This window comes from Hipposideros armiger, unplaced genomic scaffold (assembly GCF_001890085.2).
Source record: "Hipposideros armiger isolate ML-2016 unplaced genomic scaffold, ASM189008v1 scaffold_283, whole genome shotgun sequence".
Classification (NCBI taxonomy): Eukaryota; Metazoa; Chordata; class Mammalia; order Chiroptera; family Hipposideridae; genus Hipposideros; species Hipposideros armiger.
This window is the reverse complement of record NW_017731633.1, coordinates 1,062,738-1,186,058: the sequence shown is the minus strand read 5'-3', so window position 1 is coordinate 1,186,058 and position 123,321 is coordinate 1,062,738. Positions and strand designations below refer to the sequence as shown.

Below are 123,321 nucleotides of genomic sequence, written 5' to 3'. Positions count from 1 at the left end.
CTGGCATCCCAAGCCAGCTCTTAACCAACGCGCCACTCTGCCGGCCCTTACCTTTCTTTATCCATTCATCTGTTGATGGACATTTTGGATTGTTTGTACTTTTTGGATATTATAAATAATGCTGCTATGAACGTTATGTACATTTTTCTTTTGAACTGCTGTTTTCAATTCTTTTGGGTATATACCCAGAAATGGAATCACTGGGCCACATGATGCGTTAGTCAGGGTTCTCTGGAAAAAACAGAACCAACAAAATTTGTATATGCATATATAGAAAGAGTCTTATTTAAGGAACTGAATGGATGGGAGAAGTGGATGGAGATAATCTCAGAGACACAGAGGAAGAACTGAGGGTTGTTAGCTGGGAGGGGGTGGGGATGAAGGAGAAGGGGAAGGGAAGAGACAATACAAATTGGTAATTACAATATGGCCTCAGGAATAGAAAAAGACAGTCTGAGGAATATAATCAATAATGTTGTGAATATTTCTTAGGGGTCAGATGGACTCATGTCCTGTTGGGGAGACCACTTCATAGTTGGTGTAGAGGCCTGACCTCCGCACTGTATTTCTGAAGCTGATGTTGAATAAGATTGTATGTCAACTATAATTATATATACATATAGTCTTGGGACATGGAGTAGAGAGGGGGAATGGAATCATTGGAATTGTAATAGATAAGTATGATATCGGGGGTGGGAGGACAATACATGGGGGGAGGGGGGTTGTTACTTTGTGAGGGTGAAAAGGATAACTATTGCATTGTTCTGTACACCTGAAACTAACAATAAAAAAATTAAAAAAAATAAAAGAAAGACTCTTACTTCAAGGAATTGGCTCACATGATTGTGGAGGCTTGCTGAGTCTAAAATCTGATAGGGGTGGTGAGCAGGCTGCGGACTCAGGAAGGAGCTGCAGCTCAAGTTCAAAAGCAGGAAGAACCGGGAAGAGCTGATCTAGCAGATGAAGTTCAAAGGTATCTGCTGGCAGAATTCCTTCTTGCTTGGGAGAGTTCTGTTTTTTCTTCTGTTCAGGCTGTTAGCTGATTGGATGTGGCCTACTCACATTATGGAGGCCGGTCTCCTTTACTCAAAGCCCACTGATTTCAGTGTAAATCTCATCCAAAAACACCCTCACAGAAATATCTAGAGTAATGTTGGACCAAACATCTGCACACTACAGTCCAGCCAAGTTGACACATGAAATGAACCACTACAGATGGTAAATTTATGTTCGACTTATTGAAGAACCTCTGTTGATTTTCATTATTCTCTCTGGGTCCTGCTAGGACCCACCCGAAGGGGCTGCCTATAATGACACTGAAGGATCATACTTTCATGTCCTGTGAATCTTATTACAACACGGTTAGCTCTTTCCTAAAATACCCTGAGGAGCCTGCCATGCCCAGCTGTCCCTGCTATGTCCCTTGGGATCCAGTTGTCTCTGAGACACTATTCTAGCAGCCCCTGGGCTCTCTTTTTAAAGGCCTCAGGACCCTACTATGATGTTCCTTGGACCCTGATATAAAGTACCCAATGTCTTGTGACAATGCCTTAGGACTCTGTTATACTTTTCCTTGAAGCTTGAAAACCATCACCCTAAGGCCCCATTGCACCCCTCACGGCTGTTGTAATAACTAGCTTTAACCCCAGTGCTCCTGAGTCCTCCAGGACCATTGCCAGAGGCCCCACCCTGCCCCTGGGTCTCTGATAATCTCAAGCACCCTCCCCCATGCTCCTTGGGTCCCCGTGAGTATCCTGAGACACATCGATAACGATAACGTCTTTAGGAGCCTCCACTGATGTCCCGCACAGTGGGCCACCCCATCTCTGGGATCCTGATAAATGAGTCCTGAGCCCTCACAGAACCAGCGCCTGATCCAGGATGGCTGCAAAGGGCCCTCAGCCCCAGGCCCCTGCCCCCACCACCAAACCTGTTTTCATTCCTCAGTTTCTGTTGTAAAGCTGAGCGCCCCCACCCCCCAAACCCACTCCTGGGTTCTCTCTATTATTATCTTTTACTAGGCCCTGTCCCACAAAAGACGGATAGACAGACTTGTACAAAGAGACAGGTAGATAGGTAGATAGGTAGGTAGGCAGGCAGACACATAGATATACAGAGACAAAAATCAATAGACAAAAAGAAAAACAGAGAAACAATTAGAACTTCCAGGACAGCTATAACATCTCCTAGCCTGTAAGAAACCTTCCACATTTCCCAGGAACTTGCTATCATGCCCCTTCGACCAGCCAGATTGCTGCTCCCTTGTCCCGGAGGTCCCCACCATAAGGGACCTGAGACCCTACTGAAAAATGGCCCTGAGATCCTGCTCCATGGCTCTGTGCCCTTTAGATGCCCTGGGTCCTTCTCTAATGGTTAAAACACCCCCTAGGGTTCTTCTATATTGCCTAGGACCTTAAAATGCCATCAAAGCTCTAACGACAAGTCCTTGGGTTCTTGTCCCCATGCTCTCAGGACTCTAGTGCTGAGCCTTCCTGGGCCTTCCCAGTGGTCCCAGGTCTTCCAAGGCCCCAAGTCCTACTGTAATGTTTATGTCTTGCTCAACTGACCTTCAGGTCCTGCTTTACCCATCTCTGGGTATCTCCTCTAGGTGTCCTCGCTCCTGCTACAATGTCCCATCGTCTGTCATTTAACACCTCTCAGCACCCTACTCTAATACCCATTGGGTCCTGTCAAAAAGTCCTTTGATTCCTGATAAAATATGTCCCCAGACCCTGCAATACTCTCCCCCTGAATACTTGGAAGGTCCCCTGGATCCTGCTGAAATGGGTGCAGTCTTCCCTCATGTAATTAAAGTGGCCTCGGAGAGTCCCTTCTAAACCCTCTGAGACCTGCCAGAACCCTAGTATAATGCCTCTTAACTCTACCATGAAGTCTTTAGGTTCCTGTTAGAGTCCAGGGGCTTGTTATTCCATGTCCCCAGAAACATCAAAGTGTCCTACAGGGGACTCTAGGAAAATTCTTGCATGTTTTTACCCAGGCATCCTGGATCTTGCTTCAGTGGCCATCCGCAGGGCCCTGGATTATTTTATTAGTGTCCTATGGCTGCTATAACCGATTACCACAAACTAGTGGTTTAAAACAACACAAATGTATTATTTTTCAGCTCTGGAGACCAGAAGTCTAAATGGTCCATAGGGCTGGAGGCTTCCAGGAAGAATTCATTTCCTGGTCTTTTCCAGCTCTTTGGGGCTGCCTGCATTCCCTTGCTTGTGGACACTTGCTCCATCTCCAAAACCAGCATCATCTTTTGTCTCTGACCGCTGTGTCTGTCTTTATGCCTCTGACTCTGATCCTCCTGCCTCCCTCTTATAAGGACCCTTGTGACGACATTTGTCCCACCTGGGTAATCCAGGGTCATCTTCCCATCTCAAGATCCTGAACTTAATCACATCTGCCAAGTCCCTTTGATCATATAAAGTCACATATTCACAGGTTTGGGGGGAATAGGGTATAGACATATTTGGGGAACCATTATCCAGCCTGCCATAGTTACCAAGGATGCCCTCCCTTGCCAGGTGGCAGAACCAGTTACGAATCCTTTGGGTGCAATGCCAAAAGAAAATGTGGGGCCCCTTGTCCCAGTTTCAAGATGGTTCAAACAGAGCATTAAACCAAACACGGGTCCCTTCTGAGCAATGGCTCAGACTGCAGGGGGAGCTCGCCCACAAGCCATCTTGGCCCCTGAGGTCCGTGTACCATAAATGGCCTCAGGCAGCTCTGAGTGGTGCTCCCTGAATTGCCGCCTTAATATCCACCCCTCCCCTTTGCACCTACACTGTAGCGCCTCCTACTGACCCTGGGAGGCAATCACACCTTAGTTCAAAACCAAATCCTGCCTTTTCCAGGTGTGCTTCTCTGAGCCTTGGTTTCTTTGTGAAATGAGGATAATTGTTCCTACCTCAACAGAGAAGCTTTAGCGAGTTAAAGGTTTGTCACAGGGTACATAGTAGGGCACAGAAGTTACACCTGTTCCACTAGATCAGTGGGTCTCAACCTTCCTAATGCCGCGACCCCTTAATACAGTTCCTCATGTTGTGGTGACCCCCAACCATAAAATTATTTTCGTTGCTACTCTATAACTGTAATTTTGCTAATGTTATGAATCGTAATGTAAATATCTGATATGCAGGATGTATTTTCATTGTTACAAATTGAACATAATTAAAGCATAGTGATTAATCACAAAAACAATATGTAATTATATATTGTGAAATATTTATAATTCATGAAGTGTCGTTTTACCTCCAATACTGCTGCTTTCAACACAGCAGCTGCTTTCTACACAGTAGCTGCTCTCTACACATGTGTGACTGGTCCGCATAAGTACATTATGGCGCCAATCTTGTCACATACACCTGTATTTGTACGGGGTGTATGTGATGGGGTTGGCGTGATGATGTCATCACGCCGGGTACTCATATGTGGGCGTATCTGCATGTGGGCGGACCCGCCTGGAGATGGATAGAGGAGCGGTGTCTCGGTTCCTAAGACCATCGAAAATATATGTTTTCCGATGGTCTTAGGCGACCTCTGTGAAAGGGTCGTTCGACCCCCAAATGGGTCGCAACCCACAGGTTGAGAACCGCTGCACTAGATGCTTCCCCCTCATCCAAGGCTGCTGTAAGGTCCCCCTGGTCACACTAGAGAGTAGGCTCAGAAACCAGGCCCTGGATCTGTCCTGCTCACTCTTGCATTGCCAGGAATCAGCACAGTAAATATTTGTAGAATGAATGATGGCAATAATGAATGACCCTGGGCTGGTTTGATAGGTTCCCTAAAACTCTTCTAGAATGGCATTGGTGTCCTGTTAGAATGTTCCGGAAGAGTCTATACCCACCGTGAAATGATCCGTAGGTCTGCGCGCGCACACACACACAGCGGTCACTCCAATTTAATTTGCCTAGGCTTCCCTCACAGCCCTCCGGACCGGTTAAATAAATTCAGGTGGCCGCTACATAGCTAGTACCCATGGACTAGCCCTCATGTAACCCAGGTACTGCAATCACCAGGCAATGTTACAGGACCTGAGGTCCTACGATAATCCATATAGCTGTGTCTTACTCTAATAGGATTCCCCAGGGGACTGCAACAGTGGTCGCCAGCTTGGCTGTAACAGAATTTTCCTGTGGTCTGCTATAAATGCAGAGCCATGATACATTACGATTACAAGGTCTGCTCTGTTTTCATGTCATAGTCCTGACGCCTGCTGTCCTTGTAAACCCAGGGCCCTTCAATGAAACTGTGCCTGGAGCTAATTTCCCTGTGAAATGGCAGTGCCACTGGGGCCTCATTTAAGAGGTATGCAACAGAACATTCCAGAAGCATGCTATCAAGATCCCGTGATAAATGACCAGGGCTTGCTATAATAAACCTAGTATTCCACACCATATAAGACCTCTGAGGCCACCTGCCAAAGACTTGTCCTGGAGCCTGCAGGAAGGGACCCAGGGCCTGCTATGCCAACTACCACAGGTCCCTTCTCTAACAATAGGCTTAGGGCTCTGGGCATAATTACCATATTTTGCCGTGTATAACATGCACTTTTTTTGCCTAAATTTGTGAGGGAAAAATACAGATGCGCATTATACATGCGTAGTACTAATTCCATATCTATATAAATGTTTTTAATTCTTTTATTTATGCTTATGAGTTAAAAGTATAACTCTAGGGCTAGCTGAGTGGCGCTTTGGTTAAGAGTTGGCTTGGGACGTCAGCTCTGAGCAGCAGGGCCCCGGTTTGGATCCCACATGAGGGTCAGTAACACTGCCCTCTACAGCTAAGATGGTGAACAACAGCTCGACCTAGAGCTGGGCTACCATGAGTTGCTGGCGACAGCGTAGGCTGTAGCCCTTGCTGCAGTGGGCAGCCATAAGCTACCGTGTGTGGCCAGCAGCCAGTGTGAGTGGCCGGCAGCTGGTGTGAGCTGCCAAGAGCCGCTGTAAGCGGCCATCCAAAGGCTGGCAACCGATCTGCCTCACCCGGGAAGAGCACAATGTTAATACCAACATGGGCCAGTGAAGCAACATCCACAACTAGACTAAAGAACAAAATGACAGCAACTTGTTTGTTCCCCTTCCCCAATTTCCCAATAAAATCTTAAAAAAAAAAGTATAACTCTAAAAATCAATAACGATATCCTTATGCAAATAATAGCCTGGAATACGATAATCGGTTTTGTTGAATTTACGATGTACTTGCAATGATGAAGAGTTCTTGTCCTTCTATGACTTGTAAATATCGTAAATTTGTTACCAGTACATAAAATTTCTTGTACCTTATATCTGTTCTTGTGTGTTCCTTTTTTTTTTTTTTTTTTAGTTGAGCCATTCTGCTACCTGTTGGTAGCAGCTCAGCGCGGGCATGGAATCGAACCACTGTTACTCAGAGCTCAAACTCTTGAGCAAGCTCTTAACCAACTGAGCCACTCAGCCGGCTTCTGTTCTTGTGTTTTGTAATTATTTGTCACATAAAATTTCTTGTACCATAATGTTAAAAAATAAATGCTAAAATTCCTTTATTGTACAAAAAACCAAATACCTAAATGTAAACAAATAAAAATTTGAATTAAAAAATTAAAACGAAAGATTTTTTTCCCCTGAAAGTTTGGGCCAAAAACGTGGGTGCGCATTATACATGGGAGCACATTATACACGGCAAAATACAGTACTTCTTGTTTGGACTCAGTCCGAGTTGTTCCAAGATTTGTGCCTGAGAAGCTGCAAGCCCAAAGAACACACCAGGTGGCTGAGTGCGAAACATAGGTTTATTGAGACTTACTGACCTAGGAGAGTCTTTGGTGGTGGCCAGCCGGAGAGGTAGCGCCCTGCACCAAGGCAGAGAAGAAGCAAGATTATATAGGTACAGCAAAACAAAGAGAGTTCCATGAGAGAAATCACCTGGCAGGCCCTACAGGCCTGCTCTCATGCACAGTCTCAAGAAGCCAGGAGACCTTGACTGCTGGCCAGCGTACTGAGTAGGCTGTCTGATAAGCAGCAGTCCCATGGAGCCAGGAGACCTCACTCATCTGACTGTGCGCCCTGTCTCTACACTTCCCTAAGTATCACTTACCAGAACTAGTTCTACCCCATTAATGCACGTGAGCATATGTCAACCTTCCAATGGGGCAGGGAGCCAAGAACCCATTTTACAGATTAGGCAACTTAAGTTCATTGATTGTGAGGTCACCTGCCCAAGGTCACACAGGGATAGAGTTTGAAATAGTGCCTATGGTTTCAATGTTTACATTTGGAGGTTTCTGCTCCTGTTCTCTGCTTCCGAGTATTCCGTGTCTTGTCAAGCCCACCCTTTGAGGATGTGGGCATTTAACTTCAAAATTAATTCACTCAACTAAACATGTATGGAGCACTTACAACTTGTTCCAGGTGCTGGGGTTGCAGAGACTCCTGCCCTCTTGGAGCACGGATTCCGGTGGTCAACAGGTAAACGAATATGCAGTATTGTACAGGATTTTGTATAATAAATCTACAAATCTACCACAAACAGGTTTTACCTGTTCACATAGGACAATAAAGCAGGGCAGGGTGACTGGGAGGGTCGGAGGTTTTGCCGAGGGGAAAGAGGTTGGTGAGCATTAGAGACTAAGGAGGGAGGGAGCCAGGAGGAATCTGGGGTCGAGTGTTCCAGGCAGAGGGCACAGCCAAGTGCAAAGGCTCAGAGGGGACAGGTCTGGTGTGCACTGGCAGGAGGGAGAGAGGGTGGGAGGGGGAGAGGGGGTTGGCCGAAGGCAGAAGACAGAGGGAGAAGCACTGAAGTTGTGATCTGGACTTAAGAATTGTATCTCTAGTTACCACAGGGTCTAAGAAGGGCAGATACAGTCGTTGTTCTGCTCTTCACGCAAGAGAACTGGCAGGCCAGGGGTCTTTCTCCTAGGTCTTTTTGACCTACCAGGCCCATCAGAGGTGTCCCCCAATGCACACCAGGCACCAGCCCCACCCGTGACTAGGTAGCCTGACATGACGGGGTGCCAAGGAGACGCCCCAACGACCGCTGGGAGGAAACAGGGGAGCTGGGCTGTTGTTGTAAACACAGTGGCCCCACCCCAAACGGAAACACCTGCGGTGGGGGGTCTCCAGGAGCCACAGCTCCCTCCAGGTCCAGGTCCCCTTCTCTTAGGGTCCTATCCCTCTAGCCTGGGGTGGGGCGGGCTTGCAGGCTGAAATTCGGGCGGTGCCCCCTTCTGACCGGTCCCTGCCCCTTCCTGCTCTCTTTGATGCGGCCCCACTTCCTCTGGCAGGAACCCCCGCCCTCGCTGAGACAGGGTAAAAAGGAGCCGCTGGGCTGATCCCGGTCGGCTCCCCTCTCCTCATGGCCTTGTCTCCCAACCCTTGTACCAGTGATGTACTGCATGCAGTCCCTGGTACAGGCATGGGAGGCAGGGACGTGGGGACCCCAGCAGCGCCAGGCCCCAAGAGGCAAAGCAGCATGACTCCAGAATGTTCTTTTTGTCTCGGTGCCTCCATCTGCTTGGGTGAGGGTCTCTCCCTTTGGATCCCATAAGTCCTTGCCTTCCCTCTCTCTCCCTTTCTCCAACTTTTTCAGTCTATACCTGCTGCCCTCCTGCCCTGTGTCTCTTAATTTTGTGTAATGCCCAAGGTCGGTCTGTATGTTTCTAAAATCTGATTCTGCCCCCACTTGAGGTCTGTCTGTTCTGCATCCAGCTCAGCTGTCTGTCCAATCTCTCTTCCCCATTTTCCTCTGCTGCTAACAGAATGCCTTAAGCTGTTACCAATTGTCAAACCCCTTCCCATCTCTCCCTTTTTTCCAAGGTCATGTCTGGCCGTCAGAAATCTTTTCCTAAATTTGCCTGATTCTGTTCCCATTTCTCCCCATCTCCAATTTCTCTCCTCACCCAAGGCTCCCCACCTTGTCTGCCCCTCCATCAGTCCCACGTCCAGGGGCTTCCTACCCATCTTTGAGCAGTCTGTGACCCTGTACTGCTGAGATGCATTCCAGCCTGGCCTCATAATATAACTTGCCCTCAAGGCCAATTTCCTTACTTAGATTTTCAGGCAAAAGAAATTTCCAGAATCTGAGACCTGGACTAGCTGTGACTCCAAGCAAAGAACTTGTCCTCAGGTGAGTTTGCTCATCTGCAAATAAGCATGGTGCTCACTTGGGGGTGAGGGAAGCAGGGGATTCACAGGAAGGAGACCCCCGGTCTCACTCCCCAACTCTGCTGTCAGGAGAAAAGGAAGGTCAGGTTAAGGTCAAGACCTTTGTAGTTCAGAGCGAGGGAGCTGTGAGGTCCTCAAGCCCATCCAACCTCCCCCCCACCCCAACCCCAGCAAGGCCCAGAGGGTGGCTGCTTCCTCTCCTGTGAGGCTAGAGTGCCCAAGAACCCAGGAGCCTCCACCCTCATTCACTTCCTCCCCAGAGACTGGGGGTGGGGTGCGGTGGGGGGAGGCAGCAGCTCAAGGCCAGGTAGAAAGTGACAAGGACCAAAAGGAGACAGATAGGTGCAACATCTTTACTATATGTTGTCTTCACCCAGAGATGAGGGCAGGAGGCAGGACTTGGCCCCTTCCCATCCTCAGCCCCCAGAGGATGAAAAAGAACTCTATTTCTTATCAACCTTACTCAATTCCAAGGACAAGCCCTCCCTCTAGTAATGGCAGATACTGACAGCCAGGCCCATGACTGAGAAAATAACTTTATTTTGTTCAGTGGAGTGGGGAAGTATCCAGTTTCAGAACTTCTGGAATTGCTTCTTGGTGCCTGCAGCCTTGGTGACCTTGAGCACGTTGAAGCGCACAGTCTTGCTCAGGGGTCGGCATTCACCCACTGTGACAATGTCACCGATCTGGACATCTCTGTGGAAGGAAAGAGTGGCTAGTTATATGGGGGACGGCAGCACGAGGCTGCTCCAACCAGGCCCCTGGGGAGCCTTCCCTTCATAGTCACCAGGCTGAGGCCTCTCAGCTTTGGTTCTACCAAACTCCAACCAAGCTCCTGTTTCTAGTCCCAGCTGCCCCCCAACCCACCATTATTTATTGAATACAAGCTATGTGCAAAGCACCAAGTTCAATGCTGTACGGAGGATGCCCTAACCCTTCCAGGATCCTCTTAGGGCAGATCTCCAACCATCATTTTCATTTTACAAAGAACTGGAGATTCCTGACAATGGTTTGCTCCCTTAACAGCACCCTCCTCACTCCCCCTGCCCTCCCAACAGTTTACTACCTCCACAGGCAGCCTAGGTGGTCTCTTAACATCCATGTCAGGTCTTGTATGTCACTGATTTGAGTGCAGCCCAACCCCTCCCTCCTCTCTGCCTGGAAGAGTGGCTGGCCGGGGCTACCTGGGGGCCCACCACGCTTACCTGAAGCAGGGGGACAGGTGCACAGACATGTTCTTGTGACGCTTCTCAAAGCGGTTGTACTTTCGGATATAGTGGAGGTAGTCTCGGCGGATGACAATGGTCCTCTGCATCTTCATCTTGGTCACTACGCCTGAGAGGGGACAGATTGAGTCAGGCCCCCTGGGAGAGGGAAAGCTGGTAATCCGGAGCTGCAGAGCAGAGGTCCCAAGAAGCCCTGCTTCTGGCACCAGCTGTGCCAAGTGGCTTGCTCAGCAGTGCCTATAGCAGATATCTGAAGACCACTGTGAAAACAGACATCTCTGCCAGTGCCCCCTGGAACCAGAAGTCTGAGTGTTCCCAGCCCGTCCCCTCTCAGATCCAGGAATCTGAACCCAAGCTCCCAGAGCCTCACTCACCAGATAGGATGCGCCCTCGGATGGAGACATTACCGGTAAAGGGGCATTTCTTGTCAATGTAGGTGCCCTCAATGGCCTACAGGGATAAGGAAGGGAAGGGAATGAGGCTTCAACTGATAGTTACTGAGAAAAACACGGGGTGTGGCCCCAGGGACAAACTACAACTCCCAGCAGCCCTGGGAACAGTCACTCACATGTGGGTGGGGAAACTGAGCTTGGGCACACATGCAGGGAAAACAGGGCTTTCTTTTTTCTGAGGGTCCTCATACCTCCTTGGGCGTCTTGAAGCCCAGACCAATGTTCTTGTAGTACCGCGGAAGCTTCTCTTTGCCAGTTTCTCCAAGCAAGACCCTCTTCTTATTTTGAAAGATGGTCGGCTGCTTCTGGTACGCACGCTCAGTCTACAGAGATGAGGAGGAAACTGGTGAGTTGGTAACGCTAGAGCAAGGAGCAATCAGGCCTGGAAACCTTCCCAGAAACCCCCACCCTCTCCAGCATTCACTCCACAAACGCTGCCCCAGAATTACCTCCCAAAACACTGTTACCCCAAATTTACCTCTAATTCAGATTCAACTCTTAACTCGGGTCACTTTAGCGTTTATGCTTTAAAACGCTTCCCACTGCCTGCAGAATTCACCCCTTAAAACCGGGAGATATGGAGTCATCCCTCAAACTCCCCAAACACACCTTTCAGCACGGGTTATTCTCCAAGACACAACGACATCCACCCAGGATTCATTCCCTATCTAATAAGTACGATTTCAAAATTAATACCCAAACAACGGGCTCCCTGGATTAACCCTTAGGACTCAGTAATCACAGGATTAACTCTAAGACCCAAAGCCTCCAGAAAACCACCCCGTAAACCTTGAATTTAAGCAAGTCCTGAAACACTTGAGCCTCGATTAAACCCAAGTGCGGATCCCCAGGAGTTAGGAGGCGCTAATCTAGATTAACGCAGACACGCGTTCCCTGCCCGAGTTAATCCACAGGAAATCGAGGGTGCTCAGAATTAACCCCCAAACTGGGGCACTTTCAAGGGCAAGACCCTGAGGCCCCAGGAGGGCCCCACAACCACGGCGACCGCCTCGAGCACAAACCTGAATGTCCGCCATGTTCGCGGGAGCCTGAGAAAAAGAAAGCCTCCAGGTTTCCTTATGGACTGCGCAGGGCCTAGAGAGGAAGTGACGAAAGGAGGCGGGAGCACGATTTGAGGCGAGACTGTGATTGACGGATGGCCCTAACCAAGCAGGCGATTGGGAGACTGCACCGACGCCGCCATGATGGCGACAGGCAGGGGCGGTAAGCGGCGCACACTGTCTCGCGATAGTCCAGCCATCCTTGTACTCGGCGCACTAGTTCATGTTGAGAAGGCGTGGCCAGACTTGAGCCCCGCTACGTTATCGCGAGAGTTATAGGGGGCTGTCGTGTTTCTGCGGGGTGTGATAGTATGGGCTTTGGGAACCGCGTGCTGTGTACGTGCAGGGTTCAAACCCAATGGGGTGGTGGGCCTCTTTCTGCGGGGTGGGCATTTTAGCATGCGGAAGATTTTAGCATGCGTGGGTTTGTGAGGAGCGGGTGCTGCCCATGAGCTTTTTGAAGTTTAATGAAAGTTGTTATTTTTTGTGTCACACTTCATCCCCAGACAATGGATTAGTGAAAAAAAGCCTTTCTGCTGATTTTGCCTGTAACGGCGCTGGTCCAGTAGAACTTTCCGTTGCGATGGCAGTGTTTTTTATCTGGTTTGTCCAACACGGTAGCCCCTGACGAATTTTTAAGTTTTATTAGATTTATGGTTAAATAGTAACATGGGACTAACATCTACCGCGGTGGGCGTTGCAGAATATGTGAAATACAAATGCTACAGATTTACAATAAGTCACTTGAAAGTTTATTTAAATTTCTTAAACACTTTAATAGCTTTGTGATTTTTTTCCTAAGTGTTATTTGCTTTGTGAATTTTGAATGATGCATTTTTAATAATAGTTGTCCCTGTGGGGATAGCATTAACAGGGAGGCACTTGTCATTTTGTTTTAGAACCATCTGTGTCTTCCCCCCAGTACTTAACTAGCTTTATAATTTACTTCTTGAAGAAAAAAAAAAAGGTAATTTCTGGGGTTTTTGAACGACTTGGAAAGGATTTATTATAGTTAAAAAAAAAAAAAGGCAGGACTCACAGCTGTCATCTACACTGTGTGCTAACCTATGTATAAAAGTTATTTAGAAAAAAGCCTGGAAGAAAACGCATGCCCCAGTGGTTTACATCTCCAGGTGGTGGGATTAGGTGTGATTTCCTCTCTGGTTTTTAAAATGCTCAATATTTTGCAAATTGTTCAGAGTAGCTGGTGAGATTTTGATGATAAGGGAAAAGTAAAGAAGGGGTGGGGGCAATTTGGAGATGTTTACTTAGGTCCTTAGCTTTTTCAACGTTTTTGATCACAACCCACAATAGGAAGTAACATTATACATTGTAATAGAACACATTTCTCCTCTCCCCTTGTCTCTTTGTCTTCCTCCCTGCCTTCATTTCCCGTTCTTTTAACTCTTTCCTTTCCATCCTGCAACACTTATTTTTCTTTTTCATTTGTATTCCATTTTATACATGGCTGGTCACAACACACCACATTTTTTTTTACCTGCATTGTGAATCGCCTTGGTGTCCCATAATAAACTTCAGCCAACTATAGTTATTACTTCTAAAGAGAATATTTCCCTGCCTATACCAGATTTCAGACATTTCCCAGCAGAAATGCAAATGGTAGTAGACTTGGACACATTCATCCTTCTCAGTGGGCTCGGAAATGCCTATTAAAACAAGACCCTTCCTTATAGCTGTCCTCTTGGTGAGATAGGTACGCCCATGTGCCCTTGGAGGGTGCTTTGGTGGTGGGCAGTTGGGAAAGATGGAACTGGAACTTTGAAAATGTTCCTTCTGCTTGCCAAGGCTGCGATTCCCTGTATTTGTCCTACGTGAAGGGTTAAGCGTCCACCCAGAGATTTTGTTTGCATTCTCTAATGTTGTATGATGTTGAGTATCTTCTCATGTGCCTATTGGCCATTTGTGTATCTTGTTTGGTGATATGGCTATTCAAATATTTGTCTGTTTTACTTGATTTGTCTCCTTGTTATTGAGTTTTAAGAAGTGTTTCAGATATTTGAAATACAAGTTCTTCAAAAGTGAAATAATTTGCAAATATTTTCTCCCGGTCTGTGGCTTGTCTTCATCTTCATAAATGGTGTCTTTTGGTGACAAGTTCTACATTTTTATGAAGCCCGATTTATCTTTTTAAGTGATTGTTCTTTCCACGGGATTATACAATTGGGCTGATTTAACATGCTGTTTTGCTCAACTTCAGAATTAAGCTGTCTTTGGTTGCTTCTGGAGGCAGCTCCTCTGGTGAGCAGGAGCCCCAGGAAGGGTAGGAACATCAATTTGTTAAATGATTCCGAGAAAACCTAAGCCCCTGGAATCTTGGATATTTTAGCAAGAGTAAGCATGATAAAATGGCATGGTGTGTAAATTATAATTTGTCCCCAAACTATGGTAGAATGTCTTACGCTCCCTCAACTAGCTTCCTTCGTGCTGTCAGACATTTGAATATTGAACTTCTAAATTATAAAATTATTTCTAAATATCGCTCGCCAACCCCAGAGGCAGCAACAATTTATAGCTTCCTTTCCAAGGTAGATCTTTAAATGGGCACAGGCTGATAGTGGTGATTGATCAAGAGTAATTCTGGGGCCGGCCGAGTGGTGCGATGGTTAAGAACTGGCTTGGGATGCCAGAGGACCCCGGTTCGGATACAACATGAGGGCCAGTGACACTGCCCTCCACAGCTAAGATGCTGAACAGCTCAACCCTGCCATGAGTAGCCGGTGACGGCGTAGGCTGCAGCCCGTGGCAGTGGGTTGCCATGGGCTACTGTATGTAGCCAGCAGCCAGCGTGAGCGGCCATCCAAGTCGGCGACTGAACAAAACCACAGAAACTTGTCTGTTCCCCTTCCCTCAATTCCTCAATAAAAACTTTAAAAAATCTTAAAAAAAATTCTGAAGGTTACCTGCTAAATTTATCCTTGTGGGGAATTCACCCTGGCAGTTGTAACATGCAGTTTGTCTTTAAAAGGCTTTATGAACTTATGATATATTCCTCCTAGTGCCTGCCACTTGCAAAGTGCTTCCTGCCCAAGCTTTACACAACGTACAGGCCCCTGGCGGGGTCAGAAAACTGGAATGGCCTGTCCCAAATGGGGACATGGCTTTAAAATGCTGGCAGCTGAGGAGTACCAGGGACCACAGGCCAGGGTGATTTGAGAAATACAAATTACAGACTTAAAGAAACTCATTGGTAGGCCAATTTTTACAAAATTTAATTCTCTGTGAATGACAGGTTATAAACCAACATGTACTCCCTTATGCGTGGAAAGACTCCAGCACAGCCAGTTGTTTTTTAAGTCCTTTTTCCTGACTCCCCTGGGCCTGTCTCCACAGCAAACACACACTGCAAAGACGCCAAATTTCTTTAAAAATAATTTATTCGTTTCTGATCACAAGGTACAGTAGGGAAGGGCAATCAGTACCCATAACTCCTTAGTTGCCTGTTAAGTACCCTTGTACAACACCAGGCCTCCAAGTGTTCTCTCACATCCTAACAGCTGCAGAGTATAGCATAGTATCTGATCATGTGGGAAGTTTAAATTTGTGCTTTCCAGCTCACTTGCAATTAATTACTTAAAAATGAACTGGCTGTTCCAGCTGTCATATTTCCTAATACTCTTATGAACAAGGTCACAGGCAAATTATTCCTGCACAGCTCTTAGAGCCATTAGAACTTTTTAACAGGCCTTTTTTAAAAACAGTGGTAACTAAGGACCCTTTCTAAAGGTGTTCCCAGCTTTCTAAAGCCGAGGCTGCCTGTGGCCCCTGGAAGGCATCCCCTGGGGGTCACCCACATCCAAGGGCGGCGATGGAGGAAGGGCAGGCAAGGCCAAGCATGAGGAATTAACAGTCAATTTTATTGGGCTCAGACCAGGAGTCCATGGGTCTTGAGGACCTCTGTGTATCTGTCAATTTTCTTCTCCACATTCTTTTCAGCCTGTTTCCGTAGCCTCTGTGGGGTTAGAACAGGTGGTGGTCAGTGGCTGCTGCTTGGAACCACCCTCATCCCAGGGACCGGATCACGCTACCCACACTCCAGGCTGGGCTTTAGGCAGAGCCCTCTGGGGGCAAACAAAGACCACTGCATTAAAAGATATCACTTGCCAAGCCCTGCCCAGGAGTGTGGTGCTCCCTCATCCATCCCCATGATCTCACCATGAGCTGTTTTTTTTTCCGGTAATGGATCTTGGCCTTCTCCTTCCTCTTTTCTTCCAGAGTGGCTGTAACTGCCTGGTACTTCCAGCCAACCTCATGAGCCAGGCGCCCTAGGTAAGCAAACTAGGGAATGGGGGAAGGAATGAAATTGTAAATGGACCTGGGACTGGGGCAAGGGTGGCCATGAGAGATGGGCTTAGAGGGTCCTGGGAATTTAACTATCCAACTTTCTCAGCAAATTTACATCAGACACATCCACCCCCTGTAAGGGTCCATGATCTTCCTGGCATCAGCTAAGCCATTGGCATTATCGGCACTGCCCACAGTGGCATCCGCAGACCATCGTGAGAATAAGCCATCATCTGCCAGTCTCGGGGACCCCCTCAAGTCATCCCTCAGTGGGCCCGAGATCCCCAAGTTAGCACACTCAGCGTAACCTAGGACTCACCTTCCGTGTAGGCTTGAGACGCACAACCTTGAGGGCAGCGGGAACCACCATTCGTTTTTTCTGTTAGGGAAGGAGAGGGACTTAGGGACCTGGCATGAGGGACAGACAGGAAAGAAGGCTGGCTGGGGCAGGCGTCTCAGCTAGTGCTGTTCTCATGAGGATCAAACAATGTAGGTAACCGTGGATCATCACGGACACCATCGGACACATGGATACTATGTGTGTATGTGACTTGTCTAGCTCACCTTGTCATAGGGTGGTGGGATACCATCGAACACCTTGAGGCGGTCCAGTGCAGCCTGGCCCCGCTTGGTCTTGTGGGGCAGCATGCCTGTGGGTGGAGGGATAGCAGCTGAGTGGAGCTCATTAGGACCCCCACAAAACCAGCCAAATAGGTGGCCTCAGATGGTAGTGCATGTGGAGTCATCTCATGGTTGGGAAACTCGAACAAGAGTGGGAGAAGTCCTCATCACTGGCCATCCACCCCATCACCATCTGAAATCCTTAGGCCCAGCTCACCTCGCACAGTCCGCCAAAAGATGCGGCTGGGAGCTCGGAAGTGGTAGGGGCCTCGGGATGGGTTGGTATTCATCCGCTTGCGGAGAAAGGCCAGGTACTTCACTGATAAAGAGGAAAACACAAGGCCTCATTCCCCAGGCAAATGCTAGCTTCTTCCAACACACACACACACACACATCCACACTCCCAAAGGCGTATTTTGGAATCCAAACTATCATCTCCAACCATTGGTGGGATAGATTTCAGAGCCTATGGAGAAGACTGAGCACCTCATAGGTCTACCCTCTTCAGCCCTTCTCCCCTGCTCTAACTTACACTTGTTTCTGTAGAAATTGCCAGAAATGTTGATGCCCTCACAGCGCACGACCACCACCTTCCGGCCTAGAGGAAGAGGAATGTAAGGCAACCATGGAGGACAAAGGTCAGAAAACCACCGAGGGCTCTACCTACATCTGACCACCACCCACCTGCCCAGTTACTGCTGAGGACCTGGAAAGGAGGATCCTCCCTTGTAAGGAACTGACAATACTCAAGAAAACCAATTCCTCATGGGAGACTCTTGCCCCAAGCCACAGGGCAGTAATTGGCAGAGCTGGATTCATGCTTAAATGTTAGTCCAACAGGAAAAAAAAAATTTAATCCCACTGCCCCCTACGCCAGGGGAATGGCTGGCAGGTCTCAGAGCGGTGCATGGGGTTGATCTCATGGTCGTGAGACTCAAACGAAAGATGGTGATTGTTGCTCATCACTGACCTCAGGTCGGTACTTACGTCTGGGGGAGCTGCAGACAGAGGGAACTTACCCAGCAGTACCTGCTTGGCCACGATGGCCGCCAGGCGGCCCAGGAGATGGCCTCGGCCATCGAGCACCAGGACCTGTTGAAGACAGGAGGAAAGGGCTTAGAGGCACCCTTAGCTTTCTGACTCCCCACTCCAAGCAACCATTGCTTTCAACTTGTTCAACTTTCACCTTATCCCACAAGGTGCCACCTATCCAGGTATCAGACACGGGAACTAGGACCCAAGGCTCACTTTACAAATGAGGCCAACAAAAAAGCAAATGCTTAACTCAGGATTTCAGTGAACAGGATAAGACACCAAAGAACTCCTCTCACATCTCAGCTGCTTGCAGGGCAGGAATTTTTAAGCCCAGATTATAGCTTCTTCTTCAAAAGTCCCCACTTTATCAAGTGCTGGTTATAATACGTTGTGATTGTTGAAAGGCAGAAATGTACAGAATTTAAAGCCAGACTTCCTGACAATGTGACTTTGGCCAAAAATCTGCAGCTCTCCATGCTTCCTTGCCTGGAAGATGAGGATAACAATATCTGCCTCAGGAACATTGTGATAAATCAATTACAGAAAATATAACGCAAACTGTGCCAGGCACACAGTAAATGCAGGGAACTCTACCACTTCCACTTGGTTTTCCTTCATCGACCACAAACCCATTACATGAAAACACACATGGACCCCTTTTACAAAGCCATCCCCACCTTCATGTATGTTACACAAGAACCCAGAGCACCAAGAGAAAAATAAGCTTCTGCTGCCTTGAGGGACCCCAAGTAGTTAAGGCCAAAAAATGTCTCAGGGCTGTGGAGCATTTATTAGTCCTCTGCTTCCAGCAACAAGTTTTCAAATAATTCATTAAAAGCAAAGGGAAAAGCGAGTCATTCCTTAAAACCCCGTAGAGGCCAAGAGCTCTCTCAGCCCACTGCGCAAGATTTCGTACCAAATAACCCAGAGCTACAAAGGAACCCTGATTAGCAGTTTCATGAGATATTAAAGCAAGACCGCCTTGAGTAGGGTTCAAGTACCCTCATTTTGGCCAATCCTCGGCTTCTCTGCCACCTTCCACGTGCTTCCCCATCGCTGGGGATACACCGGTCCAATCCGGCCAAAGCCCAGATCAAGGTAAACGAGGCCTAGTTTTAAAGTAACTCTGCCTGTGCTGAAAGCCCCCATCGTCACCCCTCGGGAAGGAACGACGCCGCATTTTCCCAGCTCTGGGGATAAAGACAGTCCCAGTATTTACTGTTTCCCCGACACAGAGTTCTCTTAGCCCAAAAGCTCCCCGTTTTGCTCAACTATCGAGCTTAAGCTTCACTACACACGTACGAGGATAAAAAGGGTCCATCCCTGTTCTGGTCTGGATCCCACCCGGCCCCACGCCGCACCGGCCCGCGCGCAGCGCGCACCTGCCCCTCCGCCATCTTCGGCAGCCGCCTGGAAAAGAAGGAAATCTTCGCGCAGGGTTTCTTATCCTTTGAAACAGGGGCGGAGGAAGTGACGCAACACGGGTACGTGAGTAGCTTTCCGCCGTTTCATTGGCCAGGATGTCTTGCGTTTGTGCAGAACCCCTTTCATTAGAAGGCGGGTCTTCTGATTATCCAATCCGGAAACCGTTCCCAACGGTCCTCGGCCGCCATGATAGTGTGGGGCAAGGAATCACGTGGTGTGGAAGGCGACTCTGCTAGGGAGGGGCTGTTCGGCCTCAGCCGCCATATTTTTGAGGGGCGGCTAATCTCTCGCGCAAACTGCCCGCCGCGTTTGCGAGGTGAAGCGCTGTTACCCCTTTCAAGCGACAGCAGGGTGTACGACAGCATGCAGGTGGCGCAGCCTGGGTCAGGTGCTTCCTCCAGGTTCCCACTGCTACCACCATCAGAGCGCGTATCATCCTGTACTTGTGACTCTCTTTGTCCCATGTCTTCTCTCCCATTGACCAGAAGCCCTGAGAGGGCTAGGTTGGTTCTGACTAGTCTGGGGGGCCTGAATTGCCTGGCACTGGCCCAGGGCCCAATGTGACCTCAGAAAACAGGTTTTGAATGAAACATTGCATTAACTGAAAAACGAAAATGCCAACACCGACTGCCCCATCCACACCCTGTCCCATCCACAGACAGGCTTGGTTAGAGCAGGTGGAAAAGGATTTATATACAACTTCCTGGGGGCAAGGGCTTTGTACAGAGGGAGGCAGGTGGGGCTGGGGCCGGCGCTGGGTGCTGGCGTTGCCTCCATCCTGGGGAGAGAGTGACAGGGGCAGTGCTGTCCAGGAAGGGACCAGTCTCTAGCTGACTTCCTCCAAGTCCCGGCTCTGTGTCTTCTGGCAGGTGACTCCTCTCTCTGGGCCTCAGTGTCCGCCTCTGTAAAATGGGATGATAGATGTGTCAGTCTCACTGGGCAGATTGAAGATCCATGGACAGAGGAGAGGGAAGCATGAAGCTCAGGTCTCTGTACACGCTCCCTGCTGAAAACAACCAGCAGTGCACAGCCAGGGATCGCTGTGTTAGGGCCTCGCTGTCCAAGAGAACTCTGCAATAATGGAAACTTCTAGATCTGTGCTCTCCAACATAGCCATGATCCCAGCCACGTAAACATTTGAGCCCTCCAAATGTGGCCAGTGCACCTGAGTTTTTAATTTTACCCAATTTTAACTTTAATAGGGTAGTTATAGGGAGTGTGAAAAGCACAGGGACAGGGGTAGGAGGAAAACTTCTCCATGTATTACTTAAAAAAAAAATTGTAATAAAAATTACTGTTCAGAAACAAGTGTTGAAAAATCATTAAATTTAGAAACTGATCCTTGATTCAGTTATTGTAAAAGTTGTTTCAAACAACTGGCAGGTGAATCTTTTTGCGACTGTAAAGTCCATGAAATCTGAGTACATATCCAGTATTTCTGATAATAATTTAGCCTCTGAGTTGATATGTGCTGTGACGGTAGCATACACACTGGATTCTGAAGACTTGGTATGGAAAAAAGAATGTAAACTATTTTAATAATTTTTAAAAATACTGATTACATGTTGAAACAGCAACATTTTGGATACACAAGGTGAAATAAAACATGGGGGGGCAAAAAAATGTATGCATATGACTTGTATTCATCTTTTATTATCAGTCTATATTGAGTATTACAATTTTAATAGTTTTTTCCTTTCTTAAAATGTGTATACATTTTTGGGGGGCACCCTCTGTATATTCTTTAACGTAACCTGTTTCTTTTTACTTTTTTTTTTAAATGTGGCCATTTAGAAAATTTAAAATTACATGTGTGGCTTGTGTTCTATTTCTGTTGGACAGCGTTGCTCATGTGTCACTTCACTTAACCTCTGGACAATTCTATGGTAGGACTGTCATTAGTCTTTTGTACAAAAAAAGAAACTGAGGCAGAAGAACGAAAGGCACAGATGCCAGAACCAGACAGCCCAGAGTCAAATGTTGGCTTGTCACTCACAAACTGTGTGACTTTGGGCAAATTATTTACCTCTCTGTGCCTTGATTTCAGAGTCTATGAAACAGCGATAATAATGGCACCAGCTTCTCAGTTACAGGAGTGAATTTGCGGAAAGCCTCAGCACAAGGCCTGTGTCACTGAGGCACTACACATGCAAGTGGTTACTGCAAAATGTTTCTTGCTAGATCTCTCTGGGCCCATCAGGAATCCACTGGAGCCCCTCTTCCTTTGTTCATCCTGATCTGCCTGCCTCCTGCCCTCACATCTGTTCCCAGGATCTTTCCTCCATCACACACCTCCCATGTGGCTGCTACCCTGGGCAGGAAGCCCCAGCTTCCTTGCCTGGCCTTTGAGGCCCAGATTTTTCTGTGGCATGTTTCAAATCCCCACGCACACCTGTCCCAGGCTGAAACACCCTGAGCTTTTTCACACCTGGAGGGTTTTGCGAAGGAGGGGAAGGAGTCCCTCTACCTGCTCCAGGAGGCCACTCTCCCCTGGCTTGCAGACTCCTGCATCTAAATATTTCCCCTGGGATCCCTCACACCCACAGGTCCCCACGCAGTCTTTCCCCAATCTCCTTCCTCCCCCAGGTTCCCCACTTTCCACCCAGTCACTGGGCCAGAGCCAGGGTTGTCTGTGCCACTATCCCCCAGCCTGTCAGTCTCCAACCCTGTCTGTCCCTCCTGATCCCTGACCTCTCACTCACCATCCCCTCTTCTCCATCCCTATGGAGAAAGTCCCAGCCTGGCCCAGCCCTTGTCCTCTCTTCCTGGACCCTCTCCCCACCTCCTCTTTGGTCTCCAGTCTCTCTTCCAGTCTGTCCCCATCGTGGCTCTAGAGGGGTCTTCCCACATCCAGGGCTGACTCCTCCCCCCAACCTGGCTCACAGCCCTACACACACACACACACACACACACACACACACACACACACACACACACACACACACACAGATCAGGGTCCTCAGTTCAGTAAAAACTCACTGAGACGAGTCAGTGCTCCACCAGCCACAGGGGATCCTGGGGACTGCAGGCAGAAGGCACCTGCAGNCCCCACCTCCTCTTTGGTCTCCAGTCTCTCTTCCAGTCTGTCCCCATCGTGGCTCTAGAGGGGTCTTCCCACATCCAGGGCTGACTCCTCCCCCCCAGAAATTATTAAGGGATACACACACACACACACACACACACACACACACACACACAAAGTTCAGGGTCCTCAGTTCAGTAAAAACTCACTGAGACGAGTCAGTGCTCCACCAGCCACAGGGGATCCTGGGGACTGCAGGCAGAAGGCACCTGCAGCCCTTACAAGGTCAGCTATTGTTGGGTGACTGAGGCCTCTGGCCACTCCCTCAACCCACCCCACCCTCTCTGCCCACCCTGCTGGCTCACCGGCTCTCCAGGGTGAAGCATCCTCCGCCTCCTCCTTCGCCAGTGCAGGCACCAGGCAGCAGCCAGCAACAGGAGGGCCGTGGGCAGCAACAGCACAAGGAGCAGCATAGGGGCCTGAGGGGCTGGCAGGGCTGTGGCCCCCAAGGCCCAGGGACTTCTTGGGGGCAGCAGGGTGGAGGAATCTGGGGGGAGAGGGGAGGCCGGGTGACCAAGGAGAAGGGAGAGGCCAGGGAAGGAAAGAAAAGCCTGCCTAGTGCTGGCTGTGTGACCTCGGGCAGACTGCTGGCCTCTCTGTGCCTGTTTCCTGATCTGTAAAATGGGGACCATCATTATACACACCTCATAAGGTTGTCACAAAAATTAAATGAGCACATATACAGAAAGAGCTTGGAACAGTGTCCAGCACATAGGAAGGTTACATATTTTATAACTCAACAAATGTTTCTAGTGCTTATATATGGATTTGTTTATTCTTCTTCATCCCTTACTAGTCTGTGAGCTGCATGTCGGTGACAAGACCCTTATCTGTCTTATTTATTGCCAGAACCCACTGCTTAGTGCTCATTAAATCATATTATGAGTTTAATTTTACATAAATTACATATTTGAGTGAATAAATAAATAATAAACAATAAAAGATACAATGTTTGAAGCTCTGTTGGCCTACAAAGCCTCACACCATCTGGCCCCCTTCATTCCCTCTGTACTCGCATCTCTCACTCTCTCCTCTTTGCTGGCTCCAGCTACACAGGCCTCCTCACTGTAGGCAGGTTTCTGCCTCAGGGCCTTTGCACTGGCTGTTCCCTTGTTTCCAACTTTCAGTGACTTTCCAACCACCCACCTCAGGCTGTTATTCTATCACCTCATTTTAAATTGTCTGTATAGGGCTCATTAAACTTAGTTATTTTCCTGTTTATTTGATTGTTTCCAGGTTTATTGTCTGTCTCCTGATTAGCATGTCTGCCCCACATGTGCATAAATTTGGTCTTTTTCCATGCTGTGTCTCGTCTCCAATGCCAGACACCAGGAGATAGATAATAAACCTTGCTGAGGGGGCAGCCAATTAGCTCAATTGGTTAGAGCGCAGTGCTCATAACACCAAGGTTGCTGGGTCGATCCCCACGCCCTCCACAACTAGATTGAAACAACTACTTGATTTGGAGCTGATGGGTCCTGGAACAACATGCTGTTCCCCAATTAAAAAACAAACAAAAAAACCTTGGCTGAGTAAATGTATAGCCATAAATGTAAATACAAATGACAAAGCCAAATATAAGTGAGAAAATCACTGGAAATGCAGGGAGAAATTGAGAAAAATCTACTTAGAGTGAGTTTTTCTTTCTAACTTTTTAAAAATGGCTACTAGAAAATGTACATTTAAACATGTGGCTCTCCTTATATTTCTATGACACAGGGTCATCTTAGAGGGGTTATTGTCCCTTTTCAGAAATGGGTAAACTGAGGCCTGGAAAGGGGAATGAACTTGGGGGGAAATGCCCAGTCACACAGCCCATGGGAGCAAATAGGGTCTGGGATGCCCTGAGTGGAGGGTGTGACGAGCTGTGAGGCTGTGAGAGGAAGGGTTGGGTTGAGGGGCTGGGGGACTGGGAGCCTTTACCCGGCTGACACTGCAGCTCCAGGCACCCGGAGAAATTCCGGTGGGTGATCCAGGGCTTCAAGGCCAACAGCTGCTTGGAGGTGTCCTGCAGGAGGTGGGAGATGTTGGTCTGGACGAAGCGAAGACAGCTGGGGAGGGGCTGGGGGCAGGGGAGGGAGATGTCACCACAGCATCACCCCCATCATCTCCTCAGGCCAAGGGCCTTCCCTGCTCGGCAATGCCCAGCAACAGGACCCAGTGAGGCCTGGGTCTCAGAGGGAGAGTTTGGACCCCTGATCCCCCTGGTTGCTAGGGAAGCATCCTTAGCAATGCCCAGCAACAGGGCCCAGAAAGACCTGGGTCCAGAGGGCATTTAGATTCCCTTCTTCTCCTGGTTGCTAGGGGAGAGAACCCCTTAGCAACAGGGCCTGAGAAATACATCAGGATTGGTGCTTTGGGCCCAGACCCCTCACCATCCTCTGGTGCCTAGGGAAGTATTATTCCCCAGGAATGGGGCCCCCAGTGGGGCTGGGGTTCCAGCTCCACCTCCCTTGAGTTGCTCCGGTCAAAAGAAATCTCCAGTAAGGCCGAGGTGAGCTTCACTTCCCATTCCCTAGGAAGGCATCTCGCTCCCCTCACTTGTCCCCCAAGTTCAGGGCTGACCTGGAAGGCACATAAGGTGACAAAGTGTATCTCGGTGTTGACAGCCTCCAGCAGGTTTTCCATCTGGGACCCAGCCACAGTCTTGAGCCGTCCCATCCAGCGCTGGGCCAGGACTAGGCGCCAGAAGGCCCCACAGAGCTCATCCTGAGGAGAGACAGCCCAAGCTCTGGGGGGCTGGGAGTAGGGGCTGGGGGCCTGAGGGAGGAGAGGGCTGGGGCCCCAACTCCTGAGTCTGAGGGAGGAGGGGCTGGGGGCAGGGGCTCCTGGGTCCAGAGGAGGGGACCAGGTTGGCCAAGTAGCCTGGACCCCTGAGAGGTAAAGTATCTTGAGCCTCTTCCCCACCTCCATCCCAGGCCCCTCCCATCTATGACTCACATCCTGCAGGTTGGAGGCAACGGTGACTGGGTAATCTTGAAGCAGGTAGTCAGACTGTGGGAGAAAACGGGGTTAGGCGGGGCTGAAGACAGGAGGAAACAGAACTATGGAGACCCAGGGGACTAGGGGATAGGGAGCCACAGAGACCAAGACCCAGACAGGGAGAACTGAGACCCAGCGACAGAACCTCTGAAAGGGGCCGCAGGAGAGGGTGGAGCCCACTCACCAGCTTGCGGATGGTGTCAGGGAAGGTGGAGGAGATGGGGCTGTGGGGGAAGGAGCAGTCGGGCGTCCCACGGAGGCAGGGGCTGAGCAGCAGCAACAGCAGCAGGGAGGTCTGGGGGCGGGGAGCCCTCTATTGGCTCCACACACCCCTCATCCAAGCTCCCCCCCTCTTTCTTTCCCCTTTCTCCTTTCCCAAGGCTCAGTCCATTTCTTCGACTCTCAGTCCCTTTCTCCTTTCCCAAGGCTCAGTCCATTTCTTCGACTCTCAGTCCCTTTCTCTATCTGCTTCCGACTGCTCACCTCTAACCCTCTGTCCCTGTTTTTCTCTCTGCTTCTGTCCAATGCCATCCAGTCTCCTTTGCCCCATGTCTCTCTCTGTCCCCATCTCCCAACTTGGCCCATTGATCTGTCTTTCCTCACCTCTGCCTGGAATCTTCTCTGTCTACCCCTCTGCCCTTCTGTGCTCATCTCTCCCATTGGGGTCCCATCTCCCCCATTTGTACCCACCTCCCTGTTTCTTCCCTCAATACCTGTCATCTCCTCCCACCTCTGCCCATCTCCCCCACTTCTGTCAATCTCCCTCAACTTCAGTTCATCTCCCCCCACCTGTCTCCCTCCACCTCTACCCACCGCTCCTACCCCTGTCCATCTCCCCACTTCTCTGCATCTCGCTTCTCTGCTCTGCCCATCATGACACTGCCCTGCCTTTCCCCTACCTTGCCCCCCAAGTATACGCACAGTTGGGTTCCAGGCTGGCAGCAGCACTATCATCTCGGCCGGGGGCCCCTCATGCCTGTGGCCAGATCTTGCAAGGGACAGAAAAGCGAGTCTTGGACACCCACACCCCAGTCCCTTCCTCGCCCGCCCCTTAACCTCCCCACCCCTCCCTTGGCCCCTTGATGTGGCAAAGTTTCTGCCTCTTTCTCCCTCGGGCTTCCTGCATATGCCCCAGTTACGGTGAAAACCTCGCATCTCCTCTTCTAAGAACCCTGACGTCCTGTCCCCGGAACGCTCCCCAGGCAAGGACCCAGGAACCCGACTCCCACCCCTCCTCCCTCAGCCCCAGGAGGGGGACCCCGGCCCCGCCCCTGGGGGACCCGAGTTCATTTCTCCTCCCGCACCAGGCTTGCCCCAGCTGGGTGTGGAAAGGGCCAGGCTGGGTGACAGCCAGAGATCGAAAGTGAAAGGAAATTTTGGGGGGAGATAAATAAATGAGTTGGGGTGGATCTGGTTGAATCCAGGGGCGCCACCTGGTGGTGATAGGTAGCGGCTCACGCCGCGGAGAGTGCCTCACCCTGGAGGGCTGAAGTTGGGTAAGTTCCCGGAGTAGGACACACACTGAATAGGTACCTGGGGCTCGAACCCGGACCTGTCTCCAACTAGAACCAATGCACATGTGGCAAGGAGGTCACCCTGAGCCCTTCATCTTCGCCCTGAACCCCCAAGCCTTGGCATGGACTTGTGACTCTGCCTCTCACTGCCCACAGAGAGTCCAGTCCATCAGCAAATTTGTTGGCTGACCATCAAAATGTGTCCAGATTCCGATCAGTTCTCAACACCTCCGCTTGCCATCAACCGGGGTCTGTCACCATTCTCTCCCACCTGAGTATCACAGCGACCTCCTCACCTGGCTCCCTGCCTCGATCGTCACCATGCCCACACCCTCAGTCTATTATCCATATCTAGCCAGAGGGAGCTTGTGAAGATGTAAGTCAGCTCACAACCCGCCTCTGCTCCAAACCCTCCCCTGTCTCCCACCACATTCAGATTAAAAGATCAAGTCCTCACTGTAGTCCACACAGACCTGAAAAATCTAGCCGGGTTCCTTCTCTGTCCTGGCCTCCTCGCTGTGCCTGGGACAGGCACACTCCGGCCCCCAGGGCCTTTGCACCGCTGTTCCTTTAGCCTGAATGCCCTCCCCTCCAGATGCCCACAGGGCTCACCCCCGCCCCCATCCCATTCAGGGCTTTGCTCACACACAGGGGCAAAGCCTTCCCCGACCACCCTTTTTCAAATGGCGCTCCAGCTCCGGTCTCCCCCTTGTCACTTATCACCTTCTGACATACCAAGCACTTTATTTACCTTCTTCATTGTCAGTTGTCCCCATTGGGACGTCAACTCCAAGAGGACCACGGTGGGTGTCTGTTTATCCTGCTGGATCTCTAGCACCTAAAACTGTGCTTGGCCCAGAGCAGGTGCTCAATCAATATTTGTTATATGAATGAACAAATGGATACTGGCCTTTTTCCTTCAATATTGTAGTATAAAAGAGAATGTGTCTGGTCTTTGTCTCTGGTTCCTGGAGACAACCTCTAGTCCTCAGAGTTTCCCAGTTAAGGGATAGGAGTGTCTTTGTTATTCATGATGAGGGGCCCCCTGACCTCACCTCAGCTTATGCTAATGAGGTGACTCAGGATGGCGGGCTGGTCAGGCAAGAAAGACGAAACACGTGATTAGAGGGATTGGGGCTTTGAGACACAGGATATCCTAACTTGTGGGACCTTCCACCTCCAACCTCCAGTGAAGGGGAGCAGGCTAGACACTGATTTCCACCTCTGCCTCTGTCTTCACGTGGCTTTGTCCTCTTCTGTGTCTTCTCCCCTTCTGCCTCTTGTAAGGACACTTGTCATTAGATTTAGGTCCCACTTGGATAACCCAGGATGATCTTATCTCAAGATCCTTAACTGAATTACATCTGAAAAGACTGTTTTTCCAGATGTCATAGGTTCCAGTGGTGAGGATGCAGACATATATTTTTGGGGCCCACTATTCAGCTCACTACAGTTCCCCCAAAGCTGTTTCCCACCTGTGGGCCTTTGGGCTGTGCCCTCTGCCTGGGATGCTGCCACTTTTCTAGCCTAATCAGATCCTCATTGTACTTCTAGACTCATGCAATCATCAATCATCAGGGAAATGAAAATCAAAACCACAATGAGATACCACCTCACACCTGTAGAATGGTTATAAAAAAGACAGGAAATAACAAGTGTTGGTGAGGGTGTGGAAAAAAGAAACTGTTGTGCACTGTTGGTGGCAATGTAAAATGATGCAGCCACTACGAAAAACATAGTATGGAGGTTCCTCAAACAATTAAAATTAAAACTACCACATGATCCAGCAGTCCCACATCTGGGTATTTATCCAAAGGAAATGAAATCAGGATCCTTAAGAGATATCTTCACTCCATGTTCACTGCAGCATTTTTTACAATAGCTAAGACATGGAAACAACCTAAGTGTCCACTGAGGGATGGAGAAAGATGTGAGATTATAATATATACATAATATACATATATATTCTTCAGCCATTAAAAGGAAATACTATCATTTGCAATAACCAATAACGTGGATGAACCTGGAGGGCCTTATGCTAACTGAAATAAAGCAGACAGAGAAAGACAAATTGTTTGATCTCGCTTACATGTGGAATCTAAAAATGTCAAACTGAGAACTGAAGAGTGGAACAGCGGTTGCCAGGGGTTGGAGGTGTGGGGTAAATGGGGAGACGTTGGTCAAAGAATACAAACTTCCAATTAGAAAATGGGTAAGTTCTGGGGATATGATGTACAGCATGGTGACTACAGTTAATGGTACTGTATTCTATATTGCACACTTGAAAGTTGCTGAGAGTAGATCTTAAGTGTTCTCACCACAAACACACCCAAAGGTAATTATGTGATGTCATATGTGTAATTAACTTGATTGTGGGAATCATTTCACAATGCATATGTATATTAAATCATGTTGCACCCCTTAAAAAATCATATTGTAAAACAGAAATATATATAATTTTGTCAATCATACCTCAATAAAGCTGGAAAAAAAACCCCTCAATGTAAATAGCACGTTCCTTGGGAAGATTCCCACCACCTCTCTCATTCTCACCCTACATGAGCACGTGTGCACAAAAACCACACACACACACACACACACACACACACACACATTCAGGCTGGGTAGGGTGCCTTCTCTGGGTCCTGAGTACCCTGATCTTCCTCTATTATTATAGTACATGTCACCTTAGGTTATGTCTAAGTGTCTTTCAACCAGAGTTGAGCCTACCTCTCCTCTGATCACAGGTCCTCTGCGGCTCCCTAGTGCCCTTGAGACATATTTCCAGCCTCCACTGACACCTTGATTTGAGCTCAGTGAAACCCATGTCAGACTTCTGACCTCCAGACTTATAATACACTTGTTTCATTTAAGCCACTAACTTTGTGGTAATTTGTTACAGCAGTGACAGGAAGCTAATTCCCCTTTCACTCACTAGAACATAAACTCCATGAGGCCAGGTTGTCTTGTTCATGGCAGTCTCCCCAGCACCTAGAGCAATGCTTTACTTATAGGAGGCACTCGATAGATATTTGTTGACCAACTGGATGACTACATTGATTAGGAGAGCCCACCCTCTGGACTGAGGTGATTGGCCCAGAAATGGACCTAACCCAGGCTGGCCAATCAGATTTCCTCCCCTGAGGATGTGACGTTGAGCATCACCAACTGGTCTGGGGTGGTGGTATCATTGACCTACTGCAGCTGGCTTTGGCTGGTGAAAGCAGAATAGAAAGGACAGCCATGGAATCTGGGAGGTTGTCAAACCACAGATGGGAACTAGAGCCTTCCAGGGACTTTCCTCTAGCTCTTGCATTCCTATGTCTCTCCTGTCCAAACAGCCAGATCCTGGGACTTGCTGTATTCCACAGAGCTACTGTGTTTTATTTTATACCAGCGCACCATGGATTCCCAGGCAGCACATAGACAGAGAACGTCAAGGACCAGGAGCCACCCGATGGAGATAACCAGAAGAGACAAGAGGTCCTGCGGCCCTGTCCCGGGCTCCTTAGAGTCCCCTTTATCTGTTTCACAAACACTGCGGTATACTGGAGCCAGCCCATTGGGCTGCTGAGTCACAGAACTGAAGTGGCCCAAACAGATCAAAAGTTACTACTCGTTCCCTCCCTCACAAGCACAGCCAAGGTTGGTCAGAGTTTATTTGAGGGCACAGAAAACAAAGTAAGAGGAAAGTTCCAAGCATCTGGAATCTGTCGGGATCCAACTTTCCACTGTCCAAGATGGAGTGGGTGGCACTCAGGCATCAGTCCCCCATGGGCAGCCACAGGGACTTGGTTCGCGCTGCCCGAAGCTCTAGCTCCGGGCCTGTCCCCTTGGCCTCCTGATCCCAGGCCCGCGGGCAGCCCCTGTTCACCCACACGGGCTTCAGGTTTCCTGCCGAGGCCCATTCCACAAACTGGGAGCCCTGGCATGGAGAAAGCGGGGGGGATCAGCATTCCTCCAGCTTGGTTGATAAGCAGCTGCTTCCTTGGCAACAAGGACTATTACTAAGGAGGGGCATGAAGGCTTGATGTAGGCCCTGTTGCTATAATGCTCAACTGCTAGCAAGCAAACCTTTCAGATGCTAAGGGAAACGGGGGCTGACCTTTGTGGGGAACTTCCTTCCCCGTTGGCAGCCCATGTTCAAAGGAATGGGGCCTAAGGTTTTTGTTGACAAGTTCTCATCAGGTTTCAGAAGGTAGACTGTGGGGTTCTGACTGTTGCTAGGATGTGGCCCTTAGCAACAGGTTGTCCAACACAATTAGGTCTTTGGGCTGGGCAGATCTCAGGCCCTTGTTGCTAAGAACATCTTCTTCCTTAGTAACTGGGGCTCTAAAAGAGCAGGACCTCAGAACCTGGTTGCCAAGGAGTTTCTCCCCCTTAGCAATGGGAGTTTTAAGGGGGCAGAGCCATGTTCCCAGGAAAGGAAGAGCCTATTGGTAAAGTTTAAGGTGCAGAAGACATCAAAACAAAGGGTACCTGGGCAGATCCAAAATACCACAGGGCCTGGACATCCTGGTGCAAAGCCAGGCAGCGGGTCAGGTGGTCCCGGTCTCCTGTCACCACATTCACCAGGCCCACTGGCAACAAGGTAGCCATATCCTAGGGGATGGAGACAGCAGGCCATCTGGGGTTAGAAGGAGTCTGAGACCTGAGGGTGGTGGGGGCAGATGAGTGTGTATCTGGGGCAGTGGACATGGGGCTGTAAGAAGGAATGGGACTGGGTCATGACTTGAAGGCTTGTGGTCTGAAGAAAATGGTCACTAGGTCTAAAGGAGTGAAGACTTGGACGCCTCGACTGAGGTTACCATGGTTACCAAGGGGGTAGGGTGAGAGGGAGCTCCATGCAGGTATTGGGGGACCTTTCATCCTTCTGATGCACAAGGGGCTGCTGGGAGCAGCAGCAGGAAGGCAGGTGACTGTACCTGGCAGACATCCAAGACAGGGAAGGGACAGGTCCCGCTGGGCACCAAAACCACAGTGTTGCCATAGGCCAGGGCGAGGGCCAGGAGGGACACAAAGGCAAGCAGGGGCCACTCATCCGGGCACACAATAGCCAGCACTCCCAGCGGCTCCCGAAGCCGGAGCACAGGGCCTCTCAGCTCAGTTACCTGTAGGGGATAGGCAGGAGGTCAAGGGCAGGGGAGGGAGACCAACTGCCCTCCCACAGCCTCCTCCTTCACCTGCCCCTTTCCTCCTCTCATTCCCTTCTTTGCTTCTCCATAACAACTCTAATAATAATACAACCAGGTGATGGTTCAGAGCCAGGTAGACTGGATTGAAGTCCCAGCTCCACCACTCACCAGCTGTGTGATCTTGAGCGAGTTACTTAACCTCTCTGGGCCTTAGTTTCACATCTTTCAAACGAGGGTAACAACAGTACCTATTTCAGAGATTTGCTGTTAAAATAAAATGAGCTAATGTGTGTAGGGGGCTTAGAACCTAGTCCATGGATTTGTGTTATTTAAAAAAAAACAAAAACCTTTGTAATTGACATTCGCTAAACTCACACATTTTAAAGGGTACAATTTGATAAGTTTTGACACGTATACATCCATGAAACCATCACCATAATCAAGGTAATGAACTTCGCTCCCCAAATTTCCTTGTGCCCCTTTGTGATCCTTAGCTCCTGCCCCTATTTGGACCCTTTTTGTCCTCAGATAACCACTTCCCTGCTTTCTCTCACTATAGATTAATTTGTATTTTCTAGGAATTTCTAGCTATGGAATCACACAGTCTGCGCTCTTTTTTATCTGTCTTTTCACTCAGCAGTCATTTTGAGATTCATCCATGTTATGGCACATTCACTCCTGATTGCCGAATAGGAAACCATTGTAAGCTGTACCACATTTTGTTTATCTATTAACCTACTGAAGAACATCTGGGTTGCTACCAGTTTTTGGCTACTATAAATAATGCTACTATAAACATTTATATACCAGGAGTGCCAAAAAAATTTATACACATGACTTGTATTTATCTTTTGTTATCGGTATATATCGAGTATTACAATTTTAATACAGTTTTTTCCTTTCTTAAAATATGTATACATTTTTTTGGCACCCTCCGTATAAGTCTTTGTAGGGTAAATGCTTCCACTTCTCTTGGCTTAAAACCTAGAAATTAAATTTATCTAGGTAAATACTTAGGGATCACAGCCAGGTTATATGGTATAAGAGTATGTTCAACTTTTTAGGAAATTGCCAAACTGTTTTCCAAAATGGTTGTCCCAGTCACATTCCCATCACTAGGGTATGAATTCCAGTTCTTCCACACCCTCACCAACACTTGGTATGGTCAGTCTTTTGAATTTCAGCTGTTCTAATAGGTGCATGATGATATCTCATCGTGGTTTTGATTTGCATTTCTCCATTTTTTCATGTGCTTATTGGCCATCCATAAGGAAACAGTTTTTGAGCCCTAGGCTATATGTCAGGCCTTGAGTACTTAGTTCATTTAGTCTTCAAAACAACTCATCAAGGTCCATACCATGGTATATTTGTATAACTGCATATAATTTATGGAGGACACCCAGGTCAAATGACTTGCTATCTTTCTCTTATCTTTCTATTATCTCTATCCCTGAGCGCTCCTGTGCCATCGCCTGAGGTGCTGAATCCTCACTTACTTCAGTGGACCCGCCATGTTTCATGCCAACCCAGCACCTATATTTAGTTGTATATTATGTATATAAATGAAACAAGTCACGTCAAGCAATAGTCTGTGCAATGTACTCTATATTTTCTACTCTATTCTCTTGTTTAAAAAAATCATGGCTACAACCCACTAAATTGATTTAATGACCCAGTAATGGGTCACTAACAACAATTTAAAACACTGCCCTGTGAGGTGGACCATATGGCTATTATACAGATGAAGAAATCAAGATACAGAGAGGTGAGACCACTTGCTGATGATCATGTAGCTTGGGCCCCAAGTCTGGCTCATTCCAAAGCCTTTGCTCTGACCCCACTCCAGACTGCCCGCCCTGTGTCTGCTTGCCCACAGACCCCTCTTACCTGCAGGTAGTGGCCTTGGGTCTGGGCGCGTGCCCCCCATGCCCGAAGCCGCCTCACACTCAGCTCCACCTCCGCCTTGGCTGCCTTGAGCTCCACTCCCTGCCTCTCCAGTCTCAAGGCCAAGGTGGACTCCCGGCGCTCCAGGGCAGCTGCCAGTGCCCACAGCAGGGCTGCCCGGGTCCCTGGCGACTGGCTCACCCAGCTGTGGGCAGACAGTGCACATTAGGGGCCAGTATTCTGGTCCTGGCTCTTCCCAGGTGCCCCTTCTCTGTCCATAGCCCCTACCCTCAGGGTCTAGGCCACATGGCCCATTCACCCAGGGAGGGAAGTAAAGGGCCAGACCTCTAGCCCATCAACCCTGGTTGCTCCGACTCCACAGCTCATCAGCCCTCAGGGTTCAGACCCCATAACCCATCAGCCCTTGGGGGTCCCACACTATCCTCTCTGCCACCCCATGACCCCTGGGTTTTCCTGTGACACTCCCTTACCCAGGGGCAGCCTGGTGAGCAGCCTCCACAGCACCTCGAATATCCTTGGCTCCACCCTCAGCCACATAGCCATGGAGATTGCCGTGTGAGTCCTGGATGGGCCTGGAACTCCTGGACCCAGGAGCCTGGAAACGGCCTCCCACGAAGAGCCCATAGGGGGGTGCTGGACTGGAGTAAGGTGAGGCACGAGGGTGGGTTGGGGCCAAAGTCTGCTCAGAGCCCATTTGCCACCCCAGCTCCCATGAGCTTCTGCAGGACCCCAAATTCCTGGTCCCATGAGTCTCTGGGAAAGCACAGGCCATTTAACAGAACTGAGGCTCTCATCAGGCCTGGGCAGTGGGTGTGAGACCAGTAAGACTCAGAACGTAATTCTCAGCAAGACTTAGGGACCCCTCGATGGCTCTAACAAACCCCCCTTTAGTCCATGGGAGAGCCTGCCACACAATCTTTTGCTTCTTCCACAGCCCCTGGGATAGCTTACCTGGGCCCTGTTTCAGGCCCAGCAGGTAGGGTTGAGGGGACAGCAAGGCCAAAGGTGTCATAGTTCATATTCTCAGAAAGGTAGGGCAGCCGGGCAGGGGTCCCTGAAGGCTGCAGATACTCATATAGGCCCTATGAGAGGGACAGTGTCAAGAGAACTCAAGGTGGGCACAAGGTGGATGAAGTGGTGGTGACGGTAGTAGGTGGGGAGAGGAGTGCACTCACATCTAGGCCCCCGTGCCAGGAAGATCCACTCTCCTTGCAGCCACCTGTGGGCACTGCAGGGTCCCTGAGGCCGTGGGCATTGATCCAGACTGTGCCCATTTGGAGCCTGCAGGGGGAGAGATGGACACAAGAGAGAAAAACAGAAAGTTGAGAGGTGGGTGGTGAGTCAAAGAGGTTGGGGTGAGAGAGATCCAGAGAGAGAGGAAGACATCAAGACTGAAGCTTGGGCCACCCCAATAGGCTGCTTTTCGTGCCCCAGTGGGTGCCGACTAACCTGTAGCCCAGTTCCAGGGCTTGCCCCAGCCTCTCACACCACACACTGGCACTCCCTCCTCGGGGCGTCCCATTGGCCATGGCCAATGCCTCCTTGGCTGTGCGAAATGGGGAAGCCACAACTAGAGGCCATGGCACCTGAAAGGGTGACGAGGGAGCTCAGAGGGCTTGGCCAGGCCCTCCCTCCAATACTCGAACCATTAATGGACCAGACTCCAGCAGTCAGCAGCCCCCACACCCAGGCCAAATGGTCACCCAGGGGCCTCTGCAGGTGTAGTGCTACTGCCCACATCTGGGTGTGGATGGGTGGTTGGAATAAGACCTCTGGGACCCTAAGGGGCTCACCTCTGCCTGGGTACATGGGGAGGCTGGGGGTAGGTCAGAGACCAAAGTTGGGGGGAAGAATGGGCTATCTAAAGGCACATCACCAGCCTGGAACACCTGGGGAGAAAGAGAAATAGATCTAGAAGTCCACTCCCAGTGGTCTCCTGCCTCAGACCCAGGAGTACAGGCCCCCAGTCACTCTTCTCTCAGATCCAGGAATCCAGCCCCAGCCCATCCTCCCTCAGACCCAGGAGTCCAGACCCCCAGACCCCTCCCTCAGAACCAGGAGTTCAGGCCCCTAGCCCCTCCTCTCTCAGATCAAGGTCCCACCTCCCCCAGCATCCTGGAGTCTGCACCCACCCAGCTCACCTGTGCGCCCTGGCTCTGGGCCTCGCACACATAGCGCTGGGCTAGTTCATATGCAGCAGCCCCTCGGACTCCCATATCCACGGCCCCGTCCAGCCCTCGGCCGCTACGAAGCCGCCCCATCCGCGCCTGGAGCCTCCTCATAGTCTCATCCCACACAGACTCCTGGATGAGAAGCCTGAGGCCTCCCTATTAGGAAAAGGAATATCAAGGTGGGCGAACTCAGGGCCCATATCGGGGGGGTACATGTCCCCACAGAAGGCTGAGACTCAGGGACACACATGCCCAGATCAGAGGAAGCTCAGGGAAAAGTGGCCGAGGACCCTGGAGACACTCCAAGGCCCCAGGCTCCAGGCAGGAGGTGGAGTTACAGAAAGTTGGTGATTCAGAGTGAAGACAGAGGTTGGAAAACTAGGGACAACAACACAGAAAAACGAGGAGTCCTAAAGAACAAGAGACACTGACCCATGCCCCCATAAGACCAAGAGAGCCGAGATATGAAGACTCAGAAACCTGAACTGATAAGGAGTCCTGCAGATGCTGTGGTGTAAAGACTGTCCTGGGATGCAAAGAACTGAGGTTGAAATGAATGGAGACACTGGGCCCCAAGGTCTGGAGAAAGATGCATATGGCCCCCAGGACACGAGGGGAAACGAGTGCAAGGCTCTCACCGGGCTGCGATCGGACCAGGCTGCATCCACGATGCCCTCCACAGCCGAATCCACATCTGCCGTCTCTGTCAGCAGCAGCAGTGACTCGGCCCCCAGTGCCAGGCCCAGCTCTGGACCTATGCCTGCCAGGGTCCGCCGAAGGGCACGTCCTTCCTGAGGGACCCCCAAAGGGGTTCAGCTAGCAGAGGAGCTTTCCGGCTCCCCAGCCCTGTCCTGTCCCCCTCCCAGCCCTGAAGATACCTCAACAGCTCCACAGAAGGCCACCTTCTGGACTCCAGGCTGGGAGGCCAAGACAGGCCCCAGGGAGGCAGGGCCGCTGATCATGTTGAGGATTCCTGGGAATGGGCCTAACTCCCCTGCCAGCTGGGCCAGGAGGAGGGGTGTTGGGGAGGCCGGGGGCACGAGGACCACCACAGTGCAGCCTGGGGAAGGCAGGTAACTTAAGGACGCAGGAATCCAGCTCCCAGCCCGTCCTCCCTCATACCCAGGAGTCCAGGCCCCCAGTCCATCATTTACCCATAGCCAGGGCAGGGCAAATCCTCCACATCATCTCAAGGAAGGAGAACGTGGGTGGCAAGATGAGACCAATTACTCCTGCAAGAACAAATGAGGGCACTGGCACTGGCACTGGTATTGCTGGACCATGAGGTAGGAGGGGGCTGAGGGCCAGGACTCCTGCTTCTCACCCATGGGCTCCCAGCCTGCCAGCGCCTCCTCCTGGGTGTGTGCCTGGACTGCATAGTGCTGGAGCAGCTGCTGGGCCAGAGGGATATCCCTGTCTCGAACCTCTCGAACGGCCCGCCCAGTAACCAGGGACTCCAGAGTCCACAGCAGCCGCTGATGCTTCTGTATCATCTTGGCCAGCCTGTGGAGAAAGCAAGGGCTATGGTCATTTCCCAGTGCCTCTCAGCTGATAAGAGTCTTGGAACATACCCCATATACCTGGATTACAATAATCCCCATGAAACACTGGGGCATCCCCACCACTTGCCAGGGTTGGAGGGCACCAGAGATTTATGGGAAATGTAGTTCACTACATTAATGGGCAACACTACCTGAGAGTGCCGTGTGAAGACCTCGCCCACCTACCTGTAACCCCCAGAGGTGCTGCGGCTTAGCTCTAATGTCAATTACATTTTGTGAAATGAAATCTTGTCTCTAGCTGCCCCAAAAGTGTGCTGGAAAATGGGCTTTGGGGCTCCATGAGCCCCAGTGAGCTGCTGAGAAATGGAGCCCTGATAAACCCCAAAGATATTCTGGTAAATAGAAGCTTTGTCATTACTAATCCCAATGAATAGTGGGAAATGGATGTTTTAGCCACTAAAGGCCCAAAGACATAAGGGAATATGAACCTTAGGTGCCAATGAATTAGGTGGGATATTGGGAAATAGAATATTTGCTCTCAAGTCCTTCTCCACCTGGTGTCCACACCTGAACTGCATTACCTGGTCAGGTGCTGGGCCCGAGAGGCTCCAGGGACTCCACTCCAGTTTTCCAACGCGGTTCTAGAAGCCTCTGCAGCTGCCACCACATCCTCGGCCTGTGCTTGGAGGCAAGTGGCCAAGTTCTCTCCTGGAGAGATGAATGAAGGGACCCAGAGAGAAGGGGGAGAGCCTGTGGTTGAGATATCTGGAAGCTGGGAGCACCCCAAGGCAGTAAAGCTGGTCCCCAGCCCCAGTGAGTGTCTCAGTTTTATCATCAGACAAATGGGAATAAATGTATTGGTCTTTGTTCTGACTGCCTCCCACGGGCAAGGAAGGGATTTTAATAGATAGTGATTTCAAAAAGTGTCCACAGGAGCTTGGGACCATAACTAGAATGACTTATCAGTAGGAGCCAGAACTCTCAGCCTCTTTCCCCCATTTGCTGCTCCCTGCCCTCAGGGCCCTGAGCCAAAAAATGGGGGGACCTTGGTGGGTATGACTGAAGGCATGGACACCTCTCACTCCCCTAAGGACTGGCGGACACCTCATACCTGTGATGGGATCCTGGCAAGGCACTGAATTCCTGTGTTCCGGCTTCAACCATTTTCCATTTACATAGTGACCCAAGCACCGGTCCAGCGTGTCTAGCCAGGCCTGAGGGAGGTAGAGACAGTTTGGAAAGGGGTCTGGGAGGCAGCTGGGGGAGCTCAATCTCTACCCAGTGTCCTCTGGAAAGGGGACACCTGTCCCCCTTTATCTTATCAGCTAATATTTTTCCTGTGTAGCAGGAAAATACATGTAAACATAAGATACACTTAAAGTAAATTCACCACTTTAACCATTTTAAAGTGTACAATTCAGTGGTATTTAGTACATTCACAATGTTGGGCAACCGTCACTTTTATCTAGTTCCAGAACATATTCATCACCCTAAAAAGGAAACTCTGTAGCCATTAGGCAGTCACTCTCCGCTACCCCCAACCCCTGGCAATCACTAATCTGCTTTCTGTCTCTATGGATTTGCCTGTTCTGGACATTTCATGTAAATAGAATCTTACAATATGTGACATTTTGTGGCTGGCTTCTTTCCCTTGGCAAGTTGTTTTTGAGATTCATCAATGTTGTAGCATGTATCAATGCTTCATTTCTTTTTATGGCTGTATGATATTGCATTGGCTAGAACACATTTTATTTATCCATTCATCAGTTGATGGTTATTTGGGTTGTTTCTGCCTTTTGGCTACTCTGAATAGTGCTGCTATGTGTTCATGTGCAAGTTTGTTTGAACACCTGTGACCCTTGCCAGGACCCTGGAAGCAATAGCCATGAGACAAGTGGTTGCTAAGCCAAGTGTGTGATGGTGTTCCCTCCCAACTCAACTGTCATCACTTGGGGACCCCCCACTGAAGTCAGGCTGGACACTGCCCTGCCAGGTGCAGTTTATCCAGCTGTGACACATCTAACTGAGCCCAAGGCATAGCAAATGGGCCTTGCAGAGGGGCAGCCTAGAGTGGGGGTCCTTGGAGCTAGGGTCTACACGGCCTGGGTTTGAATCCTGGCTCCAATACTTACTCATTGTGCAACCTTAGCCAGGGTCTTGTAAACACCCTGGCCTCTGCTAAGCCATCTGGAAAATGGGCATGATGACAGTCCCTCCCTATTTCACAGGGCTATGGTGAGGATTAAATAAATCATACATGTTATGTGCTCAGAGCAGCACTACTTAATACTTTCTGTTCATTTTATTGCATCTTACCCTCCACATAGGCTTCATGTTTCTCTCCGTCCCTGGTTCTGTCTTGCCCAAATCCTCGCTAAATCTAAGAAATGCTTCCCACTTTTTCTTCCTACAAACTCTTCTCTCAGCATCCCCGATGCCATAGTCTCCTGATTTTTCTCTTCCCCTGCCAACTGGCCCTTCGCATTTTTTTTTCAAGTCAAATAGTCAGCTAGGAGCTCCATATTCAAACCTCCACCCCAGAGACAGAGGCATTTTGAAACAGTTGAGGATATACTATATTAAAGAATGACTGTTAAAATATTAAGTGTGAAAATGGCATGGTGGTTATATTACATAATGAGTCCTTATCTGTTAGAAATAAGGATTCAGATATTTATGGGAAAATAACATGACATCTGAGATTTCAATCACTCCAGAAAAAGAGGGAAAAAAAAAGGGATACAACACTGGATCAAATGTTGATGATTGCTGAAGCTGAGTGATGAGTACATGGGAGTTCATAATATTAAGTACGCTGTGGAAATTTGCAAAATTTCCCTAAAAAAATGTCCACAGGGTCCTGGCAGACCATGTTGGTGTGAGAAGGGGACCTGGTGGAGACCAAGAACTCACGACTTGTCTAATGCATCCAGATGATTTTTATCAGGGAACATGAGCCAAAGGTTGCCAAATTTGGGGGTTTTATTTTCAAGAGAAGCTGGAATCCCGGATGTTTACATAAAATTAGTTGTCCATTAATTCACATTTTTACAAATAAAGTTTAGGCCAAAGAAAACATGTTTGTTGGCTGAATGTGACCCACAGACTGTAAGGTTGAGACCTGTGCTTGGGGGCCACAGGCTCTGGAATCTGAGGGCTCAGTTTCAAATCTTAGCTTCCTCTTTTAAGCTGCGTTGACTGTGGGCCAATTACATACCTCTTCAAGCCTATGTCTGCTATTACTAAAATAATTACAACAATCCCCTCTCACAGCGGTTCTGGGGATTCAGTGTGATCATGCTGAGCACACAGGATGGCATATAGAAAGCATCCACATTATAATAATGTTATCACATTATTGCTATTTCATGATGGTCCACCCCTAACCAACCTCCAAGTGTGGGAATTCTCTGTACATTGTCCCAGTTCCTCTTATCTGAGTCTACACTATATTTCTAGATAATCTTGTCACTCCTGCGGTTTGATTATCTTTCTGCATTGGTGACTCCCAGGTCCCTTTCTCCAGACTTGAGGCTCAAAGTAATCTGACTCCTACACATGGCCCACAACTGTCCCCAGGTCCTGCACACTCTCACCATGTGATGACCAAGCTCAGTATCTTTCCCCAAGACCCTTCTCCTCCAGGGTTCACCATAGAGGGGTAGGGAGAGACAGCCACCAAGTCACAGGGCCAGACCCCAAGCACTGTCCTTGCTCTCTCAATCCCCCAAACCCCGCTCCTCCTGCATCTCTGCCTCATCCCTCCTCTCCATCTCCACAGTCCGCGCTGGCTCTGGTCTCACCTTTCATTTGGAATACTGTTCTAGCCTTCTCATCTCTCCCTCAAGAGAATCCCAAGTTTCTCAAACTCGGGTGCTAGAGCACCCTGCCCCCTTCATCATGGCCCCAGGAGGGAATTTTGAGGGCATTGCGTAATTATAGAAAATTCAAGGAACCTTATCTACAGGAACCCTCAAAATGTTCTGGAAGACCCTGAAGAGTCACGGGAATCCTAGGGAAGTTCTGAAGAACACCAAGCTCACGGGAGCATCATCAGGATTTTAAGAGGCCCTGAGGACTCATGGGAGCCCCGTGGGGCATTCTGAAAGGTAGTTAGGGATCATGGGGGCTCAATGAGGGTATTCTGAGGGGTTGTAGGTAATTACAGTGAGTTCTGATGTATTTTGGGGTTCTGAGAGTTTCCAAGATCATGTGAGCCCCAAAGCTGCTCAGGGGGCTGAAGAATCACGGGGACTCCATGGAGGTTCTGGGTGATTAAGGGAGCCCCCCAAGAACTCCGGTGGTGGTGGTGGGGCCCCCGGAGGACCATGGGAGCCACAGGATGTTCTGAGGAATCATGGGAAGTCTATGGTGGTTTTGAAGATTCTTGGAAGTTCACGGAAGCCCCACAGGAATTCTGAGTCGGACGGAACCATAGGAGGTTCTGAAGGAGCCCTGAAGACTCACTGAAGCCCCTCAGGGAGTGTTTTGAGGAATAGGGAAACACCACCGTGAATTCGGACCGTGGAGCATGAGAATTACCAAGGATCAGAACAACAGACAAAAAGGATAAGAGACAGAAACTGCAAAGGCTGAAGAGAACGTCCTCCAAGGGTGGATCCTAAGGGGTAGAGGAAATCACGGGAGCCGAGAGGGGCGGAGTCGCTGAGCTGCCGCGGTGGATCACGGGAATCTGCGCGCAAAACGGCGCCCGGAGGACTGCTGGGGGGGGGGGGGTAGCGTCGGCCTGGCAGGCCCTCACCAGTGCGCATGCGTGGCTCTCCGGTACCGGTCCGTACTCCAGCGTGTTGAAGATCTCTCGGGCGCGGGGCACTGCGCGCGTGGCAGCCATCACCAGTCCGGACCGCTTCCCACCGACTGCGGGGTACTCTGCCCAAGGGAACCCTGAGGTCCGAAGAGCAGCACCGCACCCTCCAGCGCAAAGGTCTGGGCTACGAAGATTGAGCGTAACCCCGCCTTAAGACCCGGTGACCCCGCCCATGAGCCCAAGCTGGAGAATGTAGTTTGAATTTTGCGTAGTCCTCAAAAACGGGGGCGGTGGGGGGGGGGAGAGGAAGAATGAAAATGTGAGTTCCTTGCAAATAGTTGGGAGAGCTCTAGGTTTAAGAGTGGCCGTATTGGTGTGTCTTCCCGCCACCCGGTTCACAAAAGTGCAGGTTTTGGTTCAAAATACATTTTTTAGAGAATCGAATATAGTTTTGTGACGAAGCGATAGTTCAGAGATCAGAAAGGAATCTTTTAGGATGGACTCTGAAATTAAGGTTTTGCCAGTGTGCCAATCTTGACTGCTCCGTAACCCGGCCAGATGTGGTTGTCGGAAAGGAGGGGAAGTGTGGCCTTAACCTACACCTGAAGTGTGGCATTTAGTGATCAGCCTCAGAACTTAGTTTTGACTGGTTGAGGTGAGAGGCGTGGCCTCAGACTTAGACTATGATTGGTCGATAACGGAATGGGGTTGCAGGATTCTTGAAAGAGCGTTGGGTTAGTTGGAAATGTGGCCTACTCAAATTCCTGGTTATACAAAGACCGAAAGAGTAGCTGTCACACATTTGGCACGACGGACCTCGAGAACATCTAGATATATTGATTCCCCACAGATTTGACGACGGTATCTGATCTGAGTGGAATTGTAGTCTCCGGCCAGATTCTTCGATTTCCCTACAGAAAAGTAGGTGTTGGGACAAGGTTGAGGGCCCGGCAGCAAGCCCCTGAGTTCAGATCCCTGCGAAGGATCCCCCAAGTAGGGTTTGCTGGGGACGCCTAGGTCTCTTCCCCAGGGCTATGGCGGACTCGAAGCTGGTGGTGCCAGAGCTAAACGAGGCAGAGACAATGGGCACTGAGACGGCGCGTTTCGAGGAGCTGCTGCTGCAGGTGCGGACTGACCAAAACTCCTGGGTCCCTTGCGGGATTTTTTCCCCCCAGAGCTGGTACTACAGTTCCCAGAATGCACTAGGGAGGCAACAGCGCCTACCGGCATTGTAGTTGTTTAACTCCAAGTTAGCTAGGCTCTGGAATAAATGGGAGTAGGACTGGGATTGTGTTTTGGGTTCCTCAGTGAAGGAAGGGAACATAATATGTCTTATTCTCTGCACAGCTCATAGACATAAAAATTGCCCAATAAACATTTGAGAAACAAATGAGGGATCTGATAGCACAGACGCTAAGCCTGAAAATTGTTTTCCTTCACATAGGCTTCTAAGGAGCTCCAGCAAGCCCAGACAAGCAGAACAGAATCAACACAGATCCAACCTCAACCTGGTGAGAAAGGCAGAAACCCAAAGAGAGAGAGTCCCAGAGAGAAATGGACAGACACTGGGGGCAGGGGACACACAGGGGGGATGAGGCACAGTAATGGGGCTTAGAGACTGTAGCGGGGAGTGAACAGATCCAGAGAGAGATCTGAAGAGTGGGAAGACAAGAGTGACAAAGGGGACAGAAGCTCCAAAATAAAAAGAGAGTCAGAGATCCCAGGGGCAGGGAGAAAACAGACCCAGAAAGTAGAGGACTTAGACTCAAAAAGGGGGATTCATCAAAAGGACAGATTGAGGAGAGGAGGGGTGGAAATCAAGACCCACGTGGAGACAGATAATCAGAATCAACTCATTCCCATTAGGCTTCTGCATAAAGACCAACTCATCCCACGGGAAGGTTTTCATCAACATCTGTCACTCTCCCTCTATCCCTCCTCCGGCTGATGTGACTGAGGATGAGCTGCTTAAAATGCTGGAGGAGGACCAAGCGGCGTTTCGCATCCCCATGAGCCTGGGAGAGCCTCATGCCGAACTGGATGCAAGTCAGTACCGTCAAAGGACCCAGGACTCTAGCCTTCCAGGTCCTTTCTTCCCTAGGACCCAAGAATCCAGGATCCAGGACCCTCCTCCCACAGGACCTGGAAATCTAGACCCCCTGATCTGGTCCTTTTTCCCCATGGCATATCCCTAGCCTCCTGCGCCTCCACCACCCGCTACACAAGGCAGTCCTGTTTTTGCCCACCTGGCCAGGTTGGCACTTCTCCCTGTCCCACTTCAGGGCGAGGGAGGGCTGGGCAGGTGCCTCATTAGCTGATTTCCTGGCTCTAATCCCCTGGCCAGCCCTCACTCATCCATTTTCTCCTCTGCCCTTCTTCCCTGTCTCTGTCTCTGCCTTGTCTCACCTCTGTCTCTGTTGCATTTCTGACTCTGTATCTGACTCTTTGGTTTTTCAATTCATATATGTCCCCTGAAGCCTCCTGGAACCAAGTTTTGGGCAGTGCTCTGGGGAGTAGGGACTTACCAAACCCAGAACCTGTGATTTCAATATTGTGTGAATCTTCCTGCGCTGGAGGGGGCTCTTTGAGGGGTCAGGGAAGGCTTCCTGGGGGAGATGTTGGATATAAGACTCAAAGAAACTGAAGTTCATTAGGCCAAGACAGAGAAGAGGGCTCTGGGAAGAGGGGACAGAGGGGTCCAGAGGCCAGAAAGAATGATTGAACAGGGTTGGTCAGTAATTGAGAGAGTGGAAGAAATTGACAGGGAGGAGGTCACTACAGAAGTGAGCCTCTCTCTCCAGGTGGGTGGGGCAGACCACACAGGGCCTCCAGCGCCAGGCTGAAGGACTCAGACCTTCTCCTGGGGGGTTCTGGGAAGTCCTGGGAGGGCTGTGAGCAGAGGAGGGGCAGGGTCAGCTCTGAGACGTGGTGGGGAAGTACAAGAGGGGAAGAGACTGGAGGCTGGTATGAGTCCAGACTGGCAAGTGCGTGTCTTGAGTCCTCACTTCCTAATCGACTCTGAGTCTCTCTGGCTCTTGTGACTGCTGTCCTTTATTTTTTTTCCCCCAGCCTGTGTCTGAGCGGTAGGGTTGCCTCACCCACTTTGTCTCCCTACAGAAGGCCAGGGTTGTACCGCCTACGACGTAGCTGTCAACAGCGACTTCTACCGGAGGATGCAGGTTGGGGGCGGGGCTGCGGGTGAGGCCTGGGCAAGGACCTGCCCCTCCACCCTTTCAAGTCCTCCTGCATCTCTTCTCCCCCTCTCTCTCTTAGAACAGTGATTTCTTGCGAGAGCTCGTGATCACTGTCGCCAGGGAGGGCCTCGAGGACAAATACAGCTTGCAGCTGAATCCAGGTGAGGTGCAGCGCCTGGGCCACGGGGAGGAGCCGAGCCAGGAGCAGCTTAGGGGCACCCCTTGGGAGAGGTGGGCCTAGTGTGGGCATGGGTTTTCGCCCCTTGACTGTGGATTCCAGGGAGAGGGCAAGGCTCCCCAAGGTGAGCTGGGGGCGAGCGTAGGGGGGTGGATCAGGCCCAGGCTTCCAGGTAAGGGGCGGGGTCTCCAGCGGCTCCAGGGATCAGATTTTATTCGAGAATACCCCGAGAAGGGCGGGATTAAGGTTAGCAGGCTTCTTAAAGCCAAGCTTGGGGGTATAGTCAGATCCCTAATCGCCTCCGCCCCTCCTGGAAGAGCTCTTGCAGTGCCAGACCCCCTAAGGGAACCAAGGGAGTCCTGACCCATATGGCCTTTGACCCTGCACTCCCTTCCCGCAGAGTGGCGTATATTGAAGAACCGGCCTTTTCTGGGCTTCATCTCCCAGCAAAATATCCGCTCCAAGCAGCGTCCTCGGATCCAGGAGTTGGGGAACCCGTACACTGCCGACTCCCTGAGACTTGAGGAAGGGTGGGCTTTCGATAGGTTCTCTCATGTTTCCCCAACGCTCTTTGGAATCCCTCTCCCCGCCCCTATTCGTAGGAGGGGGCAGTGTCCTGGGGCTCTGGGAACCCAGAGAGGGGAGAGAGAAGCAGAATTCCAACTAGAAAGGCCACCCTGAGGCAGTAGGGCTAGTAGGAGCAAGAAAGGGAGGGAATCGCATGCCAGGCAGAGGTAACATCCCCTGAAAGACCTGGAGGCTCGCCTCAGTTCTGGGTCTCGTTCCTCCCCAGCCCTGAGAAGCCTCACCTGAACCTTTGGCTGGAAGCCCCTGACCTCCTCTTGGCTGAAATTGACCTTCCCAGACTGGTGAGTGTACCTCAACCAGAGCTGGAGAATGAGGTCTGAAAAGAGTGGGGTCTTCAAGGGAAAGTGATATGGGCTTGTTGTCAGACCTGTGTGAGCCTGGTTAGTGCAGCCCTCTGAGTATGGTTGCCTCCTCTGTCCTATGGGGTCCTCAGGCCCACTTCCGGTGCTGTCCCAAGGATGACCAGGGCATTGTAAGTGATCAGTGGTGGAGAATTGTAATTATCATATTCCACCTTTTTTTCTGGAGTGTTAGACTCTTTAAATATGGTATCCCAGCTCTTGAGTCTTTTCTCCCTGGCCTGTGTTCTTATCGTCCTATGGCCAGAAAGGGAAGGGTGGGCTGATTCTACTGCATCACCAGGATGGAGCTCGGGGGCTGTCGCTGGAGATTGGGGAGAACCACCTGGTGATGGGGGACCACCAGCAGCTGTACCATCTGGATACCTATATCCCCCTTCGGATCAACTCTGAGGAGAGCAAGGCGGCCTTCCATCAGAAGAGAAGGGTACCTGGGGTGGGGGTGGGGCGGGACTTCTGGGTCTGAGGGAGGAGTGGGGGTGGGAGTTGACTCCTGGGTCCTGAATCCTCTCGCCTTTTCCTCTCCTTAGCAATTGATGGTGGCGATGCCCCTTCTGTCGGTGCCTTCTTGACCCAGTGTCTCCTTGTGCTTCCAAGTGGAGAGGAGAGGCTGGTGGCTTCTCTAAAATTGAAATAAAAGATTTTGGCCTTTGCTCTGTGTCTGGCTAGGAATACATGGGGAGTAGGAAGAAGAAGAAGAGACATTGGAATGTAGCCCTGGAGTACCGTAGGGGTCACTGCTCCAGCTCAGGCCTTGTCCTCTCCCACTGGATCCTGACCTCCCACATGGTCCCAGAGCTGACCCTGCCTCTTTCCTGTTCACAGCCCCTCTTTGGCTCCCCAGACCCCAGGAGAAGGTCCAAGCCCCTCAGCCTGGCAGACCAGGCTCTGTGCAGTCTGACCTCCTTCATGCCTCATTTTGGCCTCTGCCTCCCTGTCAACTCGGTCTAGTCACACTAAAGTGTCCTGATCACTCCATATATTACACCTTTTCTTAGTTTCTGCTGTTCCCTCTACTTAGTACCCTCTTCTCCAGCACACCCAGGAGATTTCTAATTGTCTTGCCCTCATAGGTGATGTTTCCTGAGCCCTTTGGTGACCCAATCCATACCATCATCTCTAGCCTCTCCTATCCCTTGTTCTGACAAGCTGCCCATCCCTGGAATTGTGCTTCGTATCAGTTACACCTGTCTCCTCCTTCCCAACTCTGCAAGTACTATTGCCTGAGGCAGATACTCCCCCTCCCCACCAACTCTACCATCCTTACTCCCTTACACACACACACCCAGTCATCATTTATTTATTTATTTATTTATTTAGCTGAGCCATCCTGCCACCTTTTGGCAGCTCAGCGGCAGCTCAGCTCGGGCCAGGCATCGAACTGCTGTTGCTCAGAGCTCAAACTCTTGAGTGAGCTCTTAACCAACTGAGCCACTCAGCCGGCCCTGGTCATCCCTTTTTTGAGCGTTCCCTGGATAGCTTTTCAACCAAGTTTTCTCTGATCTACCCTGGCTGAGTTAGACTCCTCTTCTGGGCGTCCCCTATAACCAGTGTTACTCTCATAGCTATGTCCCTTATGGTGTGATAATGCCTGACACCTAGTAGGAACTCAATAGATATTTGTTAAATTAATGAGTGACTGCTGACACCCTCTCTCTGCAGAGGAGTCCTAGGAGGCTAAGTAAATGGAGGAGCCCGCCTCCATTTCGCAGCCCTTCCATCCTGGTTCTGTTCCTGCCCTCTGGTAAATTGGAAGAACAGCTAGGAGACCAGTGTGACTGGAACGGAGTGAATTATGCGGCGGGGGTAAAAGGGGACTAGATGGTGAGAAGAGGGGAAGGTGCAGGGGATGACAACGGGTAGGGTTTTTTTGGCATCTGAAGGAGCCAAGGTGAACAACGCGTCCACCAGAGGGCGCAACGCAGCTTCGGTCCATTGTCTCAGAGAACTACAATTCCTGGCGGCCCTCGGAGTATGCGGCTTCCCAAGCAAACTGTGGTCCAGAGGCTGCTGGGACTTGTAGTTCTCTTGGGACCCTCCGGGGAAGGCTTGAAGAACTCATTCTCGGGTCCCGACGAAGTGTGGGGCTGGGTCCTTTCTGCCTTCCTCAGTCTCCATGGTGATGGTTCCGGCGAAGGCACGGAATTTGGCAGCGGTCGGGCCTTCTTCCCACTCCCACCTCTTCACCATCTGCTCCACCTTCGCACCTGGCCGGGAGCCGCGGCCGCCGCCTCCGCATCCAGGCAGGAGATTCTGCCGCCACAGGGTGGCGCGTGTGGACGACTCTGCGGGCTACTACTCCCTCAGACCCAGGAGTCCCGGCCACAGCCACCTCCTCCCCGGGGATACGAGGGTCTCTCAAACACAGGCAAAATTGTGAGACCTAGAAACCCAGCGAGACAAAGCTTGGCGAGAGGCCGCGGCAGTGGCTGCCGGGCCAACCCGGGTCCGAGGCTGCCGCCCTCCACGCTTGCTGCTCTTCCCACCCCCTGGCGGGCCTGTGCCACATCATGAAAATTTAATCCCAAATGCATTTGTGGCCCGACGCAGGGAGGCGGTGGGGAAAGAAGCACCCTCCTGGGGCCTGAACCTGGAGGTGGACTCAGCGTCGGGGAAAACGCCTGGTCTGAAGAAAAGAGCCGGGCAGACGGAGGAAAAGTCCTGGTTCAACCCCAGAGGGGCGGGGCTGAAATTCAGGGGTGGAGTAAGAATTTAGGGGGCGGGGACATCCCAGCGGGAAGGGACAGAACTCAAGGGGTCGGAATAAAACTCAGGGGGTGGGAACAGAACTGAAAGGGCGGACAGATCCTAAGGTGGGGAGGAAATTATGTGGGTCGCCACTGGCGACTGGGTAGGGTCAGCGTAACTGTCGGGGATGGAACTCAGACGGGGAAGAAATCGGGGGTAAAATAACTGGGAGGGGGTGCGCCCAGAGAGGAAATAGAAATAAAAGGGGATGGGAATTCAAAAGGGGAAAAATGGAAACAAGGGGGTGGAAGTCAAAGGGGAATAAACTGCATGGGGGAAGAACTAGAGGGGAGAATGGGTGGGTGGAAATGGGGGTTGGAATTCAGAAGGAAAGAATCCCCTGAAGAAGAAAAGTACCTTCTGAATGAGAAAGTTGGAACTGGGGATGACGCGGGATGGGGATAAAAGGATGTGGAACTGGAGGGATGTGGAACTGGAGGGCACAGAAATTAGGAGGGATAAGACTGGGAGGATAAAACGCAGAAGGAAACTCAGAGAAAGATGGAACTGAAGGGGATGAAAATGGGGATAAAATTAAGGGAACTGGAGTTGGGGGGAAAATCTCAGATGGGGACGAGAACTTGGGAGGAGAGTAAATCTGGGATAGATGGAGATGGGTGGGGGAATGGAACGGTAGAGAAACTCCGGGAAGGGACAAAACTGGGGGCAATGCAACTTAGAGGAGTGAATTCAGAGCCCAGTGGCGTAGTCTAGGAATGGAAGGGCGGGGACAGAACCGGGATGGGTGGGCTGGGAAAGGAGGAGGGGTCTAGCATTGGGTGGGTGGGGCCTTTGCCGCCCCGCCCCGCCCCCGACGCTGAGTCCACTGACAGCCTCCAGGCAGCCGGCACTCGCGTTCTCTCTCCCCCCGAGCGGAGCTGCGGGGCCGGCCGGGCGGGGGCGGACCCCGGGAACCCGGACGCGGCCGCCCGGGCCCGCGGGCGGGGGGACCGGCGGGGGGTGAACGGCAGCTAGGGCAGCCACCATGGAGTTCCGCCAGGAGGAGTTTCGGAAGCTAGCGGGTCGCGCCCTCGGGAGGCTGCACCGGTGAGCGTGGTGGGGGTCTTGGGCGGGGAAGAGCGAGAGGGTCTGAGGAGGACGCCCATTCCCACCTGGGCGCAGATGGACAGATGGACAGACGATACCCGTGGATGGGGGGGTCCACCCATCTGTCCAGTTTTCTCCCTTCCTCTCCGACGGCGCCGCTCTCCCTGGTTTGATCTTGTTCATCATCTCGTTTATTTTTCTTCGCCCCACCCCACTCCAGGTTCTACCCTTTTCTCTGGGACTGTATGTCCCCCACTTCTGGGTCTCTTCATCTATCTTTTCTCTGCCTCCTTTCTGTGGACCTCTGTCCCCCTCTCTCTGGGTCTCTATTCCCCTTTATCTCTGAGTCTCTGTCCTCCTCTCTGATTGTCTACCATTACTCTCACTATATCTCTATCAACCTCTCTCTCGGGGGTCTCTGCCCCCTCTCTTTGGGATTTTATCCCCCCACCCTAGGTCTCTTCATCACTCTGTATCTTTCTCAGTTTCCGTCACTCAGAGCGTTTAATCTGAAGCTAAAGCGGATTGAGGCCCATTGGTCCTTGTCCTTGAGGGGAGTTAAGCTGGGAGAAAAAAGCCAGGGTGTCCTGGTTGTCTGGGGGAGAAGGGAGTTAGCTGCAGGCCAAAAATTAGGCCTTCCAAAGGATGTAGGCTAGAGCTAAGAGGGACTTCCTCTGAGCCAGGAAGATGACCCCAGTGACCTCGGCGTCCCCAGGGCAGTCTGAACACCTCCCTCCAGTCTTTCACCCCCAACCCCAGCCTTGGCTCCAAGTCAGAGAAATTACTCAGCTGCAGAGAGGCCTAAAAATATCTGGCCACAGTGCGGGGTAGAGATAGCCTGATCAGTCCCTGCCGCCATTCCCTCAGACCCTGTCCCAGTGGCCCACGGGCCCCCATCTTTAGTTGATCCTTCATCCATCTCACTAGACCATGCAAGTCCTTCTCTAAGTCTCACATTAGTCCTGCTTGCTGTGTATCACCTCCTAGCTCCAAAATTACCCCACCCTCTAGTAACACGAAAGATAGGAATAAGACTGGACGGAAGGGAGTGGGCAGGAGGATGGCACAGTGATGGGGAGGAGGTGGGGAAGCTGAGATAACCTCACCCCTGCTTTTCCCAATCTTCCAGCCCCTCCTCACACTTTTTCTCGCCTCCTTTCACGAGTTTCTCAAAATACATCAGTGTGAAGTCAAGAGAAGGGAGAAAGACGTGCTGATGAAAGAGGCTGGGGGGGGGGTTGCAGCGCGGGAGGGATGTGTTTTTTTGGCCCCCTCCCTCAGTCTCTGCTTCTCATCTGAGTCTGGGTTTCTCTCATTCTGTCTCTGCCTTATTCTCACCTCTCCAAGCTTCAGAGACCCCAGGCCCTCAGAGACCCCAGAGCCCAGAGCTCCCGCCAGGACAGTTACCAAGGAGTTTGAACCAAGAAGAGCATTTGTATCTGAATCCTGGGGTTCACTGTGATGTTTAGAGAGCGGGGGCATGCCCTGTATTGGACATAACACCTCGATTCCATTAAATCCTCTAGACAAAGTTGGGGAAACTAAGGCGGTGTTCGAGAAGGGGGAGAAATCAGGGAAGGAGTACAAGTGTCATCATTCAAACCCAGGTTAGCCCCTCCCAAGCCTGGGATGGAAGCTGCAGATTTTCCTCGAGAAGAATGATGCTAGAGTGGGTGGAGGACTCCCTCAGACCAGGAAACAGATGACAGTAAACCAGACAACTTGGGACAAGGGGATGGGCAGAAAGGGAATACAGGAGAAACGAGGAGCCAAAGTGCCTCCTTTCTGAGAGCCCCGCCTCGGGGAGGGCGATGCTGGGGCCAGGAAGTGATCAGGCCCCATCACTATTATTGTGGGTGACCTTGGACATGCTACTTCTGCTCCCTGAGCCTCAGTTTCCTTAGTTGTACAATGGGGGAAGAAGAGAGAAACAGAGGGACATAAGCAGACAGTGACATCGGAGACAGAGCCCCAAGAGGAGCAGAGACAGATATCCAGAGACTAGTTAACTGTCTCCTAAGTCCTGCTTTTCCTCATCACTAGGTCCCCAGACCTAAGTTCCTGGCATCCTGGGAGGGGAGGCTCTCCCCTCTGCAAAGCATTGGGACCACCTTCATCTCTGCCACCCTGCCACGTTTATCCTGAAAGGATTAGTATCCCCTTGCAGTTCTCTCTTTGTAACGGCTACTCTTGCCCCCATTTCATAGACATGGGATATTGAGACCTGTGCGCCACCCCCACCACCAGCCTTTAGAAGGCCTTGGTCAGAGATCTGACTTGTCTTAATATTAACAATAAATATCAAATTTCAGGGGCTGCAATCACATCTTGAGTTTCAGGGTCAAATAGCATCTGATAACAACCTGGGTCAAAGTCTAATCTCATTGGCTGACTTGTTCTGAAGGGAGGGGACAGGCCCTACCACCCTGTACTAGTCATTCTGGGGGCTTCCGTTCCCCTCTCTCTGGCTCTCTGTTCCCCTCTCTCAGGGTCTCATTCCTCATCCCCCTGGGTTCTGTCGACTCCCCCAGTCTTTTTCTCCCCCCACCCCTGTTTCTTAACATTCCTACCCTCTTCTTAAGTTCTAGGATGGGGAGGGTGGCTGTGTTCTCTCATCTCTTCTACCGCCTCCCCCCAGACCGTCTGGCTGTTCTTTCCTCCCCCGTCCCAGTCTCCCTCGCCTCCATCTGTTCTAGCCCCTTCCTGGGATCTAGCCCGATCCTCTGGCTGCTTAACCGCCTCAGAGAGGAGCCGCACCTCACAAATCACGTCCCCAGCTTGTCTCTCCTCAGTCTCCTAGTTCCTCTATCTTTCTCTCAACGCTCTGGGTCTTTGCATCTATGTCCGCTGTCCTGGGTTTCTGCTCCCTGTCTCTGGGTCTCTGTCCTGTCCTCCCTTCTGGTGGAGTCTCTGCACCTATTCTCTCCTTGTCCCCCTGGGTCCCTCTCTCTTTCTCCCTGGGTCTCTGACCCCTTCTCTGTCCCCTTCTTCCCTTCTCTCTGGATCTCTCTCTTCTTTCTGTATCTCTGACCATCTTTTTCAGCCTCTGCCCCCTCTGCCCCACCCTCTTTTTGGGTCTTCCATACCTGCCTCAGGTCACCTCTGTCTCCCTGCAGCCTCTCTCTGGGTTTGAGGTGGCCCTCCAAGTACCCTATCCATCATCACAGACTCAATCCCCAATCCAGAACAGGCGGAGGCGAGAGCCTCACTGGGGACTGAGCCAATCCCCCTACCAGGGCCATCTGTCCCTTGCCAGGACACCACCCGCCACTCCCCCTCCCTATCCCCTAGGCTGTCAGCCTGAACTCAAGGTTCCCCAGGGATATCAGGCTAGGCTGCGGGATTCCAGGGCCCTGGACGTCTCCCTGCCCCTGTGGCCCTAGGAATGGGCTCTGGTGACTGAATGAAATTAGCTGGGTGTCAGCCCCACATCTGGGGCCTGGAAGCAAGGAAGGGCATGCCATGGGGGGCAGGGGAGGAGGGGGTCGGTATATATAGCAGACGTGGCTGAGAAGCATCTGTTCTTTTGACACCTTTGCTGAAGCATCTCCTTAGCGCCTTTTGCTTCCTTAAATAGACTCATATCTGGGAGAGGGGGCTGGAGAGCATCTCTGGTTGGGGTGGGGGCTGGGAGCACAGGCTTTTGGATCACAAAGGGTAGTCTGGGGTCTAAAACTTCTGAGTTGAGAAGTGGCAGGGTTGGGGGAGAAGGGAACTGAGGACCTCCACACCTGAGTTTTGGGGCATGGAATTCCTGATCTGACGGGGATAGAGACTGGGGGTCCAGATTCCTGTATCCTGAGGGGAGAAGGGGCTGGACTCCTGGGGAAGGCAGGTGGGAGTGCGGGCTTAGTTAGAATCCTGGGTCTTTTTCAAGCAGGAGGTTTTGCCCTGGACTCCTGTGTCACAGGGAGGAGGGGGCTGGGGCCCTGGTCGTCCGAGTCTTTGACTCTTGCTGCCTCGCAGCCTTCTGGAGAAGCGGCAGGAAGGTGCAGAGACGCTGGAGCTGAGTGCTGACGGGCGCCCTGTCACGACGCAGACCCGGGACCCGCCGGTCGTGGACTGCACCTGCTTTGGCCTCCCTCGCCGCTACATTATCGCCATTATGAGCGGTTTGGGCTTCTGCATCAGCTTTGGCATCCGCTGCAACCTGGGCGTGGCCATTGTCTCCATGGTCAACAACAGCACGACCCATCGCGGGGGCCACGTGGTGGTGCAGGTAGCTGAGGGCCGGAGCCGCGGTACTGCCTACGCCCCTGATGACGTCATACGGGTTTAGGCGCAGCCCAGGCCACGCCCTTCCAAACCACAACTTGAGTGGCCCCGCCCATCTGTTGGCCCCTTCTTAAGCCCCGCCCTAATATAAACGAAGTCCCGCCCCTATTGATTTCAGGCCGCTGATTTCAAAATGTGGACTGCCCACAGCGTTAGGTTCCTTACTATTAAGCCCTTCTCTATTTTGGGCCGCCTAGCAACTTTGCTCCACCTGCGTCCCACACCTGCCCCAGTGTCACATTTACTCATTGCAGGCTGTTCCCTGAATTTATTTTTTTCCTGAATTTTTTTTTCATTATACAAATATTAATAAGCATTTTTATTGCTGTTGTTTTAACATTTCAGCTACACTGGGAAAAGTGACTGGCAATTCATTTTTTTTTTACCTTAAGTATTATTTTACATTAGTTTCAGGTGTATAGCATAGTGGTTAGACATTTATATAATTTATGAAGTGATTCCCCTAGATTAGCCTAGTACACATCTGGCAATATACATAGTTATTACAATATCATTGATTATATTCCCTATCCCCCCCTGAATTTTGATCCTGTTTTTTTTTTAAGTTCCACCACTGCTAAGTAAGTCCTGCTTCCCCTGCTCTGGCCATTACCTAAAGCCCTGCCTCATCTCAGACTTTCTCCCTATTTTAATTTCAGTGTAGGCGGTGCCTTTGTCTCAGGAAAAAACGTTCTGGTTATGGCTGTGGCCCCTTGCTCCATTTTAGTCAGGCTTGCCCCTTTAGCTACTTCTTGTCCTTGACTAGAATCCATCCCGGTCACTCTACAAACAGTTCCTAAGTTGTTTAGTAGAGAAAGAATCCCCACTCCCGTATATGGGCCCCTAGACATTCGGAGAAGGGACACTGAGGCAGGGAAGCAGGAGTAAGGCGTCTAGACAGCAACGGGCCCCATTGCTAAGGTAGTACCAGTCCTAGCAACATGGAGAAACCTAGTTCGGGATGGACCGAGAGATGGCTCGAAATCTGATTGGCAGATGTTTGAGAGGGGATCCTTGTTGCTGATTGGCCAAGAGACTAAGTCTCTGGGTACTGGTGGAGGTAGGCAGGGGTTTGATGTGCCTTTTGGCCCACAGAAAGCTCAGTTCAACTGGGATCCAGAGACTGTTGGCCTTATACACGGCTCCTTTTTCTGGGGCTACATTGTCACCCAGATTCCCGGAGGATTTATCTGCCAAAAATTCGCCGCCAACAGGTATAGGGGTGGGTCTCAAGGTGGGCGGGAACTACAGAGGTGGGTGGAGTTAGAGGGTGTGGCCTGAAGTTTGGGGGCTGACTCTGGGGAAATAGGAGGAGCCTGGGGGCGGGGTCTTAGAGAAAGGCGAGGCTTGTGATTGTGGAAGGTGGGAGTCGCAGAGAAGTGGGGACCGGGGGTTCTGGGGAACTGGAATCTGATGTGGGTGGAAAGAGCAGAATCGTAGGCATTGGCGGGATAGCTGAATCCTTTTCTCGTACCACGGATTCTTCCCATCAGGGTTTTCGGCTTTGCTATTGTGGCTACATCCACTCTAAACATGCTGATCCCCTCGGCTGCCCGTGTCCACTATGGCTGTGTCATCTTCGTGAGGATCCTGCAGGGGTTGGTAGAGGTAAAGCCCCGCCCCGTCTGACCTCGCCCCTGTCCGACCCCGCTTTTTCTCGTTGATTTTGGCTTTCCTTTCCCTAGGGTGTCACATACCCAGCCTGTCACGGGATCTGGAGCAAATGGGCCCCTCCTTTAGAGCGGAGTCGCTTGGCGACAACAGCCTTTTGCGGTGAGAGGAAGGGGCTGGGATCTAGATTTGTGGGTCTCAGAGAGGAGGGGTAGGGGACCCCGACTTATATATCTGTAGAAGGGCTGTGGCCTGTACTTCTGTGTCCGGAAAGGTGGGGGGCTGGGGGTCCAGACTCCTGGATCTGAGGGTAGATAGGTCTGTTCTTTCCTGAATTCTCCCCTTAGGTTCCTATGCTGGGGCGGTGGTCGCGATGCCTCTCGCAGGGGTTCTGGTGCAGTACTCAGGATGGAGCTCTGTGTTCTACGTCTACGGTGAGGGGCCCAGACGCCTGGGTCCGGGTGGCGCTGGGGCGGAGCGAGGGCGGTCGTCACCTCGCTTCCATCCCCCTCCTGACCCTCTTCAGGCAGCTTCGGGATTTTTTGGTACCTGTTCTGGTTGCTCGTCTCCTATGAGTCCCCGGCGCTGCACCCCAGCATTTCAGAGGAGGAACGCAAGTACATCGAGGAAGCCATCGGCGAGAGCGCCAAACTCATGAACCCCGTCACGGTCCGGGCCCAAGCCTGCGGGGCGGGGGCGCGGTGGGGCGAGGAGGGATATCCAGGCTGGGAGGCTGGAGAAAACGGGGCTTCGAACCCGTACAGCATGTAGAACTTGGTAGGTTCCGGTGGACTCTCTGAGGAGACCGGATGGGAACGCAAAGTGGGCGGAGCTAGAACCTAGAAAGTGAGGTTAAAGCCGGGGGAGTACGCGATTAGTAGGTGTGGAGGACAGCGCTGGGGTGCCAGGAGGGCGGAACAACTGATGGGCCGTGGTTAAACCAGCAGAGGCGGGATTAGAATGTGGGGGTTTTGCTTAGACCTTGGGGTGGATGAGGCTAGATTTAGGGGTGGTAATTGAATGGAAAGAGACTCCTGAGCCCACATTTTATGGGTCTCTGAGGGTCATCGTCGGGTCTGGAACCTGAGAGGCCACTGTAGAGTCAGGACCCCTGCATCCCTGAAGTGTTACCATGAGGGTAGGTTGCCAGGGTCCCAACAGGGACATGGTCAGGCCGGCGCCCCTGGGTGCCTGGATGTTTTAGTGAGGTCGAGAAACCTGAGTCTCTGCGGGACTCTAGTGGGGTCCCTGCAGGGACATAAAGAGTTCCTAGCCCTGGTTTCTGTCTTCTTAGCGGCCCCTCCTCTCGCCCCCCACAGAAGTTCAACACACCCTGGAGGCGCTTCTTTACGTCCATGCCAGTCTACGCCATCATCGTTGCCAATTTCTGCCGCAGCTGGACTTTCTACCTGCTCCTTATCTCCCAGCCTGCCTACTTCGAAGAAGTGTTCGGCTTTGAGATTAGCAAGGTTGGGCCCAGGAGGGGGAGGCAGGGGGCGCGGCCGGGGTGATGAGGAAGGAGCGGGGCCTGGGTCCCAAAGGCTTGGAACGAGGAACAAGGAGGAGCCAGTGGTGCACGAAGCGGAAGGAGACGCCCGGCCCGCTGCCCCTGAGCTCCCGCCCTGTACTCCCACCCGGCGCAGGTAGGCCTGGTGTCAGCTTTGCCCCACCTGGTCATGACCATCATCGTGCCCATCGGCGGTCAGATAGCTGACTTCCTGAGGAGCCGCCGCATCATGTCCACAACCAACGTGCGAAAATTGATGAACTGTGGGGGTGAGTGGGGGGCGGGCCTAGACCTGGTCTTGGACAAACTGGGCGGTGCCGAGAGCTGTGGATCAGCTGGGTGGGACCGTGGGAGGATGGGGTGGGGTCAGAGAGCATGTCCAAAAAGGCGGAGTTAGAGTGAGACCAGAGGGAAGAGAATCTCAGGAGACAGTCTCAGGCGTGTGTGTGTGTGTGTGTGTGTGTGTGTGTGTGTGTGTGTGTGTGTGTGTGTGTGTGTGTGAGAGAGAGAGAGAGAGAGAGAGAGAGAGAGAGAGAGAGAGAGAGCAAGCAAGAGAGCGCGCGAGATTATTCAGGTGGCGCACAGGCAAGACCAACTTGGGTTTGGAAGGGCGGGGCCTATACGGACTGGGCGGAGCGGACAGAAAATTGGTGATGAAGAAGGGCTATGAGTGGGGAACCAGGAGAGACAAGGGTCTGGGCGGCGTGCTGCCTAATGAGGGGGGACAGAGAGGAAAGGTGTGAAGGTGCACGAGTGGGGCTGCGACCCTGTGTCTTCAGAGCGTGCCCTGGCCAGGGCGTGGGGCCATGGGGCGGTGGAGCCTGTGCATTTGGGAGGTTAGTGCGGGCACGGGCGGAATGGGGGCCAAAGCCAGGGACAGGCTTGGAGCAGATAGAGGCGGTCGGGGCGGGATCAGGCCTGGAGAGGCGGTGAGGGGTGGCCGGCGCTCAGATGAGGTGGCTTCCGCAGGCTTCGGCATGGAAGCCACGCTGCTGCTGGTGGTCGGTTACTCGCACTCCAAGGGTGTGGCCATCTCCTTCCTGGTCCTTGCCGTGGGCTTCAGCGGCTTCGCCATATCTGGTGAGAACCGCGGATCCGCAGCTTGGGGGACTCTGGACAGCGCTGTGGGGGAACTTCCTGGCTCAGGAAGGGGACCTCCCAGCCATGCAAAAGGTGGACTAGAAAGAGCAGCAGGGAGCGGGGAGGTAGGAGTGGGGAACTGGGCGGCTCAGAAAGAGTCACTAGAGTGGGATTCGGGTGTGACACCTCCTGGCTCAACTCCCCAGGTTTCAACGTGAACCACCTGGACATTGCTCCGCGCTATGCCAGCATCCTCATGGGCATCTCCAATGGCGTGGGCACGTTGTCGGGCATGGTGTGCCCCATCATCGTGGGCGCGATGACCAAGCACAAGGTCAGTGCACCTGCCGTGACCCACTCTCCCTCCACATCTGTGCATGGTACTTCCCTGACATGTGTCACCCTCCCTGGGCTCCATCTCTGCCCTCTCTAGGTGTCTTTCAGCACCTCTCCGGATCTCTGTCTCCTTTTCTCTGGGTCTCCCCTCCCCCTCTCAGGTTTCTCTGGCCTCCGAACTCACCTCCCCTTCTCCCCATCCCCCACAGACTCGGGAGGAGTGGCAGTACGTGTTCCTAATTGCTTCCCTGGTGCACTATGGGGGTGTCATCTTCTACGGGGTTTTTGCTTCTGGAGAGAAGCAGCCGTGGGCAGAGCCTGAGGAGATGAGTGAAGAGAAGTGTGGCTTTGTTGGCCATGACCAGCTGGCTGGCAGCGATGAAAGCGAAATGGAGGATGAGGCTGAGCCCCCGGGGGCACCCCCTGCTCTCCCCCCCTCATATGGAGCCACACACAGCACAGTTCAGCCCCCAAGACCCCCACCCCCTGTCCGGGACTACTGACCATGTGCCTCACACTGAATGGCAGTTTCCAGGACCTCCATTCCATATATCTTTGGCCTGAGTGACAGTGTCAAGGAACCCCAGTCCTCGCTGTCCTGCCACAGGCCTAAGAAGCACTCTCCCTTGTTCCCAGTGCGGTCAAGTCCACTTCCCTTCCCAATTGCCTCTCAGGGGTAGTGAAGCTGCAGACTGGCAGTTTCCAGGATACCCAAATTCCCCTAAAGGTTCCCTTCTCCACTTGTTCTGCCTCAGTGATTTCAAATCTCTGTTTTCAGGGCTTTATTTGAATGAACAGTTCAATCTCTCCCTTTTGCGGTTTTCAGGCACCTCTCCCCTTTCCTTTAACTCCAAGGACCCTGAGATTACTCATCCTCCCTTCCCCTTTCAGAAAAACTAAGGTCTTCCTCTAGAAGTTTCAAATTTCTCCTAACTCTATTCTGCATTTTCCAGGTTGGTTAACCAATCACCCATCCCACCATTCTAGAGATTGATTCTCACCAGCGTTTCTGAGGGAAAATGGTGGTTTCAACCCTCCCCCCAACACACACACATCTCTTCACCCCACCCCACCCCCTCTTCCACCAGCAGATTCTGCTAAAGCACCAAATCCCCCAGACCTTCTCCCTAGCTTAGCACAATGTCTAGGGAAACAACCAAAATGGCGATTTTATCATATGCCTCTCTCCACCCCCATGCACTTTTTCTGACACGGTTTTCAGGTCTAAATAATGGCTGCTAAAGTTCACCAACTTGATAGTTTGAAGCCATTGAATTTCCCCATGGTGGTTTCAAGATGTCCCTCTTCCCCCCAGTTCCTTGCACTTTATTCTCCTGGGTGGTTTCAAACTACCCTCATTTTCTCAGTGGCCATTTGTTGTGTCCCTCAGGGGCTAAGTGACTCAAAATCTGGGATCCTGCCCCTCTCAAATGCCCCTATTTTGGCTTAGAATTTTGGGGAACATATATAGTAGATGTCACAGAATCCCAGGAAAGGGAACGGGGCCGGGGGAGAGGGATGTTTTTCCCGGGGCAGGGTTGTGTCTTTGTGTCTTTGTTTCTGTGACTGTAAATCCTGCCCTGCCCCGCTCCCAATAAAATGCTTTGGTGTACACATCCAGTCGTTGTCATTGGGTCATTGGCCATGGGAATCCCAGGAGTCCTAGCTCCAAGCCCTGTCTTTCCTCAGACCTGGTATGCTAGGACACCAGCCCCTGCCTCCCCCAGGACTCAGGCCAGAGAAGGTGTCTAGCAGTGGAACACGTTATTTATTAGGCCTCAGCCGGTGTGTTCTCCAGTCACAGCGAAAGCAATCTCTGTTGGACTCTATCCAGAGTACCACTACATAGCAAAGCATGCCAGGAGGACAAGACCCCTGGGCCCTTCCTCTATCTGGGGACGGCGCAGGTCTGGCAGGATTGAGTGGGGCTCACACGAAGTTGTTGGGGAGTGAGGAGGGGGAGAGCGGCTCCAGGCGCTGGGGGCGGCCCCCCCGGGGCGGCGGGGGAAGCTTGGGTGGCAGTGGGGGTGTGGGCAGCGGCTGCTGAGTGGCGATGTGTGAAGGGACCCAGGCGTCTGGCGCATAAAAGTAGAGATCACAGGGCTCCTTCGGGGCGTCCAAATGCATAACTGTAGGAGCAAAAGGGTGAGGTTATCCCCAGGCTGACAAGGGGCGTGTTCCTTCTGCTGCGCCGATGGTCAGAGTCGGGAGAGAGGATGTAGACCATCCTTTAGAGCTGGATTTTCTAATCCAAAATCGACGTCCCCTGAATTGATAAGGGGACGTGGTGTCTGCGCATGAGGGGCGGGGCCTGATGTGAAGAGGGCGGGGAATACAGGGCCAGGACGGGGAAAGGGTCGGGGCTTATGGCTCCAAGGCTGTAGCCAGTCCCAGCTGGGCTAGGGGCGGTACTGGACTTGTGTGTGTGAAATTTCAGAGAGCTGGGGTGCAGGACCTGACCGTGGAGGGGTCAGAGCTTCTGTTGACTTTGGATAGTGGAACTGTACTTTTTGGCGGGGTGCCCTAAAGTGCCAGGTGAAACCAGGCAAAGGGCAGGGCGCTATAAGGGTCGCTCACCCGGCTCGTCTCCGTCGTTCAGAAGCCGGTGGTGTGCAAAGGGCCGGTATCGAGCCGCCCGGCGGTAGAGACACCACAGCAGCAGGAAAATGCCGATCAGCAACCCGGTCCCGGCGAAGAAGAGGCACGAGGCCGCGCCGGCCACACCCCTGGGACGCCCCACTACTGTCACACCTGAAGGAAGGAGCCAGGGAATGAGCATTTTAAACTCCTAGCGCCCTCCTCCCTCTGACCCAGCAGTACCAGTGTTCAGCCTCTCCTCCCTCAGACCCAGGAGTCCAGGCCCCTAAACCCCTCTTCCCTCAGACCCAGGAGTCCGGGTTCCAGACCCTTACCGGTCTCCTCCACTCGTTCCACCACGATGATAGTGTTGACTCTCTCACCTCGGCTACGCCGCTGGGGGGCCTGAGCAGTGGCAGGGCCCCGCTGATTGGGGGGCCCTGGAGAAGCAGGGGATCCTGCAATCCGGACTGAGGGAGGAGAGGTGTCTGGCCCTTTAGGGCTAGAGTTCTGGGAGGCTTTGGGTTCAACGGTCCCAAGAGAAGCTGAGGTGGGCAATTTAAGGGAGTAGGGCTGGGTGGCCGCAAAGGTTTCTGGTTCGGTACTTAGGGGCAGCCCATTTAGGGCAGCAGCTTGGTCCTTGAATGGTGTAGGCGTCTTTGGGTGAAGACTAATGGAGATTTCAGGGTCAGAGGACATGGGGCTCTCTGTTGCATCTTGGTAGTAAGTTGTGGGGAATTTTGTGTGGGGAATTTCAGTGGGACCAGCATTATGGGTTACATAGGATTCTGGGTGGGGGGTTTTGGTAGGGTCAGGGTGGAAGGTCTGGAGGAATTCAGAGTTTGGGGGCTCAGTATTAGGGTCATGGATTTCTGGAGATTTTGGGTGAAGGATCTTGGTGGGGTCAGGATTTGGGGCCTCAGGGGCTTCTGCATGTGAGATTTCAGTGGAGTTAAGTTTTGGAATCTGTGGGGGTTCTTGGTGTGGAATTTGGGTAGGGTCAGGGTTCAGGATCTCAGGAAATTCTGGGTGTGAAGTTTTGGAGAGATTAAGTTTGGGGATCTTAAGGGATTCTGAGTGTGGAATTTCAGTTGGGTCAGGTTTGGGGGTCTCAGAAGGTTCTGGATGTGTTGTTTGGGAGGGGTTAATTTTGGGGGTCTCCAAAGATTCTGATATTGAGGTGCTTAGTGAGTTAGGTTTGGGGGTCTCAGGAGACTCTGGGTGTGGGGATTCTCGGAGTTCAAGGTTGGGGGTCTCAGTGACGTTATGTGGGGAGGGCTTAGAAGAAGCAATCCTAGGGGATTCTGGGTTAGGATGGTCCAGCGTGGAATTTTCAGAAGCATGAGGGGAGGTCTGAGAGGGGTGGCCCATGAGCGGGAAGCCGGAGCCGGCAGGCAGTGAGGTGGAAGGGGCTGCCTGGGAACCCAGACCAGCGAGGAGGAAGACGAGGAGGAAGAGGATGGAGCTGAAAGATTTCATAGCTCTGGAAGACACCTGTAACTGCGGGGAAGCGGGAAGGAAGGAGTTAAGGCAGGAAGGGCCACCGCCCTCCCCCTCCCCCAGCCCCAAGTCCCTCCTGGAGGCCACGCCCACCACAACAGGCCACGCCCCATTCCAGGAGGCCTCGCCCACTGGTACCCGGGTGTACCACATCTCTCGCCCATCTTGGCGCCAGGGAAAGAAGGAGAACCAACGACAACTCCTTGAAGGCTGGGGCGGTGGCCGCCGTAGCTAAGAGACATTGAGGCACGGGGCTTCTTGGAAATCATAGTTAATTTTCTTATCTGTTTTCCCAAGAGGGTCCCAGAAAAATTGGGAAAAAATAACGGCTCTCCTAGCTCCCAGACCTCTTCAACTCCAAAGGGTATAGGCCTCTGAATGCACACGGGATTCCTTCCTCTCTGAGGGCCCTGGGGACACCTTGACTCAACAGTTGTTTACACTAGAGGAGGCTCAGAGAATGGACTGAGAGGCCTGAAACGCCTGGATCTGGGGGAAGGAAGGAGACTCCTAGGTACTGGGCAAGGAGGCTGCTGGGGGTTCCGACTCCCAGTTCTCAGAGAGTGGAGGGCACTGTGGGTCTAAATTCCTGGTTCTTTAGAGAGGAAAAGCCTGAAGGTTCAGATGCCTAGAATTTTGAGGGAGCCAAATTTGGGGGTCTGGCTTACAAGGGAGAAAGGAAATGGGAGTCTTGAACTCTTGGGTCCTGAGTTAAATAAAGGTTGGGAACTTTGAGTATTGAGTTCCTAGAGATAAGGGTGTAGGGGTCTGGAGTCCTCAGCCTGCAGGAGGAAACAGTTGTGGAGGACTCAGGTCTCTCTATTGATGATGAAGCTTAGATTTCAGGGTCTATGGGGCTTGTCTGGGGCAGAGATGCCTAGGCCTGTGGTTAGGTGGAGGTAGGGGTGGCAGACTCCTGGATGTAACAGGGTCGCTTGGGTCCCTGGGGTCTCTTACCTGTTAATGGGGTCCAAGATAACAGCAGGTGAGCAGAGCTGGATGCAGAGATCGGTGAATACTGCAGAATGGCTCTGGGTGGAGCTGCAGGAGGGAGGGTCCCAGGGGCACAGGTGATGCACTTGACCCCCTCCCTGGGGATCCTGGGAGCCTAGCGACTGGCTCTTAAAGGGATAGAGATAAAAGACATTATCTCTGGAGTGGGGAAGGGAGTTAGGAACTGAACTACCTGGTGGAGAGACGTGGCCCAACCAAACTATCTTCCCTTTGAAACCAGGGGTCCGGACCCTCCGTCTTCTCCTATGCTCAGCCCAAGAGTCCACGTCCCTGGTATCCTCCTATGTCAAGACCCAGGAGCAGGGCTCTTCAGGCCCTTCTGCTCAGATTCTGAAAGCTAGGTCCCCAGGTCCTTCCCCAGAACCCAGGAGTCTGGTCCCTGTCCCCTCCATTTCTAGACCCAGGAGCCCAGGCTCTGTTCCCCTCCTCTCTGGGGAACTAGGAGTCCAGCTTCCTGTCGTGCTAGTCAGAGAGATCCAGATTGCTACTGCCGGCCAGTGGGGACTTCCCAACCTTTGTCTACCTCCCCGCTGTGTAGAGAGCACCCTTTTAAGAGCCAGTGTGGGTGAGGATTGGAGCTTATCTTCAGACACCCCCAAATTCCTCCCTGAGAAGGATTAGACACATCCACCGGGTAGCTCGGGGTTCTGTCTGTCTCTTTCCCCTCTTCGACGTCTCTGTAAGACTTCCTTGATATTTTTTGCCTGTCATTTTACCTGCTTTCACATCCCCACCACACACACTCTTTGCCTTCTCTTGCCTGTCCCTCTTTCCTATCTCACACTCTTTCTGGTTCTCTCCCTGCCTGGATTTATTTGTCTCTGGGCATCTCTTGTCCAGGCTGGCCATCCTTCCATTTCCTTCTGTCTTTCGAGAGCCTTTTCCCTCATCTCTAGCCGGCTCTGTTTGTCCATTTCTTCTTTTTCCTTTCTTTCTTCCTCTGTTGCTCCCTTTCTTCCTCTCTTTCCTTTCCTCTGTCACTCTGTCTCTGTCTTTCCCTCTCATGGTTACTTCATCTCTTTGTGTCTCTGCTTGTCTTCGTTAGTCTCTGCTCTGTGGTTTTTCCAGTGTCTCTCTTTCTCTCGGTGTGTCTCTGGCTTCTTCACTGATCGTCTCTCCGCCAGTCTCTATTTTTATCCCTCTGACACACCCCTTGTGTCCACTTCTCCGTCTGTCTGTCTCTCCCCCTCCCACTTCTCCTCAGGTCCCAGCTCCTGGTCCCAATTAGTTGGTAGCAGCCAAGGCAGCGGCGGGGCCCCCACCCCCGGCTTCTCATTACCGCTTGCGGCTCCTAATGAGCCTGGGGGTAGGCTGACCCCGCGCCCCCAGCCCCCTGGTCTGCGTCACTGCCCGCTGCGGGGGCTGTGGAAGGGATATAAGGGGGCCTCCAGCCTCGCTTCCGCAGCCCACTACGTGGTAGGGGGCCCTTCGGGCAGGCTGTCGGGGTGGGTGGACTCTGGAGTCCTGGGTTCTGGGTCAGGACAGGGTCACTGAGCCTTCCCTGTCTCTCCACAGGCGATGGAGACTCGCCAGGCGCCCAGGAACTCCCGGGTGCGGCTGCTGCTGCTCTTCTTGCTGCTTGTGCCCTGGGGCGTCCGCACTGCCTCAGGCTTCGCCCTGCCCCCCGCGGGCGTCTTCAGGTACGTGCGATGCCCAGGACTCCCAGGGATGGGTGAGGACTCAGAGAGGTGGGAAAAGACCCAAAGAGAAAGGGGAACAGAGACTCAGAGAGGGGGACAGAGACTAGGGGTGGGGAGAGATAGGGTGGATGGACTCAGCAAGAGAAAAAGATACAAAAAGATAGAGTCTGCGAAAGGCCGCGAGAGACTTGAAAGGAGTCAAAGCAGAAATGGATTCGTTCCTTGAACAACGAGTATTGGGTTCTTGGGGTGTGCCAGGCCGTGCGCTGAGCGCTGGGGGCGGACCAATGCATCAGACTCGGTCTCCGTACTCAGGGAGCTCCGAAACTGGTGAACTGAGAGACAGAGATCCACACAGAGAAAAAGAGACAGAGGGACAGAGATAGAGCCACTCCACAGATGGTGCAGGAACAGGGCTTCGAGTTAGACCACGGGGAGGACAGATGGCGGCGGGCGAGGGTCTGGACGCTTGATGACAGCGTCTCTCGGTCTCCCCACAGCCTCCGCTCCCCTGGCCGGGCCTGGATGGGTCCCGCCACCCCGCTGTCGCGGCGAAGCCTGGCGCTGGCGGACGACGCGGCCTTCCGCGAGCGCGCGCGGATGCTGGCCGCCCTCGAGCGCCGCCACTGGCTGAACTCGTACATGCACAAACTGTTGGTGCTGGACGCGCGCTGAGAGCCCGCCCCCCCCCATTAATAAAGACCCTGCTGTGCTTCCGAACTGCGCCTCCTTTCTGCGCTCCGTGTGTGTGTGTGTGTGTGTCTGGGGACGGGGGGGGGGTTGGGATTGGGGTATGACGGCGGGCCCAGCATTCGCTACTCTGGCGTCTCGCCCTTCAGTCTCCTTTTTTCTCTCCTTAAAAAAAAAAATCTTTCTCTCCATTCATTCATCTCCCACCCTCGATCTCCGCTCTACCCCTGCCCCCGCCCCAGCTCTGTCCCTCATTTCAGTCTGTGGCTCTGTCCCTCCACCTGTGTCTCTGCTCCCACCTTAACCCAAGTCTCTGTCCTCCTGTCTGGATTTCTGTCCCCATCTCTGGTTCTCTGTAACCTACCAGGTCTCTGTCCCCCTGAGTCTCTGTCCCCTTCTCTGGGTCTCGGTCATTCTTTGGGTGTCTGTCCTCCTCTCTGAGTCTCTGTACTTCTCTCTCATTCACCCTCCTGTCTTTCTGGCCCTCTGGAAATCTCCTCTCTTCTTTCTGCCTCTAAAACTCTTCCTTCCATTCTTAATCACTTTTTTTCTCTCTGCCTCTTTCGTGTCTTTTCTTTCTTCCTTTGGATCTCCGTCTCTCTTCCAGCTCTTGTTTTCTCTGAATTTCGCCGTTTCCGCTCTCTTGTCGCTTCCTGACTTCTCTCTGGGCTCAGTGGGAAGATCGGGGGCTCTGGTGTGAGATGCCGTTGAATACCAGGTGCCCCCAAACCTAGCTGTGTGGTATTGGGAAGGGCTTAACCTCTGAGCCTCCTTTTCCTCATTTGAGGATTAAACCAGATACACCATGAGAGGACTTCAGCACAACGCCCCGCACCAAGCAAAACGCTTTTATTAGAAAAGGGTTTCCCCCTCCTCTCGCAGCAGCCTGCAGCAGCTTCTTCAGAGTTTTCTAACTGCGCCTTTCCGGGGAGACCATTGGGGTAGCAAAGTGGGGCGGGAACAGAAGAGAAAGCGGACCAGGAGTCAGACTCTGGATGGCTTGGGGCGAGGGCGGGGGGATACCGGGGATACACGTGAAGCGAGGAAGCAGCCAATCAGAATCTGCCTCCCTCTCTCTGGAGGCTCGGCTAGCCCTTCAGCTCCGCCCCTCAATGGTGACTATGGCAACTCACTCCAGTGAGACGCCAATGGCTCTGAACCGCTCCCCGGGGCGCAGCTCGTGCGGACCACGCTCTGGTTGGTTCTAGAGAAGAGGGTAGAACTGGGCACGGCCGCGAGTGGGGAGAGTGCGGGACTGGCGCTTGGTGATTGGCAAGCTCTCTAACAATTTGCATTTCTGGGAGGCGGACCGCACCTTAATTGGCCCTTAGGCCGTGAGGTAAGCTTGTTTCTCGGTTATTGAAATACTGAATAATAAACAACTGTATTCCTCAAAGCCATTCAGAGTTGGCCAAATTTTACAAATAAAGAAACAAGACGCTGAAAGTCAGGAGTAATTTCCCCAAGTTGCCAGCGCTAATAAAGGTCAGAAGGATAACTGGAACCCAAATCAGTGCAACTTCTAAGTCTAGATCTTTCCACTACTCTTATGGAGAAATGGGATTAGAATGTTATGAGCAGTTATTATATGCCAGGCACTCTTCTAAACACTGTGAAGAACCTAATCCTGTTTGCCTGAGGGCCTGGTAGCTGGATCTTGGCCTGTACTCTTCTCATACTCTACTTCCTCCATAGATCTCTGCGTAGTGTTTGAGGCTTTTCACAAAAAGTTGCCTGGAATCCCTTTCCTCCCTCTCCCCAGGAAAGTTCAGCAATCCTGATAGCTTTGATGACCGTTCACAGCTAGAAACACGCAGACCCCTATTCCCAGGCCCAGAGCTCAGGGCTCCAGCCACCTCTTAGAGCTCTTTCATCCCATCCCAAATGAGCTTAGAATGTTCCCCCAAACCCACTCTTCGTGGGTTCCCAATCTTGGGAATGGCTCCCCTCTACCAGTCCCTGGGTCAGAACCAGGTGCTGTCCTTGCCACTTCCCTGTTCATCCGCCTTCACAGCCGGCCAGTCCTGGGCTCCATGGCTCCTGCTGTGCCTCGCTCCACCCTTCCCTTCTTCCCACCCACACGCCGGGCCCAGGTCAGACCTCATCCTCTCCCACCTGGACCAAAGCCCCAGCCTTCTCCCAACCTCCTGCCTTCAGCCTCACTCCTACACAGACTCAGAGGTCTCTTTCCCACCCAGAGTTGATTCTGTCCCTTCTCTGCTCACAGCCCTCTCTTGGGCACTTAGGAGTAAAGTTTAAGCTGTTCAAAACCCTTCATGGACTCTTGCCCACCTCTACCTTATATTTCACCACTCTGTAGCCTCAAATCCTTCCCCTGGCTCCAAAACTTTTTTTTTTTTTTGAATCCCAGCAACATGGTGCTGCCTATGGCTTTCCACACAGAGTCTCTTTGCCACCACCTGGTCTTCCTCTGCCTGTGACACCCTCCTCAGTCCCTGCTCACTGTAACCAACTTTACCCATCTTTCAAGACTAAACACAGATGTCACTAATCTGGGAATAAATCTCTAGCCTTCCAGGCTGCGTTAGGTGCTCTTCCTGGGCTCCCACAGAGCCTGCAGCTGCCTCTATCACTGTCTGTCCTTAAATAAGTGTGACTCTGTCCCTCCCTTATTCAAACTCTCCCAAGGAAGCTCTTGTGGTGTTGAAACTGTTGTATATCTTGACCTGGGTTTGGGTTTCATGAGTGTTTACATATGTAAAAATTCCTCCAGCTGATACTTGAGATTTGTCCATTTATCTATATGTAAGTTACACCTCAATTAAAACATAAATAACCAAAAACAAGCAACAAAACCTCCCAAAGCTCGCGTCATCCTCGGGAGGAAATCAACACCTGGCATCAGAGGGCCTGTTTCTCTACAGCTTTTTCTTCTAAGGTCTTGCAGTGGTACATAGATGGTCACTCAGTGTTTACTGAGTGAACAAATGGCACTTTGGTCCCCTTCTTGCTGGCTGTTTGCACGGCAGTGGACATCTGTGGTGTGTGCCTGGCCCACATCTCTTTCTCCCTTTTTCTGCCAGGAGAGGTGCTCAGTCTCCCAGCCTCCCTTGCAGCTAGGAATGGTTATGCCAAATAGTCCGGCCAATGAGACATACACACAGGTCTGCTGCTGGCTCTGGGAAGGCTACTGATTTTTTTTTTTAAATAAAAAAGAAGGGACACGTCCCCTTCTCCCTGCAGATATGACATATGAAGCTACAATGCTTGCCATCCCTTAAGCATGAGGGAAGGGCCAAGAGAATCACAGGGAATCACAGTATGCTGGCACTGCAGTTGTGGAAACTGAGCTGTTCTCCTCCAGGCTTGTTTTGTGAGGAAAATAAACCCCTAGTGCTTAGTCCATTACTGGGTGTGTTTTTCTACTGTTAAGAAACATAGTGGTAAGAAAAATAAATTTAAAAAAATAATAAATAAAACATAAATAAGAAACATAGTGGTCACCATGAAGACCCCATACAAGGGTGTGGACTGGAGTACAGTATCTGGGATCCCTATACTAGGCTAATCCCAAGTAGCAATGGCACAATAGGAATAACAGTAAAAAGAGCTCCGGGGAATTCAATGAACTAGACATTGCTCTGAGAGGTGGGCAGCATGGCTCACACTGGCGGGGGCTGGAGGTAGCAGAGCTGGAGGTGGGGCCAGGTGGGGGGCAGGGACTGGCCCATCAGCAGGATGGAGAGCAGCAGCAGCAGCAGCAGGCCCAGGACAGGCACCGGGATCAGCGGGTGCCAAGTGACCCTGGTGGGGTGGTGGGACAGTGATTAGGGCAGGGCCCAGAGGAGCCTATGTGCCCTGATGTCTGACCACCATCCTCCTTCTGGAGAAGCCTTGGGGCTCACCTGAGGTGCTGGGGTTGCAGCGGGCATAGGCAGAGCTGGCCCCACATGGGCCTCCTGACTGGGACCAGCTCCTTCTCCACAGGCACCAGGGCTTGCTGCAGGTCCAGCTTGGCAGGGCTGCTGGAAAGGAGGGCAAGGCAATTGCACTGGACTTTTTCCCTGCCCCCAAGTCCCCTCCCAGTCCTGGTGGGTCCCGTTACCTCTCCAGAGGACTTCCTGCGATGTCTCCAGGGGAAAGGTCTCCCAGAGGGATGGGGAATTCAGCCTGGAAGGACAAAAGAGATGACAACCTTGAGACACTGGGTCCTAGGTTGGGAGAGGCTCTCAGTTCAGCCCACTGGACAGAAGTGACCACATGGAATGGGGTGGAACACAATGAGTGGCTCCGTGCATGAGCTTCCCCGAGACATACTGCCAATTGGGGGTCCCAGCTCTTTCAGCTTCCAGTTGTGCATCCTTTGGCATGTTACCCCACCTCTCCATGCCCCACTTCCCCACCTGCCGGACAGGGACGAGGACAGTACCCACCTCACAGGGCTGAAGTGGAGACTGAGTGAATGCAGGTAAAACACAAAAAAGTGTGTGTGGGGCCGACAGAGTGGCACGATGGTTAAGAACTGGCTTGGGACGCCAGCTCTGAGCATCAGGGCCCCGGTTTGGATCCCACATGAGTGCCAGTAACACTGCCCTCTACAGCTAAGATGGTGAACAACAGCTCGACCTGGAGCTGGGCTGCCGTGACTCGCCAGCGATGGCGTAGGCTGCAGCCCTTGCTGCAGTGGGTTGCCATGGGCTACCGTGTGTGGCTGGCAGCCAGCGTGAGTGGCCAACAGCTGGTGTGAGCTGCCAAGAGCCACTGATCAGAGGCCGGCGACCGATCTGCCTCACCCAGGAAGAGCGCAATGTTAATACCAACATGGGCCAGTGAAGCGACGTCCTCCACAACTAGACTAAAGAACAAAAGGACAGCAACTTGTCTGTTCCCCTTCCCCGATTCCCCAATAAAATCTTTAAAAAAAAAAAAAGTGTGGGTGGGGGTGGGGGGGGCTCAGAACAGTGCCTGGCACATAGTGAGTGTTCAATAACTCTGTGAGCTACTCAATATGATTATTTCTACTTCCACTGGATTCTGGAAGTATCCAATGGCAATAAAAATACAATAACGAATAAAGAACAACAGGACACCAGTCCCAGCCACCACCTTCACCACCACCACCTACTGTGTGCATGCTCTGTCAGGCCTGGAGCCAAGCTCTTTATGACATGATCCTTAACCCTCATCCCCACCCTGAGAGTTAGGTCAAGACCATCACCACACCAGGTGAGGAAACCGAGGTGGGGCCCAGTCTCCGCGGAAGGGGCGTGGCGTGGCAGGAAGGAGGTGGGCTTTGGAATCAGGCTGCTCAGAGAGACCATCTTGAATGGTATGGATCATGAAGGGTCCCAGGTACCTGGAACAGAGCTAGGCACACATTTGGGCTCTCACATTCCTCAGCCGAGGACCATAGGCTCTTCGCCTCACATTTCCTTCCTTTCCTTTCCTTGCCTTGGGATTGTCACCTGCCACTTTGAGGAGCAAAGGACCTGGTGTGTGTGGTGCTGGGCAGGGGATTGGTTCTGTGATTGGTTCTGTGCCTGGAGGGCATTCTGAGGCTGGATGGGGAGGGCCGGGCCCTTCCCGTGTGTGGGTGCATGTGCGTGTGTATTTTCGCAATCCGGGGGTGTAGCCACGTCTGTGAGGCTTGTGACATGGTGGCTGCAGCCCTGTGTGTGCTTGGGGGGGGTGTCCCCTGGGAACATTCTGGCCGCCCACTGGCCTGCAGGCCTCCCCCCATAGCACCATCCGCTCTCATTAGCTATAGCGAGGGCCTTGTTATCTCTTGGCGAAACGATTTTTCTGTCTGCTCTGGAGGAGTGGGGGTGTGGGTGGGAGCTGGGGAGGGGCTGCAATGACTTCAGCCCCCTCCTGAAGTGGATGGGGGTGGGGAGGGGTGCTGGGGACTGCTTACCGTGACCTGGGTCTCCGCTTCCGCCTCCTCTCTTCTGGGCAGCCTGGGGCAACAACAATGTCACTGGAAGCATCTTTCCTTTGCTTGGCTCCCATTCACCTGCTGAGGGGCTGGGGGGAACCTTTAAAGCTGGGGTCTTAACGCAGAATGGGAACCATGGATGGACCTGGGGTCCAGACTCAAAAGAGTCGGTGACCCCAAAAAGGGTAAGAGGGTCTCTTCATCTCACCGGCTTTCTCAGCTACTAATTTTCCAGTTGATGCCTCACCCGGGAGCTGTGGCTTTGGCTCTCTCAATCCCCAAAACACCAGAGACTCAGACCCGGGCCGTGTAGACCCTGCCCCCACTACCTGCCTGCTGGGTTGCATCGTTTTCAGTGAGTCTGTCTTATTGGGTCTTTTTTCAGGATTCGGACTCCAGAATCCAATTGTGTGAGCCCTGCCTCCATCCCAAATTTCTCTTAAGGATGTAAGCCCCTGGCCTCTGCCCCTCCTAGGGTCACAGCTGCCTGAAACCCTGAAATGTCCTTTTAGGGACTCAGGCCTCAAGCTGTCCAGCCAGATGCCCCTTGGAGACCCAGGTGTCCACACCACCAGTTACCACCTTCACTGGGGCCCAGGGATCCAGCCTTCCGGCTTCAGACCCAACACCTTTGGGATACAGCTGTTTCCTCAACTAGTACTCCAAACGGCATCCAGACCCTCTCAAGGTCCAAGTCCTCACCCCTAGCCACCTTTAGGGGCCACAGGATTCACTTCCTCCCTCATTCCCAGCTTCCCAATCTATGGATCATACTGGCTCTGCCCCCCACCCCAAACCCCGGAAACTCAGATGTCTAGCCCGTGCCCCCGCTGCTGCTCAGCCTTTTTTCCCCTTCATTTCCTGGTGACTGAGGGGAGATCACAGCTCCGGAGCCCCCATCCTGCCCTATCTCAGCTTTCCCAGACAAGTCCAATTAGAGCCCGTGGCAGGCAGCCTCATTAGTTGCTGCAGCTGGGAGCCTGAAAGAGGGGAGGGGGAGAGGGAGGCACCACAGGAAACCAGATGCGCCAAGGCCAGGGCCCTGAGGAGAATGGGCCCAGGCATCTAGTGTTTTCTCTATCCTCAGAGGCCTGCACACAAGCCTCCTAACAATCACAGGGAGGGGGCTCCAAGGCATTATGCCAAATGCTCGCACCAACCCTATCACAAAGGAGCCTAGCTAGGATTTGAACCCAGGCTGTCTGATTCCAGTGGCCCACACGGTCTCCCAACTGCCAGGGTGCTCTTCAGGGGCCTAGTCTGAGTCTCATTCATCCCAGGGTTCTGTGAGAGGTGTGTTCAATGTGTGACAGTGACTGAGCTGTCCCATCTGCGTGACAACTGCTTTTTTGTTGTCTAAGGGGCTCCTATACGAATACCACTCTTGCAGAACCCCATTCAGGCATTGAGTCCCTGGGAAGCCTTCCTCCTGCGGTGGGGTCAGGTGCCGGATATCTTCCCAGAACTATCTGGGTCAGGGACTATCTCCCCCTAGACTGGGAGTTGCTGGGGGCAGGGCTGGGTCTGACTCATCCTGGTTCACAGGCCCAGGGTCGCCTCAGCATGAAAGAGGCGTGAGTGAATGAGTGACGTGTGACTCCACCAGGGCCCTTCCAGTCTTTGTACTCCATCCATCTGAGAATCAGGTGTCACCCCGGGTCAGAGGGATGGCTCTGGGAGGAGCTGGCTTCTTACCAAATCGATTGCTCCTTTCTGCCTTCGTGAGGATGCTCTAGCTCTCCCTGGAAGTTTCTCTGTGGGAAAGAAAAGGTTAGGTTTCCCAGGCTGCAACACCTCAAGAATTCACCACCTTCTTCTAAAACCTGTCCTCCTCCTCTCGGGACTCGTCCTCAGAGATAGCTCCATCATCCTGCCCAGGCACAGAAGCCAGAAACTGGACTGCTGTTCTGGGCCCCACCAAGCCCCTTTCTTCTTCAGGACCCAGGAGTCCGGATCCCCCAAACTTTTCACACTCCCACAAGCCTCCTACACTCACCTGGGCCCAAAAGGGGCTCAGCATTTCCCTTTCAAACCCTATTGTCCTCCCAGGTTCCCAGTCTTGGGATGGCCCCACCATCCTCCTCTCCCTCAGGACCCAGGTCCCTCTCTGTTTCTCCAGACACATCTCATCCTGTGGCCTCAACCACCAACTCAACACTGTTTTCTATATACTGATACATCCCTGAGCTCCAGCATTGTGCACCCACTGCCACTGAGCAGCTCACCCCTCCCCACCATGTCTCTCAGGGCCTTCCCCTCATAATATCACAAGGCAAGTTCAGCATTTTCCCCTCTTCTCCTCCCTTCCCATCACCCTGCACCCTAGTCCATCTGTCTGCAGCTTCATCTCCCCTGCCTGTTCTCTCTGCCTGTCCCATTTTCTCCATCCAAAGGCTCTGGCCTGGCTCAGGCATCCTCCCCCCACTCTGGAAAATTGTCTCAGCCTCCTCCCTGGCTTCACAGCCTCTAGTCAGTCCCCATGTGGACCCAGAGGGATCTTTTTACATCTAGATCTGACCCTGCCCATCCCTGCTCTCAGCCCTCCTGTGGCTTGATGGAGAAAAGGACAATCTTTTAGCTTGATTGACAGGGAATTCCTTTCATGATCTGGCCCCAGCTTCATCTCTCACTAGTCATCCCAGCTGCCCTCTACTCCCCAAGCATATTATGTGGTTTCGTGCCCCTGTGGCCTTGCACGTACTGCTCCCACTGCCGGGAAGGCTGCTTTTTCCTCACATCACTTAATTTCTCTTTCTTTCTTCAAAATAAACTTGTGTCAGTTTCCCTGTAATAGTTCTTCCAATCTCCCACCTGACACAGGTACCCGCTTCTCTGGGCTCCCACGGGGCCCACTCCCCCACTTCTAGCTTCTCTCAACCCAGGGAAACAGTGAGCAGAGAAATGAGTTTTTCCTCATTTCTCTGATGAGTGAACAGCTTTGAAGCAGTATAGATTTCAAGACAATGCAGAGATGTTTACAAAGCTGTTAGCAATGTTTTCTTTAAAAATATTCTTCTGACACTAATAGATTAAAATCTCACTTTTTAGTTGTGGATGTTAAAGATGAGTTGTCTCAGTTATTTCAAATGATGTTGTAATATTATTGTTCAGGTGATTATAAAAGTCATAAAAATATGGCTATTGTTGAGTTCAAGATTTCATAGTAGGTTTGCTAAGCTTTTCTTAAAGGTGCCTTGTATTCAAAGGTAAATGCTTAATGTATCTTCATGGTGTCAGGAAGAACAATTCACTTCCCACTGTAGTACTGTTTTAAATAAGGTAATTTCTGACAATGTTTTCTAAACAACCACCACCCCAAAGGAATTTGTGTGTCTGCTTTCTTCACTTTCGTCTACCACACTAGCAGGTCAGTCCCTAATGGCAGGCATGGTGTCCTGTCTGGCTTGAGCTCCGTGTCCAGTAATCAGCAGACCCTCAATCAACATGTGCCTACTGGATGAGGAACAGTGAGGCATACGAAGTCCTGGGGCCCTTTCCCAGCTGTGGACTCCAGTGATCTCAGAGCCCTTCCTGTGCTCACCTGTTCCTCAGGTGGGGCTTCAGGTAGAAACTCAGCTTCCTCCTTGCTCTCATTGATGCCCTCCTCCCACTGCCACACCCCACACAGAGGGCTGGAGAGATCGGCAGCTGCCACTTCTTGTTTCTGGGAGACAAGTTGTTTCTGAGGTCAGGGAGGGCCAGATTAAGGCAGAAGACAGGTCAGACATGGGCTGAGGTATGGGGATGGGAGGGGGAAGGGAGCTCGTGTGAGGGTGGACTGGGGTGGAGGCAGGCCCCAGGAAGAGTTTGGTGCCAGGACCTAGGATTGGGTTAGGAATGAGGTTAAGGACAGGTGGTCCTGGGGGGAAACAGGGTAGGGTGCGTCAGAATTGCAGCTGGCGATGGGTTGGGGTTTTCGAGGGAGCCAGGCCCACCTGCCGAATGGCCTGTATCTCCACGCCCAGTGATGGGGGCAGCAGCTTGGTCCTGCCCACTCTTCTTGCCTGAGCCCCTTCCGGTATCCTGGCCACACAGTCAGGAGGGGGGAAGCTGTCTCTGTGCCAGCCTCCCACCTGTCAGTCGGCCTATGCTGGGGTTGCTGTCCTGCCCACCTTGGAGCTGGAGGCTGCGGGTCCCTGCCCTTGGGCTCCCCTCCTGCCTCCTCCACCCTCGATATTCCACTCACTCATCTGGCCCCTCATGGGTCTGACTCAGCTGCTCCTCCAGGTGTGAGATTTCCAGCCTCAGTTCCTGCAAAGGAAGGAGTGTGTGTGTGTGGGGGGGCACCTGGCTCTCCATTCTTCCCCATCCCCCACCCCTGGGCTTCTCTTCCAAGGTCAATTCCACTCCTCTGACTTCTTTGGGCTCCTCCAGACACATATTGCCAAGGGATATGGGGAAGAAAGCAGTGACAGAAACTTAGGAGGCCAAAGAGAGACAGAGAGCAGGAAGAACCCAGAATGTAAACTACCAGCCAGGGAAATTTAAAAATGAAGGCAGAGATAGAGACACATGTGAGACACAACAGACACAGACTTGCAGAGAGACAAGAGACACATGAGGTGCAAGAGACTCATTAAGACCAGGGACAGAGAAAGGAGTCTCCCTGGGAGACAGACTAGATCCAGTGAAGGGCTGAGACAAGAACCTAAATGAGCCAGGCAGAGACAAAGAGAGATAAGGAGGGGAGATGCAGTGAGAAGAGACAGACCCACAGAGAATAAAAGTGAATGGAAAACAGAGATCCACAGAATGAGAGAAAAAGAAACAGAGAAAAAGTGAAAAGGCAGAGGGAGATGGAAAGAGGAGGAGAGACACACAAACAGTGGAGATACAAGAAGTGAGATGAGGCGAGTTGGGAAAAGACTTACAGAGACAGAAAGAGGCAGTAAATATTGGAGATGGCAAAAGAGAAGTGAGGAGAGCAAGGCCAGGCAGGGAGCCACCAAGGGTGGGCAAGGGCAGCTGGGTTACCTGGATTGTTGTTCTGTACTCTTCCAAGGTCTTGACCAGACTCTCCACGTGGCAAGTGCGCTGGGAAAGCCCAAAGCCGACTGAGCCTGGGCCCAGCCCCACAGACACTGAGGCTGGGGAGGGCAGGGCGAGCTTGGGGGAAGGGCTGAGGGACAGCACTGGGTTTCTAGATCCTGCAGGGTCATGCTAGGACCTCAGGAGAACCCTCTGACTTCTCTGGGCTGCTTGCTTATCCAAGGATGAGAGCCAGGCAGGACTTCCCTTTCCAGATTCGGGGCAGGAGACAACGGGCAAGTGCACAAGGAAGCAAATGTCACTCCTCCCTTCCCCAGCCCTCTCACCTCAGAGAGGTCGGCGTCACGTTGGCAAATGAGGCGTTCACACTCATAGAGTTGCAGCTGCCAAGGAAGGAGCCTGTCCATCTGTCCTGCCTCCCGGGACCCACCTCAGCCCTGCCCCGCCCTGGGTCTGCCAACTCCTGAGCCCCTTTCCTCAACCTCCCTTGATGTCTCTGAACACTAGCTATACAAAGAAGGATTTCAGCCAAGCTGCCTGGCAGCCCTGGAACCCTGAAGGCTTGATGGAAGTCCCTGGCTCTCACCAGGCTTCAGCGGCTAAAAGTGGAGGTTGCAAACATGGCCCCAGGGGCGTTGGGAAGTTGTCAAGGGACTAGGGAGGGGTGGCACCTTCAAAGCATCCTTCTCTGTGGCCAGCTCCTCAGTCCTCCTCTTCACTCCATCCCGCTCAGCCAGTAACTTCCCATTCTAGAAGGAAGAACGGCCGGTCATGTTCACTGCAGCAAACGGCAATGCTAATACTCATAGCTGACATTTGCTGACACATGATGTGCATCACGTCTCATGCTAAGTAAGCACTTTATGTGTTTTAGCCCATGTAATCCCTCCAGCCATCCTATGGAACCTCAGCTTTGATGTCTGTGTGCATCAGTAGGTCCCCCATCTGTAGAAATGGCGATAAGATAGGACCTACTTTATGGGGTTGCTGTGAGGATTAAACAAGTTACTAGTAATTGCTAACACTTACTGAGCACCTCGCATGTGTTAACTCATTTCTTATTCCCTATTTTATTTTTTCCTTTTTAAAGGGAATCTTTATTTTTCCTCTTTATAAAAGTGATGCATGCTTGTTATCTTATCCCCTAATTTAAAATAAAGGCACAGAAAGGTTGAATAATTTGCCCCAGGTCATACAGGTGGTGATTCAGGCAAATATATATTAATGAACACAAAACATTTAGAACAGTGCCTGATATTTGCCAAACATTTGCCAAATGTTATATTAAAAAATATTTTTAAAACTTTGGATTATGAGTTTTTTAACAGAGAAGTAAAAATAACAGTATAACAAACCCCCATTACCTGTCACCCAGCTTCAATAATTATATAGTTTCCCCCTTTTGTTTCTTCTCTATCCTCTATTTTTTTTGTTTTGTTTGTGTTTAACCAGGTTATTTTAAAGCAAATCTTAGACATCATGTTATTTCACCTGTATCTACTCCAGCATTTTCATCTCCTACTTGAGGACCTTTCCTTTAGCAAAACCACAATACCATAATCACCCTTAACAAAACTAATAATAATTTCTTAGTATCATCTCACACCCAATTTGTTTTCTTTTCTTTTTTTCAATTTTGGTTTCACAAATGTCTTTTCACATTTAGTTTGTTTAAATGAGGCTCTAAACAGGTCTACAGACTTTGGGTTGAAACGTCTCATTTCTTTTTTATCTGACAGTGATCCACCACCTCCCAACTTGGCACTTTTGGGGGCCCTTCTTTTGTGGAAGAAACCAGGTTATTTATCCTGTAGAACTGGTACATTTGGATTTGGTTTATTGCGTTTTCCTTCCTGCGGTGACATTCACCATGTTCTTGAATCCTCATTACTTCCTGTAAGCTGGTGGGTAGATCCAGGGCCTTGTCCAGAATCTTGTTCAACTTTTTGGTGGGCAGATTTCACAGATGCTGCTATACATGTCTCACTGTGCCATTCGGGAAGAGTGTCATGTCTGGCTGTCTTAACAATGATTTTACTGTCATCATCCCCAGTTTTACAGTGGAATTTGAGCAGAGAGGTTAAGAAACTTGGTCAAGGTCACAGGGTAAGTGGACTCACGCCCAAATCTGATACCAAATCCTGCAATAACCACCATACTCTCCTCAGAGCCAGATGCAGCCCTGGGTGAGAATGGGGAGCCAGCTCCATCCCTCACTTCAGGTAGCTCATCACTAGAGGTGGAGACCAACACGGAGGCTGATGGTAATGCGTGAGGCGGGCTCAAATGAGGACTAGACCTGTGGGAGCCCAGGTGAGGGGCTTCCTCAGGAGGCCAGGGCTGAGTCCTCAAGGGTGAGGAGCATTATGGGGGGAGGGAACAAGGAGGCTGGGAGAGCACAGTGAGCAGGCCAGCCACAAAATGGGATCTGAGAATAAAATGGTCCAAATTCCAGTGTACAGTTTCTGGGCACCAAAAACCTAGCAAGTTGCACTGTTTCTATGTGAGGCAGTATGGGGAAAAGCATTTTGGGGCATGGAGGCAGTCGACTTCCCTCGCCACACCTCTCCTCCTGGTGTCCCTGGGGATACTAAGGCCTGCTCCTTCTTTCCAGCCCGGCTTGGTTCCAAGTCCTCCATTAGCTGCCCTCCATCCCTCTGTCTCAGCGGGCCTGGACTGCCAGGTGAAGGGCAGAGAAAGGACAAGCCAGGAATGCTGTGTCAACATCTGTCCACCTGGTCGGGATTTGCAGGCTGGAACCCAGGCTACTCGGCAGGGAACCTGGTTACTCAGCTGCTCCTGCCTTCTTCTGCAGTAACCTGAGCCCGCTCTGTAGGTTCTCCCTAAGAAAGCTGAGTGTCTGAGTGTCCCTTACTCCAGCATTATTCTACTGTAACTTGAGAACTCGATCTATAGATGCTCTGTAGGCAGCTGCCAGTGAGGGGAAAAGGTGGAGGGGAGGAATCCAAGAATAGCTCCAGTTATCGAGCGCCTAGGGTGTCCCAGGCACTGCTCAAGGCACTTGACCTGCCAGCAGGCCTTCTGGGCTGGGAGGAGGCATAGACCACCGGCTGCCATTCACCCTGCTCATTATTCCTTCTTTTGCTTTCGCTGGGGGGTCCTCTCTCTACTTGGGCAGGTAGGTCCCAGCCTCAGCCCTGAGGGTGTGAATCAAGATGGAAATATCGGAAAATTCAGATCAGGCTGGTTAGCTAACCCAGCAGTCATTTTCTTCCCCTCCAGAGACTGAGGATGTTCTCCTAGCCTCCCTTGCAGCTGGTGGTGTCATGTGGTCCATTTTGGGCCAGTAAGATGTAAGAGGTCTTCTGTGTGGGGGTGGAGTGGGGTGCTCCCAGAAAAGCTGTTCTTTTTGATGAAGACAGAGCCATGAGAGGAGCATTTGCTGGGCCCTCTTGCCCCTTTGTCCTGCTTTGAATGAGAATGAGGTCAGGAGCTGTTGCAGCCACCTGTACGCAGGAGGCCACAGTCAGACAAACAAGCCAAAGTGCCACTGAACCAACCCAGAGACCTTCCAAACCTCTTGTTAAAGAAATGCGTGTTCTTCAGACCGAAGCCATCAGTTCTTTGGTGTCCTCTTCCTTGGAGCTGAAAGTATTCCGGACCCATCCGTGGCTGTGCTACCCATGCCAGGAAGTTGATTGGCTATAATCATTTGCCATTTTGACCAGTGAGATATAAGAGGGAGGTTCTGTTATGAGGCTTCAGGGAAAGTTTATCCTTGCTCTTAAAAAGAGAAGTTCTGGAAGAAATAGTCACCTCCTGTCTGTACCTCATGCTTTATAATGTGGCAGCCATCCTGTGGCAGATTCCCATAGCCCCAAGGGAGGGAATTTTCATGGAAGAGCCAGAGGACAATAGTGGCAAACCTTTGGGTTTAAATGTAAAATCCCATAATGCAGATGTAGGACAAAGATTTGGGGAGATCAGGCAGGTCCAGTATCATTGCCTAGATTGGGCAGAGAGCCTTAGGGTTGGGGGAGGGCTGTAGGGAAGTAAAAGGAGAGGGCAACAGAGAGAAAATGGTCCCTGAGCCATCCCAAGCCTCGGGTTAGCTGTGAGGGGAGGTGAGGATGGATGTACTTGAGCCACGGAACCCCTGGGACATCTGGGAATCTGAGAGAGACATTTCCCATGCCAGTCGCAGAATGTGCAAGGCTTGCGAATAATAGAATAGAATAAAGATGGTCGTGTGAGAAGGTGAGGTAGAGAGGGTCCAGTGAGGACCCTGTAGCCACAAAGAGTCACAAGAAAGGAACTAAACCTCTTCTGTGCTCCTAGAAGGGTGTGGACGTGGCTGAGAGAGAACCCCAGTGACCTTCATGGGTTGTGGGGTCCAGACAAGCGCCACCACCAGCGGATGCAGCGAGGACTGTACGTCCAGAGACCAGAAGGCAATGCCAGCCTCCCCGTGGATGCCAGCGTGCAGTGGTGACTAAGGCCAAGGACCAGATGGGCCACCAAACATCAATCTTGTGACCAGCCGAGAGAACAGATGTTGAGTGAGGACCGCTGCCTCCTGGAACACTGTGTTGCATGAGTCTCCAGATGCCACCTTGTGGGGTGACGGTGATGTATTTCATCATCAACTGAGGACTGTTAGTTTCCACCTAAAAGGACTGAGTGGACCCAGAATTGACTCAGATGATGTTTTCTGTTTCAGATGGAATGGAGCTTGAATCAGACAGTGAGGTTGAACTGGGCTTGTTTATATTATGTTCTGGGCCCTGGGCTAAAAGCTGTCATTTAATTCCTACAACAGCCCTGCTGAACAGATACCCTTCTCCCTCTTTCTTAGAGAATAAAACGAAGGCTTGGGAAGGAGCAGTCACATGTCTAAAGGTTGCTTGTCACGTTAAGTGGCAGAGATGGGAGTTAAATTCAGGGCTGACTTTAAGGCCTGTGTTCTTCCGACCATGAAAAACACACTAACATATGAACAGCACTAGCTAACTTTTAGTGACTACTTCCCACGGGTCCTGCCTTCTGCCTAAGGCTCTACAAACATCCTTTCATTTAAATCTCATAGAAACCAATGAGGAGATTCTATTAGTTTGCCCATTTTTACAGGTGAGGACACTGAGGCACAGAGAGGGGACGGACTGACTTTGACCCATGCTTATGTAGGCGGCTTAGCGTGAACCCAGGCAGCCCCCCGGTGCCCCACACGCTTACCAACCATGGCAGTTCTCACATGCAGCGATGTGACCTTCAGGGACATTCACACATTATTGGGATTCTGGGGTCTCGCTCACCAGGCTGAAGGGTGTTTGGTTACAGGCTGCTGGGGGTGTTTGGGGCTGCAGGGGGTAGGGTGGGAAGATCCTAAGGACTGGGGAAGGAGTGAGGTGGGTGCTGGGCATCAGCTCACCTCCTCCTGCAGAATCTTCATCTCAGCCACCAGGTGCTGCTGCTCCTTTTCCTAAGTGAGCCCAGAGAGAGGACAAAGGTTTCTTTTCCGGACTCCTTGCTCCCATGTTGCCCTTCTCCCACCCCTGGGAACATAACTCGGGCCTGGATCCCTGAGGAGCTGGGCTGGGGGAATGGGTCTGGGGAGCCCTGATGGCTCTTGCTGTCCCCTTTGTCACGAGAGAGATGGCAAGTAGATCTGGCCTCCAAGTCTGAAGTGAGCAGTCCTGAAGTGAGGGAGGAAGGCCAGGGTGACCTCTGCTCCTTCCCACTCCAGTCAGGCTCTGCTGCTCAGACTCCAAGAAAGGGAAAGGAAAAGGGTACCTTCGTGCCCCTTGCCCAGAACCTACTGTCTGCCGGGCCTGGGCCAGAAGGTTGCGATTCTGTTCCTCCAGGCTCTTGGCCAGGCTCTTCAGGTCCTCCAGCTCCTCATCCACAGCCTTGGCAAACTGCAGGGCCTGCTGGGTACTGAGTGGGGGCAGGGGCAGGTGGGCCACAAGAGAAACGAAGAGAGAAACCACACAGATAGATTCTCTCAGAAAGACAGAAGCAGCAGAGAAATCCCAGACAGAGACCCAGAGATAGAAGGAGACAGAGGCCAGAGAGAGGGAGCCAGAGACTCAGAAAAAATGGGGGGAAAAAAACGAGTACCGGGGAACAAGTTTCTACCTAAAAGGCTAAGGGGGTGGGACAGAGACCTTGAGTGTGAGAGACTAAAACGGAAACCAGGACAGACATGAGGAAGAAGACAGAGCACAGGGAAAGGAATAGGCCGCTGACCTGGAGAACCAGAGAGAGAAGAATAGAGAAGTCTGAACCCTAGAGGCTGAGACACAAGAACCAGGGAGACACAAAAGAGAAAGATAAAAGATAGAAAGGAAAAGAAGAAAAGGACATGTGCAGGATCACAGACACAGAACAGGAGTCGCAGAGAAAGGGAGCAGAGAGTGAGGCTGGGGCTGTGGTCAGGAGGGACCCAGGGGCACAGGAGGGACCCAGGGGCACAGGAGTGTCGCTGTGGGCTGGCCCACCTGCGAAGCTGCTTGCGCAGGGCCGAGATCTCCTCCCCGAGACGTGCGGACCCCTCCTCGGCAGTCTCCACGCTGCGCTGCAGCTTGGCATTCTCCCCAACCAGCCTGCGGTTACTGAGCTCCAGGTCCTCCAGGCTGCTCAGCAAGTCAGCTGTGGTGGGCCTGGGGACAGGAAGGGCCAAGGTCACTACCCACTGCCCTGTCCTCCTTTCCCAAGTGAGGGTAGGCGGTGAGGGTGGTGAGGCCATAGGGCTCTTGTGGAGAAAGAGGAACAAGAGAGAGGCTGCCCTGCTCTCTTTGAGCTATTAGCACAGTCCCTGTCCCTCACCCACTCCCCGAAGGACCCCAAACCCTGGCCAGGCCCTGGGCAGGCTGGAGGGCACGGGAAGGGGGAGGGGGACCCAAGGATAGGTACAGCTCAGGTCTGGGGTCTTCGCCTCCAAAGCTCTCCAGGTTGGCTGGCTCCTCTTGGCATCCTGGAGGGAGACAGACAGAGGGTATTAGGCTCCCCGGTGACCTTAGATGTCGGGGTGCCCCAGGATGCAGGGCTTGGTCGTTCTCTGGCCTCCACCCTCACATTTGTACTGGGTGCTCCTGTCTCCTCCCAGGGCTGCAATTATGCACACCATTGAAAAGGCCTCTTGTCCATCAGTACCTTGAGCTTAGGCTGGATCCCCGATAGCCCAGTAATTTCCACGCCCAACACTGGGCAACACCTCAACTGCCCCCAAAACTTGTTCTTCCTCCAAGTTTCCCTCCCACCCACCACCTGGGTCCCTCACTTCTCCTCACCCCCACAGTCTACCAGAGCCCAGGCCCTATCCCCCACCTCCCTGACTCTCTGCTCCACCCTCCTGTCCCCAAGCCCCATCCTGGCTCAGGCTTTGCTCTCTCCCACTGGACCCTCATCACAGCCTCCTCTTGGTCTTCGGCCTCTCGCTCCTGTCTCCTGTCCGGATTCCCCACCCAGAGGGGGTCTTTCCCTACCCAGAACTTACCTGCCTCTCCCCTACTCACAGCCCTCCCCTGGCCCCCAAGCTCGACTAGAGGCGGTTCAATGTCAAGAAAGCTCTATTTTATTTGCTTTTGGTTTGTGTTTGTAAGGCTGGAGAAATATAACACAAACACTTGTTTATGGAGCACCTCCTGTGTGTGAGGTCCTTGGGATACAATGGTGAGCAAATCAACTAACCAAATATCAGGGCAGGTAACTAATCAGATAATTAGATTTCTGAAGAAAAGGAATACAGGTCTGTGTGTGAGTGTGTGGAGAGCAAGGGACCTTAGGCTGCGGCATCGCAGCACCGCCTCCCGCCCCCGCCCCAGGGCTTCCCAAGTGTTAAGTATGAAAGGGAGGTTGTGGAAAGTTGAGGCTGGGAAAAGAGCCTGAACTGAGACCCAGGCGGGCAGGTGGGTGGCCTATTCAAGGAAGAGCCACAGGCCAGGGGGACTGGAGTGAAGGAACTAGATAGAGAGTAGCGGAGAGCCTGCTGGATGATGACGACGATAAGAGGTGGGCGGGGCCTCGTAGGGCTCTATAATAGGGCTAGTGTTAGGAGGGGGTGTTGGAAACAACCTGCGAGGAATGAAACCCCCAAAGCTTAGGAAAGATTGAGAGGCAGTCATGGAAGCGCCTAGAAAGCCAAACTCACAGCTCCAGGCTAGAGCAAAGGTCCCTGGGGTCCCACTCTATCCCCTGCTCTGCTGCTGGATGGGAAGTCTCCCCACTGTCTGACCCTGGGCCTGCCTGCTTCATTCTATATATAGCAATCTCACCAGATGGCAGTTGCTGGGAGGTCAGGGTCCCCTCGAAGGCGGTCTCCTCTTCCAGCTCTAATCCTCTATATCAAAGGGATGAGGCTCAGAGCCCCCTGCAGCCACCCCTGAACCCTGATCAGTCACTGGCAGGGGGGTTGAGAGTGGCCGGAGGAGGGGCCAGATTAGGTGAGAGCAAGCACCGTAGGGAGGAAGGTGAGGCCAGATGGCAAGCGCTTGAGACCAGATGGAAAAGCAGGAGGGGCAGGACTGGGATTGGAGAAGGGATGTGGAGGGGCCACTGTCAGTCCCCCATCATCCCCCTTCTCCTCCTTGCAGCCCCTTTTATTTCTGCCTCCCAGACCCCCTTCACCTCCCCATCCAAGGCACTTTGTCCTCAGACCCTCCCCCCTCCCCCAACCCCATCTCTTTCCTTTTTCTCTCCTCAGCCTCCTTCCAACCAAAGGAGGCTCCTGTGCCCAAAGGGTGCTGGCTGCAGTAAACAGGTATGAGGTTAGATCGTAAGAAAAACTTCCCAGGGGAGGGTGGAGGTGCGGGGACCCACCCATCCAGCTGACAGGCAGCGATCCAGTCCCGCATGACGACCAGGAAGGTGTCCAAGTCCACGGTGGCCTGAGGACCCTCTCCATTGGGGTCCAGCTTGCAGGCCAATGTTTGGAGGCGTGCATCCTGGGGGCCCCGTCCTGTCATTGCCTCCAGGTAGGCTAGTACATGGGTCACAGCCACAAAGCCTGGGGACAGAGAATGTTGTGAAGTCTGGGTCAAGTGTGGGGTGGAGCCCAGTCACACCTACCTCAGAGTGTGGACCAAAGGGGACCAGCTATGCCCCACCAGGCCCAGAGTAGCTGCCCTCCATCCCCCTCCCAGGTCCCAAAGCCCCACCCGGCATCTTCCATTAATGTCCCCCAAGTATTCCTCCCCTCACTGTCCTCGCCTAAAAGGCCTCCATCCCCTTATCCACTTCCTTCCTGAAGCCACAATCACTCACTTGTCCAGCAGGACGGCCAAGAAAGGGCCTTAACCCATCCCTCTGTCTATGGCTCCCCAGTTCCCAATCTATGCTCCTTATTATTCCTTGTGTCTCTCATGCCCAGTGCTCCCCACACCCCGTCCTGCCCCTCCCACCTGTCCTTTGGGGGTCACAGGCTTCGAACGTGGAGTTGAGTATTTGCTCCTCTAAGCTGAGCAGTGTCCCCAGGCTCCCCTCCTCCGGCTGGTCACAGAGGTAAACTGAGGAGACAAAAGGGCCAGTTCAGCCACCCGGAAGAGGCAGATGAGGAGAGAAGAGGACTGACCTGGGCTCCTGCAAGGGAGGGAATTCATTTAGGTCTGCCTGGAGTTGGGGTTAGAGGGGAACAGCAGGAAGCTTCGGATGGGGGTAGCAATGCGAGGGTCTTTGAGTCATCTCCCCACCCCTCACCCTCCACCCTGGAGATGTGGGCACCATCTTTCAGGCCAGGAAGTGCCCCCTGCTGTCTAATCCTTTGTGTCCAATTGGCTCAGGAGCCTGATAAAAAGAATGAACAATCACTCTTTCCTCTTCTCTTCCCCTGCCTCTCAGGCTCAGTTCTGAGCGAGACAGAGGCAGGGGAGGGCCAAGAAGAGAGGATTCTGGGAGGAGCTTAGGGTGAAGCGGGGGCCCAGGAGAGCCAGGAACAATCCGATAACCTGAAGCGCAGGCAGGCTGGATCGATTCTGCCTGCTGCATCTCCGGTCGGCTAGCCTGCCTGGGGGCCCGATATCTCTCCACTCCCCTTCCCTGATTCACAAAGCTGGTGTCATGGGAGCCCAAGGCCAGGGGCCCCAGTTGAGGGGGAATAGGGTTATCCAGGCAGGGTGGGCAGTGGGGGAGCCATTAGGAGCTTGGAGCCCAGCTGCACGACTGTGGGCAAGTTGCTTCTCTTTTTGGAGCCTCAGTTTCCCCACCAGTAAAATGGGGGTGGGTAGAGTGACCTCCCCCCTGAGGGCTGGGTTACGTCTGTGTATGTGAAGAGCCTACACACACACACACACACACACAGAGTGAATGTCCCAGGGTCTGCTTGTCCACTGCTGTATCCACAGTGCCCGCATAAAATAGGCACTCAATAAATACTCCAGGATATAGGAGGAGATCCTCTACCCCAGGAGCCACTAGGACAGCCTAGACTATTTCCCAGAGTTGGAAGTGACCTTTAAGGTTCCCTGGACAGCTGGATATAGCAGCCAGCTAAGCACAGGCTTCAGGGTCTGGCAGACTCAGGGGACAACCCGGGCAAGAGACTCAGCCTCTCTGAGCCTCAGTTTCTTCCTCTGGAAAATGGGGGTGGTGTTCCCTCCATTTTAGAGAAATGAGACAAAATCTGAAAAGGCCCTGGCAGAGGGCCTGACACATGGTGGGAGCTCAGTAATAAAATCAAACATTTATTTTCTCGGCATGTACTCGGGCCTCTTCTGAGCGTTTTGCATGGACAATGGTGGCTGCTATTATCAGCCCCACTTTACAGATAAGGAGACTCAGGCACAGAGAAGTTAGAAACTTGCCCAAGGTCACCTGTTCAACATATGAGTGCCCTTTCTCATCCCTTTACCTCTTCGAGGGTTCTTTGCAGTGAGCTCAAATTTGACTCCCTCAGGTTTGAACCCATGCTCCTTGGGAAGGACAGCAGGAACCCACCGTTATGGGAGATGCCAGGGCCCCCATACTCTCGTTTCTTCCTCTCACCGTATTCCCCATGCAATGGAGGACCAAGGCCCAGCAAGGTTACTTGCCCAGGGCTGCTCAGCCAGGGGTAGCAAGCCAGCCACCTCAGGACTGTCTGGCTCCAGATACACATGTGTCTATGGTCCCTTCCCAGAGCCCTGCAGGAGGATGTGACTACGCTTCTCTTCTGTTCTCCTTCCTTCATTCCTTCCTCAGTGTTTCTCCCTCTCTCTGTGTTCTGTCCCTGCCCTTCTCTAGTTTTTTCTCTGGCTCTTGCCGTCTATCTTCTTTCCCATCTCTCTCCCCACTGTGTCCTGCCCCTCTGTCTCCATGTCCCTTGCCCCCATTTTCTTCTGTCTCCATCTCTGTGTTTCTCGTCCCGTATCTCAGCGACTCTCCATTCCCCGAGCCTTGTCTCTCCTTCCACTGCTATCTCTGTCTCTTCCCACCCTCCCCTTCCTGTTTCCATCCCTCCTGGGTGTGTCCCTCCCTTTCCTTCAGAGCCTCCGCAAACTGGCTCAGCCCTTGCCCACAGGTTCCTCGGGGCCCGCACGCCCTCTGCTGGTGCCTGTGAAGTTTCAATGTTGGTCACTCCGTCAGAAAGCCCTCAGTTGGTTCCTGCACCCAGGTGTCTGCCTCATATCCTCCTACCTGGAAAGTCTCCTGAGGCCAGAGTCCAGGCCTGGGGTTCTGACAAAAGACACAGGTTCTGCTGCTGGATTCTGGGAGCCTCTAGGAAAGGGGTCCTGCCTCTCCCAGGGACTGGAAGCCTCCTCCCCCATCATCACACTGGGCTCCTCACTTAGCAGATGAGTTTCAGCATCTTCCTCCAGAAGCAGCTTTCACACCCACTTGATTTGCATCTAGCCAATCATTCAAGGACAGAAACCAAGTTCCTACTACATGCCAGGCACTGTTCTAGGGTAGCGCTAACCAGCAGGGCAGCCACTTAATTAACCACATGCGGTTCCTGAGCACGTGAACTGTGGCGAGTGTGAATTGAGGTGCACTATTAGTGTAAAGCACACACCAGATCTTGAAGACTTAGTATGAAAAAGGAGAATATCTCCAACACATGTTTATACTGATTATATGCTGAAAATATACTACCTTGGATGTATTAGGTTAAATAAAATCTATTATTGCCATACATTTTGCCTGTTTCTGTTTTCTTTTAAAGGTGTCTACTAACAAAATTTAAAATTACATATACAGCTCGTGTGTTGAACAGTGTTGCTCTGGGAACTGGAAATACCAGAGTAAAGAAATACCTGCCTGGTGGAGCTCCTGAACAGACATACAAACCAGTGTCAGTGCTATGAAGAGAAGTAAAGCAGGAAAGAGGAGAGAGTGACAGGGCAGCTGTGTTATGGAAAAAATAGATCTGAATGAAGACAGGGTGAGCTTGTGGGTCATTGGGAAAGGGTGCTCCAGGCAGGGGACACAGCATGCAAAGGCTTCTGCTCTGGGACAAGGGGTTCAGACAGAAACACAGCAGGCTCCCTCCCTCGTACCCCCAACCAAGGCGGAGCCTCAGCTACCCCAAGCCACTTCTCCCGTCACAGCCTGGCACCTCTTCACCCACTGCTCCTTCATCCTCCCACGGGCAAACAGGGGCCCAGCCACCTACTTTTTGCAGCAGGGCTGCCTTCCAGGCTCTCTGGCAGGTCCATGGGCCACCCTCCTCACTCCGCAGCTACTGGCGATGCTAACAGCCTCCCTCTATCACTGGAAAGGATCAAAAAGGGACCAGCTGCCTTGAGAGCTCCTGGGAGGACAAACAGGGGATTGACCTCCTCAGACCAGCCACCCCAAGTTGAGGACCCACCCTGCCCCACCTGTGCCCCAGGCCACTCTGGGTTCTCAGAACCTGTTTGCCCACCCATGCCTCCATCACAGCAGCTCTGGTTCAGACCTGTTTAATGGATTGGAGATGTGGGCTGGGAAAAGGGGGACTGGAGGAGTGAGTGGCATAGATCAAAGGGGGCCTAGTGGATGGGGGTCACTGCCTCCTCTCCGCCCCTTCTCCCCACAGCTTGTCAAGTCCCCAGCCCTGTCCCTCCTCCCCAATGACTCTACCCTGTCCCCTCCTCTCTTTCCCTAGGGCCCTGGCTCAGGCCTTGTCCTCTTCCCCTGGGCCCTCATTCCAGCCTTCTCTCTGGCCTCCTAGCCTCATCTCCCACTTCAGTCCATCCCCACAGGGCCCTAGAGCTGACCTGCCCCTCCCCTGTTCAACACTCTTCCATGGCTCCCTAGCATCCCAGGGACAAAGCCTTGGCCCTGGACCTGGCAAAGGCCCTGCATGGCCTGGCCCCACCTGCCTCCCTACCCCAAATCATACTTGCTGCACCAGTGACTCTGAGCTGTGTGCTGTACCCCAAGCCAGGCTCCCTATTCCCACCTCTGTTTGTCTGGGACACCCTACTTGCCAGTCCTTCCTGTCTCAGCTCACATGTCCCCTCCTCTGGGAAACGTTTCTGAACATTTGTCTCTGGGTTTCCGCACTGCCTTGGACTACTGATAATCCTTGTCATATCAGCCTGTTATTTGGAACTGTTGGCCTCCCGCATGAGTTTGAGCCCATTTCTCCCGTTTGCAGCCTTCCCATAGCTCCCTAGTGCCCTCAGGACTAAGTCTTAGCTCCTCTGGCTAGTGTGGCACAGGGCGGTCCCTGCAACTCCTTTTTTTGGTCACTTTTCTCTCCACTGGCTGACCTCCAGGTCCCTCACCCTCATCACGACCATGGGAGTTTAGCATCTTCCCGTGGTCCTCCCAGACCCAGACCATACAACATACACCATTTCCACCGGTGGCCCCTGCCTTGGCCCACAGTTCCCTGGGGAGGCTTCCTGAGTCCTTGGAGCAGTTGGGGACTCCCTCCTCTGTGCCCCAACAATGCCCTGTCCTGCCTCCATTATAACCAGGTTGACCATAAGACTTCTTGCCCCAACTCCAGGACGTTTTCAAGAGTGAAAGGGGTGCTACTTAATAATGACGCTGGACAATAGTGCCCATGGTGCTGAACTGAGTACACTGGGTGGGGCATTCGGTCAACACAGGGTTGTCTGGGACCTGTCCCACCTGCTCAGCCCTCCTTTCCTCACCAAGTACTCCCCACACCCTGCTCTCCCTGGCACCAGAGGGGGTCCACAGCTGTGGAGTGCACACTTCTTGGCGACTTTTAGAACATTCTAGCAAAAGTGGTCTTTGAAAGGAGACCCTTCCAGGGTTTGGACAACGCTGGGGGGGTGGTGTGCAGAAGGGGGTGGATGGCCATGGGGCCTGAGTGGGGAAGGGTCACTTTGAGGGTGCTGAGAGGCACTGGGAGCTTCTGACAGGGTTTAGGGGACAAACTCCTGGTAAGGGACTAAGAGATGCTCTAGTCAATCTCAGGGGCCTCTGATGGGGAGGACCCAGGCAGGATTTCTGGGGATTTTTAAGAGGGTCTGGATTTAGGGGGTCTCTGGAAGGGGTCTCTGACTGGTGTTCAAGAAGGTGTCCCACTGGATCGCTGAGTTTCTGGATTTCTGGGGAATCTGACTTTATTTTGGGGGCTGTCTGACTAAATTTCAGAGGTCTCAGATATTTGAGAAGAGAAAATCTAACAGAATTTTTGTGAGTTTCACAAGATTTCTGGGAATCTGTCAGGACTTGCGGGATCTGATAGGATTTGGGGAGGGAGAGTAATGGGATTTCAGGGGTTTGTGACAGGCTCTGAGGGAGAAGGCTGAGGGAATTTCTAGAAGGTTCTGACAAAATTTCGAGGGTCATATAAGATCTCCTGATGGCTTCCTCTCAGTATTTCTGAGGGGATTTAGTCAGGATTTCCGGACTTTTAACGAGACCCCCTGATACTGGGGACTCTCCCCTACAACTTAGGGGCTTTGCGAGGGTTCCGGGAGGGGCTCTGACAGGGCTAACCTGGGGAACCTCGCTACAGCCAGAGCGCACCTGAGGCCGAGGGCCACGAACGACGAAAGGCGGTTGCCGGAGTGGAGGGGAAAAGCGCAAGCGCGCTAGAACCACCGGAAAAAGCAAAGAGGGCGGGGCGGGATTGAGAGCGCATTTGGCGTCTAAACCCCTCCGCGTCTGGGCTCCTCCCCCAACGCAGGCGCACTTCTGGGGAAGGGGCACGCTAGTATGGTCGGGCACCTGCAACTGCGAGGCTGCGCATGCGTAGGGGTTCCCTAGCGCGCGCCCGAACCAGAGGGGCGGGCGCATGCGTATTGGCCAAGCCGGTGAAGGCTGGAAAGATTGTGGCTGGTTCGGGATGGGGAGGGAGGCAACTTCTCCTGTGCTGGGGTCTTCTCTGCAGCCCCAAGATTCGGTGAAATAGGCAGGCCCAAGCAAGGGAGAAATGGCCTGAGAGACCCGTTGTCCGGGATCCCCACTTTTTATCAGCTACTAAGCTGTGCTCTTTCTGCCTTCTGTTCCGTGACAGGCTGCCTCTCACCGTCACAATGATGTCTTGTCCTGTTCTGCCTCACCACTCCCGCGCCCTTTTGCGGCTCCAGTAAAGGTGTATTAATAAGTCCCCGAAGTATTCTTCCCCAAACGGTTTCATTTACTCCTTTTAGGAGAGAATGTGGGAAAAATATTTTCTGGCTAGGGAGAGGAAGAGAATTACATCCAAAATTGAAGATCCTTCCAAGGAGGAGGATTTGGGACAAAAGATGTCCCATTCATTCAACCTCTCTGCTAGCCCACACTATCCACTTTTTAGTGGTCCTCATGGAGTGTCTGAAAACATGACATATCCTATATTTGCCTACTGTCTCACCTCCACTGGAATGTGACCTATGTGCGGTAGGAGACTGTTTTGGGCCTAGAACATGCCTGTCCTGGTGTGAACGCTAAAAAAAAATGTTGGATTGAATCCATGCCTTTTAAGTACTGGGCAGTGTAGAGTGATAAGGTTGTGGGCCTGGAGTCAGACATGCTTAGGTTTGAATTTTGGCTCCATCACTTCCTAGCTGTGACCTTGGTACAATGGCTGACCCTCTCTAAGACTCAGTTTTCCTCTCAGAAATGAAGATAATTGCTTCTTAGGTCACCTTGAGGACTTAGGGTGGTAATCCTTGTTAATTGATAGTTATTATTTTGGCTATTAGATGGTGGCTTGTTACAAGCCCTGGGGAAGATCCTGTTTGGTAGGTGATGTGGTGAGTGGTTAAAAGATGGAATCGGACAAACCTAGTGCCATTGCTGTGTGACTTTGGCAAGTGACTTCACATTTCTGAATGTCAGCTTCTTCTCTAAATTGGGGACAAAAAATATCCACCTCATGAGGTCTTATGAGAGTTCAATAAGAATGTTTGCCAAGTGTTTTCTTAGCACAGGCTGGCATGTGGTGGACAACGTTAGCTTTATTAATATAATTTATTAGTATAATGTAATTCTTTCAGTTTATACTTTCAGTATTTCTTGTTCCTTCCTTTTTTGAGGTATGGGTAATTTGTAACGCCTAAAAAAACCCCAAAAAAACATTTTATAGTATAATGGTAACATACATAAAGTGCTAAATCTTGTTATAGCTCAATTAAACTTTTATAGCTGTCTGAGTGCTTAGATCAGTGATATTTTTAGATGATTGATATTTAACTTGTCTTCTATAATAATATATGCATTTAAGACCATAATTTGCTTTCTGAGAACTTCTTGAGCTATACTCCATAAGTTTATGTCACATTTCCATTATTACTCAGTTCAAAATATTTACTAATTTGACTTGCGAATTATTTTAGTCGTGTATTTCTTCATTTCCAAATATTTTATGACTGCCTAGTTATCTTTTTATTGCTGGAATTTGCCATGGCCTGGTTGGCTGAGGCTTGGGGACATATCCTGAAAAGAGATAGTGCAGCTAGATGTAAGAAGAAACTTTATTTCCATATGATGCTTGGGATAGGATCTGGTGGGGGGTACATGCAGGTGTTCCCCTGTCCCCACCCCTATAGCTACTGGGAGGGCCTGAGAATGTACAGGAAGTGGGTCTTTCGGGCAGGCAGCTTGGAGTGGGAGGAACCCTGGGTCCCCTCTTCAAGGACATCCTCTCGGGTCCCTTCTCGGAGCCCATCCCGGATGGCCTGCAGGCGCTGTCTCTTCTCGCTGAGCCAGCGGCTGCCCTCCTGGATATCCTGGTGGGACCTTCGCTGTGGCAGCTTCATGATCCAGAAGGCCACTCGGGGATGGGGTTCCAGGTGGAAGCTGTCCATGGCCTTTGGGACGGGCACCAGGGCCTCCTTCTCCTCTATCTTGGGTACCTGGGGAGGAGGGACAAGGAGACCCTCTCAAACTGTAAATGACAACCTCAGGATGCTCAGACCCCACTGGCATATTCTGCTCACTTTGCCACCTACAAGCCACGTTGGGAGTTAAAAACTCACTTTGCAGTTTACAAAGCACTTGGATTTACAAGCGCTTTTGGATTAAAAAATACTCCGAGGTTTATAGACTACTTTGGGATTGAAAAAATGCTTTGGAGGTATCAAAAGCACTTTGGGGTTTAAAATGCCTGTTGGGATTACAAAGCACTTTAGGATTAAACATACTCTGAAGTTTGGAAAGCATTTGGAAATGTGTAAAGCACTTTGGGATTAAAAGCTCTTGGCTTTACTAAAGAATCATGACCACAATTGCTATGTGTGCTCCTTGATTGAATCCTGGTCCAAAATCAAATCAGCCTTACAAACAGCTTTGGGTCCAGTGGGGACATTTGAATATGGACTGAATGTCTGTTTGGTCCCTGCTACTCAAAGTGTGGGCTGTGGACCAGTTTCCTCAGCATCATCTGGGAGCTTATTATATATGTAAATTAGTGGGCTGCAGCCCACTCTAACTTACTGAATCAGAGTCTGCATTTTAATAAGTTTAGGTCTGAGAAGTCCTGTAAGAGATTCTTATAGGTTGAATTGTGCATCCTCCCATTCATATGTTGAATTCCTAACCCCCAGGACCTCAAAATGTGATCTTATTTGGAAATAGGGTCATTACAGATTTAATTAATTAGGATGAGGCCATTAGGGTGGTTCCTAATCCAGTATGGCTGGTGTCCTTATGCAAATGGGAAACTTGGACACAGAAATGCAGACATGGAGAACTCATGAAGATGAGGCAGAGATGGGCAGGGGTGAGTGGGGGTGGGGCGGTGATGCATCTACACACAAAGGGTCACCAAAGACTGTTAGCAAACCACCAGAAGGTAGGAGAGGGGCATGGAAGAGACCCTTACTCACAGCTCTCACAAGGAACCAACCTTGATCTTGGACACATAGCCTCTAGAACCATGAGACAAAAAAATTCCCATTATTTAAGTCACCCAATCTGTGGTACTTTGTGACAGCAGCCCTCACAAACAAATACAGAGATAATAGTTTGACATCAACGTTAAATTTCTTGGATGTAAAAAGGGTACTGTGGTCATGTGGGAGAATGCATTATTCTGAGCAGATATCTGCTGAAGGATTTAGGGGTGAAGTGTCATGATGTCAATAACTTATTATCATATGGCTCAAAAATACAAAAATAAAAATTAAGTAAATGTGGTAAAATGCTAACAAATGGTGAAGCTAAGCCAGTGGTTCTCAACCAAAGTCTGGAGACATTTTTGGTTGTCACAACTGGCCAGGGTGGGGGCAGTACTTCTATCTAGTGGGTAGAAGCAGGGATGCTGCTAAACATTTGACAATACAAAGAATGGCTCCATGTACAAATAAAGCAAATATTATCCAGCCCACAAATGACAATGGTGCCAAAGTTGAGAAACCCTGCTATGTATGAAAAAGAGAATACACATAAACTTATTGTATAATTTTTTTCCAACTTTTCTGTAGATTTGAAATTTTTGAAATAAAAAATGATGTGTGTGTGTGTGTGTGTGTGTGTGTGTGTGAACCATATGGGTTTGTCAAGCACTTGGGGGTTCTTAAGAATTTTTAGGGTAAAAAAGTAAGCACATTGGGGTTAGAGTCACAGACAGGTTTTTTTTTTTTTTTTTAGCTGAGCCATCCTGCTACCTGTTGGCAGCTCAGCGGCTGCTCAGCTCGGGCCGGGACTCGAACCGCTGTTGCTCAGAGNTTTTTTTAGCTGAGCCATCCTGCTACCTGTTGGCAGCTCAGCGGCTGCTCAGCTCGGGCCGGGACTCGAACCGCTGTTGCTCAGAGCTCAAACTCAGACAGGTTTACAAAGGTGAGATACACAAAGCATTTGGGGTTCATAAAACACTTTGGAGTCAAAAATAACATTTTGAAGTTTACGAGGGATAGATTTACCACTTTGAAATAGATTAAAAAATACTTAAAGGTTTGCAGAGTACTTTGAGATGAAAACACACTTTGAGGTTTGTGAAGGTGAAGCATACCAAGCACTTGGAATTAAAAGCACTTCTTGGTTTACAGAACCCTCTGGGGTTTACTAAGCGAGTGGAGGGATGTACTTTGAGGTTGTATACCTCATTACTGAGAGCTGGTTAGTCCCTTTTGACAGATGACAAAACTGAGGCCTAGAGAGAGGAAGTCCCACATAGAGGGGGAGGAAGAATTAACTCATCTTTTCCTCTTAAACTACAGAAAATGTTTGGGCCTGGACATTTTGTCGGGGGCATGTCCTAACCTTCCAGTCATCCTCCAAGCTTCCCTCTCCTGGCTTGATGGATGCCACCACCTTCTTGGAGATCAGTACCTCTCCTGTCTTATTGTCGGTTACCTGTGACAACAGGAGGAGAGCATGAGAGCAAAACTGTTTTCCTCCTCTGTCTTCCTCCCAACAGATACTGCAGTATGAAGGATCATGGGGGGAGACTCCAGGAGGGACTTCCCGGCATAGGCACCTTGTCGATCTGGAGGTGGCTGGAGAGAGTGTTGGTTCCCAGCCGGTGCTCCTGGTTCTCTTCTTGGTGGTAGTTGTTAGGGAGGCTCCGCAAGTCCATGGGGGCAGAGAAGAAACTGTCCATGCCCTGTAGCAGGTCATCCTGGGGCCGGAGGAGGGACTGGTGAGCTGCCGGAGCTCAGGACATCAGCAGCCCTACCAGGATGCCCTTGAGGCCTTGCCATGTCCCGTCCACTCCCTTCTCTCTCCATCCTCTGACTCTTAGGACCAGGCCACCTCCTGCCCCACCCCCCATCTTTCCTGTCTCTATTCCCTACTCATTACCTTCCTAATCTTGCCCATCGTGTCCTACAGTCTCTCTCCCCATCTCCCTTTCCAGTCTGTTGTTTCTGTCCCATCTCCTTCTCTGCCTGTCTTCCTCCCTCACTATCTCTCGGTCTCCCTGTCGATCTCTGTCCCTTTTATTCCCTTTCTTCCTGTCTGTCCTGCCATCTCTCAGTCTCTACCTGCTTCTGGCCCTCTTCTCTGGTACCTCTTCTCCCCAACCCGCCATGGCTCACTTTCAGGAAGAGCCGGATGAAGCCTTGGAGTAGGCTCTGGAGGCCTAGAAGACCCGAGGAGCTCTCCTGGGCGTCCGCATCGTGGATCGGGGCTGCAGTGGAAGGGTGCACCGAGACAGAGGGGAGCAGCAAAAGCAGGACCAGTGCGTGCCACATTGCAGGGCAGGCAGGGAGGCTGTGGAACCCGTAGGGGTCAGAGTCCGCGCCCCCATCAAGGCCCCGTCTCCTCAGTGGTCACGCCCCCACCCAAGACAATCACCCCTTTCCTATCCCTTGCCTAGGTTTTGCCCCAGTCGCGCCATTTCCCCCCTCCCCTTTCTTTCAACTCCTATCCCCTCCATCGTGTCAGGCCCCGCGAGTTCTCTCAGGCCTGGCTTTTCTGGGCTCTGCCTCTTAAACGGATCTCACTGCTCTCCTTCCCCCACATTCATACCCAGATCTCATTTCTCACCTCCTACGCCCCGCCCCTTCGTCTGGGCCCTGCCTTTATACTAGATCACAGTCGGGTCACCGGACTCTCAGACTCCGGCGGTCCACAGACTGTTAAATCCAAACAGTTCTGGTCTCGAGCCTAAACCGGACACCTGGAGCGTTGGATGAGCTCCGCGAGCCTTAGTTCGTGCACTCATTATCTGACCACGCCCCCATATGCTGACCTCACCCACGAGTCGAGCCCTGTATTGGATAGTCACGCGCCTAAGTATAGAGTCACGCCCCTATTCTTTGTTAACCACGCCCCTTGAGCCAGCCTCCCCTTCATTTCGAGGTCACACCCCCTCGTCAGACCACGCCCCTATCGGTTGACCTCGGCCTTGGATTCTTGCCTGTCCGGCTCCAATCACAGATGCCCACGCCCCTTGACTTAGAGCCACGCCCCCGCACGTGGGTCACACCTCTGTGCCCCAGATCTTGCCCCCCAGCGCCCTCATTCCTAGGTTCCCACTGTTCGTGGACAGTCCTTATGGTTTGACCACTCCTTAGTTTTGTATCTATCTCAGAGTTTTTCCGTGTTGCTTCTCGTCTTCTCCAGGATTTGAAATGATTAATACACTCAACAGAGGGCAGTGTAGGAATACTGAACCCGGACCCCTTTTAGTTCCACTAAACAGCCTCGCCCTTTCTGGAAACCCTAAATCAAGTCTTATGTTCCAGTTTCCAAGGAGCTCAGAATCCGGGCTTTTTTCTCCCTCAGGACCCCAGGGTCCGGACCCAGCCTCTTTTGGTCTTATGAGTCTGAACACCCAACCCCTCATTTTTAAGAGACCCAGGAGTCCGGGCCCTAGCCCCTCTCCCTTCAGGCACCGACTCTTTCTCTGTTCTGGGAGGACGCCACCTCTAGTCCACTAGTGCGTGTGGATGCGGGAGTCTACACCTCGGTGGACCTCCCATAAACTCCCGGTAGTGTTGCCCACGACCCAACTCTGGCGAAGTCACAAGGAAACCATGTTGTCATAGAAATCAATCAAAACACATCCTTATACTTCAATCCTCAAAAATATATTTGAGGCTAAACGGGAAAGATTCTTTTGTGTTCCTATCACTCCCACATCTCCAACACACAAACACGCCTCTTACAGGGCCAGAAGTCCGGGGCCCTCAGACTCCCCCTCCTCTAAACTCAGGAATCTTGGCCCCCAGGCCCTTCGTCCCTCAGCCCAGGAGTCCAAGCCCCCAGCCTCCTACGTCCTCAGAATCAGGTTTCCTGGCCCCCATCAACCTACTCTCTCAGACTCAAAAGTCGGGACCCCCAAGCCCCCTCTTCTCTCAGGGATCCAAGCATCTGAATCCTGAAGTTGCTACCAGATCCCAGCTAGACTTCACCTCTTCTTTGCCAAAGCAGAAATCCTCCCCCAAACTGTCACTGTCGGATCCCCCTTCCCTCTGTCCAGCGCCCGGGCCCGCCCCCCCTCCGGTCCCTCCCACTTTTCCCAAACAAAGCTCCCGGGCAACTTTCTCCCTCGCACCGCCCCTCCCGCCCGAGGCTCCCCAGCCCCAGGCCGGGAGGTAGGAAGGCGCCAGCGGGAGTCGGGGATCCTGCTTTGGGGTGTGTGAGTTTGGATGGGAAGTTACGCGTTAGGAGTTGAGGTGTGTGTGGGACCGTCTCTGAATTGCTTGCCGCCCTCTTTTTGCCTGGGAACCTGAGTTTGCGCTGGTGACCGAGTCTAAATGCGGGGTTGGAACTTTCGCCGAAGTTGGGGTATCTGTTGATGGGTTTGAGTTTGGGAGTGTGCGCCCTGGAGTGGGTGAGAGCTGGGGACTTTGGCGGGTGTGTGTCTGCGGCTGTGTCGATTTGAAGTGAGAAAGGGCCCCGTGCGTGTTTTTGACCGAATTGTTTGTGTGTGTCATTTGTGGGCGCCTGGTCCTCATCATGGAGCAAGGGGCCTCCGGGGTCCCGGCAGAGGGCGGGCTACGGTGCTTTCTGGATCCTCGGCCTTGTCTCTTCGGAGGTTTGGGGCCTGGGGCGGGAGATTAGAGGGACCTTGCTTAGCCGGCTCCTCCGTCCCTTTGTCTGGCCACATGGGCGAGAGCTGGGCTGGGATTTTGGCCTACGGGGGTCCTGAACGCTGCAGCGCCTGTGGGTTCGGCCTGGGGTCTTTGTCTTGCCCATGGTTCCAGGGTCCGAAGAAAGAGGGGGATGGGAGCCTGGACTCTAAGGTCCTGGGAAAGCTGTGGAAGACGTGGAGCCGCCAGGGAGGCGGGATCTGTATTGGAAAAAGTTTTCCCCTGTTCCCGGCCTCCGGAAAGTCACTGGGAACTTGAGCTGGATCCGAGCCCACCGCACAGGGGGAGGGGTGGGAGAGGGCGGGGCCAGGGGCTCGAGGGGGAGGTTCCGTCCCTGGCCAGCCCCTCCCCTGATGGGGGTTGTGGGAAACTGGGGGAGGGGACGCCTGGGCCCTTTGTTCTGGCTCTCCTGATGGCACGGCGTCCCTGTCCCCCAGTCTGTGGTTTTGTGGGTTTTTCCTGGTCTCGGCTTGAGTTTCTGCTCTGAGTCTCTGTTCCCCTTCCCTCTGGGTCTCTGTCCCCCTCTCTCTAGATCTCCCCTCAGCCTTACTAGGGCCTGAGCCTCTCCTCCTTTTCCAGCAGCGGCTGCTCACATCCTCACACCTGTTCTTGGGGTGGGACTGAGAAGATCTCACCCTCAACCCCCTTCCCTGCAACTAGGCCCGGACTCCTGTCTTCTTTAAACCAGTAATCCATACCCAACTGATTGGCCCTCACGGGCCCTAGGCATGACTCTGGGGTCTTCAAGACTTCATCACAACCAGGTTCCCCCTGAAATCCAAAGGAGAACACTCTTTACCCTAAGCTTCCCCGGAAATCCAGTCCCCTTTTCCTCCAGGAGTCTCAGCTCCTAGCCCCTTCCTCCCTCGGACCCAGGGGTTCGGTCCCCCAGCCCTCCAAGCCCTAAGGTCCCTCTGGGTGGGTCGGAGGAAACTTGCTGAGCTCTGTGTTCCTTCAGGCCCAGATGGGGGAACCCCGGGCTGGGGCCCCCCTGGACGATGGCAGCGGCTGGACAGGAAGTGAGGAAGGAAGTGAGGAGGGCACCGGTGGCAGCGAGGGGGCTGGGGGAGATGGGGGTCCAGACGCAGAGGGTGTCTGGAGTCCAGACATCGAGCAGAGCTTCCAGGAGGCTCTGGCCATCTACCCGCCCTGCGGCCGGCGGAAAATCATCCTGTCTGATGAAGGCAAGATGTATGGTGAGTCCACCCCTCTCTTTTGTCCCGGTCCCCACTGATTAATAAACAATAATAACATGTATGGAGCGCTAAACAATTTTTATATAAAAGTACATTATGTCCTCACAATAACTCAGGTAGGAGCTAGCATCACCATTTGCATAGTTGAGGAAACTGAGGCTCAGAAAGGCTTAGTGATTGGCCTAAGGTCACAGAGCTAGTGTGTGGTGGAGTTGGGATTTGAACCCAGGCAGTCTGGCCCAAATGGCCAGCCGTCACAACTCCTCTTCCATATAGCTCCCAGCTTGCCGTGGACCTCAGGGAACTCTTGCTTCTCTCTCCTTCCCTGGTGTCCTCTCTGTTGGGAAGTTCTACTAAAGGCCTAACTCTGTTCCATCTTTGACTCTTCAGGTCGGAATGAACTGATTGCCCGTTACATCAAGCTGAGAACGGGGAAGACCCGAACTCGCAAACAGGTCTCAGGACTGACTTGTGGGTTTCTGTCTGGGAAGGGCTTATCTTCTAAGGGCCATCCTAGTATGGGCAGTTCAAGTTCAAAGAGGATCTGGTTCATGTGCTTTGTCTGTCTTCTTGCCACCTCTGTTAGTATACTCTGTGCCTATTTTAGTATAGTTCTCTTAGCAGTTGTGTTAGAACCAGGGTAAGATACAGAGACCAAAAGAGCTAAAGAGAGGAGGACAGGGAAGGAAAAGGAGACCTGGATTTGCTGGGTCTGGGGAAGATCAGTCGTGTTACTGAGAAAAGAGTGGCCATTAGGGGGCACACCTATGTCTGCATGCTCCTGAGACAGCTAGCATGTTCTGTGTGTTTGTCATCTTTCACGTTCTAGCAGCTCTGTGGGGCACCTGGAGGGAGGGAAGGGGCAGGGGATGCAAGGGGCAAGTGACTCTGGTCTGAATCTGCTTCTTTGTCACTCCCTCCAGGTCTCTAGTCACATTCAGGTCTTGGCCCGAAGGAAATCAAGGGAAATTCAGTCCAAGCTCAAGGTAGGGACCAAAGCAGACCCTGAGAGGGTGACATGGACCCAGAGAGAGGGGCCCAGGGGCCCAGAGAGAGAGGAACAGAGACTCAGAGAGAGAGGGGGACAGAGATCTGGGGGTGGGGGGAAGGGGGGCAGGGACCCAGAGAGAGGGCCACAGAGATCCACAGAAAGACTCGGGGTGCGGGGCAGAGTCACAGAGAAAGGTAGACAGAATGGGGGAGCAGAGACTCAAGGTGGGGGGTTAGTGGCCCAGCAAAGGGATGGATAGAGACCCTGGGTAGAGAAAGATCCATAGAGAAGAGGGGACGGAGATTTAGCTTAGGACAGGCAAGAAGGATGGGGTGTCAGGCCTCTCCCCTGGCTACTTTTCCCTCTCCTTCTCCTCTCTCCCTTCTGTCCTTCTTTTTGTTCTTTCTGGTGTCCTCATCGCCTTTCCCTCTTGTGCTATGAGGATCTCCTTCTGATCTCATCTTCTTATTTCCTGGTCCTCTGTGGCCTGCCTGCTTTCTCTGTGCCCAGAAATCTTCATTTCCTTTTGGAGCTTTTCACATTCCTTTTCTTCATCCTCTGGACTTCCTGTCCCCTCTTTGCCAGAGACCCTCATTTTCTACCTCTTCCTTTGGATTTGGGGACCATCACTTCCTATTCCTTTTTTGTACCCAGAAGCCTCCCCTTCTTTGCTCTCTGGGTCTAAACACCTTCCCTTCTGGCTTTTTCTGGACTTCAATGTTCTCCCTCTGTCCTGTTCAGGCTAGGAAATGTTCACCACCTATTCCCCCTGGGTCTGAAATTTGTATTTCCTGTTGCCTGCATGTCCGGAAACCTTTACTTCCGGCCCTTTGTTGCCCTAGAAATCCTCATTACTGTCTTTTATTCTGGGCATGGGAACCCCTTTCCCCTTCTAGGCCTGGCCCTCTCTACTTCCTGTTTCATGTTCATCTTTCATTCCCTCTTCTTCCCGTTGCTCAGCTCAGGGTGGCAGGGCTGTAGGGGTTGGGAGGGCAGGAAGGTGGGGTGTCCAGGCCTCACTTCCTAAATCGTGTTTTCTTTCCTTCTGTGGCACCCTCCCCCTCCCCCCCATGGGCAGGCCCTGAATGTGGTAAGTCCCCCTGCTCATCCCTCCTCTTGCTCCCTTACCCCAGACATTCCTGAGGAGGCCAGGAGGGGCAGGGGGCTATAGTGAGAGGGATTTGGACCCTCCCCCAACTCTGTATCTCCCCATGCTTGTCCTGCCCCATCATTGTCTCATCTAGCTGTGTCGACTGAAATTCCCCATTAACGTGGACCTCCAACTTTCCCTCCAGGACCAGGTTTCCAAGGACAAGGCTTTCCAGACAATGGCCACCATGTCGTCGGCCCAGCTCATCTCAGCACCTTCCCTGCAGGCCAAACTGGGTCCCACTGGTCCTCAGGTGGCCTGGGTTGTGGCTTGTGGGGCTTAGGGCTGGAGGGGTGGGGGTGCAGTTTCAATAGGGGACTGACTGGCTGACCCCCCTTCTTTGTCTCTTCTCCAGGCCTCTGAGCTTTTCCAGTTTTGGTCAGGGGGCTCTGGGACCCCCTGGAATGTTCCAGAGTGAGTACTTTCTGTTCTGGCTTAGCACCTGCCCCCACCTCCACTGGCCCCCGCAGAGGCCTTTCTCACCCCACCTTCCAGCTCCCAGCTCCCTTGTGAACATGGATTTTGGAGCCAGGCTATATGGATTTGAATCCCAGGCAGGAGGGCGAGGCTATGGTCCAGAGAGGAGTACTAAGTCTGACCTGGGATATTGAAGAGGGGATGGGGCAGAGAGTCAGGAGGAGGAGGGATGGGGCTGGGGCCTGATGGGCTGGGAAGGAGGGAGGAAGCAGGGACAGTGCCTGGGGTCTGGCTGGTGATGGGATGGTGGGATTGTCCAGAGACGTGCAACCTGGGGGAGGAGTGGGTTTGGGGAAGAAATGAACTCAGCGTGGGACTTGATGAATGTGAAGGACCTGGAGGATATTCATGGGGATAATGGCCTTCCAGTGAGATTCAGTGGGCCCAGAGACTCGTGGGAAAGGCAGTTATAGGTCCAGAGGCTCCCTGGAAGAATGAGTTGAGCCCCAGAGGCTCATGGGAAGGCTCTTTCTCATCTCACAGAGGTGGTTCTCGGGCCGGAGCTTGGATCCTTATCTTCTCTCAAAGTCAAAAGAAAGAAAATGGGCCCCAGAGGTACATGGGCATGTCCTTTTCAGCTCTGAGAGAGATGTGAGGGTGACAGAATATATTTCTAGCCCAGAAGAATAGAAATGGGCCCAGAGGCTCATGGGAAGTGAAGTTTTCAGCCTAGAAAGGAGCCAATGGACTCAGATTGAGCACTGGTAGGGCAGTGTGGCCTCAGGACGGTGAGGCAGGAGTGTTGAGGGTGTTGCCAGAGAAAGAGTGAAGTTACAGGTTATGGGATCCAGGATGGGAGACAAGAAAGTTCTCTGGGGAGGTGCTGCTGGATGGGGACATAGGAAGGGCCAGAAAAAGTCCCCAGAGCTCAAGGAACCACAAGTTTGCAGGGCAGGGGGCTGAGCTGGAAGGGGAGATGGTCCAGCAATCACTGCCTTGGTCACTGGGGTCCTACCTTTTATGGAACTGATAGTCAAATGGGGGAAATGAATGTTAATGAAATCACCATGCACATAAACACAAAATTGAAGAGTGTGTGATATGGTGTGAAGAACCGCAGTCTGGGTTGAGGGAGAGAGTTCTGGGGGGAGTTTCTCTGAAGAGGTAACATGGAAGGCTGAGTAGGACTTCACCAGGTGAAGAACGGGGGTGGGAATATTTTAAACAGAAAAAGCACATGCCAAGACCCTGAGGTAGGAAAGTTTGGTGAGTTTCCAGAACTGAGAGAAGGCCAGTATTAAGCCACTGGTCAGTCAGTCATATGTTTATTGAGCACCTATTAAGTGCTTGGTAGTCTGCTTGGATTGGGAACATAGCATTGAACAAGTTAGAATCCTTGCCTTTATGGCACTTATATACTTGGAGAGAGGAGGAGACAGAGAATAAACATGTAAATGAATAAATAAGCATTAATAAAAAAGGAATAAATGTAGGAAATAAAGCAGGGTGTATGTGCTCTATTTAGATAGGAGTCAGGAAGGCCTCTCTGAGGAGGTGACATTTGGGCAGCGGCCCTGATGACAAAAGATACAGTGGTTAGAGTACTGGAGTTTAGATTTCAGATTTGGGATGGCAAGTACTAGGCCAAGATCCCTGGGAGTCAAGGTCTGAAAGTCCCTGGAGTTTGTGTCTTTCTGATCCTGATCTTTGGACCCTTGACCTCTTATTGACCTCTGAGCCCAAGTCATTGTCTCCTTCACCTCTGATCCCTCAGTCGCTACACCATCTCTTGGGCTACCCATAAGTCATTGGTCTCTAGAGCTATGGTGTCAGATACTATAGTCACTAGCCATGTGTGGCTATTGAAATTTAAATGAATCAAAATTAAATAAAATTTAAAATTTAGTTCCTCAGGCACCCTAGCCACGTTCCTGCTCAGGAGTCACATGTCGTGTGCTCAGTAGCCACATGTGACCAGTGGCTACGGTATTGGACGACACAGATAGAGAACATTTCCATCATCACAGAAAGTTCTATTGGACAGACTGCTTTAGAATCTGCTGTGCTGCCTCCCCTCCTGAATTTGGCTTGATGTCCCATTTCCTGACTGCTGGTCATTTTCTCCCCACCCTTCCAACTCTCAGCCTCCTCTTTCTCCAAATTTTCTATTCTTTGTGTTTTCTCCCCATCTCTGAGACCCTGGTTCTATTCTCTTCCTCCCATTTTGTCAGAAGTACCAAACTATCCTCAAGTCCACAAGCTTTGTGGTTGGGGCTGACCTGTGTTCTAGCTCAGGCTCCACTGCACCCAGCTGTGTGACTTTGGGTGGGTCATTTGACCACCATGTGCCTGAGGTTTCTCCTGTGCAAACGAGAAAAGCAGTAATCACAGTCTGGAAGGCTTCAATGAAAATGTGCACATAAGATGCTAACACAGAGTTCAGCTTGTCCTGGCCCCTCAGTAAATGCTAGCTGATACAATTAGCCTCTTTCCACCTTACTGACCCACAACTTCCTTTTTCTCTCAGTGTGAAGCCATTCTCGCAGACACCGTTCTCCTTGTCACTGACTCCCCCATCTACTGACCTCCCAGGTAAGAGTCTGCTCTACACCCTCCCTCGTCCCCCATCTCCCTTGTCAACCCTGCCTTTCCTTCAAACTTCCATTAATCAGGGGACACATTCTTACTGAGGTCCAGCTCTGAGGCAGGGTGTGTGGGGGGTATGGAAGGACAAGTGGCAGAATTTGTAGTGGTTAACAGCATGGCCTCTATAGCTAGACACACTGGGTTTGTGTTCTGTCGCTTGCTAGCCTAAAGGATGTTGGGAGGTGTATTAGTCAAGATTCTTTCAGCTGCAAGTGACAGAAACCCAAATCAAGCTAGATGACGAAAAAAAAAATTATTGGTTCAGGTAACTGATATTTCAGGAGTTATGACTTCAGGCATGGTTGGATCCAGGGGCTCAAATGGTAGCATCAGGACTTGCTTGCTTCTGCCCTCCTATGATGGCTTCACTCCCAGGCAGGCTGCCCCCATTTGGCAGCAAAAATGGCTTCCGGAAGTCCATGCTGATGTGGTCCTATGAACTCATATTAATGAAAAATTACTCTTAGGCTCCATAGATCCATCAGTTAGGAATGCTTTTGGCTGCAAGTAACAGAATACCTAAATTAATAGTGCCTTATATAATAAAGGCTTTAATGATTCCACATAACAAAAAGTCTGGAGGTGGGCTGCTTCTGTTCTGGCTCAGCAGCTCAGCAATATCAGGACTGGCATCTTTATAGATCCCTTGGCCTCTGTCTTACTGTCATAAGATGGCTGTTGTGACCCCAGGAATCATGTCCCAAGCAAGACTTGGCCAGAACCAAAAGCTTTCTCCTCCCAAAGTTCTGTCTTTTTCATTCAGGAAGAAACTCCTTCCCAGAAGCCCCCCAGCAGATTTCCCCTAACGTCTCATTGGCCAGGACTGTGTCACATGGCCACCTCTAGCTGCAAGGGAGGCTGGGAAAGTGAGTATTTAGCTTTTTCAGCTTCTAAGCGGAGGCAGGCAAGAGAGAACAGTGCTTGATATATTCAATAATGTTAGCAATTTTTATTATTTGTGTTCTCTCTCTAGGGTACGAGCCCCCCCAAGCCCTCTCACCTCCTGCCCTGCCCCCACCTGCCCCGTCACCCCCAGCCTGGCAGGCTCGGGCCTTGGGCACTGCCCGGTTGCAGCTGGTGGAATTCTCGGCCTTTGTGGAACCCCCAGATGCAGTTGACTCTGTGAGTGCAATTTTGGGATAGTCACTTCAGGTGTTTTGGAATGAGGAGGGTTATAGGAAGCGAAAGCATAAAGCAGTGGTTCTCAAACTTTAGCATGTATGAGAATAATGTGGATGGCTTGTTAAAACACAGATTGCCGGGCCCTACCCTCAGAATTTCTGATTCAGTAGGTTTGGTGTGGGTCCTGAGAATTTGCATTTCTAACAAGTTTCCAGGTGATGTTGATGCTGCTGGTCCGGGGATCACATTTTGAGAATTTCTAGCATAAAGGAACTGGAAGGTCATGGCGTCATAAGTTGGGAAGGTCAGAGAAACTCCCCAGAACATCGTTCATTCATTCTTCAAATATTTCTGAGTGCCAACTGTGCTGGGTGGATACTGGGAACTTGGAAAAGCAGATCTTGTTTCTAGACTTGAGCTTTTTCCTGCTTATGATGGACACAGATGCCATATTAATCAGGGTGGGCTGACTGTTAGAAAAAATAACTCTAACACCCAGGGACTGAACACCACAGGAGTTTCTCACTCCTGTAACATTTCAATGTGGGTGTTCAGCAGGAGCCTTCCACACAGTGATTCAAGGAATCCAGGCTCCTTCCATTTTGTAGCTCTGCCATTTTCTAGGGCTTCAGAATCTGCTGCTGGATTCTTTGCATCTGGCTGGCAGATGGTGGAAGGGAGAGAGTCAGGAGGTTTTATGAGTCTGGCTTAGAAATGGCAATCATCAGGCCAGCTCACATCCCATTGGCCAGAACTTAGTCATGTGGTCACACCTAAATGCAGAGGAGCCTGGGAAATGTAGTTTAGCTATGTGAACAGGAACGAGGGTTTGGGTATGCATAGTCTCTGCCACAGCCACACAAACACCAGTTGTTGTATATAGTGGTTTTGGTAAAACCCAAATTAGATCAGGTTAAAATCCTCCCATCTCACTTGGAGCAAAAGCCAAAGTTCTTTCAGTTGCCCACAAAGCTCTGCACAATTTGACCCTCATTCCTGCTCTGCTCTTATCTTACCTCCTGTACTCTCACCCTTGTTTACTCTGCTCTGGCCACACTGGCCTCCATGCCCTTTCTCAAACATGCCAGGCCCACTCCTGCTTCAGGGGCTTTGCATCTGCTGCTCCTGCTACCTGGGATGTGCTCTCCCCAGATACTCCCACTCTCTCCTTCTATTCATTCAGGCCCCAGCTTGGTTATCTTCTCAGATTGGCTTTCTAAAACCACTATGGAAAACACTAGCTGCCATCACTCTTGACGCCCTTACTATGCTTTGTTAGGAATTTTTTTTTTAAGATTGTTTATTGGGGAATTGGGGGAAGGGAACAGACAAATTGCTATCCTTTTGTTCTTCAGTCTAGTTGTGGAGGACGTTGCTTCACTGGCCCAAGTTGGCACCATCATTGCGCTCTTCCCGGGCGAGGCAGATCAGTTGCCAGCTTCTGGATGCCCGCTCACAGCGACTGCTGGCCGCTCACGCTGGCTGCTGGCTACACACGGTAGCCCATGGCAACCCACCTGCCATCGCCGGTGACTCACAGCAGCCCAGCTCCAGGTCGAGCTGCTGCTCAGTATCCTGGCTGTAGAGGGCAGTGTCACTGGCCCTCATATGTGGGATCCGAACTGGGGCCCTCTGGCATCCCAAGCCAGTTCTTAACCAACGTGCCACTCGGCCAGCCCTCTTAGGATTTTTTTTATAGCATACATCACTCTCTGAAATTTATATTATCCATGGGATTATTTTTAAAAATTACTGTGTTTGCCAGTAAACTGTGAGCTCTGTGAGGTCAGGAGCTTTGCAGCCCTGGGAACCAGAGTAGTGCCTCTACACAGTAGGTCTCTTGATAGACGTCTGTTGAATAAAGAGTATGTGCTGGGATAGGGGAAGCTCAAGTTTTTATGGGTGTACAGAGGAGTAATTCTGCCTGGAGAGTCCATGAAGACTTCCCTGAGATGACATTTGAGTTGGGCTTTGAGGGTTATGTAGGAGTTTGCCATGTACAGAGCTAGATGTTTCAGGTACAGAGATGGAAACACCATGAAGCTTTCAGGGAAACAAATAATTGAATATGGTGGGAGCTGCTGAGGCTGCAGATAGGTGGGCAGGTGCTGGTTTTGGAGAAGCTGGTATTGCCAAGCTAAGGGACCCAGACTTTCTCCTGGTGATGGGGAACCATGGAGGTGGTGTAGACATATCCCACCTGATTGTGATCAATGTAGGCTTCTAGAAAGAGGCAGATTTGGATGGCCTGGAAAGATAGAGGGGGATTTGTATTGGAGGAGAAGAGGTGAAAGATATTAGGATATGGACAGGAAGTGATAAGAATGGAAACAGGAAGTCTTGATATGGGCTATGTGGATTCCCATCCATTCATCTATTCATCTATCCATCTATCTACTGATTGGACGTTCATGAATAACTGTTCAATACAAGGCCAGGTTGGGGGATGTGGGCTTTGTCCTGGGGGTGTTGGGGAGCCATGGGAGGATTAGGAGCAGGGGAGAGCCAGGGTCAGCTGTGGAGACATGTGAGTGATGAACTGTAGAGGAGAGATTGAAGGCTGGGAGGCCAGGGAGGAGGCTGGAGTGAATGTGGGGGAGGACAGGGCTGTGGGGATGGAGAGCAGAGGACAGGGCAGGGTTGGGCAGTAGGGACAGGGCTTGGAGACTAGGTGAAAGGGCAGAAGGTTCTGGGTGGAGACTGCTTGGGAATCGGGTCCAGTGTCTGGGTGGACAGGGTGGAGCAGGTAGCAGGAGCTCTGGGGGGTGGTGACAGGGGTGAGAGATTGGCTTGGGCAATGAGGGCCAGGGGTCCAGCCTATCTCCCACTTCTCACCCATGGCCCACCCTCCCCAGTACCAGAGGCACCTGTTCGTACACATCAGCCAGCACTGCCCCAGTCCTGGAGCACCCCCCCTTGAGAGTGTGGATGTCCGGCAGATCTATGACAAATTCCCTGAGAAAAAGGGCGGTCTGCGGGAGCTGTATGATCGTGGGCCCCCCCATGCCTTCTTCCTGGTCAAGTTCTGGGTGAGTTCCACCACGAAAAACAAAAGTGCTCATAAATCACTCCCAGCTAAGGCCTCTGGCTATTAGGGAGACAGTTTCAGGGCCTACCAGGTCAGCTTGGGCCTTACCATTCCCCATGGCTCAGAGTTTCAGTCTCCTTTGCAACAAGGAACATATAGAAGTTTTGTCCCCCAGGGTGGGATGCATGGGACCAGTGTAGGCTTAGGGATAGGACTTGGACCTCCCCAGGTCCCACTAGACTTTGCCACACCCAGTTATGTAACTGATATGGCCCTTGGGATTGGCATGTGATGTTTCAGACTTTCCTTCGTCTTACCTGACCACACCAAGCCTTTGTTGCTAAGGAATGGCCCCCTCCCCTTAGCAAATGGAGTCCTGTAGAGTTTGGCCTCTCAAGAGGGGGTGCCATGTTCCACCAGAACCTGTTGGTAGAGATGTCTGGCCTTAAGAATTACGATTGGAGGAGCTGGGGAATGGCTTTGTAAAACCCTGTATTTATTTAACAATCATTTGTTGAGCATTTGCTATATACAAGGCCCTATATCAGGTACTATATATATAATTGTGAATAAGAGGGTCTATTTGGGTCTTTCTTAGGCCTGTTTGGTTTGGTGTCCAGTCCAATGGCTGATGCTGTAGGGATTCAATAAATGTGAATGTTTAAGGGGTGTTAACTCTTGTAACCAGGGCTGTGGAGGGATGTAGTCTCAGAAGGAAGTGTGCTGAGGGTTTGAAGTTTACTGGCCTTACTGGGCCCATAGCTACCACAGCTATAAAGTGTTCTAGCATGTGAGGTGAAGGCCTGAGATGGCTGTTAGGCTCAAGCCTCTTATTAGGGCTTAAGACAGGCCTCACCAGGTCCCAGATCTGGAGAGCGACCCTTTGGAAACCCAGCATCTGAAGGGATGCAGGGGAATGGCTGGGAAGGCTCTCCTTTTTATCTGGTTTCACAAGGCCCTGTTGCCAGCGGGAGAGATGGAGTCAGGCCTCTGAGAAGAGGACTGAACTACCTCAGAGAGTGACTTGGTCGAGTTAGCAACTAAAGTAAGGAAGAGAAAGAGTGGTGCGTCCCAGGAAGGTGACCAAGGGGCTCAGGCCAAAGGTGATATGAGGTCTTAGGCTTCATTAGCCCCACCTGGCATAATGGACTGTCTGCTCACTTGGTCACTGGGGTCATGAAGGGGTCTGACCTCTGAGAATCAGCTTTAAAGGCCCAGGGGAGTGTTCTCTAGGCCCCACCAGGCCCCATTGATGGGGAGTCGTGCCTTGCCTTAGCAACCAGAGTCGGGAAGGGCTCTGAAGGGGAGCTAGGGAGTAACTGCCTACTTAGTAACCAGGTCCTTGGAAGGGGCTGAACGCTTGGGTTGGGGGATTTAAGAGAAAAAAGTTGAATTTCAGAGCTCCTTTTGGTGGGGGCTCACTGGGGAGAGAGGGTCAGGGGCTCAGACTTCCCCAGCACTGATGGAAGGGTGAGTCTTCTCCAGAAACTAGCCCATGGAAAGGCGGGGACTTTGAATGCTAAGGAAGAGAGGTGGGCAAATACGAGAAACTGTAGGGGCAAGTGGGAGAAACCAGGCCATGGGGCAGAGTTCCCACGTTAGAAGAGTCGCCATCATTTATAAGGGATGTCCCCTTCCACTTACTTGTCTCCCCATCCTTCAGGCGGACCTGAACTGGGGCCCAAGTGGTGAGGAGGTGGGGGCCAGTGGCAGCAGCGGTGGCTTCTATGGCGTGAGCAGCCAGTACGAGAGCCTGGAGCACATGACCCTCACCTGTTCCTCCAAGGTCTGCTCCTTTGGCAAGCAGGTGGTGGAGAAGGTGGAGGTGAGGCCGGAGGGGTGGAGCTCTGGGTGGGTGAGCACCCAGCCACCTGCCACTTGTGGGATACAGACTACATGGACCAGGAGCCACAATACCTCAGGCATTGGGGGGTCGGGGGTGTCCCTACCTTTGGGGGTTTAATGCATGGGCTTAGCACTAATATAGAGTTCTAAAGTCACACATAGGTATCGCTTTGAAATTTCAAAGGTAATGTGTGGGACTGGAATTTACAGTCACTAAGATTCAAAAGGTTCTTGTGGATATGGAAGAGTCTGCAGGCAAAGAGTTTTAGGGGTTAAAACTAAAGGGTGGTTAGGAACTGTGGGGGTCTCAAGTTCAGAGGTCATATAGTTTGGAAATCTCATGAAGGGTCTTTCGAGGATTTGAGGGCATCTGAGGGTCTGGAGGTCAGAGGAGTTCAGAAGTCATTGAGGGTTCAGAGCATGGCTTTGAAGGCCTGGGGTGGGGGGGTCCCTGATTTGCAGGCTCAGTGATCCTGCATCAGATACCTGAGTGTTCAGGGTCCTGTCTCTGGTCACTGCGGATGGGGCAATGGAAAAGTGAAGATGGCAGTGAGGAGTGGGTGTGGCATCTGAGAAGCATAGAGTAGGGCTGGGTTCCTGGGGCAACCCCTGTGTGTCTCAGTCACCATCCTCCCCGCTCCCTGTTCCCGGGTTCAGACGGAGCGCGCCCAGCTCGAGGACGGGAGGTTCGTGTACCGCCTGCTGCGCTCGCCCATGTGCGAGTACCTGGTGAATTTCTTGCACAAGCTGCGGCAACTGCCCGAGCGCTATATGATGAACAGCGTCCTGGAGAACTTTACCATCCTCCAGGTGATGTGCTGTGGCTGGGCCGGAGCAGGGGCCCAGATGTGGAAGGGGTTGCCCGCCACAGACCCTCAGCCCCAGGGACCCTTTCACAGGAGTAACTGACAGTGGAGACGCTACAGTCAACCCTTGACTTAGGGGACCCCTTTACCTAGGGAACTGATGTGGGGGATTTCACAGCCTTCTCATGAGAGGATTCCCTGCTTCATTGGGGAAACTGACCTGGAGGACACGTGGTGGATCTTTAGCTAAGGGGAGCCCCTTCACAGGGAACCTCACTGTAGTCTGGGGAACATGATATGTTGGGATATCTTTAACTTTGGGGAATGTGCTGAGCTGGGGACCCCCTTCACCTGGGGAATGTGATGTGGTGGGGGCCCCCTTGATATACCATCTGACATGAGGCCCCTTTGAATGCTAAGGAAGAGAGGTGGGGAACCTGACATGTTGGGCATCCCCTCTACCTGAGAAACATGACATAATGGGCACCCCTTTCCTGGGTATTCCTTGATAACTGGGGGAGGGCACAGTGTGGTCCCTTCCCCTTCTCTCCCTTCCAAACATAAATCTCTTCTCCTGGCTTCCTTGGCAGGTGGTGACAAACAGAGACACCCAGGAGCTGCTGCTCTGCACTGCCTACGTGTTTGAGGTCTCCACCAGTGAGCGGGGGGCCCAGCACCACATTTACCGCCTGGTCAGGGACTGAAGGGGGGACCCCAAAAGTGGCTCACCCCTGGAATACCCTCCTCCCAGGAAAGACCTCACGCTTCTTATTTGGGGAGGTGGCTGCTCTGTGTTAGAAGGAACCTTAAATGCTGGGTGGTGAGTTGAATGGGCTGGGACTGAGAGGAAAGGATGGATCCTGATATTGGGACTTCACAGGGGTGTCTGAAAGGACAGATCACTCCAGAGCATCAGGGACTGGGGACAGGAGTGAGTAACCCTGAGGTACAGCACTAGTTTTTAACAGGTGCCCTGCCCCCACTCTGTTCTGGATGTTTTAGAGGGCCCTAGTTATACATTGGCTTGTCCCTCTCTCTGTTTTTCAGCCCCCCTTTCCCAATCTGCCTCTCCTTACCACCCCCATTTTGAGACCCTAATATTGAGTGTTGGTTAACCCTTTCTGTGCAGGAGCAGAGCCAGGTGGGCCCTGGAAATATTTTTTTTAATATAACAAGAGATATTTATAACTGGGTGTTAGGGTCATGACTTTTTCTCAGCGGGGCAAGCAGTGGGGTGAGGTTTTTAAATGTCATCCTGTCTTCTACACGAGCCATGGGCTAGACTGTATTGCCCCCACCCCCAAAAGTGTTGGTTTGTTTTGACAGAGGATAAAGCTATTTTACCAAAACACAGGGGATTTATTTGGGGTTTGGGTGAAAAATAATCTTGTGGGAAGTGGTAAGCTACAGATGAGGCAAGGAAATGAGGTATCTTTGGGGGCAGGAAGCTGGTGGCCGGAAGCCTCAGTTCCCGTGGGAGAGGTGACAGCAGTGAGGCAGGCAACACCTGGGTCCCCGGGGGGAATTGAGGAGGCAGAGGGCTCAGTGGCTGGGGAGAACTGGGGATTAAGCAAATATTTACAGGGGACAGGGAAGTAAGTGCCCAGGGCACTTGAAAGGGTCAGGGTGGGACTTTGGGGAGGGTGTGGCCTAGTGGTACCGAGCCAGCCTGTTGTAGACTTTGTCCAGGTTTCTGCACAGGAATATGGAGAGCGACATGAAGCTGAGCTATAGAGAAAGGAGAAGCAGTCAGAGAGGTCGGGGTGGGGTGTGGGGTGTGTGTGTGTTTCTGAGATGGGGAGGTGGGGTGGTGGGGGGTAGTAGCCAAGGTGTGTGTGTGTTCCTGAGGGAGAAGTAGGGGTGGGGCCAGGGGAAGAAATTGAGGGGTCAAGAATTGGGTGGGGCGGGGCTAGAGGGAGAACTGGGCCTGGTTGTGAAAGATGGGATCCAGGACTAGAGTTTGGGGGACTATAAGAAAGGTGGAGAATGGTGGTGGAATTAAGGGTAAAAGGGCTGGAGGTCATGAGGTAGGCCACCAAAGATGCAGGTGGGCCCAGAAGGGTGGGAACAGGATGGGGTAGGGGGAATCCACCTGCATCTAACGCAGGTCTAGAGTCTGGGAAGGAGTGAGTTCCGGAGCAAGCCCAAAGTCTTTTATTCCGGAGGCTCATCTGTTTCCCCCTCTGTCTTCGTCTCTAATTCCACCTCAGCATCCACCTCTGTGCCTGAGATCCGGGTCTCAAGCTGTTCCTCGTCTTGATCCCAAAGCGGCCAGGTTCCCAGGACCATGGGTAGCTTGCCCTGCGGGGCCTTGTCGCCCCAGTTGGGGCAGGCATCCGCCATGCCCCAGCCACCCCACAGACTGACGCTACGCCCGCTGCTGCTCAGCACACCACCGCGCCCTCTGCCGCCATCAGCGTTAACGCTGGGCCTGGGGCTCCAACCGTCGGCGCCCGGCACCTGCGGCTGGGGTTCCCTGAGGAGCGCTTTACGTGGCAGTAGTAGCAGGCTCAGCCCCGCCACACTCACCTGAGGGGAAAGGGAGGGGGGAAATGCCTCCTTGGGTGCAACCAATCAGGGCTCACAGGCCTGGGTTGGCCGACGCTCTATCACTCATGCGCTTTGGGGGGGGGCTATGTAGTTGTAGGGCCAATAGCAAGTGAGGGTGGGACTAGATTACCTCGAGTAGACCGACGCCCAGACAAATGCCCACTATGGAGATGAGGTTGTTGTGCAACCACTTCTGGAGGCTCCGCGCGCAGCCCTGGGAATGTAGAGAAAGGTTAAACATAGGGTTCTTTATGGGATTCGACCTCAAGCCCTGGCTCACCTACTTCCCTAGTTACCAGGGTTCTCTAGTTTTCTCTATGTTCAAGCCTCCCCCACCCCCCGCCTAAGCAACAGCGTTTCAGGTCCTCCCCTTTCGGCTAAATCTTCTTTAGGCCCCGCCCTTCGGTCTCACCTTTTTTCTCGTAGTCCCGCCCTACTTGCAGACCCCGCCTGCCTGCAGAGGTCCCGCCTCCTGTGGACCACGCCCCTCACGACAGCCCCTCCCCTTTCTAGTAGTTCGTGCTCCAAACCCTGCCCACCTCACGATAGGTGTAGCTGTTTGCAGGGACCACGCAAATGTCCGTACTGTGTGCTGGTCGCTCCTGTGGTCGGAGCGGGTTGAACTGGGGGAGGGAGATCTTAAAGAAGATTGCGGAGTCGTTGGTCGCCGATGAGTTATAGCAGGAGCAGGGCAGGCGGTACCCCTCCGACACGTTTCCGCTCAGGCTGGAGACATGGAACCAGTCCTGAGGAGAGTTCCAGCCGCAGCAGCGCAGCTGGGAGAGGGACAGAGTCAGAGGGAATTGGACTGGGTGGATGCAAGATAATTTGGGGGATCAGGGGACTGGGTGAGGGTATGTCGTCAGGTTGGGAGGAGAGGATTAAGTTGTGGGTGCTGGGTGTGGTACGGGGGGCTGGGCTGGGGTTACGACAGGGCCAAGGCCAGGGGACATTAGAGGCACATGGGATTGGGAGAGACGAATCACGGGGGCGGGGGGGGGCCTGGGGGAGAAGTGCAGGATGGCACAGTGGGCCAAAAATTGGGTGGGCAATGCAATAAAGCTTCAGGGGGACAGGTAGATGGGAGGGCGGAGCCATGTGAACGAGCTGGGAATGGAGTCTCACGTGGGAGCCAGAATCACTAAGGGGCAGAGAGTGGGGTCATGCTAGGGCCTTAGGGCTGAGGGCGGAGTCCTGTCGAGGCAAAATGCGGAGCCTCTCCAGGGCCTTGGGTGGGAGCTGGGAGACTTGGCCACAGTGGGGCCCGTTATATGATCAGGGGGAGGGGCCACGTTAAGAGGACCAGAGCTGGAAGGAGGGGTACACATCTGGGCGGGTGAGGCCTCACGCACCTGGAACTGCACGTAGTCCCAACTCTCTTCGGCTGCGGTCTCCTCCGGGTTGGCGTGGTAGTTCCGGATCGTCTCCTGCACAATGTCCTTCATCCTCCGCTCCAGCTGAGAGGCCGAGAGTGAGGCTGGACTTCCACCGCTTTCCCACTCCATGTTCTCCGACCTACTCAGCCAATCCCCAGCTCTCTCAGCCCCAAGGGGTTCCTGAGCAGATTTATCCCGGCGTCGGTTCCTCACTGAATGGCTAGCTATGGCTCTGCTCCTCAAAATCTCCCTTTGCCGGTTTTTACTGTCTGTCTTTCTGTTTCTGTCGCTGTGTCCCACGATTTATCATTAGGTCTCTGTCTCTTCCTTGGAGCCTCTGTTTCTCCTCAGGTCTTCTCTGTTTTTTCTGTCTGTTTCCCTTTGGATCTCTGTCTCTTTTGCTATGTCTGTCTTCCTCCGTCCGTGTTGCTTGTTCTCTGCCTCTCCCTGTCTCTGCCTCCCTTATTGTGTCTCTGTCAGTCTTTGTATCTGTTCTTTCTTCCTTTGCCCCTCTCTGTTATTTCTCTTTGTCTATGTTTGCCTGTTTCCATCTCTTTCCATCCTCCTACCCCTGGTCCACCTACTAGCTGCCAGGGAAGGTGGGAAAGGCAAGCTCACCCGGATCCGCTGAGTGGAGATGAGGATCCCCAGGGTGATCTGCGTGACAAACAGGAGCAGCAGTATCCCAAAATACTGGGGGGAAGAGAGGAGAGGTCAGGCTGAGCCCCTCCTCAGGATGCAAGGGTTCTATTTGAAGGAGGATGTGAGTGGTCCTAGGGATAGAGAAGGGGCAGGGCACTCACCAGGCCCAGGAGGCAGCGGAGCTCCTTCAGGGCTCCCACACAGCCCAGGAGGGCAAGGCCCATGGTGAGGATTCCTGAGATAGCCAAGGCCTTGGACCAGATCTGCAGGGGCATGAAGGACAAGCCTGGGGGAGGTGAGAGGCAGTGACATTGGGTCCCATGTGCACAGCTCCTGGCAGTCCCATTCCCCACCCATGCAGCCTCCCAAGTGGGGAGCAGTATCCTGCGGGGGGCTCTTTCTGGGTTCCTAGCACCTTTTTCTCTGGGTCTCTGTCACTGCCCCACCTTTAGACTCTGTCCCTCTCCTTCTGAGATTCTCTCCTAACTCTCTCTGAGTGTCTGCTCCTCTTCTGATCTCTCCCTTTTGCTCTCAGTCTCCCCATCTTCATCTCTTCACTCCCAATAGTTTCAGCCCCATCACTTGTTCTGTGACATTGGGTTAGTCACTTTAACCTCCCTGAGGCCTAGGGGATAACGATATCTATTTCCTGGGGTTGTTTTGAGGGACACCCAGGAAGCATGTGTTTAACCCAGTCCTTATCACTAGGCAAACACTTATTAAATATGAGCTATTAAGAGTTTGACTATTACCCCATTATTATTTTCCTACTGTTATTATTAGGGTTCTGTATCTGCTCTACTTCCTTGCTGTGTGACACCCAGTAAGTGACTTCCCCTCTCTGAAAGGAGAGGGGAAATTTTGTGGAGGGGAACCTGATGAGCATCTGCACAAGAACTGACACATAGGAAGTGCCTGAGAAATGGGTATTATTATTGTTATTAGTGGTATGCACAGCTCATTTGTCCGAGGAAGGCACTGAGGCTCAGAGAGGTGCGGCAGTGGCCAGTGGGGAATGGTGCAGCAGAGCCTGGGACCTGCCTAGGGAGTTGGGCACTGTGGGGCTCCCTGGGACAAAAGACACCCCAGGAGGCCACCTGCTGGGAGGCTGGGTCCATGCCTGCTTCAGGAAGGCCCTCCCCAACTGACCCAGCCCCCTCACCCACAAAGGACACGAAGCTGGTCTTGTCCACGAGTATCCAGATACCAAAGCAGAAAATCAGGCTGCCTAGGACCTGGGGAGAGGATATGAGAGAATATGGTGGTGGGCAAGTGGGGATAGGAGGGTTGGGGTGGCTGCGACAGGGGCTGGGGCCCAGGCTGGGCAGGGGCTGGGGCCCATGAGGCAACTCACGAAAAAGAAGAGGTTGAAAACGAAGAGGAGGTACTTGATGAAACTGAGGCAGCTGTCCTGGGCCGACATCTTCACCTAGAGGGGTGAGTGAACAGAAGAGGAGTTGGCACTGTGGTAGACGGCAGAAAGAAGCTGTGAGAGAAGGAGAGGCTGAGAGAAAGAGAAAGGAAGAACACAGAGAAAGAGGAAGTTCTTGGGGCGGAGCCCCACCCCTCCTTCTTCACATGAGGTGTCTTTCTTCTCTGTCTCTGCCCCTTTCTCCCTCACTTGCGCCACTTGGACACACACACCAGTACCTGTGGGGCCTTGGAATTTGTGGACACCAAGGACACTCTAGGCAGTCCCTCCCAGGCCTCCGTGGCTCAGGTTGGGGAGCCCACAAGGACTCTGGATCTACTTGTACCCACTTATTCTGGGCACCAGTAACCCAGGCTGGCCCTGGACAGCAGCTGACCTCACAGACACTCTGACCTCACTGCCTGCTAAGCTCTGCCATCTATGCATCCATCTCTGTCCCCGCTTCCTGGCCCTTGGTTTCTTGTCCTCCCCTCTCTGGATCTCTGTTTCCTTCTCTCTGGGCCTTTATCCCCTCTCTGAGTCTCTCTGTCTCCCCCAACCTCGGGGTCTCTAAGTCTATCCCTCTCTGGGTTTTTGGCCCCATCTCTCTGTGCACCTGTCCTTTCTCTGTTGATCACTGCTCCCCTCCCACCCCCACCTTCTGTCATTGCCCCTCTCTCAGAATTTGCGTCCTGTTTTTGGTAAACCAGGTGCTCCCTGTACTTGGGCAGGGGGCTGGGCATCTGGGGGAAGTGAAAGTGCTGCAGGCCCCAGTGGGAAGGTCCCTGGGAGTGAGGGGTGGCTGGCTAGTGCCAAAATACCCAGAGAGGAAGCTGAGTCTCAGGCAGTACTTCCTGCCTCTGCAGTGGGGCCTCTGAGAGGAGAAGGCCCTGGAGAAGCCAGGGTTGAGCTTGGGACCTTGGCAGTTAGATCCAGGTTTGCAGTACCTGATCATCTGTAGGCCTGAGCAGTGTGCTTAGCAGCCTCTGAAGTCTCCCCCTGATGCCCCACAGGCTCCCCACTCTTGTCAAGTTCCAAATCCTCAGATTTTCAACATCTGTTGGGGATGTTCCTACCATCCTGACATCTACCCAAGCCCCGGAAAACCAGCCCCTCTTAGAGATACAGCACCCTCTCCCTCTTCTGAGAGAGCTCATCTATTCTTATTAAAGGCTCCAAATGAAATTTATTATTGTCATCAAAAATCTATTCATATTAATAGTATTGAGGAATAATTGACAAATATAATTGCATACATTTAAAGTGTACAATGTGATGATTTGATAAACATAGGCATTGTGGAATGATGACCAAACTCAAGATAATTAACAGATTCATTATCTCACATAATTAACTTTGTGTGTGTGTGTGTGTGTGCGCGCGCGCGCATGTGTGGTGAAAATACTGAAAACCTACTCTTGGCAACTTTTCAGTACACAATCTGTATTATTAACTCTAGTCACCATGCTGCAAATTAGATCCTCAGCACTCTTTCTTGTAACTGAAAGTTTGTACCCTTTGATCTAAATCTCCCCATTTCTAGTCTCTGGCAACCACCATTCTACTCTGTTACTATAAAATCTTAAAAAAAATTTTTTTTAAAAAAGATTTTATTGGGGAATTGGGGAAGGGGAACAGTGTGTTTTTGCAGGACCCATCAGCTCCAAGTCAAGCTGTTGTCCTTCAATCTTAATTGTGGAGGGTGCAGCTCAGCTCCAAGACCAATCGCCATTTTCAATCTAGTTGTGGGGACGCAGCCCACCGCTCCATGCGAGAGTCCAACTGGCAACCTCGTTGTTCAGAGCATGTGCTCTAACCAACTGAGCCACCCCACCCGACTGTCCAAAAATATTTTTTTTAAGATGTCACATATAAATGATATTTTGTCTTGTTCTCCCTCGATCATTTCACCTAGCATAATTCCCTCCAGTTTCATCCATGTTGTCACCAATGGCAGGATTTCCTTTTTTATGGTGGAATAACATTTCATTGTATGTGTATGGGAAAGGGGGCTGGGCCCATAGCCTAAGTGCTAGTGTGTGTGGTTGGGCCCATGGGGGTGGGGTGGGGAGGGAGGGAGGGAGAGAGACAGACAGACAGAGAGAGTGAGAGAGAGAGAGAGAGAGATAGAGAGATCGGGAGGGAGGGAAGGAGGGAGGGAAGGAGGGAGAGAGAGAGAAATGGAAAGGGGTTTGGGCCCACGGTCCAAAGGGGGAAGCGAAAGAAGCAGCAGGCATGTGTGGGCGAAGGACCAGTGCGTGTGTGCAGGTGTGGAGGAAGGGAGGAAGAGTGTTGAAGAAGGTAGAGTGACAGAGTCATCCGCTAGGTCACCTGGGAGACAAGAGAGGGGAGTGAGGCGCATGCGCAGAGAAACTGCAGGAAAGGCGGCACCTACTACAGTAAGCGGCGTCGCGCGAGCTAACCTCCCGAGGCCTGAAGACGCCTGAGGTGGTCGCTGGATTTCTCAGTTGAGGCTTCTTCACCCTCATTTTCACCTGACTGACCAGACTGAAGAGCCCAGGCTTCGAGGCTAGGGTGAGGATGACTTGGTCCAGGGAGCCCGGAATGTTCACGAATCTGGAGTTTGAGGCTGGGTGTCACTCCCGAGGGATAACAGGCCACCCAACCAGAGCTTCCTGATTGCCCCGGGCTCTGTGGAACTGAGATATCAAATAGGCCTGAGAGGTCCCTCCTTTTTTTCTTCCCTAGAACCCGGGAAGCCGGCTTCAGCCTTTTTGCTCACCGAATCTGACTTTGAGCCACTCCCAAGGCTCGGCCTTCTATCGGCTACGCCATCAGCCCCTGCGCATTGGGGACACCCATTGATTCAAGCTCCCAGACCGCAGACACCGGGTCCAGCCCTATCACTGACCTGTTCGGGAACCTGAACACCAGCCCCCTCCTTACCGTTTTGGAAGTTATAGTTCCAACGAAGGAGGTAAACGGGCATTTCTGGGGGGACCCAAGCACTCCCCAGAGGACATGGGCCCCAGAGAGCAGTTGTGGGAAATGATATGGAGGGTCTTGCATGTTGGGCCACCACCAGGGCCTTTCCAGCCTGGGAAGAAGGGTCTGCCATGAAACCAAGGGGCTTCATAGGTGTCACAAGTGGCCAGTTTGCAGAATCTGTTTGTCAAAGCTCAATTCTCGCACTGAAAGGTCAGATTTACCCATTTACCAAAACCCCCAAAAGTTGTGTTAAGGAATACACTTTTTGAATGTGTTCAAGAAAGGCGGATATATGTTTCATGACTACAGTTTTCCTGTGTTAGTGGAACACAGTCAAGGTCAGTGTTAACAACATGAATTATGAAAATCAGAAGTACTCCTTGCTATTTTGAAGTATGTTACATTTAAGCCACTGGCAAAATATGTAGCAGTAGTGAAGATTTGTGCTTCTTAGGTAAGCTGCCAACTGTTAGGTAAATGTCTCCGGCTTCCTCAGCTTGACTAACTCGAAAGAATTGAATTCAGATTTCTGCTTTTCTGTCTATCAACCCCCCCACCAAAAAAAGGAAAACAAAGATCATACGAAAGAAGTCACTATGGACACTCTTTAGAGTTATCTTATTTGATTTTGTGTTGATAATCTGAGGCTCTTAATTGCTTTTCCTATCTTTAGTTGCTGTGACAGCATTCTTTTCTGGTGTTTCTCCTAATTCTCTGACCTTTATTTTTTTTTAAAGATTTTTATTGGGGAATTGGGGGATGGGAACAGTGCTGGGGAATTGGGGAAGGGGAACAGACAAGTTGCTGTCGTTTTGTTCTTCA

The 123,321-nt window shown here is 51.9% G+C and overlaps 12 protein-coding genes across 35 annotated transcripts; 4 read left to right on the top strand and 8 right to left on the bottom strand.

Moving 5' to 3' along the window:
• Positions 1-9,673: 9,673 nt before the first annotated feature.
• RPS11 (ribosomal protein S11) lies at positions 9,674-11,966 on the bottom strand. Its single transcript, XM_019658124.1, has 5 exons — positions 11,856-11,966; positions 11,025-11,156; positions 10,756-10,831; positions 10,361-10,490; positions 9,674-9,851 (listed from the first exon to the last, which is right to left on the bottom strand). The coding sequence occupies exons 1-5, from the start codon at positions 11,868-11,870 to the stop codon at positions 9,728-9,730; spliced, it is 477 nt and encodes a 158-aa protein (XP_019513669.1). The 5' UTR covers positions 11,871-11,966; the 3' UTR covers positions 9,674-9,727.
• A 3,305-nt stretch (positions 11,967-15,271) lies between these two features.
• RPL13A (ribosomal protein L13a) lies at positions 15,272-19,320 on the bottom strand. The gene is made up of 8 exons (XM_019658364.1): positions 19,235-19,320; positions 17,837-17,909; positions 17,350-17,415; positions 17,035-17,136; positions 16,761-16,846; positions 16,516-16,575; positions 16,068-16,190; positions 15,272-15,864 (listed from the first exon to the last, which is right to left on the bottom strand). Exons 1-8 carry the CDS (start codon positions 19,247-19,249, stop codon positions 15,778-15,780), a joined length of 612 nt encoding a protein of 203 aa, XP_019513909.1. The 5' UTR covers positions 19,250-19,320; the 3' UTR covers positions 15,272-15,777.
• A 625-nt stretch (positions 19,321-19,945) lies between these two features.
• FLT3LG (fms related receptor tyrosine kinase 3 ligand) lies at positions 19,946-27,979 on the bottom strand. 5 transcript variants are annotated; one of them, XM_019658362.1, is made up of 8 exons: positions 27,607-27,979; positions 26,263-26,329; positions 25,526-25,636; positions 25,300-25,353; positions 24,925-25,068; positions 24,283-24,421; positions 22,665-22,846; positions 19,946-20,179 (listed from the first exon to the last, which is right to left on the bottom strand). In XM_019658362.1, exons 2-8 carry the CDS (start codon positions 26,293-26,295, stop codon positions 19,967-19,969), a joined length of 876 nt encoding a protein of 291 aa, XP_019513907.1. In that variant the 5' UTR covers positions 26,296-26,329; positions 27,607-27,979; the 3' UTR covers positions 19,946-19,966. The 5 variants fall into 5 exon arrangements, with proteins under 5 accessions (XP_019513907.1, XP_019513908.1, XP_019513905.1 ...); XM_019658363.1 differs by lacking the exon at positions 27,607-27,979 and adding an exon at positions 26,646-27,197 and having other exon boundaries at positions 24,283-24,367; XM_019658360.1 differs by lacking the exon at positions 27,607-27,979 and adding an exon at positions 26,646-27,196.
• Positions 27,980-30,496: 2,517 nt separating this feature from the next.
• Positions 30,497-42,435, bottom strand: ALDH16A1 (aldehyde dehydrogenase 16 family member A1). Its single transcript, XM_019658378.1, has 17 exons — positions 42,331-42,435; positions 38,680-38,782; positions 38,150-38,276; positions 37,391-37,569; positions 37,221-37,298; positions 36,945-37,126; positions 36,705-36,857; positions 36,037-36,222; positions 35,689-35,784; positions 35,345-35,481; positions 35,071-35,176; positions 34,847-34,977; positions 34,366-34,533; positions 33,878-34,079; positions 31,781-31,966; positions 31,335-31,457; positions 30,497-30,780 (listed from the first exon to the last, which is right to left on the bottom strand). The coding sequence occupies exons 1-17, from the start codon at positions 42,418-42,420 to the stop codon at positions 30,619-30,621; spliced, it is 2,409 nt and encodes an 802-aa protein (XP_019513923.1). The 5' UTR covers positions 42,421-42,435; the 3' UTR covers positions 30,497-30,618.
• PIH1D1 (PIH1 domain containing 1) lies at positions 42,419-47,308 on the top strand. Of its 2 annotated transcripts, none has more exons than XM_019658379.1 (11): positions 42,419-42,513; positions 43,187-43,257; positions 43,367-43,460; positions 43,781-43,847; positions 44,203-44,382; positions 45,454-45,515; positions 45,610-45,691; positions 46,109-46,238; positions 46,502-46,577; positions 46,939-47,082; positions 47,186-47,308. In XM_019658379.1, the coding sequence occupies exons 3-11, from the start codon at positions 43,371-43,373 to the stop codon at positions 47,225-47,227; spliced, it is 873 nt and encodes a 290-aa protein (XP_019513924.1). In that variant the 5' UTR covers positions 42,419-42,513; positions 43,187-43,257; positions 43,367-43,370; the 3' UTR covers positions 47,228-47,308. The 2 variants fall into 2 exon arrangements, with proteins under 2 accessions (XP_019513924.1, XP_019513925.1); XM_019658380.1 differs by having other exon boundaries at positions 43,334-43,460.
• A 2,914-nt stretch (positions 47,309-50,222) lies between these two features.
• On the top strand, positions 50,223-60,879 carry SLC17A7 (solute carrier family 17 member 7). 2 transcript variants are annotated; one of them, XM_019658403.1, is made up of 12 exons: positions 50,225-50,450; positions 54,417-54,669; positions 55,821-55,939; positions 56,219-56,333; positions 56,411-56,498; positions 56,684-56,770; positions 56,863-57,005; positions 57,656-57,805; positions 57,980-58,112; positions 58,813-58,923; positions 59,130-59,257; positions 59,469-60,879. In XM_019658403.1, exons 1-12 carry the CDS (start codon positions 50,389-50,391, stop codon positions 59,760-59,762), a joined length of 1,683 nt encoding a protein of 560 aa, XP_019513948.1. In that variant the 5' UTR covers positions 50,225-50,388; the 3' UTR covers positions 59,763-60,879. The 2 variants fall into 2 exon arrangements, with proteins under 2 accessions (XP_019513949.1, XP_019513948.1); XM_019658404.1 differs by lacking the exon at positions 58,813-58,923 and having other exon boundaries at positions 50,223-50,450.
• Positions 60,880-60,967: 88 nt separating this feature from the next.
• Positions 60,968-63,562, bottom strand: GFY (golgi associated olfactory signaling regulator). Its single transcript, XM_019658174.1, has 4 exons — positions 63,430-63,562; positions 62,172-63,336; positions 61,837-62,010; positions 60,968-61,388 (listed from the first exon to the last, which is right to left on the bottom strand). The coding sequence occupies exons 1-4, from the start codon at positions 63,487-63,489 to the stop codon at positions 61,189-61,191; spliced, it is 1,599 nt and encodes a 532-aa protein (XP_019513719.1). The 5' UTR covers positions 63,490-63,562; the 3' UTR covers positions 60,968-61,188.
• A 1,297-nt stretch (positions 63,563-64,859) lies between these two features.
• PTH2 (parathyroid hormone 2) lies at positions 64,860-66,710 on the top strand. 3 transcript variants are annotated; one of them, XM_019658177.1, is made up of 3 exons: positions 64,860-64,915; positions 65,866-65,990; positions 66,491-66,710. In XM_019658177.1, the coding sequence occupies exons 2-3, from the start codon at positions 65,869-65,871 to the stop codon at positions 66,663-66,665; spliced, it is 297 nt and encodes a 98-aa protein (XP_019513722.1). In that variant the 5' UTR covers positions 64,860-64,915; positions 65,866-65,868; the 3' UTR covers positions 66,666-66,710. The 3 variants fall into 3 exon arrangements, with proteins under 3 accessions (XP_019513722.1, XP_019513720.1, XP_019513721.1); XM_019658175.1 differs by lacking the exon at positions 64,860-64,915 and adding an exon at positions 64,948-65,656; XM_019658176.1 differs by lacking the exon at positions 64,860-64,915 and adding an exon at positions 65,666-65,766.
• Positions 66,711-67,495: 785 nt separating this feature from the next.
• On the bottom strand, positions 67,496-92,475 carry KASH5 (KASH domain containing 5). 9 transcript variants are annotated; one of them, XM_019658405.1, is made up of 20 exons: positions 92,434-92,475; positions 90,113-90,250; positions 86,925-87,029; positions 86,344-86,530; positions 85,800-85,864; positions 84,439-84,499; positions 84,024-84,185; positions 83,343-83,460; positions 82,955-83,005; positions 78,237-78,314; positions 77,892-77,948; positions 77,551-77,610; positions 76,763-76,827; positions 76,512-76,599; positions 76,118-76,258; positions 74,272-74,330; positions 72,556-72,598; positions 70,747-70,811; positions 70,547-70,666; positions 67,496-70,445 (listed from the first exon to the last, which is right to left on the bottom strand). In XM_019658405.1, exons 2-20 carry the CDS (start codon positions 90,153-90,155, stop codon positions 70,304-70,306), a joined length of 1,710 nt encoding a protein of 569 aa, XP_019513950.1. In that variant the 5' UTR covers positions 90,156-90,250; positions 92,434-92,475; the 3' UTR covers positions 67,496-70,303. The 9 variants fall into 9 exon arrangements, with proteins under 9 accessions (XP_019513950.1, XP_019513953.1, XP_019513954.1 ...); XM_019658408.1 differs by having other exon boundaries at positions 70,547-70,663; XM_019658409.1 differs by having other exon boundaries at positions 76,118-76,240.
• A 1,893-nt stretch (positions 92,476-94,368) lies between these two features.
• Positions 94,369-98,482, bottom strand: DKKL1 (dickkopf like acrosomal protein 1). Its single transcript, XM_019658193.1, has 5 exons — positions 98,320-98,482; positions 97,869-98,043; positions 97,310-97,450; positions 97,093-97,185; positions 94,369-94,745 (listed from the first exon to the last, which is right to left on the bottom strand). The coding sequence occupies exons 2-5, from the start codon at positions 98,022-98,024 to the stop codon at positions 94,440-94,442; spliced, it is 696 nt and encodes a 231-aa protein (XP_019513738.1). The 5' UTR covers positions 98,025-98,043; positions 98,320-98,482; the 3' UTR covers positions 94,369-94,439.
• Positions 98,483-99,792: 1,310 nt separating this feature from the next.
• On the top strand, positions 99,793-114,809 carry TEAD2 (TEA domain transcription factor 2). 7 transcript variants are annotated; one of them, XM_019658394.1, is made up of 13 exons: positions 99,838-99,953; positions 101,329-101,566; positions 101,957-102,021; positions 102,490-102,552; positions 103,636-103,647; positions 103,853-103,960; positions 104,063-104,121; positions 106,652-106,716; positions 107,744-107,892; positions 110,748-110,921; positions 112,584-112,706; positions 113,423-113,575; positions 114,162-114,809. In XM_019658394.1, exons 1-13 carry the CDS (start codon positions 99,927-99,929, stop codon positions 114,273-114,275), a joined length of 1,350 nt encoding a protein of 449 aa, XP_019513939.1. In that variant the 5' UTR covers positions 99,838-99,926; the 3' UTR covers positions 114,276-114,809. The 7 variants fall into 7 exon arrangements, with proteins under 7 accessions (XP_019513940.1, XP_019513939.1, XP_019513933.1 ...); XM_019658388.1 differs by having other exon boundaries at positions 112,584-112,745; XM_019658391.1 differs by having other exon boundaries at positions 99,843-99,912; positions 112,584-112,745.
• Positions 114,810-114,909: 100 nt separating this feature from the next.
• On the bottom strand, positions 114,910-120,189 carry CD37 (CD37 molecule). Of its 2 annotated transcripts, XM_019658396.1 has the most exons (8): positions 119,494-120,189; positions 119,302-119,374; positions 118,301-118,425; positions 118,116-118,190; positions 117,474-117,578; positions 116,661-116,897; positions 116,252-116,335; positions 114,910-115,299 (listed from the first exon to the last, which is right to left on the bottom strand). In XM_019658396.1, the coding sequence occupies exons 1-8, from the start codon at positions 119,560-119,562 to the stop codon at positions 115,222-115,224; spliced, it is 846 nt and encodes a 281-aa protein (XP_019513941.1). In that variant the 5' UTR covers positions 119,563-120,189; the 3' UTR covers positions 114,910-115,221. The 2 variants fall into 2 exon arrangements, with proteins under 2 accessions (XP_019513941.1, XP_019513942.1); XM_019658397.1 differs by lacking the exon at positions 119,494-120,189 and having other exon boundaries at positions 119,306-119,368.
• Between the last annotated feature and the right edge of the window lie 3,132 nt (positions 120,190-123,321).

Excerpts from the sequence above, each read along its gene's own strand:
- RPS11 (XM_019658124.1), bottom strand. Across the intron at positions 10,491-10,755 it reads CCGAGGGCGCATCCTATCTG|GCGTAGTGACCAAGATGAAG; the intron begins GTGAGTGAGGCT and ends GTCCCCTCTCAG. Across the intron at positions 9,852-10,360 it reads CACCTGTCCCCCTGCTTCAG|AGATGTCCAGATCGGTGACA; the intron begins GTAAGCGTGGTG and ends TTCCTTCCACAG.
- RPL13A (XM_019658364.1), bottom strand. Across the intron at positions 17,416-17,836 it reads GGCCAAGCAGGTACTGCTGG|GCCGGAAGGTGGTGGTCGTG; the intron begins GTAAGTTCCCTC and ends CTCTTCCTCTAG. Across the intron at positions 15,865-16,067 it reads GGAAAAAAAAACAGCTCATG|AGGCTACGGAAACAGGCTGA; the intron begins GTGAGATCATGG and ends CTAACCCCACAG.
- FLT3LG (XM_019658362.1), bottom strand. The coding sequence starts at position 26,295 with ATGATAGTGCTGCTGCCAGCCTGGAACCCAACT. Across the intron at positions 25,069-25,299 it reads TTGCCTCCAACCTGCAGGAT|GATGAGCTCTGTGGGGCCTT; the intron begins GTGAGTCATAGA and ends GTCTCTCCTCAG. Across the intron at positions 22,847-24,282 it reads GGAGCTGCAGTGTCAGCCGG|ATTCCTCCACCCTGCTGCCC; the intron begins GTAAAGGCTCCC and ends CTCTCCCCCCAG.
- ALDH16A1 (XM_019658378.1), bottom strand. The coding sequence starts at position 42,420 with ATGGCTGCCACGCGCGCAGTGCCCCGCGCCCGAGAGATCTTCAACACG. Across the intron at positions 37,570-38,149 it reads CGGGCCCAGCACCTGACCAG|GCTGGCCAAGATGATACAGA; the intron begins GTAATGCAGTTC and ends CTTTCTCCACAG. Across the intron at positions 31,458-31,780 it reads CTGTCTTGGATGTCTGCCAG|GATATGGCTACCTTGTTGCC; the intron begins GTACAGTCACCT and ends TCCATCCCCTAG.
- PIH1D1 (XM_019658379.1), top strand. The coding sequence starts at position 43,371 with ATGGCGGACTCGAAGCTGGTGGTGCCAGAGCTAAACGAGGCAGAGACA. Across the intron at positions 43,461-43,780 it reads TCGAGGAGCTGCTGCTGCAG|GCTTCTAAGGAGCTCCAGCA; the intron begins GTGCGGACTGAC and ends TCCTTCACATAG. Across the intron at positions 47,083-47,185 it reads CCTTCCATCAGAAGAGAAGG|CAATTGATGGTGGCGATGCC; the intron begins GTACCTGGGGTG and ends TCCTCTCCTTAG.
- SLC17A7 (XM_019658403.1), top strand. The coding sequence starts at position 50,389 with ATGGAGTTCCGCCAGGAGGAGTTTCGGAAGCTAGCGGGTCGCGCCCTC. Across the intron at positions 55,940-56,218 it reads CAAAAATTCGCCGCCAACAG|GGTTTTCGGCTTTGCTATTG; the intron begins GTATAGGGGTGG and ends TCTTCCCATCAG. Across the intron at positions 58,924-59,129 it reads CAGCGGCTTCGCCATATCTG|GTTTCAACGTGAACCACCTG; the intron begins GTGAGAACCGCG and ends TCAACTCCCCAG.
- GFY (XM_019658174.1), bottom strand. The coding sequence starts at position 63,489 with ATGTGGTACACCCGGGTACCAGTGGGCGAGGCCTCCTGGAATGGGGCG. Across the intron at positions 63,337-63,429 it reads ATGGGGCGTGGCCTGTTGTG|TTACAGGTGTCTTCCAGAGC; the intron begins GTGGGCGTGGCC and ends GCTTCCCCGCAG. Across the intron at positions 62,011-62,171 it reads GGAACGAGTGGAGGAGACCG|GTGTGACAGTAGTGGGGCGT; the intron begins GTAAGGGTCTGG and ends TCCTTCCTTCAG.
- PTH2 (XM_019658175.1), top strand. Across the intron at positions 65,991-66,490 it reads CCCCCCGCGGGCGTCTTCAG|CCTCCGCTCCCCTGGCCGGG; the intron begins GTACGTGCGATG and ends GTCTCCCCACAG.
- KASH5 (XM_019658405.1), bottom strand. The coding sequence starts at position 90,155 with ATGGACCTGCCAGAGAGCCTGGAAGGCAGCCCTGCTGCAAAAA. Across the intron at positions 83,461-84,023 it reads CTGCGCAAGCAGCTTCGCAG|TACCCAGCAGGCCCTGCAGT; the intron begins GTGGGCCAGCCC and ends GCCCCCACTCAG. Across the intron at positions 83,006-83,342 it reads TGGCCCAGGCCCGGCAGACA|GAAAAGGAGCAGCAGCACCT; the intron begins GTAGGTTCTGGG and ends GGGCTCACTTAG.
- DKKL1 (XM_019658193.1), bottom strand. The coding sequence starts at position 98,024 with ATGTGGCACGCACTGGTCCTGCTTTTGCTGCTCCCCTCTGTCTCGGTG. Across the intron at positions 97,451-97,868 it reads TCATCCGGCTCTTCCTGAAA|GATGACCTGCTACAGGGCAT; the intron begins GTGAGCCATGGC and ends CTCCGGCCCCAG. Across the intron at positions 97,186-97,309 it reads GCCACCTCCAGATCGACAAG|GTAACCGACAATAAGACAGG; the intron begins GTGCCTATGCCG and ends CTGTTGTCACAG.
- TEAD2 (XM_019658388.1), top strand. The coding sequence starts at position 99,927 with ATGGGAAGTTACGCGTTAGGAGTTGAG. Across the intron at positions 99,954-101,328 it reads GTTACGCGTTAGGAGTTGAG|GCCCAGATGGGGGAACCCCG; the intron begins GTGTGTGTGGGA and ends GTGTTCCTTCAG. Across the intron at positions 106,717-107,743 it reads CCCATCTACTGACCTCCCAG|GGTACGAGCCCCCCCAAGCC; the intron begins GTAAGAGTCTGC and ends TTCTCTCTCTAG.
- CD37 (XM_019658396.1), bottom strand. The coding sequence starts at position 119,562 with ATGTCGGCCCAGGACAGCTGCCTCAGTTTCATCAAGTACCTCCTCTTC. Across the intron at positions 118,191-118,300 it reads TCCGCTGCCTCCTGGGCCTG|TATTTTGGGATACTGCTGCT; the intron begins GTGAGTGCCCTG and ends TCTTCCCCCCAG. Across the intron at positions 117,579-118,115 it reads TCTCCACTCAGCGGATCCGG|CTGGAGCGGAGGATGAAGGA; the intron begins GTGAGCTTGCCT and ends TCGGCCTCTCAG.